At 38.8% G+C, this 144,179-nt stretch overlaps 1 protein-coding gene across 1 annotated transcript; it reads right to left on the bottom strand.

The window, feature by feature from the left end:
• Positions 1 to 25,807: 25,807 nt before the first annotated feature.
• cntnap5b (contactin associated protein family member 5b) lies at positions 25,808 to 88,029 on the bottom strand. The gene is made up of 24 exons (XM_056244123.1): positions 87,879 to 88,029; positions 73,533 to 73,643; positions 71,621 to 71,814; positions 69,543 to 69,690; positions 65,144 to 65,347; positions 61,972 to 62,156; positions 60,099 to 60,242; positions 54,326 to 54,590; positions 52,125 to 52,268; positions 51,527 to 51,698; positions 44,056 to 44,162; positions 43,649 to 43,768; positions 41,413 to 41,613; positions 37,215 to 37,371; positions 36,898 to 37,025; positions 35,908 to 36,078; positions 32,660 to 32,878; positions 32,273 to 32,512; positions 30,203 to 30,427; positions 29,640 to 29,773; positions 28,453 to 28,540; positions 28,041 to 28,244; positions 26,967 to 27,038; positions 25,808 to 26,621 (listed from the first exon to the last, which is right to left on the bottom strand). Exons 1-24 carry the CDS (start codon positions 87,961 to 87,963, stop codon positions 26,419 to 26,421), a joined length of 3,921 nt encoding a protein of 1,306 aa, XP_056100098.1. The 5' UTR covers positions 87,964 to 88,029; the 3' UTR covers positions 25,808 to 26,418.
• Between the last annotated feature and the right edge of the window lie 56,150 nt (positions 88,030 to 144,179).

A 144,179-nucleotide genomic window follows, 5' to 3' on the forward strand; every position in this document is an offset into this window, starting at 1 on the left:
AGAAACGTGGATCAAAGACATCCCATGACAAATGCACAAGTAGATGTAATTTACCACTCCCTGAGGTAAATAAAAAAAAAGTGTGATGGGGTAAGATGTTAAATAACGTTTAACACTCATGAATGCTTCATAGGCTGCGGTGACATGCAGCTAATCAGAAACTTTAAGATTTTTTATATTTTGCACTGCTGTAATCTGTTATTATAGCGCATCCACTGACAGTTACCACCTCGCCTCATTAAATTAGAAATCATTCAGTCCTAGCCCTCAACACATCTAATTTAACCAAAGCTCTTCGCCTTGAGTGTGACGATTAGCTTAGCTGACAGTCAGTGACAGCTTTTGTCAGTTTTTTAAATTCTTAAGCTGCTTGACAGGTAGTGTCCTTGGTTGAGTTCCTGGGCTAATCATAAAACCTGCCTTCTCATTATTCCTTTCAACACATGTATATACGTGTGATGGAAGACGCTTGCTCATACTCATCTATAATGCTGCCACAGTACACATAGAAACGGCAATATTTTGATCACTTCTGTGCTGTTTGAAAAGCACTCAGCTCACCTCAGGTACTCAGTATTGCTGAGTCAGGCTTGTCCAGCAGTGATAGACCAGGTGCACCTTAATGGCGGATGGAGGGGTGTCTCAAGCTGGAGATGGTTTGTTTTCCACTCCACCCACTTGGCTGGATGACATGTTTCTAGGTCGTGTTTAAGGGTTGGATGCAGTAGTCTGGAAGACTGGATAATGATCACTTAATGCTGAGAGGAAATGGTCTGGAAATGGATTCAGAAAGAGCAGTAGACATTTCAAATAATCCAAAAATAAGAGTCCACCTTTCAAATGTGGTTCAAAAAGGTCAGGAGAATTATGTACTGTTATAAGCGAGAAAGTCTAGAATACTTTAAGAAAGTTTTCCATTAGCATTCCCATTCATCTCAATGACTGCTGCTCAGCTACAACATTATTTCCCAGAAGTACACAGTTTGAAACCAGCCATTTATATGTGGCGTATAAACGTATTTATTTTGTCAGAATACACAGGTATTTGAATAGCCATCAATAGAAATAAGATGCATTTTTTTTCTGGCCTATGCTAACCAGGCAAACCTTGACAACTATGTAATAACTTCTCAAATTAAAGAAGCAAAGAGATTCTGTGAGCACTTGGGAATCAATGAATTCATTATTTATTTATTTATTCATCCCTTTCTTGCTAAAGGATCGTCATGTCTTAAAAGCTGTTTTTATTAGCATAAAAAGGCGTGCTATTGTCAGAGACCCATTGTAGTACAAATGGATGTCACCATCTGACATTTCTCTGCAGACTAATGATTTGCCTTTCAAACAAGGAAATGATGGTTCGCCTTGAGCCCTTTATTTATTAAGCTCTCAAACCTTAAATGTGCTTCTTTCTTGTCGTATCAAACTGTCTCTGACCGAGACTAAGTCAAATCTAAATGAGAGGGTTGACACAGTGTATTGAACACTGCAATTTAGCCTTAACAAAAGCCTTCTTACACAAAGTGAATCATTCATAATAACAACTGAGATTGGAAATCTGGTTAAAGTCTCTCTGTTGCTACGTCACGTTAGCCAACAATCACAGTCCTGTCTTGGTGATCAAGTGTGACTCTTAAACTTGCATTTGAATATTCTGACGGTGGTTGTTAACGTGTGATAAATTTACTCCATTTTATCTTTTAGCCACACAAAGATGCATCCAGTCCAGAGACGGCTTCATTTGTGTCTGAGTAAAATATGCATATCTCCATTGTGCAGGAGAAGGTCTGCAGCGTAATGTTGGGACCAGAAAAATTACAGAGGTTCACAGAATATACCACTGTAATTTGGGAAGTCTGGACGAAGCCGTAACCCCATTTCTTAGAGGAAAATAGACTTACCGCAGCCTCTAACGAAATCAGGGGTGCTTCTCTCCATGTCAGAGCCATTCTGTTACTGAGAGCTTCCTTTAACCTGTTAACTCAGGGCAGAAGGAGAGATGAGACTAGAGGCGGGAAAGAGGATAATTAAGCTGTGAAGGGTTAGAAACCAGAGCTAGTGTAAGAATAATCTATGAATAGACCTTGTTACATCTTTTGGGTTATTAAAGTAAGGGCATACAGGCTGTGATACTCAAGCAGCCTGCATTTTTGGATGCGTGTCTTACCAATAAGCTCATATTATGCAAGTCCTAAAACCTTCACATCTTGAAGAAGCATGAAATGCTGTCCGCAACTCATTTTACTTTCAGTATCTGAGGGAAACAATGTTCTGTTAGGGGAAAAATGTAGGTTGTGACTTGATTTTATTTATCAGGAATTTATTAGATTGTGTTACATTCCATCTAGGTTCCATCTAGGTAGATGAAGACGAAGGGTTGAAAAGTTCTGGTGTTGCCTGAAAAGTTGTTTCAGAGGTCAAACAAGTTATTACCTTAAAAGGAAACACAGACATTTGCAACAACATTCACTGGAGAATGACGCACAATAAGACCAAGAAGTTGTTTAGAAACTCTGTAGGGTCCATTTTGATTTCACGTTGAGCATTTTACCCAATTGCACTGCAGTAGATGAAATACAAATGTGATGGTGATCATTACCATGGACATTTCTGTCAAGAATCCTGATTTTACATGGTCATGGGGTCAATGAGAACCATCAGGCCAATGGAAGTAGACCTCATTCCATCCTTTTTCAATGTATTGCTAAGGTCAGAAAGCTAGTGTAATCAAGTATAGTAATCCTACTAAATGGTTTATTATAGTTCTCACAAACAGTCAAATAAAGAGTGATTTCAAAAGGACAAGAAAATATGAATGCCAATTTTGGTAAGATGTAGCGCTAGCACTAACTAATGTGCTAGCCATCCCAGCGCTGTTTGCTCAAATATCCCATTGCGTCTAACGGGAGGGAGAAAAGTGTAATTGAATTAATTTCTGCAATCTTTGCTCTCTGAGGGCAGGGTCCATATGTTTAGCCATTTATGGTTGGGGCTACAGTGGAGTGGGGCTCTTCAGTTGCAAAGGAACATTCGGCCCTCCAGCTGTTAGCGCCGGTTTTGACGCAGGTCATCCGTTCCTCTCAGCATCCTTGGCCTGGTGCCAGAGTATATCGGCTGTCCTCACTATCAAAGTGCACCATCTCACTCGCGCTCATCTGCCGCCATTGCTTTGGCTGCCTGGAGGTCAAACAGAGTGCAATGCAAGCTGTATAGAAAAGTAACAATGTGCAAATGTCACCATGGTAACCTTGTTTCATTGCAGGCGCCTTTTGTTGGTTTATGTCTATTAATTGCACATTGTCACTATCTATCTATCTATCTATCTATCTATCTATCTATCTATCTATCTATCTATCTATCTATCTATCTATCTATCTATCTATCTATCTATCTATCTATCTATCTATCTATCTATCTATTCTATCTATCTATCTATTTCTATATCTATATCTATATATCTATATTTCTGTCTGCATTTTTGTTTGCAGAAATTGTGAAAAATTTCAAAAGCAGACATGGGTAGGTAATGATGTCATGCTACACACACCAGTGATGGCTTTGAATGTCTGGAAAAGAAAGAGATTTTAAAGCCTTGCTGTGAGAGAGAGAAAAAAAAGTCAGCTCTGTGTCCTCTAGCATATCAGTATTATACACTCTTGGGCTTAGAATATATTAAAATGGATTTGGGAATCATGATCCAATCAAACGAGGCAAAGCTCATGAATGAACGCTGGATTCAGGAGTTTTATAATGGCACACACCATAGCCCTAATTAGCACACAGGTTGACAATCCATTTGAATGGGACATTGATCCCTATTAAGGGATGTTGAAATTCCCAACATTACTTTCCATTCCAACTAGCCCCTAGATACCAAAAAAATGTAAGTTTTATAAGGCCCAATTTGTGACATACAAAAAGAGAGAAAACATCAGAATCCGACACTCTACCAGATGAAATTGTCTCTGGAACCATGGTACACAAACATGCTTGTGCATACTTTGTGCATTATTAAATCAATTACTTAAATTAAAATCACTAACTGTTCACTTGTCGTTTTGCGGCTATTAGGAACAATAATTAGCGTTAAAGACTACTCTGCTTTGTAGACAGCAGGTGGGAATTAAATTAGAATCTTGTAGCTGCGGTGATCTAAAAATTGATCGGCTCCCACCCCCAACTGTGAGACATAAATACAAGCCTAGCAGAAAAAAAATACACAGCCATCAGACCCAGCAGAGGAATATAGACCATAATCTGGAACTTGCAACTGTGGCGTTTCTAGTCCCTGAGGTGGCACATTTTCCCTGAGTAGCTCATCCTCCGCAAACAGGAAAGACACACTCAGCTGACCCCAATATCGGAGAAGCGCAGCCCGTCCAGCAGGTCAGCCACACAGACGGCGAGTGGCAGGGGGCAAAGGTCACAGCCAAGATATAGTGCACAGAATTCTGCACCATCTGACCTCAGTTAATATATCAGGCTTCATCATATCTTTGTCTCCAAACCAACAGAAATTTACGTAAAATAAATACAGGTGGGATTTTATCCATCGGGAATGGATTGGATGATACCTGCTCACCTGTCTGTCTGTCTGTCTGTCTGTCATCCATCCATGCATCCATCCATCCATCCATCCATCCATGCATCCATCCATCCATCCATCCATCCATCCATCCATCCATCCATCCATCCATCCATCCATCCATCCATCCAAACTGTGGTTATAGCAGCTTAATCTCACAGGCAACCGTAACTAATTTTACAAAAGGGCAATTTTGTATGAAATCGTATAATGTGACGTCGAAAATTTGTCCGAAAATGTACAAATGATATGAATTAGTCACAATTCACCAAAAGTAAAACAGTTAAAACCTGCTATAATGTTTTATTGGTTGTAGCAAAGGGATTTGTGATGCCAGTCAAACTGAGTGTAAGTAATTAAAATTTGATAAAAGGGATCACACAAACTAACTTTTTTACAGTTAAAATAGCATGCACCGACCAAGCATGCTGTTGTAAAGTGACTGAGCCATTTTCTGAGCCAGGAAAGCGGTGGCTAGTCAATGTGATGAGACATTCATATTTATTTTTATTTACATGTTTGTCCATTCAACCTTGTTAGTCAGGTGAGAAGGTGAATCGAATGATTTCCTCAGAGATATGACAAATTGCAGTTGACATTTCATATCAAAGCCTCTCCCATAACATGAGCCAAATCTCTTTAAATTAGTACGAATAAGAATTCTCAAGTAAACAGATTATTGTCCGACTTCGATGTGCTAGCAGAAGTAATGCCACCTGCATGATTAAATCTGACATTTTCGCTGACATTTATAGAAAGAAACACGGAATTATTACTATCACTGTTATTATGTTTGAGATTTAATACTTCTTTGTTTGTATGGTTTGTACCTGGTTTCTCAATAAAAGTGTTGTGGAAAGACCCACTGTGAGGTGGTAGGAAGTCATGTTTGTGTTTTGGTGGGGTTAGATGAGTTTATGAACAGCACCATATATTTTATAGATGCCGAATGTGAGTAGAAATTGGCTTTAGTGAGCAAATAATGTGGCTGGTAACTTTATGAAGGACTGCAACATATGCAATAATGTCCTGGTTGCGTATGCAACCCCTTCAGGGAACGGAGGACGTAGTCGACGTCGACTGAATGGGGATCACGCCAGGGAGCCAATCATCTGAGTACTATTGAACGAGCGAATGGGAATTAGCGTGCGTGATGACATCACACACTCCGCCCCCGCAGCCCGGGTATAAATACGGAAGTGGATGCACTCACTAGTTGCTTTTTCGCTGAGGAGCCGAGCGTAACTGGGAGTCATCGGTGGTCCAGCGGTAGTGGCAAGGACCCAGTGGCATATGGACCCAGCCTAACACAGGTTCCACCAATGCATACGAGTGATAGGCCTGGCTTCGGACGTTCCGCCACGTCCATTGCCGAAGGGCATGGATGAACTCAACAGAGTTCGGCTAAAAAAGGGGAACTCAACTGGAGCAAAAAATTGCGCACGTATCCAGTCCATAGGAGGGGAATGGCGCAGCAAGCCAACACAATGAACCGGGCTTACAGTGAAACTGGCTTCATGTGAAGGGAGCCCACGGGAAGCAGCAGATCGACTAAGTTGTCGCCCAGCCCCCAACTCTAGAATATCTGTCAGCGAAGCACTCTGTGTCAACGCCTAGGCGGGAGCACACACTCATTTAAGAGGAGCTCACCAGCTAAGTGGACATGTGCATCTCGGGAATTTCACCAAGATGAAGGCAGCCACATTTTCAGTGGGCCAACCTCGCTTGGAAACAGCCTTCCTTCTCTGCTGATTTCCTTAACATATATAACCGCAATGAAGCAGACGGACAGAGAAAGCCAGGGCTGGGTCCGCCTCCTCCGGGGCAGCGCTTGCAGGCTCACCACCTGGTCCCAATTTAAGGGAGAGGTAGGAACCTTGGGCACATATCCAGGCCGGGGTCTCAGCTATTTAGAGTTAGCTGGCCCGAATTCCAGGCACAAATCGTTGACCGAAAGCGAGCAAGTCCCTACCCTCTAGTAGAGACCATGCGAGCAGGAGAACTGTTTAAAAACAGAATTTTTTACTCACTGACTGCAGTGGCATCTGGGGCGGTCTCTGTAGTGCAGTAGCACCAGAGATAGGCCCAAGAGCATAAAGAGGGGCGCAGGGATGACCTTTGCTCCCTCAGGAACCTGACGATCAGGACGTGCTTCCGTCATCATGTTCGTCATCATATTGAGGGTGAAGGAACAGCCTACTCCAACCCAACTTGCAGGAAAGAGAGCACTGAAATGAACGAACGCTCTCAGGATCTCCTCACGGAGAGAAGACTCATTCAACAAATAGGTTCCACTTCTAACTTAGCGAAGCACAACTGCCTTATCTTAAGGGGGTGCTTGCAGAAGTGATGGTCACTACCACATATCCTGAACCTCCCCGTCCAGTTTTATGAATGCGGGGGCCATCATGCCCCGTCCCTGAAATGTATTCAGGGGAAGTCAGGAAGGCTGTCGAGGGAACTAGGTCTGGTTCGGCCAATAAGGGGCAACTATCAAGACCTGTTCCACTCCTGACTTAGCACAGTAGGTGTAAGCGAGATGCGCGCACAAGACAGGAGTACTGCTCAACACTATGATGTGAAGCTCACTGAGCTTCAGGAGCATCTCTGCTCAACACTTGAGTGTGATAAGTTCACTGAGCTTCAGGAGCATTTCTGCTTAACACCTGAGTGTGATGACATTCACTGAGCTTCAGGAGCTTTTCTGCTCAACACCTGAGTGTGATGAAAATCACTGAACTTGCTAGCTGAGAGCCAGTGTCTGTCCAAGGGATGTCCGCTCAGACAGAAAACACAACTGGCAGAGGGACGAGTCCGGAAGGGCAACAGATGTAACTGTGTGGCCCCAAAGTGGTCCCTGCCCAGCTTGACCGCCAGGGGATGGAGTCTCCACTCTCCCTGACCATAGCTGTCGTGAGTCTCGTTGGCGGCACGATTGAGCAGTCCGGAAGAAATTTATAGTGGAATGAAGCGATGTCAGAAGCTTCTGACTCCAAGGAGGAGGTGACTGGCGAGTTGTGACATGTGAGGGAAGCTCAGCGCAACATTCATGATGTTGTCTTTTCAGACCAGTACCAGCTCACTGAGCAGCGGTGGCTCAAAGCGAGGTGAACTGCCAACTCGAGGTAACGAATACCAATGCAGTCGGAGGTCGCCCAGGCCTCCGTTAAAGCATGCCCTTTGTACATGGCCCCTCAGTCGGTGTTAGTGGACCTCGTTCTAGGAGCGGTTTGGCCTGGAGAAATGAAGGGACTGATCTCTTTGTCACACAGGGCGTGCCGCTCTGCCACGGTCACCTCGGGACTCGATCATAAAGCTAGTGCTGAAGCGGTCTTCACATGGAGGAAGCCAAAGCGGCTGCATCTGCCATATACCCCAGGAGCCTCTGAAAAATATTTCAGTGGGACCCTCTCACTTCAAGCACCAGCCGAACACACTCTTCTTGAAGAGGCGTGTTGGACCGAGTAGTTCTCCTGAACTGAAAGTACTCAGCCTGTGGGCGAGATTTCTCTCTCCCAGTTGACTTGAAGACCCAACTGGCTATGGAGCACTTGAAGGGTAGGACTTGTACTGATACTTTGCACCTTCGAACGCAAGAACACAGAATGATCTGTGGAGCGGAAGGATAGAGATCTGAAGTACTGTCCTTCAGGTCGAACACTGCAGACCAACCTTGGGAATGGAGCATTTGAAAATGCATCTGTGTTAGTAATTGAACGGAGGCTTTCGAAAAAGAGGTACAAAATATATAGGGTACAATGAAGTACGGGTTTAAAGAAACCGGTCTTCATATCGGCTGGAGGAAGAGGCTACATCGCGTCCTTCGCCAGTAGGACTGCGACGTGCGCACGCAGGACAGGAGCAATGCTCAACACGTAGGTGTGATAAATATCCCTAAGCCTAGGAGCATCTTAGGTCGCACACCGCCAGACTTGCCCTCTTGGGACCCAGGAATAGAGGAATTTCTTTGAAGTGTGAGTACCGCTTGCTCCCCTTCTTTTGGGAGCGAGCGGTGGAACAGACACACACACAAACAAAGACTCCATCCGGCCCTCACCCGGGGGGAGGGAGTGGATCAGTGACCAACTCCATGAGCATCCTCCTCCATCCCTGAGCGGCCCGCTCCGGAATGCTTTCGCTGTCACTTGCCACCTGGCTTGGCAGTGCCTGGAGCGGGCTGGGTATCTCTACTACAGCCGGCTCCAAGCTGTGGCCTGGCTGGAGGCTGCTGCGGAGGCCCATCCGCTGCACTTGCGCTGTAGAAACCACCAGCACAAACAACAGCACTCTTCAGAGACATCAAACGATCAGCTCCGAAGCGAAAGGCAACTAGTGCGTGCATCCACTTCCGTATTTATACCCGCGCCGTGGGGGCGGAGTGTGTGATGTCATCACGCACACCAATTTCCATTGGCTCGTTCAATAGTACTCGAAGATGATTGGCTCCCTGGCGTGATCCCCATTCAGTCGACGTCGACTACGTCTGAAGTTCTTGACTGAAAGGGAACCATAACAAGCAATAGTGTGACTTGCATAATAATATATAGTAATGAGCCATTTAAATAAAGAACATATGGATTTCTAACAACTACATGACTTTCCATCTGACTGGCATGTAATCTATCTATCGAGCTTGCCAGACTGTGAAAGTGCTTTTCAGTTTTGTGTGCTATATGCATCAGACAGTCAAGTGGACTGTGGGCGGTTTGTGGGTGTGTCATCTGAGAATTGCAATTTATTTAGCTCAGAAAAAAATACTGATTACACAGAGAGGAAAAAAAGGAACTATTCAAGTAGACAGAAAAAAAAAAAAAAATTCTTATCTCATCCGAATAGCATTTTGAGCCTAAAGTAGATGCCTGTGTCTTTCTGAGAAAAGTTTTCATACAGAACATACAAACCTCAAGTTGCATCCCTCAAATGGAAGCAGGCTATTAAAAATGTCATTTTCCTCATCTTCCTTTTCTCCACCTTGCTGATTGCCAGATCAAAGTCACTCAGCTGCTGCCGAAGGCTTGGGCCTAAAAGACAGAGACACTTTAGCATAAAGACTCGCCTGCAGTCATGATCATTACCCCAGTAATCGATCATGCACAGCCCAACGGGAGTTCTTTATGCTAAAGTGTCTCTGTCTTTTAGGCCCAAGCCTTCACTCCCATTTCACCGCCTGTCAGCGCGAGCTAGCGAAGGAAAGATTGTTTCATTAGTGTCCGGTCCCTCGAGCAGTCAATCAGGGATTTTAGTTGTTCCCCTTTTCTTAACTCTCAGCTGTGAGTAATTGGTGTTAGCATTGTTAACAGTCACTAGCGTCAGCTGACTAGCGGTGTTTTCCATCTTAATTCTCCAGGATATTTTTGCAAATACAGAGCAGAGCAAATACTGCCTCAGGAAAGATCTTTTGAAAAGTGGTGACAACTGAATAATGAATCTGTCAGGTGTTGTTTATTTTAAGATGTCATTTTGCTAATGAACTTCGAGAGGAATCATTAGCAGCTAATATGGCTAAATAGACTGCTTGCACTGCTTGTGAAGTAAATATTTGCTTGTAATTTCAAATACAAACTTGTGGACTTTACTAACCGTAAGTAGAAAACCTAGCAACACGCTAGCAGCTACTCACAACACATTAGCATCATAGCAGCTATTTTTATGAAGGAAAACACTTAATTATTACACTTAGTTATTATTAGGCCTACTTACTGCGAGTCAAATGTCAAATAGTAGGACATTTTAAAGAATTCACGACCCACACTGTTTATTAGCTTGCTGCAGCATGTGAATTGTTTTCTAAGTTATCTCTCTGCACTTTAATCAATGCTATCTATATGTACTCTTTTCTTTTTCAGGCCCTTTGTTGCCAAGTTGCAGGTCGTCTCCGCTGACGCTTTTAATTGATTTTACTGCCGGCAGAAAAGAGCACAATAGGCCGACTTGCACTCTAGAGAAATCGAACGTAATATAGTGCAAATGTCCCTTCAAGAGCCTCAATCAGAGATGCCTCTGCCGTAGACGAACTGTACACGATCAATACCGATCCTTTCTTCAAAAGGGTCTCTGTTTCCTGCACAAATACACAAAACACAATCGCTGATGCGTAAAACTATTTCCTAAGGGCAAAATTAGCTCAATTGTGCAGCTTGTCACAAGCAGCTCACGTTCGGTCCAAGTAATTTTCGTGACAAATTCTTAATATCAAATTCATAAAAAAGGGTTTATGTTTCATATAAAGATAATCTTCAAATAAATAAGGAGCCTCAAAGAGCCACAGGAAATATTGTTTTCATTATTTGTTATTGTACTGAAGGTAATGCCATTTGGGCAAGAGCACTAGCAGTTTAGCTGGCGGACAAATATTGCACATATTGCGTTTATGATTACTTATCGAGAATACAAAAATCAGCTTTCAAATCTTGCATTCATTTGCTGAACCTTTCAAAATGATGTGGCTGTTCATAAAAGATAGAAAGTTGTTTCGTCTTGAATGGTAATCAATTAATCTATTTTCAGTTGAGTTCATTTATTTACTTTTCAACTCCCCTGGCATCTATGCTAACTGACTTTATTCTCCATTATCAGAGCTGCAAGAAGGCAAATTCTTTACGTCATTCGTATTAGAATTGACTGATTTATGTCCAAATTAGACCTTTTCAATGAATCAGTTGAATCAGTTCAAAAAAACTTATCTGAACGATTTATCAACGATTTGGTCTCAGTGGTTCTCACCTTGCAGATTGTGTTTGTATAGGCTAATTTCTTTGCATAATTCGTTCTTAGTGAATCCCAAAGAGTCAGACTTTTCATATTACTGAGTCATATACTCAAAAGACATTTTCTCAATTCAGCAAAAAAAAAAAAGAAAAAAAAGTTAAGTAGGCCTATTAGCATTATTGTTTTCTTTTAAAACTGAACTGAATTAAAAGTTCACACTTCATCACTTTGTTCAGTTGTTTTGTAACATACTCTATTAGACGTCTAAATGAGTCAGTTTTGGAAAACTATATTACGTTTCAGTTATATTTGCCCTAACATGTCCTCAGGGACATGCATAATATTGCACATGGAAATAAGTGCAAATAGCAGGTTAGAGAGGGAGATTTATATATACATAATGAGACGAGCGGCGAGCAGACCAACCCTGAAGGATATTTCTCTCCACGTTTTAAAGAGCCAAATGCAGAAATTTCACAGGGTTTTTGGGCAACCTGCAGGGCAGAGTTGGGAAGACTTTGGAAAACACCTAGTCAAAATCCAACACCAAACACTGCTGATGTGTCGACTCATCCAGAAATAATAGGAGGTCTGTCCTCATACTTTTTACGAAATGTCACATTAACACAATAAAACTTAGAATGATAAACATTGTTTTCATATTATAAAGTGTTTCTCTCAAAGTATTGACACTAATATAGCCAGAAAACAGTCTTTTAGCGAACGAAACAAGCTGGTTCTAGTCAAACACGCAGCATTTCAATTTTCCTGAAGTGATGAGGGAAATGGCATGGAAGAGCTCAGACATGGGATTGAGCAGCTGGTCTTTTTCACACTTCCGTTTAAACGTGCTAATTTATTCAGGTTGAGCTGAGGGAATACTACAACAATTCCTACACAGAGGCTTTGCGTTGTGAAGGAGCTATTTCCACATCTTTCTTCCGCGACTCGTTTGACACATTTGTGCAGCGCCGGTTGTGATTTGTCAGGTCTGTTGGGACTTGTTATGTAGCCTATGATTTACTGCATTCAACCAATCAGATGTGAGGAACAGGTACAGTTACGAGGGCAAATTACTTAAAAATTCCAAACAAGTAGAGTGATTCATTAGCTAATTGCAATTGTTTATTCTCAATTATCAAAGTTTAATGAGTTTTACTCATCACACAGTGTTTGTGTTACAGACATCAAAATAGTGCAGCATGTTGAGAAGTGTGTTACTTTTATAAGTGTTCAGACAATAAAATAGATTCAAAATATTATAGACTAACATTGAAGGAAGGACCTATGAAGCCTTTGAGTAAAACCTAAAAAAGTGAATTTTAAAAATTAATAAAATGAAATAATCTCCCACTATGAGAAGATATGAGATATAAAGTCATATTGGGAGAAAAAGGCACAATAATGAAATACAAAGTCATATTATTAGACCTCATATGGTGAGAGATAAGTCATAATTCTGAGAAAAGTCATGTTATGAGATGTGTTAATATTGTGAGCTATAAATATTTAAATATATAATGTCATAATTTGAGATATATAATCATATTGGGAGAACTAGTCGCAATAGTGAGATATAAAGTCATATTATGAGATAAGTCAATAATGAGATATACATTTACATTTATTATTTAGCTATATATAGCAATATGACATTTCATATATAAATGTCATATTGTGATAGAGTCATATCTTGAGACAAAGTCAATATTTAGATATGTGAAGTCATAGTGGGAGAAATAAAGTCACAATATTGAGATATAAAGTCATGTTACAAGATATAAAGTCAAATGTCAGATGAAAAGTCATAATTGTTGTGAGATATAAAGTCAATACTGAGATTTATAAATGTCATTGTGAAATATAAAGTCATATTTTGAGATATAAAGTCAATATTTAGAAATGGAAAGTCATATTTGAAGAAATAAAGTCACAATGGTGAGATATAAAGTCATGTTATGAGATATAAAGTCATAAATGTCAGATGAAAAGTCATAATTGTGACCTGTGAGATATAAAGTCATTTTGGTAGAAATAAAGTCATAATTGAGATAAGTGAGACAAAAAAGCCATATTGGGAGAAATAAAGTCGCAATTGAGAGATATAAAGACATATTACAAGAAATGAAATCATATAATGTGATATAAATCTCCATCTGTGAGATATAAAGTCATATTGTGAGCTATAAAGTCCCAATTATATTAAGTCATAATTGTGAGATATAAAGTCCCAATTACAGGAAATTGGGACTTTTTAACTCTGAGGCAGAAACGGGCTTCCATGTGGATTCGAGTCATATCTGGAGGCCTGAACATCATAGAGACTCGGTGGTAGTATGAACATCCTAGCAGTAGAAATGAGTTTTGCACAGTTGTTTTCTGCAGAAAATATAAAAATCTACTTTATAATACATTTTCACCATTAGTTGAAATCATTTGCTTATGAACGACAGAACGAATTGCTTTCAGAAGAAAATGACACACTGCATCACCCCCACAAAATGTACCTTTCTCAAAGATTTTACCTTTTCTCCCTCTTCTCTTTTTGTACTTCTCGCTTTAAATGTATATCGTTCCGGGAGCAACCTGACAGGTTTGTTTTCGGGTGTGTTTATAAAGTAGTTTAGTGTGCCCTATCGCTGCTCTGTATTATGTGTGTGTGAGGCAGAGACGGAGAGGCGTTTTAGAGCTGAGATAGCACTGTGACAGATGTTTGTCTCTTTTTTCAATGACACATTGGGTTATGTTCTACCTCTCTTCCACCTGCTCTGCTGAAACGTCTCTCAGTTTGAACGAGTCAGCATATGTTGAGGCACAGAACCTACAGAATGTGTTTTAAAGGGTAAAAGACCATCAAAACACCCTTGTTGATAAGAACGGCTCCCTGATAAACAGTTTTTTTGTTTCTTTGGCAGAAAAGTTTGCTAAAGTTAACTATAAAACATCAACTCAGTCCAGAGAACCTGTAAAAGAGGATTGTGATTAACAGACATTTTTAGACACTGTTGAGATTTCTTCTGAAGCTCTGGAGACTAATTTGAGATTATTGGGGCCTTTTTTGGGTCTCTGGGCAAATCTGAGCGCATATTGAGAATATTAAAATTTGTTCTGAAACGTCTAGAGGAGACAAATGTGAGATTATTGGGCCTTTTTGTTCTTGGTCTCCTGGCAAATCTGAGCGTATTTTGAGACACTATATTGAGATTTCTTCTGAAGCTCTAGAGACGACAAATGTGAGATTATTGGGCCTCTTTCTTTTTGGTCTCCTGGCAAATCTGAGCGTATTTTGAGACACTATTGAGATTTCTTCTGTGCGTGGTGTGGAATAAATCTGTGGATTCAAGTCCAGAGTAAGAAATATTTAATAAGGACCAAAACATAAAATAAACAAAAGAAAACTACAACGTACAAACTTAATCCAGAACAAACATGGCAGGGCAGGAACAGAACTCAACACGACGAATACACGTAACAAATACAACGAACGAGCACAGGACAGCAAACACAGGAAGACTAAATAGGAAGACAAAAGAAGGTGGGTAACGAGGATAACAGGTGGGACAAATAAACCAATAATCAGATAACAAGGGGGAGGGACCAGACAATAACAAGAGCACATGGCCCAACATAACAAAACACTCAAGTGCATAACCAAGACAGGACAGACATGTGACATTACCCCCTCCCTACGGAGCGGCTACCAGACGCTCCATAAAACCAGGGCGGGAGCGGAAGGAAACACCAGGGCGGGACGGGAGGGACAGACCAGGGCAAAACAGAGAGTCCATCGTCGGCCAAGGCGGTGAAGACCCCTCGGGCGGCCAGGGCGGTGAAGACCCCTCGGGCGGCCAGGGCGGTGAAGACCCCTCGGGCGGCCAGGGCGGTGAAGACCCCTCGGGCGGCCAGGGCGGTGAAGACCCCTCGGGCGGCCAGGGCGGTGAAGACCCCTCGGGCGGCCAGGGCGGTGAAGACCCCTCGGGCGGCCAGGGCGGTGAAGACCCCTCGGGAGGCCAGGGCGGTGAAGACCCCTCGGGAGGCCAGGGCGGAGCAGACCCCTCGGGCGGCCAGGGCGGTGGCTCAGGGTCTGGAACAGCAGACACCGGCTCAGGAACAGCCACAAGAACTGTAACAGTCACAAGAACAGACACAAACACAGAAACAAACACCGGCACCGGCTCTGGAACAGACATTGGCTCCAGCTCTGGGACGGGCACTGGCTCTGCCTCCGGCTCTGGAACGGGCAATGGCTCTGCCTCCGGCTCTGGAACAGCAGACACTGGCTCCGGCTCTGGAACAGCAGAGACAGGCATGTCCAGGATCCGAGCCAGACGCTCCAGATAGTCCAGGTCCATGAAGGCAGACGGAACGTGAACAGTCTCTGACTGGGCAGACGGGACGTGAACAGTCTCTGACTGGGCAGACGGGACGTGAACAGTCTCTGACTGGGCAGACGGGACGTGAACAGTCTCTGACTGGGCAGACGGGACGTGAACAGTCTCTGACTGGGCAGACGGGACGTGAACAGTCTCTGACTGGGCAGACGGGACGTGAACAGTCTCTGACTGGGCAGACGGGACGTGAACAGTCTCTGACTGGGCAGACGGGACGTGAACAGTCTCTGACTGGGCAGACGGGACGTGAACAGTCTCTGACTGGGCAGACGGGACGTGAACAGTCTCTGACTGGGCAGACGGGACGTGAACAGTCTCTGACTGGGCAGACGGGACGTGAACAGTCTCTGACTGGGCAGACGGGACTGGGCAGACGGGACGTGAACAGTCTCTGACTGGGCAGACGGGACGTGAACAGTCTCTGACTGGGCAGACGGACTGGGCAGACGGGACGTGAACAGTCTCTGACTGGGCAGACGGGACGTGAACAGTCTCTGACTGGGCAGACGGGACTGGGCAGACGGGACGTGAACAGTCTCTGACTGGGCAGACGGGACGTGAACAGTCTCTGACTGGGCAGACGGACTGGGCAGACGGGACGTGAACAGTCTCTGACTGGGCAGACGGGACGTGAACAGTCTCTGACTGGGCAGACGGGACGTGGACAATCTCTCGCTGTGCAGACGTGATGTGAACAGTCTCTCGCTGGGCAGACGTGACGTGAACAGTCTCCGAATGGACAGGCGCAGGTCTCCTCCTCCTCCTCTGTCCCTTCTGACGGATATGCGCAGACTCGGGGCTGGCTAAAACCATCGACGGAGTACCAACACTGGACGGATCCAGTGACGATGATTTTCTTCCCGAAGAGACCAGTGGAGAAGACTCTGCTGCCCTCCTCTCCTCATTCCTTTGAGCACACAGGGAGAAATATTTTAAAAGAGAAATCCCATTCTCCCTTTCTGCAGGACAAAGTTCGCTCCGCTGAATCCACATAATGGCTCGTTCGTTCTGTCACGGTGCGTGGTGTGGAATAAATCCGTGGATTCAAGTCCAGAGTAAGAAATATTTAATAAGGACCAAAACATAAAATAAACAAAAGAAAACTACAACGTACAAACTTAATCCAGAACAAACAAGGCAGGGCAGGAACAGAACTCAACACGACACGTAACAAATACAACGAACGAGCACAGGACAGCAAACACAGGAAGACTAAATAGGAAGACAAAAGAAGGTGGGTAACGAGGATAACAGGTGGGACAAATAAACCAATAATCAGATAACAAGGGGGAGGGACCAGACAATAACAAGAGCACATGGCCCAACATAACAAAACACTCAAGTGCATAACCAAGACAGGACAGACATGTGACACCTATAGTCTAGAGGAGACAAATCTGAGATTATTGGGACCTTTTTCTCTTTGGTCTCTTGGCAAATCTGAGCGTATTTTGAAACACTATTGAAACTTGTTCTGAAACTCTATAGATGACAAATTTGAGATTATTGGGCCTTTTTCTTTTTGGTCTCCTGGCGAATCTGAGCGCATTTTAAGACACTGTTGAGATTTCCTCTAAAGCTCTGGAGAAAAATTTGAGATTATTGGGGCGTTTGTTCTCTTGGCAATTCTGAGCGTATTTTGAGACACTATTGAGATTTCTTCTGAAGCCCTTGTCTAGAGGAGACAAATTTGAGATTATTGGGACCTTTTTCTTTTTGGTCTCCTGGCAAATCTGAGCGTATTTTGAAACACTATTGGAATTTGTTCTGAATTTCTAGGAGACAAATTTTGCGATTATGGGGACCTTTTTCTCAGGGCAAAAACCTGAGAAGTTGGAAAAAGTCTCACCATAAACATCATAAATAGTTGTATATTCCAAATAAATTAATAAAACTGTAAATTAGTTACCAATATATAATTACCACTGTACAATAGTGGTATTTTAAATACACTAAATAAAAAACACTGTAAAATAGTTGTATATTGAAAAAACAAACACACTAACATGAAATATTTTTATGATTTAATTCCAACACCTATGAAACCTTGACTCCCTCTGGAGAAGGAATGATGACCATTTTCATTTTGGTTGAACTATTCCTTTAGACAAATGCATTTAGATACGAACATCATACATTTATCCATAATCCTCTACATCCATCACACCTTCTGATGCCGTATGATTCAGTCTTGTCAACATTTACTCACTTAACTTTGAACACTTGCGCAATTTAGCACTAAATCAAGCCTTGCTGATCTACGCCAGTCACAGACAGGTGACACTTTGATTCATGAATGATATGCCCTTCACCTTAAAACATTGAAGGGAACATAGAAAGTAAGAAAAAAAGAAAAAGGAATGGGAAAGAATGCCAGAGGTGTGCATTTATAAATGATGGCGGTGTGAAGCCATTAGTTGGATTTGATCTGAGCTGAGAGGCAGGGGTTTTAGGCAGGAGACAGAAAACCAGAGAGATGATCGATCTGACGAGAGGGGTCGTACATCAGGAGGAGAGAGTGTTTCTGCAGGTTTGAATGATGATGCGAGATAGTTACGGCTGAGTTCCACTCCGCTCTTGGACTCATTTTAATGAAATTACTGGTTGAAGGCCCAGCTTTTAAATTAAAAGCTGATATGTGGCCACAACGGCTGCCATCACTTCTGCTCTGGTTAAATCCCATCTATATGCGGCGAGTGGGAGTTTGATGCTTCGTAACACTTCACCTCCGCCCTCTCAGATGGGCGTTGAGTGTTTCAGTCTGCTATTTTTTATCCCCATCCATTTTTCAAACTCTATTACACACCAGGAGTCACTACTTTTTAATTTTAGCAAGCGCCCAATGCAATTCGTAAGGCGAATTGAATTCTTTATCGGACAAATAAATGGATTATCATGAGTTTTTTATGATTAGAACTGTGGCTAGTTGCACATGGTTTATTGCTATGTGACCATGCTAGCACTGACTGTAGCTATGCTAGCATATACTAATACGTTTACGTTGTTTCCTAGCCAGACTGACTTGTTTTTACACCAGATTTGCTTTAAAAATGAGTAGGATACATTTTATGTTGCTAACAGCATGGCATTACGTTGGCTGCGTATGATTTAGCAAAATGCAGTGCAACTTAAAGTATTTGATTAAAATACAGCTATTTGAAGTGAGTTTCGGACAAATGAGATTTCACTGTGGGCTAGTCACAACATGACAGAAAAACAAACTAACAGCCTGTTTTGTTGCTTTAATGCGCTAGGCTAGGACATGATGTTACCTGTATATGTATTGAAGCTTGAAAATAACAAACAAAACATGCTTAGAAAGCTAGATGAAATTACTGCTAGTTTTGCATATGAACACATTCCGAACAGTTACACATTAGCATACATGCAAATGCTAACCCAGCAGTCACTTACCCCATTACCCACCTTGCTGCGAACATCACTATTTTTGATTCATTTCAGTAACATTATGATAAGTAAGCTGACCCAAATGCCATTTTTGTGTAAACAGAAAACCTTTTTCTAGCTGTAGTGGTTAGAGATACTATTAGCAGCATTGCATTAGCAACAAAATACACTCGTTCTAGAAAATGTGTTGAGCTCTTTTGTGGCTCTGCGTAAACTACATAATTGGGAATCGAATTTAATGTTTTAGGAGGGTAAAAGATTATATGCTTTCAGGTAAGATTTTTGATCGAAATAAAAATCCATATTACATAATAAAGAGCTTAGACGCCATGTTTCCTACAGAGGATCCTAATTTACAGACTTGAATTATCAAAGTACAGTTCCCACTTCAACAGCCATACGCCAACTAAAAGAGCCGTGCTGATAGATAAAAAAGAGAGAAAGAGCAAAACTAAACATATTAAAATATTAATTTTGGCTGTGGGAAAGAAACAGGAAGTTAAAATGGTGACATGAATCCCGCCTTATCAACAGGGCGAAAAGGGAAATAAAAAGACCTCAATTTTTCTCCCCGTTAGTTGATACACTCAACCTTTTGTCCTACAACTTGTTAGATGGTTGCTTTTGACACCGTATCCCTTCCTGTCTGTCTTTCTGCATTAGGGACTCAGAATTACCTCGCTACATTCACCTGGACTTTATTTTCCCTGACACTCGGATACCTGATACAGTCCTGAAAGTGCTGCCTGCATCCGATGCTGAATTCCCCTCCAAAAAGCTTTTAACCGATCTTGATTTATTTATTTATTTCTTTCAACATCAGCGTCTGAAGCTTTGTTGCATCGGTATGAAGAAACTCGAATACGACTGTCGTCCCAGGTTCAACTCCAAGAGATCATATTCAATGGGATTGTAGTAGATTCTAGATCAGCACTTTTATTTCAAGGAAACCAATACATGAAGAGAATCGACATTACAGAGAAATTTGGCATGGGATTACATTTGTATGATATTACGCGCTGACCGAGCGGCAAATCATTTTCTTACTACAAGTTTTTGACCTAGGTAGTTGCGCAAGTCAGTGTCGGCAAACATTTTCTCAAAATATATTTTTGATCGTTTCTAATTCGGTTACTAAATATTTCGCTGTGTCACGCAGGCCAAGAGCCGTGGGAAGGATAAAAGGAGGAGTGAAGACAGTGCAAGACGAGAGAGGACCAGGCCTGGAATTTATGTTGTTGTTTTGTTATGTTTATATGCAGCAGTCGTCCATGAGGGGCTGCAGCTTTACTTTCGTTTTGTCGTTTGTTTATTTTATGATTAGTTAGTTAAACATTCGCCGGTTTCCGTCCACTTCTTCCCTGAGCTTTAAAGATGGTTACATTTGTTTTCAGTGGCGACAATAATAAACATATTACTTTGAGTTTGACACATCGTGACTGGTTTGGACAAAGCGAAGTTTTGTATTGTTTAATGAAACGCTTAGCCAGAAAAACACGAATTGAAAGCAAGGTACTAAACGACGCAATAAAGTGTCAATCGCTAACTTCTGGTCTATTTGTGCCATGCATGCAGATCTCACTGTATACAGCAGTATTTTTTGTTCTGATTGGCTGATTTATTCGCAATGTGCAATATTTCGCTTTCAATGGCAACTACAAACTTGACGTGACTATCGTGACTAGTTAGGACAAGGTGTATAGGTCCTTTTTTGACTCAATGCAGCTCAAAATGGGATTGTTTAACAAAATGTTGAGGAATGCAGAAAAAATGACATCATCATCATAATTCATAATCACAATCATAATTAGGTACGCCATGATAAAATGTCAATTGCTAACTTATCGTAAATGTTTATTTGAGTTTTTGTCCTGCTATTCTTTAATATTGCGAACGATTTTTACAACTATATATTTATCGTTACCTTTATGGTTTTCGTCCTTGGTGTTAACGGGCCTTTAATTTCTGTTTCCTGTAGCCCCTCCCACAGTGAAATCTCATTGGTCCAAAAGACCATATAGCTGTAATTTAAACATCAAATATGTTCTGATTGGCTGTGATTTTTGTCACTTCACATCATTTCACATTTACCAAGAACAGATAAATTACTTTTGAAATAGTTCACCCAAAAAAGAAAATTGTACTATTTTCTCTCATATCATTCCAAACCTGTATGACTTACGTAGAGCAAAAAAACAACAACAAAAAAAAACAGTTATTTTGAACATTCACACCAATACAGAGTTGACCAGCGCCCGTTGAGCTACAAAAAAAAATCAGGATAAAATTTAGGACAAAATGTAACTCACCCAGTGCATAATAAACTCCATGTTTGTCTTTTTACAGTTCCAAAGCAACCATTTCTAACACTTGACACTTGCTTAATGAACGCAAACCCACAAGAACAAAACCCATTGTTTGTTCCTGTCAAGCCCGAGACAGATTCTCAATGCATGTCAAGATCTTTTCTAACATAACCATTACTAATAAGCATTGTGGTTAGAAGAAAGCAAGACACAGAAATGTACCACATAAAGCTACAAAAATGTCTCTGTTTTTTATTATTAAATATACATTTATTTACAATACACTTGTATAATTCTAACCATATAAAACAAGCCTAAAATAAGTCAGTCATTAGTGTATATTATAGTCCATAACATAGTCAATGATTTGTCATGTTAATAAAAGATTTGGACACACTTTATATTAGGTGCCCTTAACGACTATGTGCTTACATAGGAACATAAGTACAATGTACTTAATGCGTCCATATTGTATTGCAAAACACTTTTACTGCTATTGAGGTGGGATACTGTTCAGGTTAGAAACAGGTTTGGTGGTATAAGTGTTCAACAGTGTAAATATGGATGTAATTACAGCTGTAATTTAAACCATGCATGTACACAATTAAGTGCATTGTATCAAATGATTCATTTAAATGTTAGTACATACTTAAAGACACCTAATATAAAGTGCACCAAAGATTTAAATGCACTTAGTTTAGGCAACTGACTGCAGGTTTTTTTTTCTCCTTTTTTTTTCTTTTTCTTAGAATCCTAGCAGACCCGTGACATTCAGCAGAATGTCATGCAACCAAGACTGTTCGGTTAACAACATAAGATTTTTCCTCTGTGAAAGGTGTTATTTGTTAGTGCTTTCTGGTGTACCGGACGCTCTGGCTTGTTATGGAGGAAGAGAGCCGTGTGCATTACGTGACAGTAGCTTGGTGAATTCTGCGAATTTCTCAGCAAACATATACAAAACAGCATAACACAACTGCCACGGCTACAAACACAATACTCTGGGTCCTTCAAAAACAGCTACTACTTCATATTCCTGCATTCGGGGGAAATTCACAAAGTCTAAGATATACTAACAGGTCACACCTTGTGGAAACTTATGTTTTTCAGATATCATTGGAGAAGGAACGAGTTGACAAACCTTATCAACAGTGGCTCATGAAAATTGACTAGGCGACAACGTTCATCCAATAGTACTAAATGATTTGATGAAAAGGAGGTAAATGGGCTAGATGTTCTAAAGTTTTTTTCTCTCAAAATTTTCTTTTAATTTAGTCAATATTTTAAGCAAACTATAGGCTATTTAGGTGATGTTCAGGTGCAATCAGTGTTGCTATTGTTAACTAAAACTGTTAAAATGTTTTCGATAATCGAAATAAGGCTGAAACAAATACAACATAAATTTTAGATAAAAATAAATAAAATTGGAAATATTTCAAATGGCAACTATACCTAAAATAAAATAAGTTTACTGTAAAAAAATATATAATCAGTAAGTTATGACAACATATGTTTTTACATTGCTTTAACTCATCAAAATAAGTTAAGCAGTTTTCAACTTTTTTTATACAAGTTATACAAGATTCAACTGATTTTTTAAGTCATTTTGATGTAATTTAAGTTGAAATTACTTACATATCCAAGTACATTGTACTTACAAAATTAAAGGCAGCAACTTTTTTTTTTACAGTGTCTAAACTGATTAAAACTGAAAATACAAAAGAAATGTATATATAAAAACAAATAAAACAATTACTAAAACGAATGAAAACTGAAAATGTACATTAATAAATACTATAATATGATAAATACTAAAATAACCCAATATCCAAAAGGACTTACTTTAACTAAATTTTCTATAATTTTTGGGGAATTTATTTTTCTCAATTTCAAGCCAAATCAAGTTATTAAAATATAACAATTATTCCCCAAAAAGTCCCCTGCAGTTTTAATGTTTGCTACGCTTCGGGATATACTGCGACCATTGAAAAAAGTTCCCATTTTTGTACTTATAAGTGATGTGCAGCTTAATCTAAAAAACCTACATCACATCTTAAACTTCCTTCGAGCTTCTAAAATTGCTCGGGAAGCCGTCCCGCTTCGTGTCCGTTTCGGAGGCATGAATATCTGAGATTGAGGATTCATTACCTCCGTGAGACGCACTGAAATCTAATGAGAGGAACGGGCCAATCGTGGTTCGACATTCCGGCTGGTGTTTATCCACGCTGAGATGGATTTAGCTGTAAATCGGACTCAGATCTGAGCCCAGGGCTGTTTGAGAGAGGATCCATCATCTCTGTTCCATCGCGGGAGTGACATTTACATAGATCACGGCTAGATAAATATCTAGCATTACTGATTCTTTGTCCTGACGCCACTGAAAATGACAAATGAGGGGGTTGGGTGGGGTGATGATTAGATACCGCCTCGAAGCTTCGATCTGCTGCATTGTGGGTATTATCAGAGGAATCTGCACATCTTGACCCTTTCCTATGCTATCCTGTTCAGAGCATTTTTTTTTATCATGTTGAGTCCGGGAACCAATTATATTTAGATTATATCTCAGAGCGGCGAGGAAGAAATCTTAATATGATCTAAGACATATTTGAGGCTCATACGGGAAAGACCTGGCAACCTTTAAAAGGATGTGAATGATATTTTGACTCCATTACTCGGTTCCTCTGGAATATAATGCAATAGAACTAGGTCCCACCAGTACATGATGAATTCTCATATTCCCAGTCTAAGAGTTTATTGTGGACTGGTGTGATGCATTTCAGTGCGAAAACTTCTCTTCAGTGGATTCACAGGGAACATTTTGTTCCCAGAAAAGACATCGTGGTCACATTTTAACAGCATATGAGCATTTACACAGGTAAACGTGAAAGAAAATGTACCTTCTCAGTTGTTTGGGACATTGAGGCCTTATTTCAAGTTCTTCAGGCTTGGCAGAGAGTTTACAATGCAACAATGTTGCTGAGACCCAATTAACGTGATTTATGCAAGTAGAACATCATTTCAACAACTTTTTTTTTTGGTTTGGTTCTGGAACAACATGTCTTCCAACCAATCACTGACCTCAGATTTTAGGGGTCTTGTTAGGGCCTGGAACATCCTTATAGGGCGCATCAGACATGCACTTCCAACAAGAAAATCTGCAAGAGCATGATAACACCAGAAACAGATGTCTTAAACTATAAAGACAATATACAATCTAAATTGACCCTATAACTTTCCTTAAAGACCCTATGAAATCAAAATTGGAATTCTGTGGCTTGTAAGATCACGCCTATAGCTTTGAGGCTGTTTATATGCTAGCACACCTTTAAAAATGAACTAAATAAATGCTTAGCACCTCTACGCATTTCACATTTACGGTCTTCATCTACTATCAAAACAGACCAAGACTGTCCAATAAAAGTCCAATCTTCAAATTTATTTATTAGGATAAACCCCTTGAGATGCATCATCTCGTTTTCGAGGGGGTCCTAAAAACACACTAAAAATTCCTAAAAAATTTCCAATAAAATCCATTAGACTGAGAATTTCCCTCCTCCAGATACCAACTACAATTAATTAGCAAAATCAGTTGAAAATCATGATTTAGCCATGAAATAGCCGGAAGCCTTTAGTTTACTGCATAAAGGACAAGTCCTTTGATACACCGTGTCTCAATTTCCTGTTTCAACAGGAGATACTCTAAATTTCTCAATTTCCTGTTTCAACAGGAAATAAGTCAGTACAGGAAAGAAAACTGCGTCAAATCATTTCATGGGGTCTTTAAGGACTAGTCTAAATGGAAAGTGACACTATGTAGGCCTATTTTTTTTAAACAAATGTCTCTGGTTTTATTGTGCACATATCAATGTTTTTAACTTATTCCATATCTGATACCACGCAACTTTTCTGCTGATGTAACTAAGACCGTGTGTGGCAGGAAAAATAATATTGACCAATTCTTAAGCCTATTTTTCACAATCCAATCAAAACTTGTTGAAAAAAACAAAACAAAACAAAACATCCCACTCTACATTATTTCTTTCTGAATATCCAGTTTCACTCTGAGGTATATCACATAACCATAATGAAATGGTTCCTGTTTTTTTTTTTTTTAATGAATCATTGGCTCAAATTACTCCAAATACAAAAGAATAATAATAACTTACTGCGCCTCCTTTTTAGATGACATCAGCCATCCAGCCCCTCCAACCACCCGTAAAACCCACTTTTCACGAGGATACAAGCATGGAAACAAACAAGTCATTATTTCCTGCTCTTTCACACAGAGATTCGTCACATGACTGTTAGGTTAAACGCATCGTGAATGCCATTTCAATTAGTCCTTAGGAAAGGAAACAAGAGTGAATGTAGAAACAGAGCAAAGGAAGGAGGAAGTGAAAGAGCCCCACTGGTAACATCACCCACTTTATTTGCATCACTACATTGTGCTCGCCCGTGGCTGAACAAGACCATTCGTGCCGGATTAGTACAGCACCAGAGCCGTTTGATTGGTCACGGTCCACAGAATGGAGACCGTCGAGTGTTTGTTTTTCTGCCAGAGTGATTCGCATGTGTGCGCACACAAACGATTCTGTAATCTCTTTGTTGTCTGGTTAAATAATTAGCCCTGAAAGCAAGAGTCGCATCAAACGTTTGATTCTCCATTCTCAGCGAAGGGCTGAAGGCCATGTTTGGGAACGGCTTCAGAGCTTTGAAGCCACCTGATCTTCTAACTCTTGGGAACATTTTTTCTAAAACTGCAGCAAAGAACCACCAGAATGAACCCGGTCTGTTAAAATCCGCCACGTTGCTTGCGCACCACTATAATTCAACGTATCAGTGTTGTGAACTTTCTGTTCCCTGAATCCTGGATGCTAAAGGACAGTGGTTGGGAGAGTGAAGGGCACTGGCTGTGTCCACGAGGCTCAGCTGACTTCCTGTCCCCAATCCCTGTCCACTGAGTTGGCACACAACACAGGGTCACAGCGACTCAGCGGGGTTCATGAGTTTCGTAAGCCACAGGTCAGATGAAGTACTCTTTCCTGCTGTCTCTCATGGCACTGTGTAGGTCCAACTCGGCCCGGTATCGGAGTTCTGGCCTGGGCTGGTGATCTTTCTCCTTGACGGTGGCCAGCTGCCGGGTACGTTCGTGTCGATGGCGGTACAGGAAACGGGTCATCACGGCCACGGCGCAGAGGGTAATGAGCACTACTGCTGCTATTAAACCTACGAGAGACAGAAAAGTAAGTAGCGCTTGTGCCGATGCAATCGCAGACAGTTAACTTTTTCCGTTAGTCCGAAATTCTATTGGCAAAATCCAGTCATTACAAAAGGAATGCATGATTCAGGGTTTAGCGTAGTTTTGCCTGTGTTCAAGTTCTGCGCTTTGGACAATAGACCTTTTTTGCATGCAACATTTTCCTAATGTGACTACACCTTTTGTGTCAACTTTTGCACCTCCAAGATACCTTACCGAAAGTTGACATGATATAATTCTGTGAATATTCGTAAAAGGTTTGATTTCATATCAAATTTGCTTTTAAAAAAATGAAGTGGGAAAGTAGCACATACCTCCAATTACCGCAGAATCATTTTGGTTAGCGTTCGGAAGTTTCTTCCCTCTACTTCCTGTATCTGCGTGCTCTGTGAATAAAAGGAACAAATGAAATGGAAGTTACATTAAATTGTACCTTCAATTCGAACGTTGACTTTATGCCAACCTGACAATGTTGGCTGGTTTGTTGGTTTGACTGGTTGGTGTTTTAACGTTATGCCAGCTTCCTTGGCTATTTTCATGGCGAGTAACAAGTTGAAATATAATAATAGAGCCATTATATAGAAGCTTGTTTCGGCCATTGAATAAAAAAAAGAAAAGATAATTGCGACTTTTTTTCCACAACTGCGAGTTTATATCTCGCAATTCTGACATTTTCTTACAATGGCGAGTTTATATCTCACAATTTTGACTTTATAACTAACAATTGCGAAATTATATCCCGGAGTTACAACTTTATAACTCGCAATTGCGAGTTTATATCTCACAGTTCTGAATGTATAACTAACAATTCCGAGATCATATTTTTTTCAATTCTGACATTTTCTTACAATTTGCAAGTTTATATCCCACAATTCTGACTATAACTTGCAATTGCGACTTTATATCTCGCAATTCTGATCATCTCAGAATTGCAAGATATAAGTCGCGATTGAACGCCATGCTATCTAAGCTCACAATTGCAAGAAAAAAAGTCAGAATTCAGAAATAAAAAGTAGTCAGTAGCGGAAACAAGCTTCCATACCTAAATAAGGTTTTAGGTTTGGATAAACATTCTAAAATGGATTCAGGGTTGACTGTTAAAAATGTATCCGAAAGAGTTTGCTGAGTAATATAATATTCTAAGAGAACATAACTATGCATCAATTAAATAAAATCTCCTTAATATATACTGGACTCTAGTATGAGGAGCACAGCAATGGATCTTTATTTGATATTCAATTTCACTTAACTTTGTGTGTGATTCTGGAATGTCCTATTCAACTGTTTACATATGATCTGGTACCACGATGTGACTTTAGGGTTAATTTCTTACAATTTGTTGTCCGTACCCTGATTCCATTCATTTGTCGAAAACATAAGATACCAACCTGACAAAGATCTGGATGAAGACTTATCCGCCAGCTCTCCGCAATTTGACTCTACCAGGTTACCAAGAACGCTAACCAACGAGCTGGCTCGATTCAATATGGCCGCCTTGAGAGGAGCCAAATGGTTGAACTGAACTGAAGACAGACAACCAATGAAACCTTTCGATCCTGCCTGGAGAACCTCCTCGTCTACACCAGCTCGACCTGAGAAGGATAATGAGACGGTACCTCAATTGCGATTGGTGTACTGGAGGTTCTTTGATTTTTGTCCCAATAACTATCAAAAATAGTGCTAAGCAAAAGATTCTTGCCCATCAAACTATCTCAGGTTGGCTTGATGTGGTGAATTAGTCAGTTAAGCAGTAGCCCCACACCCACAGCTTTAATCTTGGAGTTTAATTAAACCGCCTACCTGTGACTTTCCCCAATGTCAAAGACCTTATCGTGATCAACTCTTTGTCCGTGGACAGGCTGTATTTCAGATTGGTATCTTTATCAATCTAAGAAGGAGAAGGATACAGAGAGAAAACCAGAGAAAGAGAGAGAAATGTTGCGTGACATTCATAAGATTCCACAAATACTTAGATATTTTATTGGTGTGAGAGAAAAGCTGTTGTGTATTAATCTGCAACACTGTGTGAAGAATACTGATAACACCCTTGCATTTAAGCACTGCTCATAAATTCTGTGCTACCAGGGTGGATACAAAACTTCAATGTATCATCAGCCAACTCAGACTAAAAACAAATCTGATATAAATCAATTGAAGGGAATGCGATTAATGATGCTACAACTCTCCCAAAGCAATATCGGTACATAATCTTGAAAAGCGAGTGGAACACAATGTCATTGTAAACTGTGTAAAACCATTCTTATGAAAATTGTGTTATTTATTTTGTAAAACTATTCAAGCATAAATTGAATATGTATTTTCTAAAAAACATTTTTATGTAAATTGTTGCACTATGCACAACACCTTTAATCGAGTTGTTGCAAATTGTTCATAAAACCAATTTTACATAAATGTGACCTAGACATAAAAATGTTGGGGCAAAATGTTACTAAAACACGAATTGCATGAAATTGTTTGTAAAACCATTCATATGTAAGTTAAATCTTTGTGCAATCTTTTTATAAAACGACTGCAACTCACATCTTTAACTGAATTTCTGTGCAATTTCTCATAAAACTATTTGTACGTAAATTGTTGCATGACTGCAACCTATATCTTTAATTCAATTTCTGTGTAAATTGTTAAAAAAAACTCTTTAGTAAATTGTTGCATGAAGGCGACCCACATCTTTAATTGAACTTGTGCAATTTGTTGGTAAATACCATACTTGCGCAAATTGTTGCATGTCTGCGTCGCATACTTTTCAATTGAATTTGTGTGAACATTTTTCGTAAAACCATTTTTATCTACAATGTCTTGGTTTTGTTTTGGTTTTGCACTTTTCATGAATGAGCACCAATGATTTAATAATATATTGTTGACATAACTGCAAATATTCATTATACAAGTTAGTAGGTTCCACAAAACATATGGTGCCAATTTCGCATGAAATTTATTTTGATGTTTGAAATATAGGCATCACCCACCTGGACGTACATGTCCCTTCCCTCTCTATGGATCTGGACTCTGTGGAGCTCTCCGTTAGCCAAATTAAAAGACGTTGGCGTAAAGATGTCAGGATCTTTCTCTCTGTTCAACCGATACCAAATCTGCAAACTCCCTGTGGGATGCCATTGAGACGCGAGAAAGGCAGGCAATTTGAGACATAAGTGAGACAGAATCAAGTCAGCACAACACACTTTGAATGGCTCATTTCCTTCCCCACTGATGAGGGTAATTGCTAGCTTGACCGCTGTTTTGAAATATGAGAAACACAGAAAAAGATGCTTCTCTCCAATCATCACCATCATTGTAATAATCATCTACCGACAGTTTGAAGGTAATCAAAAAACAGCTTTGATTGGCTGATACAACACTGTGATTGTAACAGCCGTAACAGGACAAAATAAAACAGAAAAATGTAATATATAATGTAATGAAAACGCAAAAAGCTCCTAAAAAAAACAAGTTATATAAATATATATATATATCATGTACATTATACTATATCATAGTAATAGACAATATTAAAGAAATATTATGTTAGTACCATTGTGAGCCAAAATAATGGCCATGTACTGTTGATGATAGGTGTTGACTGTCAGAAGCATGGCGGGCGTTTGAGTCGTGAGGAAACTGAAAGCGATGCTCTCTCGTGAATTGCTGCTTTGGGCGAAGATAGCCGAGGACTGACGGCTATGGTTGCGCATCACGGAAAACGGTTCCTGGAAGGTGTAGGTCACCGAAGACCCGCTTTCAAAGGACACGGAAACTTCTGGAAAGAGAGAAAACACAAAAGCGTGAAAACGTTGGCGCAAACGCTTGTGGCCAGATCCTAGACGGTGATTGGCCGTGTTTTTGTTTCCCTAACAGCATATTAACGCGCTGTCGAACACCAAGGACACAATGCTGAATGGACAGTGTGGAAAATACAGAGGAAATGAACCATTTAACTCTAAATGAATGCAAAATTATGCTTGGACTGCAACCAACCCCTGGGCATCTCATGGTGTTCATTTACTCATAATATTATCAGAAAAGAAACACCATCTCTCTAGAGTCCAATAAAGAAAATGCAAAGCCAAGAAAGTCTCATTCACAGAGAGCTGAATGGCTCGGCTGTCTGACATATCAGAGGATCAAATGTGATAAAGGCTGTATTGACAGCAGAGAGGTTTAGCATTGAGCGTGATGGGCAGGGAGGGTCCGCTGGGATTGGTCAGGTTACGGCCCTTTGAGCGAAATTCATCCAAACAACTACGGTTCACGGTCATGGACGCAAGCCATATCGGAACAGCGAGACAGACAGAGAATGGCAGAACTGCACTGAATATCTCATGTTTTATCCTGCTCAGCTTTGATCAGTTGCAATCTGTGGGCACAGCGCCGTCTTCACAATTCAAGGTTACCAAGCTCTTAAACGTCCTCCTCCTGGAACGCTCTTTGATATGCCGTAGAGAAGTGAGGAGGATACCAAAGTTAAAACAAACTGTTTTTGATGACAAACTGTTCCCTTGAACAGCAAAACCATCTAGATTGTGTATCACAAATAACCGCAGATTGATGTATTGGTCAGTATTTGTCCATTTTTAGTGCCTTATTTTAGTTATGAATATCTTAAATGTTTTCAGGATTCTGTGCTGTTTTAAGATTCTGTTTATTCTGACTTAATCGTGTATTATGGTGTCGACTTTTGGGCAACCTGCTTTTTAGATATTGTAACTGGTATTAGCAATTGAAAAACCTCAAATCAGTCAAAACAGGTTTGATGCTAATTTCCGATAACTGTTTTGGTCCATGTTAACTCTTTCCCTGCGGTCAATGGCGTAGAAGCGTCAAAAACAACGCTAGGAAACGTAATTAACTTCGCCGTTTGTGATTTCAGTTGTTATAAAATTAACGCAATTACCCATTTCTTTTACTATTTTTCACTTTCTCAAAAAGACAGCCGAAAAAGACGGGAAGCTTTCAGCTTTGCTAGTGCAACTAAAAATTAAGTGCAAAAAAACAAAAAACAGGAAGCATTGTTAATGCTAGTACAAAATATTAAGCAAAAAACAGCTCTGTTGGCACTAATACAAATAATTATGTGCAAAAAACAAGAAGCATCGTTAACACTAGGACGACAAAATTAAGCAAAAAAAAACAACAACTAAAAAACAAAGCTCGGTTAGGACTAGTACAACAAAATTAAGCTTGAAAATGACAAGCATTGTTAGCGCTAATACAACTAAATTAAGTGCAAAAAAACAAAGCTTTGTTATCGTTAGTACAACAAAATTAAGCACAAAAAAGAGGGTAGTTTTGCTAAACAAGCCTCTGGCCTGATAAACTGGCCAAAAACGTTTGTGTTATTCTTCACCAGAATATGTAACCTGTACAAACTTAACTGTACAGTCAACATTCACAATAAAAAACTCTTAAAATCATTAGCAATTATCTCCAAACAAGATTATTTCATTGAAAGTCGGCGCTTAAATCAAATCCTTCCCACTGGTACTTCACGACATTGTGATGGTGATCATGTGCGTGATTTTGGACCAATGTTATTTCAGAAACCAAGTGACACGACACAAAAGTGTCATATTAGCACATCATTTTTAGACAAAACATAACGCACCTTTCTTGCAGCTGGGTCCTCCGTAGGCAGAGTGTGTGCAGTCACAAACATAGCCGCTGCTTTTCTCGATGCATTTCCCCCTGTTGTGACACAAGCTGTTTTGGCTGCTGCAGTGACCCGGGCAGCCCGAACTGACCCCAGGGGTCATTTTAGCCCGTTCTTCAAGGTCGAGCGTCATGCCGTTGATATTTAATGACCTGATGCACCCTAGAAATCCTCTCTGCCTCGATGCCGTGCCTCCTGTGGAGTACAGACAAAAGTTTTGTCGTTTTAAGTCATCCAATGCACATGCAAAAATCAGATCATTTGCATTTAAACCCTATTAACAACATCTGTGTTGAGGAACGGGGATATTATTCTCTTGCTGTCACTCATGGCTTTGCCTACCAATAAACAGCTGGCTGTTGAGCTGAAGGTGTGTGTGGCCTTCGGATGGGGCGTCCAGGAAGCGCAAGGGCAGCTGGTCCACCTGGAGCGACGCCTCCTTCACGTTCCTCTCCGCTCGGACGTAATGCCACTGCTTGTCGTTCAGCGGCACGTGAGACTTCACCGTCAGAACCACCGGGCCGTTGCCCACATCAAACGAGAAGGTCACGACAGAAGGGGCTGCGGGAAGAAAACACACAAATGCTGACAGGAGTTTGTGGACATTATTTATTAGCTACTGATTGTAGGTCATTTAATATTCATTATTATATTTAATCTTAAGTAGCAAAAAATTGGCATGTTAGATTTTGATTCATTTTATGTACGACTCAAATTTAATGACCCAATTCAAATATTAAGATGATTTATTATTATATGCAGGTAAATATTGCTGTTTTTACTTTAGTAATAAAAATTCATTTTGGGTGCATTCGATTAGTACACACACACACACACACAATATATATTTATATATAATTTATATTTTATATAATATAAACACATAATAAATAATAATAAAATATTAATATATATATATTTATATATATATATATATATATATTTAAATTATAAAATATAATAAATATAAAGGACAAAATACATATAATGTTAAAAACATTTATATAAATGTTAAATACATTACTAAAAAATATAATTATTTTGTTCATGTAAATTAAACGATTATTTATTGATATGATTAAGAATTTATTACATTATAAAACAATTATAAATCAGAAAAAATAAAATAAAAATTATATTATATAAAACTATATATATATATAAAACAAATTAAATGTATAAATAATAAATATTACATCATATTCAAAATATGTATATACATTTTAAATACATTACTTAAAAATATAATTATTTTATTATTTTGTTCATTTTAATTCAATGATTATTTACTGATATGATTAAGATTATTTATTAAATATACAATTTTTATTTTATATAAACAGTATATATATGTGTGCGTGTGTGTGTGTGTGTGTGTGTGCAGTATATACAGGTCCTTCTCAAAAATTAGCATATTGTGATAAAGTTCATTATTTTCCATAATGTAATGATAAAAATTAAACTTTCATATATTTTAGATTCATTGCACACCAACTGAAAGATTTCAGGTCTTTTATTGTTTTAATACTGATGATTTTGGCATACAGCTCATGAAAACCCCAAATTCCTGTCTCAAAAAATTAGCATATCATGAAAAGGGTCTCTAAACGAGCTATTAACCTAATCATCTGAATCAACTAATTAACTCTAAACACCTGCAAAAGATTCCTGAGGCTTTTAAAAACTCCCAGCCTGTTTCATTACTCAAAACCGCAATCATGGGTAAGACTGCCGACCTGACTGGTGTCCAGAAGGCTATCATTGACACCCTCAAGCAAGAGGGTAAGACAGAAAGAAATTTCTGAACAAATAGGCTGTTCCCAGAGTGCTGTATCAAGGCACCTCAGTGGGAAGTCTGTGGGAAGGAAAAAGTGCGGCAAAAAACGCTGCACAACGAGAAGAGGTGACCGGACCCTGAGGAAGATTGTGGAGAAGGACCGATTCCAGACCTTGGGGGACCTGCGGAAGCAGTGGACTGAGTCTGGAGTAGAAACATCCAGAGCCACCGTGCACAGGCGTGTGCAGGAAATGGGCTACAGGTGCCGCATTCCCCAGGTCAAGCCACTTTTGAACCAGAAACAGCGGCAGAAACGCCTAACCTGGGCTACAGAGAAGCAGCACTGGACTGTTGCTCAGTTTTGCATGTCATTCGGAAATCAAGGTGCCAGAGTCTGGAGGAAGACTGGGGAGAAGGAAATGCCAAAATGCCTGAAGTCCAGTGTCAAGTACCCACAGTCAGTGATGGTCTGGGGTGCCATGTCAGCTGCTGGTGTTGGTGCACTGTGTTTTATCAAGGGCAGGGTCAATGCAGCTAGCTATCAGGAGATTTTGGAGCACTTCATGCTTCCATCTGCTGAAAAGCTTTATGGAGATGAAGATTTCATTTTTCAGCACGACCTGGCACCTGCTCACAGTGCCAAAACCACTGGTAAATGGTTTACTGACCATGGTATTACTGTGCTCAATTGGCCTGCCAACTCTCCTGACCTGAACCCCATAGAGAATCTGTGGGATATTGTGAAGAGAAAGTTGAGAGACGCAAGACCCAACACTCTGGATGAGCTTAAGGCCGCTATCGAAGCATCCTGGGCTTCCATAACACCTCAGCAGTGCCACAGGCTGATTGCCTCCATGCCACGCCGCATTGAAGCAGTCATTTCTGCAAAAGGATTCCCGACCAAGTATTGACTATTGAGTGTATAACTGAACATAATTATTTGAAGGTTGACTTTTTTTTTTGTATTAAAAACACTTCTTTTATTGGTCGGATGAAATATGCTAATTTTTTGAGACAGGAATTTTGGGTTTTCATGAGCTGTATGCCAAAATCATTAGTATTAAAACAATAAAAGACCTGAAATATTTCAGTTGGTGTGCAATGAATCTAAAATATATGAAAGTTTAATTTTTATCATTACATTATGGAAAATAATGAACTTTATCACAATATGCTAAAATCACAATTTTTTGAGAAGGACCTGTATGTGCAGTATAGTAAATTATTGTCAAGGCAGTCAAGGTCCAGCCTGACATGCAACACCACCCTGGAACAGGAAGATGGGCCGACCGTTTAAATTTTCACGTTTACAATATTGTAATTACCTCTTTTACATGCAGGCAACGTATACTGAAAACTCATGGCGGGAAAAAAATATCCCTAATACTTATGGGAAAATATCTAAAAAAGGCGGCGGCAGGCAATATGATGAAGATGAACAGCCTCAGTGAACTGTGTACAGTAATTACACAGCTGATGGTTTCAGTGGCTGCAGAACACAGCGCCACAGTTCAGTAAAACTGCTCTTTCCACTGAAATTGGCTACGTCCTCTCCTCTTTGCTGCAAATACTAATGACATGGCATGAATATGAGCGAGTTTTGCCAGTTTATCTCCATATTTGTGTTGCTAAAACATTAGCGAGACGAGGAAAACTCACACTACCTGTCAGGGAGCATGTTCAGGTCATATTTCATCTCAAATTGCTTAGCATGTTCTTAATATATTGATCTTTTGAGCATGTTTCGGATCTTTCTTATCTTTATTTGCAAAGTTAGTTTTATCACTCCGGCGATCAATATAAAGGGACTCACCGCTGAGCTCCACTCTAATGAAGTCTTTTGTGCCCAGATTTTCCAGGAAGACTCCGGAGGGAGCCGTGGTTTTGAAATAGAGCGAGACGTCGACGCTGAGCTCGGCCTGAAGCGTAGGAAAGTGCAGGTAGGACGACTCCTGGTAGAAGGAGGCGGCGTTCCACAGAAACCCTGAGGTCAGAGGAGACCGATTATATCGGTTTTATACAAATACTCTTTTTGGATGAGGAGTGAAATTATAAATATACACTGTCGTTCAAATATTTTTGACCTATTCCTTTGATCAAAGCTGAATATTCAGCATCATTACTCCAGTCTTCAGTGTCACATGATCCTTCAGAAATCATTCTAATATGCGGATTTGATGCTCAAGAAACATTTCTCATTATTATCAATGTTGAGAACTGTTTTTTTTTTTTTACATTTTATTAAGAATAAGGATGGAATTAAATTGAACAAAAGTTACAGTAAAGACATGTATAATGTTACAAAAGATTCTATTTTAAAAAATGCTGTTCTTTTTAACTTGCTATTCATCAAAGAATCCTGAAATAAACATGTAAATAACTGGTTTCAACATTGATAATAATGAGAATCATCATATTATCAAATCATATTAGAATGATTTCTGAAGGATCATGTGACACTGAAGACTGGAGTAACGATGCTGAAAATTCAGTTTTGATCACAGGAATAAAATCACACTTTACTATATATTCACATAGAAAACAGCTGTTTTAAATTGTAATAATATCTCACAATATTACTGTTTTTGTTGTATTGTTAATCAAATAAATGCAGCCTTGGTGAGCAGAAGAGACTACTTTTAAAAACATAAAAAATCGTACAGATCAAATACTTTTGAACCGCAGTGTAATAATACTTGTCTCAAATTAAATAAAATATGCTGCACATCAGATATTTAGCTAAAGAAATCTTGTATAGTGTGATAAAACATGATATTTTCTATATGGTTAAGGCCTTACGTACTGTCCCCGTAGCAGTGGAGAGATCCGACTCTGTATATCGCTTCTGACCCGGTTCGGTTTGTGTCTCCGACCAAGATCTCGGTCACTGGTAAGTGCTCTTTGTAGGACAAAACTCCAGTGTCATTCTCCCTGTTCACAAGCAAACAATAGCTGTGTTCACATGGCTGCCCTCAGCATCTACGGGTGTTGATATTGTACATGTGGTGAGAAGATATTCAACAGATCACAAACAAAACAACTGAAATTCTAATACGAAAGACCACTAGTGTAGAAACGGGCAAACAACGTAGGCAAACGGATTGAACGCGAGGCTTGTACCATGAGTTGCGGTCAGCATCACAGTTGCAGAAGTGGTTCATATCGATGCAGTTCTCATCCAGGCTGCAGGCGCATTGCTGCACCCCGGGGAGAAATCCACCCCAGTACGTCCTTCTCTCTCCCGCCCGGTCCAGCCACCAGGACAAGGGCGTCCCATCTGGAGCAAACAACACAACATATTTCTTCATTTTGACAACGACTCTGACATCTACCACCGCTTGATAACTAAAAACGCCTTAGGGATGTGCCAATATAGAAATTCAATACCGGCAGTCAATAAGTAGTTTTGTGTTGTGGCTGGTAAACAGTATAATAAAACACGATTATATATACATACATTTGGCAGATTAGAAAAAAAAAAAGAAAAAGAAAAACAATAGCAATTGTGATTTGACAAATGCAACTTTATTGTGACTTTCTATTAAAACTACTACTTATACTATTATAATACCATATACCATTATAATAGCATATACTATTATAAATACATAATAATATTGGTAGTTTTATTAGAAAGTCACAAAGTTGGAAAAAAAATATATAAATCACCATTTTATTTTAAAAAGAGGTTTATACATGAATTTGACAAATGCCAATAAAAATACTACTACTACTACTAATAATAATAATTATTATTATATGGCATATATTCTGTATAATGTTTATGCGTATGGTATTATATCAATTTAAACATACATTAAATACAGTATACACTCACCTAAAGGATTATTAGGAACACCATACTAATACTGTGTTTGACCCCCTTTCGCCTTCAGAACTGCCTTAATTTTATGTGGCATTGATTCAACAAGGTGCTAAAAGCATTCTTTAGAAATGTTGGCCCATATTGATAGGATAGCATCTTGCAGTTGATGGAGATTTGTGGGATGCACATCCAGGGCACGAAGCTCCCGTTCCACCACATCCCAAAGATGCTCTATTGGGTTGAGATCTGGTGACTGTGGGGGCCATTTTAGTACAGTGAACTCATTGTCATGTTCAAGAAACCAATTTGAAATGATTCAAGCTTTGTGACATGGTGCATTATCCTGCTGGAAGTAGCCATCAGAGGATGGGTACATGGTGGCCATAAAGGGATGGACATGGTCAGAAACAATGCTCAGGTAGGCCGTGGCATTTAAATGATGCCCAATTGGTACTAAGGGGCCTAAAGTGTGCCAAGAAAACATCCCCCACACCGTTACACCACCACCACCAGCCTGCACAGTGGTAACAAGGCATGATGGATCCATGTTCTCATTCTGTTTACGCCAAATTCTACCATCTGAATGTCTCAACAGAAATCGAGACTCATTAGACCAGGCAACATTTTTCCAATCTTCAACTGTCCAATTTTGGTGAGCTCTTGCAAATTGTAGCCTCTTTTTCCTATTTGTAGTGGAGATGAGTGGTACCCGGTGGGGTCTTCTGCTGTTGTAGCCCATCCGCCTCAAGGTTGTGCGTGTTGTGGCTTCACAAATGCTTTGCTGCATACCTCGGTTGTAACGACTGGATATTTCAGTCAAAGTTGCTCTTCTATCAGCTTGAATCAGTCGGCCCATTCTCCTCTGACCTCTAGCATCAACAAGGCATTTTCGCCCACAGGACTGTCGCATACTGGATGTTTTTCCCTTTTCACACCATTCTTTGTAAACCCTAGAAATTGTGTGTGAAAATCCCAGTAACTGAGCAGATTGTGAAATACTCAGACCGGCCCGTCTGGCACCAACAACCATGCCACGCTCAAAATTGCTTAAATCACCTTTCTTTCCCATTCTGACATTCAGTTTGGAGTTCAGGAGATTGTCTTGACCAGGACCACACCCCTAAATGCATTGAAGCAACTGCCATGTGATTGGTTGATTAGATAATTGCATTAATGAGAAATTGAACAGGTGTTCCTAATAATCCTTTAGGTGAGTGTTTATATATATATATATATATATATATATATATATATAATATTTATTTTATATCACTTAAGAATATAAAATAATAAATAATAAATATATAAAATAACAATTTTATTTTAAAAAGGGGTTTATACTGTACATGAAATTGTCAAATGCCAATAATATTAATAATAATAATAAGGCATACTGTATAACATTTATGCTTATGCTATATCAATTTAAAAAGAGGTGTAAATATGAATTTGACAAATGCCAATAATAATAATTATAATAATAATACATTTATTTTTAAAATGAAGCATACAAATTATACGTGTTAACTTTACAATAAGGTTTTGTTAGTTAATGAACCTCAGCTAACATGAACTAACAATGAACGGTTAACAGATATTAATACATTTTGTAATAAATGTCTTGCTTATTGTTCATTAATGTTTGTTAATCCATTAACGAATGTTAACTGTAACCTTGTTAATTGAACCTTATTGTAAAGTGTTACCTAATAAATAAATAACTAAAACAAACATTTCAATTTAAAAAGGGGTTTACACACTAATTCGACAAATGTCAAAAATGATAATAATAATCAAAAAACTTTAGCTGACAATTACACGCAGGTAAGAGCTAGAGGTTTTTGTTCTACCACAGTAAAACTGTGGGCAGAATTGACATAGTGTTCCTCTGAAGTTAACAGATCTGAAAAAAAGACTAGTCAATGGAGATATTCCCACCAGATCCAGCCACAATTATTCCACACATTTAGTCTTTATACCCAATATCCCCCAGGGAAAATCAGGCCAGTCCTTGAGACTTTGCTCTACAGCCCCCAGAGCGCAAGAACGGGGACCCAACTTCAGATCTCATTATGCAAATATCCCTGTGCCCGGCACAAACTGATGAACAATTTCAAGGACCGGCTAGTTTATAAATGTCGCCATTTCCCATCAATTAATATTGAAAATTAGATTGGGGTCAAGTCAGATTATAGATCTGAACAAACTCCACTTCGGGTAAATCATCCAATGAGCTGAGACGTTTAATCAAAGAAAAAAGGACTTGGAAAAGATCTGAATCGGACAGTGAACACTGATGAGTGACTGCTTGACATTAAAGGCAGAGTAGGCGATTTGTTCCAGAAGTTGTTATTTTGTTATGCTGCCTGAAAGTCTCTTCACATCCTGATAGCAATCACTTAAGTTAAGTGTATCTAAATGTATTTATATGTATTTATATCATATGTGGAAGGCTTAGTTCCAAAAATGTATGCCCAATCATACGATGTTCTACCTGCCTGTCAACGTATGTATTTCCATACCTCCATGCACCTGCTCGCGCAGACATCACACGTCATCACCACGTTTCATGCTATGCAGAATTAGACAGACGGCAGTCACAGAGCACCGCAAACGAAACCGCAGCCGCCTTTTACAGTTTCTCCTGAACCAAAACAACCAGCTTATGCTTCGTTCACGCCCTAACTACTGTAATGTGGAAGAGATTGAAACCCATAGCGTTATTCATGACTCGAATTTATGCATTTAAATGGCAACACTATCAACGCCGAAATTATCCTGCAGCAGTCAGGTGGTATAAGTCAGTGCTTTTTAAGTTGTTTACGTTCATTATCATTGTAATGTCATGTGCTTTGAGACATGAGGTAGTTTAACGCCGTCTCTCGTCTTCTGACGCTTTGCAAACTCTGCTGTGTCTGTCCATGTGTTTTGGAGGTTGAGTGGCTTTGTAGACGCTCTGAAGGGAGGGTGGGATCTTATGTTTTCAAAGCTAACTTGCTATTGCTAGCAGCTCCGAAAATTGCCTACCCTACCTTTAAGCAATGATCAGTTATATATCATAAGGGTTATTCTCGTTAACTAAAATAAAAACTATTTAAAACATGTTTGTTAACTGAAACAAAGCTGAAATGCTATAATATCAGTGCTTGGCAATGATTAATCGCATCCAAAATAATTACATAATATTTGTGTGTACTGAGTATAATTATTTTGTATATATAAATACACATTTAAGAAATATTTGCATGTATATACTGTATTTATATTATATATAAATAACATGTTTTTCTTAAATACATACATGCATGTGTGTGTATTTATATATACAAAATAATTATACAGTACACAAACATATATTATGTAAACACAAACTTTAATTTTGGATGCGATTAATCACGATTTAATCATTGCCCAGCACTATATCATTTTAAAATATTAGATGGAAAAACTTAAGTTAAAGCACACAAACTGCAGAAGTTGTTCAATACCCACCCCATGTGTTGAAGAGGCGGGACTTCCTGCAGAGATAAACGACTTCCTGTTGGCACTGTTCAGACCTGCCCACAAGTGTCCGCAGCTGTTCTAGAGACGCGCTGTAGTTGAACTTCATCACGTGGGGCTTCTGAAGGGACGACCCTTGAACTCTCACTATATCAGTGCTGTTGTGATTCACCACCGTCCAAACCTTATCATCTGGAAAACACATATAGATGCGCACAAGACTTTTAGACATGAAAAGTTTAAATCATCAATTCATTATTTATCAATTGAAGTCATCACTAACTGAAAATACTATTTTTAGTCAGCATATACTGCAGTATGTAGTAAATAGCACCATTCAATTGCCAACATAGTCCATTTTATCTGCACTGTCAAATTCAATCCTTTACTAAACTGAACCCGCAGCACTTTATACCTCCTCGATTCATTCAGTCACAAGAGCGAGCTGTAATCTAGATAATAATGTACACAAACCGTAACGAGAAAGAGCACGGCTTCAATTAGCTTTAAAAATAAAGCCGCGTAGCAAGTCTCTTCCAGCTCAGAGTTAAGGCCAATCTTCGCTACACCCCTGACGTCAGCTTTCATTTATCCAGCAAACACCTCAGCAGGGGGGGCTGTGTTTACCCAGCCAGCAGGCACTTAAGTCTGCATGTGCCAAGCGTACATTAATTTACATTTCATGCGGCATTTCTAATTGAGGTTGGCCAAAGTCAATGGCACTTTATTCTAGTGGATCCCGAGCCAGCGCATGTGTGGAAGAGGGCAATGCTTTATCACAATTCTGCAGGAGATGAGTAATATTTCACAGAACAAGCAGCTTGTATAACGGTCCAGCAAAACGGACCGATACACGGTTTCCCCCGGACAGGCCCGTGGTTCGGCACCCTGGGACACAGACAGCCCTGGCAAACAATGCAGCATCCATCAGCGATTGGACAAGTTCAAGCTCTGATTAATGACTCCGCCTCCGTGTGGATTCAAACAGATTTCCCCTGGCCGAAAACTGCCTTCAACAATTCGACAGCTCTGTACCTTCAAAAACTCCTAACACAACCCCACAATAATCGGCAAACACTTTTAAGGAAGCTTTTTGACTTGGACATGGCGGCTGAAGATTAAATTCACCCTTGTTTGTTATTATTTCTGTAGCCTACATTAATGTTAACTTTGTTCAGTATTGGTCAATTGCACTTTCATTTGGTAAAACTTTACAATAAGGTTCTATATGTTAGCATTAGTTAATGCAATTAACAATCTTTTAACTTAATTAAAACATTCTTTAAATTTAAATTTCAACATAAGCTAAAATATTTGTAACATTTCAAGTTATATTATAGTGTTATATTTATATCTTCAAGTGTGGGGTTAGTCAGATTAAAAAAATAAGAAAGTAATGTTTATTTAGACATGTATTATGTTTCAAAATGTTACATTATGTAAATATTACAAATGTTACACCGATATTACACATATCACATTTTACACAAAAATATCAAGCAACACAACTGCTTTCAAAATTCATAATAATAATAAATATTTATCCAAAATCAGCATATTAGAATAATTTCTGAAGGATCATGTGACACCGGAAAATTCAGTTTTACATCACAGGAATATATATATTTTTTTAAATACATTCAAAAAGAAAATAGTTATTTTAAATTGTAATAGTATTCCACAATATTACACAGTCTTTACTGTATTTTTGATCAAATAAACTCAGTCTTAGTGAGCATAAGAGATTTCTTTAAAAAAAACATTTTAAAATTTAACCGACCCCAATCAGCAGTGTACATTAACAATTTCAAATTGTATGAATTGACATAAATGAATTGTAAACAAACAGTAAATAATATAGCACTTACTGTAGATTAACAAATGCTGTACAATTAGTGGTCATTGTTTGTTCATAATACCTAAAGTGCAGTACATTAACTAATAAATACATTAATGTTAGCGAATTGAACCTTATTGTAAAGTGTTAATAAATATTCAGTGAGTATAAAACAAACAAAACAAGTTCGAGAAAATACGAAATGGTCTTAGAAATAGAATGCCAAGCCTAAACTTAGCTGTAAATGTTTTTTTTTTCTAACATATACAACAAATAAAACATTGCATGTATGCATGCATCTATGTATGTACACTATGTATGCATCTCTATTTTTATCCCACACTTGCAGTATTCATGTTAACACATGTTTTTATCCCACCGAGGTCTCACCGGTAATGTTGCAGTAGACGACTGTGGATTTAAGCGTTCCGCTTCCATCAGGATCGATTGAGAAAAAGCCCGAGGCACTTCCTGTGAGCCGGTGGGCCTCGCACGAGGGTTCAAAGATGGCTAACCAGAAAACAGCAACAAAAACATCAAGTCAGTTCATATTGAGCTTCGTCAATGAAGGAAAATTGTTCATTGTTGTTTGCTTTTGCGTTTGTAAGCAGTATTACTAAATAAAAAAAAGAACAGAGAAAAAAAAAACTTCAATAGAAACTTATATCAAACTTCAATCAATCCCAAAACCTGAGACAGTTGAAAGAGTTTGTAGCTACTTTCTCAAAAACAAACAAATAGTTCAATGAACTTGCTGTTTTTGTTTGTTGTAATCGTTATCGTTCTTGTCGACTCACAGTTATGACAGGTGGCTCCCGTGTACCCAGTTCCCGAGCAGTCACAGAAGAACGTGTTCCAGGACTGAGAACATTCTCCATCATGCTCGCAATAGTTAGGAAGACATCTGCAAGACAAATAAGATTTCTGATCAAACTTTAACAGTACTTACTGTAAGGCACTGTGAAAAAAAAAACCATAATCGAATTATACAAATCACCCAAACGACACACTGCGACATACGGTACAATACCAAGCAGTAATGCATTTTGTGCTCGGTGGGATTTAAGGACGTGGCATCAATCAATAACCACAAGTGACTATTAGGAAATAGATGAGCGAGGCTGAAAGCTCACGAAGGATGCATCAATTTTGCGACAGACTGAACGCGCACTCAAGGATGAGGCTGGTGGACAAGTGATGAAAGATTGTGAATGTGATGAAGTTAAATCTGAAGCCAAGAACCAAACTCGCTCTTGCTGTCTCTGTTGGGATGAGTCTTATTGTCAAATAGGTACAAGTAATATATCGACTTTAAGCAACTCTTGAAATGATCAAGTTTTCATCATGCATGCGACATCCTGCGTTTTAATTGCATATGAAATAAAGGGTATTTATAGTTTGATCCCGTTCTCGTCAGCAGGTAAAAGAAAAAAAAAATCTACCTGCATATGATGCATTATTCATAAAACTCACTTAATGGAGCACTAATGACAAACTAATAACTTCAAAAAGGAAACTTTGCTGAAATTTAATTTCCAAAAGACAATAACACGCAAGCGATTTAATGCAAATCATATGCTAAATACCTGGATGTAAAAATGCTAATTAAAACTGTAACACGACTGAACTCCCTTGTTAAAATATAATTCAACAAAACCATCAAGGTATGTATTTAGCTCTAAAATTGTGATCTTTTCTGAAGCATCGCTTTGCCAGAGAAACAATAAAGACTATTGAATCTGAAAGGTGTGTTAATGTTCTAACAGTTTCTGTCACTAAAAGAAAATTGAATAATTGAATACTCTAATCAAATGCTGTACAAAATATTAATACCTGCAGAGGTGAGGAAAAATAACTTTAAAGAATCTTACGATGCTTGATTGCTACTTTGATTAATTTATAGTACAGAGAGAGAACAAAAGATCAGGATAATGAGGAGAAGAAGAAGAAAACACAGCTGTCAGCCTCCATTGTGGCTGAAATAACTCATATCCATGTAGCGTGTGATGAGGAAAGGGAGGAGAGAAATGACAACCGTCTCGCCTCATAGGCCGCAGGATTGCGTCCGTGTCTGAAACTCAGCAGAGGTCGATTCTAAACCAGCGTGAGCTGATCTCAGCACTAACGGGTGAACAATGAAGGATGAAACCAGACTGAAGTTGAACTCCAAAATATGTTGGAATAGTTTATATTTAATTTTATCTATTGCCTTTTTAAAAAGTGGGCGTTCCGTACCAGACCGGGAAGTGGAATCTAAACGTGACCCTCAAGGGAATCTTGACGTCTTTCCAAGTCTATCATTATTTTATGTTTAACCTCCATTAAATTAAATTAACTAATTGACAAGACCGCTGTATTACCTAAAACAGTAGCCAAAACCAATGAAACATCTTGTTTTAGAGACGACAGAGGCATAACACTACAAAGACATTAAAACATTTAAAACTAACCAATGAATCGTGCACATGAAGTGTGATGAGGGAGGGAGTAAAGGAATAACAACCGTCTCGCAGCACTGGCTGCAAGATTACGAACGTCTCTGAAACTCAGCAGAGGTCGATCTACATTGGTGCCGGCTGATCTCAGCGCTAACTGATGAACAACGCAGGAAGAAACCTGACTGTTAAACCCTGACATACATTTGAATACATCTTAATTGTGTCTTTCTGCAACGTTAAGCACAAGAGTACAAAGGCCAGTCTTTTTGAAAAAAAAAAAGTGATGGTACAGAAAGGTTAAAAGGAGCGAAATCTAAGGGGCCACGGACAGCAACCAAAGGATATCTAAAGTGCTGTGGTGTGAATCTTCATTCAACCATAGCGAGTGTGATTAAAGATTACCCTCACTCTCCCATTCTCATTTTATTCGCTTATTTCTGCTCTGCACTTCATGAAGAACAGGGCAATGTGGGTAGCATCACCACCAAGGATAGCTATATATTTTCGCCCACAAACCAGTTCCCTCTCACTGGTGCTATTCAGGTAGGGTGGTTGTTGGCAGAAGCTGGGAAGTCTTGGCTCATGTGGCCACTGTCCAAATCTCTATTGATCTACCTTAACGTATCAAACTGAAGTCAGCTGGCAAGGACAAGGACTTCAGGCCTAGCCATAGGTTAGACAGAGTGATAAAGAGACAACGACAATTATGACAAAAAAAAGAAGATGGCTTGATACAGAACGAGAAAAGAATACAGCAAGAGACGTGGAGAAGTGTCTGAAGTACAGCTAGGAAAGGTCTACGCAAATGATTTAGGATGGTGATCAAAGGCCATCAGAGACGAGCATACCTTTTCGAGACTTTCTAACTTATTCTAGAGGACAGCCAGAACCCACAACTGCCCTCACTTATCTTCATTTACTCTAGCTGATAAGCTTTACTGAAGCGAAAACAGGTACATCTTCTACAGCCTTGGTACTCAACAAGCTTCATGTGGCTCTAAATGATGTTGCATCTCAATGTCTCATTTGTCCCTCAAATGATTCTTTATGTGTTTGTCCTTGGCTTGGCTAGACAGTCATAATTCAACAGCATTCAGGATCGTTGCAACCTACTTTGGCTGCTGCTTAACGACCAATCTAGGGTAACCAAACTATGACAATTTTACTTTGGGTGCTGATACCCAATACCTCAGAATTAGTGACACCCATCACTTGGACATAAGAGGAAATGGCAACCTGTATCACTGGAAAAAGCATAACAGTCATTAAGGGTCAACGTGGATAATTTGCGCACATGACCATGAGTTTTAAGGTGTGGTCACATACTGTTGTTCAGCAAATTTTCGTGGGAGAAATCCAGTCATTTAAGTAGAAATCCAAGCAATCTGGAATTTAGCGTGATGGTGATATATTTCCTCACGCACATTTCGCTCATGTCCAAGTTGTTTACACAATTTCGCAGTGATGACCAACAGAAAGCTGCTTGGTATAAAAGTGACTTATTTTTGAGCTTGCTTTATACAGTTCGACACTATAAACAATGGACCTTTTTAGTCAGTGAAATTTTGGCAAAATTTTGCTAATGTGACCGCACCTTTACAACAGTCAGTTACCATTTCCGGACACTGTAGAAATCTGTGGGAATATTAATAATAATGATTCGTTACCTTTATATAATGCATTTCTCAACACTCAAAGGTCTTTAAATAGAAGGGGGGGGGGGGGGGGGGGGGATCTCCTCAACCACCACCAATGTGCATCATCCACCCTGGATGATGCGACGGCAACCATAGTGCACCAGAACGCCCACCACACACCAGCTTATTGGTGGAGAGGAGACAGAGTGATGAAGCCAATCAGTGGACAGAGGCCAGTGGGCAAATTTGGCCCGGATGCCGGGGTTACACCCCTACTCTTTTTTTTTCTGGGATTTTTAATGACTTCGGTTTAACGTCTCATCTGAAGGATGGTACTTGTTATATTATAGTGTCCCCATCACTATACAGGGGCGTTAGGGGCCACACAGACCACAGGGTGAGCACCCCCTACTGGCCTCACTAAAGGTGATTTTACATGGGGCAACTTTTTGAGCAATGTTGCTGGGCAATGTTGCCGTCAACAGGCAACCAGGTGAGACACAGGACCCACGACCGATCTAAATTATCCAGATAGAAATTTGTTGCCCGTTCTCAATGGGAAACTGTCCAAGCAACATTGCTCAAAAAAGTTGCCCCATGTATCATCACCTTAACACCTCTTCCAGCAGCAACCTAGTTTTCCCAGGAAGTCTCCCATCCAGGTACTCCCCTGCTTAGCTTTAGTGGGCAACCAGTCTTGGGCTACAGGAACCCTTTCTGTCAAAATATTGCCAAAAATCCTACCTGTTAGAATATTCCCATGACTTCTCTTATAGAACCATTTTTCCATAGTAAATATAACTTTCACCAAAACGACACCAAATATGCAAATGTTTTGAAGATGCTGTCAGGCAGTCAATTTACTAAGTGATGAGCTGTTATAATACTAAAGCAGTTTATTCAGTGTATTGAGACATTTCTTTCCAATGACTTTCATTCAAACAGAACTATCTTCTGCCGTATTACACATTTTTGAGTTAACCTTGAAAGCTTGTACTGCTAGAATGGCTCAGATTACATGCCCCCCTACACTGGATGGTGTAGACTGATCGATCAGAAATCACAATAACTCTGACATGTACCTATTCGGGATGCTGCTCGCACATACCAATCAAAATTAACTACCACCCTGACATGCCCCTACTCTGGACGCTCTCCAACCCATAAGAAATAACCATCACTACAACATGCCCCTCTTCGGGATGCTGCTAATAAATGTAGTTTATTGAGCGTAGTGAGGCAACTCCTCAAATGACTTATGTTCAATCAGAACTACCTATTTTCTGCCTGTCAGGGTCTCGCACCTTTTTGAGTTAACATTAAAAGCTTAACCCTGCTGTTAATGCCTCTAATCTGAATTCTGTTTCTTGACCAATCAACCAACCAACCAACCAACCAGAAATTACAATTTTGCACCTATTCTGGGTGCTGCTTAACTACCCATCAGATTTAACTAACACCTTAATGTACCCCTAAATTTGATGCTCTCCAACCCTTTTGCAATTTCTATCACTATGACGTGCCCCTACTCTTGATGCCGCTTACCTACTTATCAGAACGAACCATAATTCTGACTTGCTCCTATTCTCATTGCTGCTCATCAGCCCATTAGATCCAACCATCATTCATGCCCCTACTATGGTTGCTGCTAAACAACTCAACAAAATTAACCATCATTCTGACGCGCACCTACTCTGGATGCTGCTCACCAACCCATCAGAATCATTCTTGGGTATTGCACTCTGAACTGAAGTGTCAAAAAGTTGTCAGTAGATAGAACAACTAGGATTATCTAGCTAGACCTGTCTAAATTCTGAACAGTCCACAGTAACTTCTCTGTCAAATAGTAGTGTATATCATCACAATTTAAAAGACAGAATTTAGTCTTAAATTGAGGTCCCGAAGCAGCTAAGATTGAGGACAACTTCTCAAAGGGAAGAAACCTTAAAACTAAATGTTTCACATAATGTTTTAGTTCAATATCTGCTACCATGAAGGCCAAGGCGGTTTCTTGTGAACAATTAAACTTGTCACAACATAATTTTGGCCTGCTTTTGTTCTAAGGTGATGGTTGGTCAAAAGAGTATTTCAAATTGTGTTTGACAAGGGCACATCAGACTGAGTGGGTCGTGGATGCATGCCTGGAACTGCCTTTTTCCCCTGGAACGTTCACAGCATGTTGGCAGAGCTGAAATCACAATTCATCCCCATGCCGGCCCTGCCAACAGTCATTTGCCCAGGTGCCAGGTCTGAGCATTTGCTCGGTGAAGAATGTGGCATACGTTGCCAGAAAGACCTGCAGAGACGAGATTGACAGGAGGGAATTTACGATCTCATCCTCCCTCCTTTTCCCTGGCTAGCGTTCCCTTTCAGTAATGCTCTTTCCTAAACCTGGCGCGCTCTCTCTCTTTTTTCCCCCTGACTATCTTTCTCTTTGTCTAATGCTCTTTACCTAACCTGACTAGCTAGATAGCTTTCTTTTTTGACTTTCGTTTTATCCAGTGCTCTTGCCCTAATCTAACTAAACTCATTTTCTTAGTCTTTCCTTCTCTCTTCCATCCATCAATCTCTTTCATTAATCCTTCCGTCCTCTTTTTTTATTAACCCTTTCACCCTCTATTTCACCCCTCCATCCTTCAGTACATTAGTCTCTTGCTTTTTCATACCTTCATCCTTCCTTCATCAATTTATCATTTATTTTCTTATTTCTGTCATCCCTCCTTTCTTTTATCCCTCCATCCTTTAGTACACTATTCTTTCTTTCTTTCATTCTTTCTTTCCTTCCTTCATCAATGTATCTGTTTCTTATTTTTCATCCTTCCTTTCTTTTATCCATCAATCCATCCTTCAGTACACTGGTCTTTCTTTTGTTCTTTCATTCTTTCTTTCCTTCCTTCATAAATGTAACAGTTATTTTCTTATTTCTTTAATTTTTTTTTCATTCTCTTTCATCCTTCCTTCATCAATTTAACCATTGTTTTTTATTTATTTCATCCCTCCATCCTTCAGTACACTAGTCCTTCTTTCATTCTTTCTTTTCTTCATCCTTCCTTCATCAATTTATCCATTATTGTCGTATTTCTTTCATCCTTTCTTTCTTTCATCCCTCCATCTTTCAATACACTAGTGTTTCCTTCCTTCGTTCTTTCTTTCAGTCTTTCCTTCATCCTTCCTTCATCAATTTATAAAAAAAATTCTTTTATCCTTTCTTTCTTTCTTTCTTTCTTTCTTTCTTTCTTTCTTTCTTTCTTTCTTTCTTTCTTTCTTTCTTTCTTTCTTTCTTTCTTTCTTTCTTTCTTTCTTTCATTCCTTCATTATTCAGTACACAAGTCTTTCATTCATTCTCTTTCTTTCTCTTTTTTCCTATTGCTCTTATCTTAGCTTTCTCTCACCCCAACCAAAAACTCTTATCCTCACCTGTCTTGCATTCTCTCTCTTTCTTTGTCATCCTGCCTCATTTTTATTCCTCCCTGTTTATCTCTCGCGTGTGCATGTATGCCATAAAGAAGACCATGGAAAACAGACCATGGAAAACAGGCAAGGATGCTGAGGGATAAATGATAATGGAGGAATTGTCACATCTGCTCATTCCCTCTTTTCAATTAATTCTGTCAGTATATCATTCATAGTGTAAACAACAGTGTTGAGTACTATAGTGTCATTTTCACAGAGAAGAACACATTGATACAGAACAGCGGTTCGTTGCCCAAACACATACTCAAATAATACATTTTAAAGCAGTTTTCCTTTTTAACTGTGATCTCAGGTCTCCCAGCTTGCTAATTACATCTAATTCATTGCACTCTTAAAACACATAACAAATGTGTTAGGTTTGTATCCTTGTTTGATGCTTCAGATTTAAACTTTGCCCACAGCTTTTGCGCGCACAGAGATTACACTAGTGTTGAGCGTAAGCTGTTTGAGGGTAGTTTGTTATTCACATAAACATCACATTAACCATCAGTCCTCTTGGGCGAGGTGTGAAGCATTATCGCACATCTGAAGTTTCAGGCAAAAAGGTGAATGCTAATTAGCTTGCAAATCACTGGCATGGATTTTAACACTAAGCTACGTTGTTTTGAAACTGTGCTTGTTTGTGTCACTCAGTATCTCATAATGAGTGAATCGCAATAATTTATTTAAAAAGCCACTCGTCGTTAGCATATCAAACAGAATGACTAATGGATCTATACCTGTCACGAATCCCACAGATGTCAAACTGGAGCTTGCTGTAGTTTCCCAGCAGTCCTTGCTGCACCAGGTAGAAGTTGATTGGCTGGTTGTTAATGATTACAGAGCGCATGCAGCCTTGATAGGCCAGGGTCGGATTCCGACAACCCTGATTGGTTAACACTGATGGGCAACCTGTTAAAAAGACATAATAGATATCAATAATGTAGCAGTGTAACAAATTGAAATAGAATTATATAAATGAAAACCTCTTTTGTAGTTAAAGTTAAATGCAAATCTATATTTTGACAATATATTGTGTTTATTTATCTCCTGAGTGACTATATTTTGGCTATATAAAGCTCTTTCAGTCATAATAAGTGTGGCATCAGTCACAATAAGTGAAGGTTTTTAATAGTTCTGTAGAATTACTAGCTCAGAACGCAAACTGATACCATCTGCTAAAAAATACGTAAATCTCCAAGATATAACATGGTTGATAAAGTACCAAAGAAGTGGATATTGTGATTACAGCCCACACATTCCATTTGCATATTGATTAGTTGCATTACATTATGATTAGTCAATGCTTTTAATTGAAAAACTACACTAGCACTCTACCGCCAATTAGCACGCTCTTCCCAGGCTGTGCGATCTCCTTCAGCTGCATGGTGGACGGTGGCTCGTCGTCCACCGAGAGGGAAACTTGGAAACCTCCCACGCTAATGGACACCGTGTGCCACTGCCCGTCACTCAGAGCCTGACCTGGCAGAGGAAGACACAGAGCGATGTTACGCCTCGAACGCCGTGCATTAATCAGGGCGAATGATTGACAGATCTGGGGTTTGTGCGCTGGAGCTCAACGAGTTAATCTGCATATGTCAGCCCAGCAGAGAATCCACTATTCCCCTTGAGAGGGACGTGCAGAGATTCAGTTTGCCGTCTGCGATGGCAGCTTGCCAGGCAGCTGCATCCAAAATTCAGTCGACATACAGGTGTGCCTGCCAAAGAGTGTTTTACAACTAAAAATCCTGTTTGAATTCACAGTAAATGCTTTTAGGGCGAACGTGTGCATGCGGGATTGGATTTTGATCATGTTGTTGTATTTTGGAGACGCACACGCGAAGACAAGCGCACAACCTTGTATAATAATCCCTTGGAGGGACTTCCCTTTCACATCTGTTGTTCTAAATTTGAGTTAATTGTAATTATACTAAATGCGCGTTTGAAGCGTCAAAACAACCACTGAGAGGTGTGCAACAGTACGGTTCCGGAAGTAAAAAATATTTTTTTAACGATTACTTATAAGCCTTTCAAGAAAACCTTACTTTAAGCTACGAGGTTGTTAATCGATGGTTTTTGACTCTAAGTTGAAATAATGTGGTCTGACGTCTTCAACGGTTTCAAAATAATTGAACATTTTAACAATTTTCTAAACAATTTCCATTTAATAGCGGAATTTGTGGAGAAAAACTACAATTGCTTCAATCAGAGAGTTAGAAATTTTAGGTTACATTTTATTTCAATGGTCCACTTTAGGCGTTCTACTTACTATAAGTAACTTTGCAACTACATGTCAATCAACTCTCACTAGAGTATTAAGGAGCTTTCGCACCGGAGGAACCTTTTCATTATAGTTCCTAGAACTAATGCCGGAAGTACCATCTTTTTGGCGTGTTCGCACCACAGGAACTGGGAACGATTTTAGTTCTAGGACTACCTTTTGGGGGAACTAAATCAGCTCCTACTTCAGAGAAGGGTCTAACCCAGCACAATAGGAACTACCAGTGACGTTAGTGTACACTGATTGGCCAAACGCCCGCGAAACACCAGCACCCGTCATTTAAAAAAAGCTAGTACACACACAGAATATACAGTAGTCTATATTTACTCCACGAACATGGAGAAAAGTGATAGATGGACCTCTCAACCTTTAAGCTAAGTAGAAAACCCAACCCAACTTTGAGGGGACCAAGTGAAACATGATTATGTATTTCTGCTCAGCTAGTGACATTGGGTATCAACCACACGACATACGCTAATACTTTCATATACTGTCCACTTTTTTTTGTTTGACAGTTCTATCTAATAAGGTATTAGACAGGACTGTAAAACAGATCGTAAACTAATGAAGACGGAGAATGGGAGCACTGTGTGCTCAGGCTCTGGCGTTGTCAGCGCCGTCAAAATAAATGTCCACCATACCTTCAAAATAAAAGTCTCAACTACAAGCACAGCTTCAGATTTCCTACTGGTGGTGTGAATGCAACCAGGAAAATGGCCCAAGGGGAACATTTAGTTATTTCCTAGAACTAGCCAGTGCGAACGGGGCTTTAGTGGACTGTTAGGTTAGGGTTAGGTTTAGGGTTCGGGTTAATAGAATAAGTTAACATGTAGTTGCAAAGTTCCAACAACAAAATAAAGTATTAGCAGATATTAAGTAGACAACGTACTAATAAAATTTAGTTGACATGTAGTTGCAAAGTTACTTATAGTTAGCCAAATGTCTAAAGTGGACCATCGAAATAAAATGTTACCGAACTTGGTTGTGTGATGCATGCTTGGAAAACTGGAAAACTATAAACTAGTAAACTCTACCTTTTGGAAGATTTTGAAGTATTTAATGAGCGATTGAATAATAATAAATAAATAAATAAATAAATAAAAATGATTATTAATAATAGTAATAATCTTTGGGAATATTGTGATTTTAATTACAACATTATGTTGTGTTATTTGAACCAGTGGATAAAGATGACAACCAGAAGGTTATAGGTTCAAATCCAACAATAGACACACATTTACACAAGTAGACGTCTCACCGATGACTATGTCAGAGCTCTGAAGTGCTGATCTGTGGTGTGTGAGCCTAAGCTGCCCATGAACGAGAAGCAAAAGCAGTCTCTCCGACTCTCGCCTCAGCCAGGCGGACAGTAACATCCCTTCCCGGTTCCACGTTCGGAACTGAAAGGTCACCGACAGTTTTTCCATGGAAGCGTCCAACGGAAGTGACAAAAAACTGCTGCTGGAACTCAGGAAGGTGGCGGAGACCAGTTGAGGATCTGAGCAGGTAAAGGTCACGTTCCCCTGAAACGACAGGACATGGTTAAAACTGAGAAAAATAGATCAGCGTATGGTTGTGCAACAGTATTTTTTGGGGGTGAACTATTCCTTTAAGGACAAGTGTAGTAAATATTTCAGTGTTTACACAAAAAGAAACGATTCACCCCCAAATCTAAACACAAACCCGTGCAGAAATATGTTCCTTTCCTTCTCTGACAGGTTTTGCCCGCGGGCAGGCAGACGGAGCGACAGGGGAATAAACAGTAAGTCAAATGTCAGGACTTCGAAGACTGCAGGTCTCCACGGAAACAGAATAGGGTCTGTTTTTAGACCAACAGTCCATTGGCACTGGACTGTGGACAATCCATTGATCCGCCTTCCTGTGTGGTCTCAGACAGCAAACCACAACAGGGCCGGCACCAGACTGTCGGACTATCGCACGGGGAACCGTTCGAGGAAAAAGAACGTGTTTGGATTTTTTAAGTAAGGAGGTGACAGAGCACTCGCTAAACACAATCCAATAAAACCCCAAACACCACAGAATGGTGTCACCCTTGGCTCCATCGAGAAGGAAATACACTTTGATTAAAGCCAACAGGAAACAGCTTTGGTATTCACATTTTTCTAGTATGTCTAAGTAAAAAAAATTATTTGTAAATATATAAATAAATAAATATATTTATTTGTTGTGCTGTCAAATCGACTAATCACAATTAATCACATCTAACATAAAAGTTTGTATATAATATGTGTGTGTATACATATATTTACAAACTTTTATGTTTGATGCGATTAATCGCGATTAATCGATTTGGCAGCACTATTTTTTATTATTATATTTATTTACTTTGTAAATAAAATAAATAAAATTTACTTTTACATTTTAGTTCCGTAATGAAGAATTTCTATAAGAGCAATACCACAAAAATTAAAACAGTAAATACATATTATTATTTAATAATTACCATAATAAACCTGTGGAAGCAGCATTCACATTTTCGTTTGACTTCCTTAATAAAGTTTCTCTGAGTAAAATCAATACTGGCAAAATAAATTAATATTTAAATGTATTTATTATAGGGATGCACGATATAGGATTTTGGCCGATATTCGATATGCCAATATTTTCAAACTAATTTTGCCTGATGCCGATATATTTGTATTTTGTGCAAAAAAAGCTTATTAAAGCTTCTATTAAAGTTCTCAGTCAAGAGCAGTGAGTGATTTCCTCTGTGTTTTGTTGTTTTATTAACATTAACGGGATAGTTCTCCCAAAAATTTAAATTGTCTTCATTTACTCTCTCAAGTTTCTTTCTTCTGTTGAAAATAAAAGTTATTTGGAAGAAAGTGGCTAACCAAACAGTTGCTGTACTCCAGTGACTTCCATAGTATATTTAAGCACAAGAAAGAAATGAATACAGGTTTGGAACAACATTAGAGTGAGTAAATAATGACAGAATTTTTTTTCTGGGTGCAGTATCTCTTTAAGGACAAGCGGCAGCATATTACTGTCTCTTTAAGAACTGCACGCGACGCGTCTAATATACACCATTTGACAAGCAGATTTTCTCTGTTTGCTTTCACTTTAGACATGACCAACTTTGTTTATGTAAACCGTGTGTGTATTTGACAGTATCAGCGCAATAAGACTCGAAAGATTAGTCCAGTATGCAGGCGCTGTGACAGGCTTTTAGTTCCTGTGAGCGTCGCGTGTACGGCACTGTACGCGCTCAGAAAAGCGGATGTTAGAACAGCGCCCCAGCACGTGAATGACATGTTTAACTAGCAAGACTTGACGCACATGCAAATAATGAACTTTGTGAATTGCGGTGTCCCGTGAGTGTAACTCTACCTCTGCGTTTACATGTGATGTGAATGTACGTCGCGTTGTACAGTATGTTGAGATGAAGGCGCCAGAATTGAACTGACAGAATGCAGGATACTATGATTTTTCTTCAAAAGCAGACCGTGAAGAGACATTTTTATCGTCCTCGTCCACGATCAAAAACCGCGTGAGACGCACAACCCTAGTTGGAAGTTTAAGTTGCTGGCGCTCATGCTTCGTTCGTGGTCGTCACGTGCGCATAGGAAACACGCCACCCTATCGGCAAGGCTCATCGGCAGAAATATTCATATCGGCCGATGCCGATGATGGTCATTTTAAGCTTTTATTGGCCGATACCGATGTTGTCCCGATATCATCGTGCATCCCTAATTTATTATGATAATTTAATAATTAGGCTACTGGAATATCAGCAACAGCAATAATAATATTAATAGTTTGCAGATAATACATTTTAAATTAAAGCATCTAAGAAACAGCTTTTGCTTTCCCATTGTACTTAATAAATTAAGTATTTCTGAATAGAAACAATGCTAATAAAATAAACTAATATTGTTGTTATTATAATTATTTATTAATTACCACTTTAATATTGATTTTAATATTTCAGATATTTTTGATTAAGTTTATTTGTCTTAATCCATTGTTTGTTTTCTTGTTTCAAGCTCAAACCAGAATAAATTCAGATTTTCGCCGATTTTATAAAACAAGAAAACTAACCGTAAAAATAAACCTAATTTTTGTGAATAACTTATAGGCTACAGTATATTCTCCGAAGACAAAGTGGATATTTATGAAATTTTGTTTGTGGAGTAAATGCCAAGTAGCTTCAATATTTTTCTAGGGGGGAAGACAAAAATAAAGACAAAAGTAAGTAAGATTTTTTTTTTTTTTTTTTTTTTTGCAGTGTCAAAACTATCCCTGGTCAAATCAAACTGATTAGGATACATGCAAATGTAGGGTAATATATAACAAAAAAAAAAAAAAAAAAAAAAAAACCTTTTAGACTTTTTGGCCCTAGTAATCCCAGACAGTGCATTCCACATATGCTCTAAAATCCCACTATGATGGCGCTAGTCGCTCAAGAGACACCATGCCTCATTTCCTGGCCCTAATTGGGCTCCAAAGGCCCCTTAGGAGCCTGTATATTTGCCTCACTGAAAACGTACTGCATAATTGAGAGAGCAAGAGAGAGAGGAGGTGTCCGCTGTGAAATTCTCAGAGGGTGTGCACAGACTAAGTAGGACTCGGTCCTCTCCGTCATTAGTACCAGAGTCCCACTGAACTCCCTCCCGGTCCATTAAAGGAAGCAATATCCAGCATGTGGGCCAGATTAATGGCTGGAGTGATTAGCTGTACTCTGGTGTAGTCCACTGCACTGATGGGACATGATATGAAAGCGGACGACAAGCCATTACACATAATCATAGTGGGGTAACGTCCGCTAACAATACCAGACCAGAAGAATATAGGATCTTACAAAAGTTACTTGATTTAGAGGACTGTGATTCCTTTAGTCTGTGGACTGAGAAAATGTGGAACAATTGAGCAGGGCTGTGGAATTATATTCCTATTCAAACAGCTACTAAAAAAAGTGTCTGTCTGTCTGTCTGTCTATCTCATTCTGTCCATCCATCCATCCATCCATCCATCCATCCATCCATCTATCTATCTATCTATCTATCTATCTATCTATCTATCTATCTATCTATCTATCTATCTATCTATCTATCTATCATCTCTATCTCCTTCTGTCCATCCATCCATCATCTATCTATCTATCTATCTATCTATCTATCTATCTATCTATCTATCTATCTATCTATCTATCTATCTATCTATCTATCTATCTATCTAATTCTGTCCATCCATCATCCATCCATCCATCTATCTATCTATCTATCTATCTATCTATCTATCTATCTATCTATCTATCTATCTATCTATCTATCTATCTATCTATCTATCTATCTATCTATCTATCTATCTATCTATCTCATACTGTCCATCCATCTATCTATCTATCCATCTATCTATCTATCTATCTATCTATCTATCTATCTATCTATCTATCTATCTATCTATCTATCTATCTATCTATCTATCTATCTATCTATCTATCTCCTTCTGTCCATCCATCCATCCATCTATCTATCTCATTCTGTCCATATATCTATCTATCTATCTATCTATCTATCTATCTATCTATCTATCTATCTATCTATCTATCTATCTATCTATCTATCTATCTATCTCATTCCATCCATCCATCCATCCATCCATCCATCCATCTATCTATCTATCTATCTATCTATCTATCTATCTATCTATCTATCTATCTATCTATCTATCTATCTATCTATCTCATTCTGTCCATCCATCCATCTATCTCATTCTGTCGATCTATCTATCTATCTATCTATCTATCTATCTATCTATCTATCTATCTATCTATCTATCTATCTATCTATCTATCTATCTATCTATCTATCTATCTAATTCCATCCATCCATCCATCCATCCATCTATCCATCTATCTATCTATCTATCTATCTATCTATCTATCTATCTATCTATCTATCTATCTATCTATCTATCTATCTATCTATCTATCTATCTATCTATCTATCTATCTATCTATCTATCTATCTCATTCTGTCCATCCATCCATCCATCTATCTCATTCTGTCCATCTATCTATCTATCTATCTATCTATCTATCTATCTATCTATCTATCTATCTATCTATCTATCTATCTATCTATCTCATTCCATCCATCCATCCATCCATCCATCCATCTATCTATCTATCTATCTATCTATCTATCTATCTATCTATCTATCTATCTATCTATCTATCTATCTATCTATCTATCTATCTATCTATCTATCTATCTATCTATCTATCTATCAATACAACCAAAACACTATTAAATGACAAAGAACTTTTGAACATCACAGTTGTAGTGTTGCCGGATGAAGAAGTAGAAATGTGTCATTACACAAAGCCATCCGTCTCATTAAAACCCACCCCTCATTTCAAATTGACTGTAATTTAGTCCCCAGACCTTTCGCGACGTACGGTTTTATGAGGTATTTCGTCAGCGGATCATTTATGAGGCGTAATCCAAGGCCCGAGCAGCTCTTGGAGACTGATTGCCCACCTTGTAAAAGATATTTTAATGACACGGCTCTCAGCGCTGTGGGAATAATGTGGACAAAACCACAATTCATTCTCTTAAAAAGCTCCCTTGCGGTGCCATAGTATACTGGCGACGGCTCAAACTAATCCAAACGGCTCCATTTCGCTCCCTGCTGCCCCGTTCCACAGAGAACTACGCCAGCGTTAAGATGCATTTCTGCAAAAATGCAGGTGAAAACTAATGAGAATGAAAATATAAATCAATCTCGCTACGAACACTGTTTGTGGCCCAACTAGGAAAATTCATCACGATCCACAAACTTGGCTGCAGAAAAGTTCTGGCACCTCTCCAAGCTGGTGCTATTAGGGAGAAATCACTAAATACTCGGGTCAAGAACCATTCATTATGGATAGGGTGGGATGGGATTGCTAATTCATCAAGACCTGTGGTGATTTTTCCTATTTTATAGCTTTTCATGGCCCTGACAACAACAATAACAAATGTTTGAGATTATCAATAATAAATGTACAAGACAAACATCCTCACCACAGTGTAGATCTGAGGTTTGCGTCGTTTAGCGAGGTCGATGATGTTGACACCATTGTAGTAGAGGTTCTCCATACATCCATGGAAGTTTTTCCGCAGGAACGTGCCTGGTTTTCCAGGAAGAGGGATGCCTCCAAAACTGAGCTTTGTGAAATGAATGAAAAACAAAAGCGATGGAGAGGTTTTACAACACAGCGAGAAATGCGTCCAATCATTAGTCAAGTGATTTGGCGCTTGAGGTGTTATGCTCTTAACCAATCGAAATGACTTGATTATGGTCACCATGTTACCAATCTTTAACTCAACAATTCTGCAGGTCCAGATCAAAATGTGCAGCAATTTATGCACTGTTTTGAGACTAATCAAATCCAGTAAAAAAAATAATAATAATAATAAAAAAATAAAATAAGTTCTTTACATATTTCATGCTCTTCGAAGTGCAACAAACAATGTAAACAGCAAACAAACAAACAAACAGTATTATTATGGTTTTTTATTATATTTTACTTGCAGAGCATATTTCATAAAATGCACTTTAAAGTGCAACAAATAAACAAACAAAATATACAAATCATTTTGAAGGAGATCAAAAGGGGGACAAAATTGACTGCAATGGTTCGTTTTTTTAAATGACTAATTATTAATAATAAATGAATACATTTATTCTACATCTCTTAAAACAATGCATTATTAAATTTATTAAAACTAATAAATTAAACATTCAATTTATTATGAATTGATTCTAGGTACCATTCCATTTGACAAAAATCTGTAGTTCGGACAACTCATCAATATTTTAGTCCATTTTAAGAGTGTAAATTAAAAAATGCAAATATCTGCTAAAAGTAAGGTGACCTCAAAACTAACATCAGCTAGCCATGCTAATTCTCATTTTGATTGGGATCTTTGATAAAAGTTACTTTTTCCCATAGACAGTATAAGAAGTGGACAGAGCCATCTCATTGGAACTCAGTTGAGACAGTTGAAGCCCATTTTTAGCGATTTCTGACTCAAACCGACTCAAACTAAGCTTGATGACGTGAGCAACCTGTCTGACAGACGTAAATCTTCTAGTAGCTGTGCGTGAAAATTGCCGACGTTAATCTTGCAGAGACGGGGAACTTGAGCAAAGAGTTCTTTGGCGTGAGTGAGCAGGAGTAAGTATTCCGTTGCTTTTATGGACTCATTATCTATGGGCTTCTCCCCTGACGGGACGTCCCCCTGATTGCCTGCGAGCTTCTCCTCCTGTCTGTACGTACGGTAATTTCTGTACAGCGCGACAGAGAGTCGAGTGGTTATGACGCAATCGTTAGCCTATTTTTACAAAAACTGTTTCTACGGGGCCATAGTGTAACATAGAAGGTAATGGAGCCCTTTATACATTTTCGTGTTTCTTTAGAAATAAATAATGGACAAATGGAGTCTTTAAATGCCTCAGATGTAAAGTTATTCGCTGTCAAAGTGACGCCAAAATGAATGGGAGTCAATGGAAATGCTAACGCAAGTGAAGTTCTGCTACAAGATGGCGGCACCCGGCCGGCTTCAACTTCCGGTCGATGGATTACCCCCTTGCTTTTTCCACATGGATCTGCTGTCTAAGTATGGAAGTTTCCGCCATAGAATTCTGACTTTTTTTTTTTTCACAAATTGCGAGTTTACATATCGCAATTGTGACTTTATAACTCACAATTGGGATTTTTTTTTCTCTCAAATTGCGAGTTTATATCAGTTCTGAGAAATAAGTAAGTTGCGAGAAAAAAAAGTCGCAATTACCTTTTTATTTTTTATTCTGTGGCAGAAACAAGCATCCATAGTTAAGTATACTTTACAAAAAAATAATAAAACAATGCAAGTATATCAAAAACATTCTCACCTCATAATCGACTTCCAGCGAATCATCCAGCCCACCCGTCCTCACGTGTTTGGTTAGTCTGTCCACGGTGAAATTGATCTGTTTGTTAAATCGCTCGATCAGGACCGAGTGCCAGTGCTGGTCGTCCAGAAGACTTCCCAGAAACACAGAGACATGGCCACTGCTAGCGTGCGTCTTAGCGTCGTCTTGATAGAGAAGACAGAGAGAGGAAAAAACAAATCATGTCTTTGAGTAACTGTAGCATCATCGCTCCTTATGTTCTTCCTTTGTACATCCATTTCTTTATTTTCAAGAGGTTTTACTAGTATACTCTACATGGGCATGCAAATGCTTCTACAGTAGTCACATTCAAATCCAGACTCAAAACACATCTGTTTAGCTGTGCATTTACTGAATGAGCACTGTGCCACTGTACGTACGACTGTTTACTGTATTTTCTTTTCTTTTTTATTCTAAAATTATTATTATTTCTTTTGATTACTTTAATTTCTTCTACGTAAAGCACTTTGAATTGCCATTGTGTATGAAATGTGCTATATAAATAAACTTGCCTTGCCTTGAACGATTTGCCGTTTCTTGTCATTTATTAGTTTTTAAAATATTTCTATTTAGTCATTTTAGTAGCCTACTTCAACACATTTAATTTCAGTCAGGCAAGTTCTTTTTTGGTTTTCATCTAATATTTAAATTTTATTTTATTTCGATTAACGGAGAACAGTTATAAAAATAGTTTTAGTTTTAAGGTATGTTTACACGACAACGATGTAGGCTACTTAAAACTGATTTATTTTTCACTTGCGTCTTTTTTTTTTTTTTTTTTAAAGTTTCGCGTACAGATGACAACGTTGTCAAAGTGACCCCCGTTCACACAGATCTGCGAAAACGACTAAAAATGCTGTATTAATACTGCCATGCCAGTAGATGGCGATGTAACTTTGTAAAAAAAAACACTACGAACCAATTAGACTGAACATGTAATACACATGTACATGATGTCACCGTTTTCAAAAGTTCACGTGTTCAGGCCCCATAAATGCTGTTGTCATGTAAATGGCATGGCCAAAACGCATTCAAAGTTTTTAGTTTTTAGTTGAAGGTGGTTTCGTGTAAACACCCCTTTAAAGGAGAACTCCGGCACAAAATGAACCTTTGGTCTAATTGTTGTAAACACATTGTTACCTAGTCAACCGTTAATTGTGAATCGTGAAAAACAGTCTCTACCAGTCGATCTACGAACGCCGATCCAAGCCTGCTGTTCGTGCTCACCTTATCACAACTTATAGCTCGTTCACATCTCACCAGCGCACTTGGATCGGCGTTCGTAGATCAACTGGTAGAGACTGTTTTTCAAAGATGGCTTCTGCCTGTATACGCGAAGTTGACTGCATGTATAAAATATCTTCTTATTAAACTGTCTGGACACTGACAAAGTTCTCAATGCTTCGGTTTGAAGGTAGGGACCCTCATTATGCTACCGTGTTAGTGTTGGGCTATTTTGAGCCTTGTTAGTGGTATTAACAAGCGATTTTTATTTGTTATTACTCCATGCCCAATATACTAGCGTTATACTAGCTTTATAGGCTAAACTGTTTTTTGGAGATAAAACTATTTGCATTCGATAATCATGAAAACAAATCTTAGATAACGGTTGTGTTATTAGACCAAAGGTTCATTTTGCGCCGGAGTTCTCCTTTAATATTAGTTAACAATAATGACTCTGATACAGGTGAACACATGCATAAATGCCATTATTTCATGCTGACAAATGAATTAACAAATAGTGTTTGAAGCAAACATTTCAGTTGCTAATTTTACAGTGTCTTTATAATTGGCAACCTTACAAACAAAATTATCAAACAGTCTCTTTTTAAGCACATATTCTCAAAACGAGCCATAAATAGCTTGGGAAAGGTGTGCCGTGTGCCGTCTCCTTTGTTTGATCCTCCTGAACTTCCTGGAAAGAAACCTGCTGTACTGATGATAAAAGTGCAGAAAGAACAGAGTATCTTGACAAAGTGAGAGAAGCCTGTCAGGAACATGTTCAGCTCATATTTCACCACAAAATCAAAAGAAAGATAGAAGAAATTATGTTTTGCATAAAGAAAATGGAGACTATTTTTACCATCAATAATATTTTTTGCATTGTGATATTTATTGCATGACAATTAAGCCAATCTTCCTTCCGAAGTGACGGTGATGGGGAAAAAGGCAAGTGTGTATCATAATATTTGTTGTAATCCCTAAATGTAAGCAAAATATATATTTTTTAATTATGTAGAAACAAGGGAATGGCTTAATAGCACTTGAATGAATGATAGCGTGCGTGATCATATAGGCCAAAGGATGACAGAAAAAAACAGATGCTGCAGAAAAAGAAAAGATTAATACCACTGTATATGTATGTATGTGTATATATATATATACATATACATAAATATTTATTAAAATTGTCTCACAAAGCAACATTTTTTTAATGGTCCTAAATATATTCTGTATGCAAAAAATGCTATTTTCTGATTTTGGAGCAAAACATGAAGCAGACACATTTTAGTGAGAATCACCCATGAGGGTGACAAATGCAGCATTTGAAATTAGCTTTGGCAGCTTTCAGATGGAGGGCGAATGTAAACACAAAAACATTGTCCTGATAAACAGCATCAACAATCTGGTCTTGGTATACTTAGCAATCAGAGCTCGCAGCCGCTCTTAGCGTAACATACAGCTTATTCCATCTGACTGATGGTGCTAATTGAACATGAGGCTCAGAAATCTCTGGGACTCTACACTAGACCACTCTTCGTGACAGCTCCGTACACTTATATGCGATTACGCCGCAGATTTGGCCTCTTAATCAAATCTTTGTTTCACACTGCCTCTCACATGATTACCATAAGATGCCATGATTGTGTCTGTGAGCACTTCCTCTTTCTGCAATGATAGGAGAGCTCGAAAACCCATAGATGTGGAATAACCTAAACACAGACAATGTGAATCTCTTGCAAAGATCACAAGATCTGAGTTTTGTGGCTTTTAGTCCACATCTATTACCTGCCTCAATTCAGAACACAAAAATGCATGAAATCAAGTTTTTGCGTCCACATGCTGGCGTAGAGTATGTTTCAGGCGTCCCACTTGGGTTTTGAGTTTAAAAGGCTAGAGACCTCTCACTCACCCAGATTGATATGCAGGGCCAGTCGGCCCTTATGCAGCTCTAGGGTTATATAATCGCCCCTTTGTCCCTCTCCATGCACAAGGACCCCGTCCGCACGCTGGCTCTTAAACCGCAGCGAGATGACGTCTTTCACCGTGCTGGTGGACTTTTGATTAAACCGGTACAGCAAAGAGCTCCTGCCATTGAAGTCTGCAACATCCGACTCTATGGAAGGAAAAATAAATAAAAATCCGCATCATGGTCATAAATAACAAGAAAGATACAAGTGCAAAATTGACTGTATTTACTTTAAAAACTTTCATATGGTGCATAATTCATCTGTTTTCATAATATTTTATAAACAAAGCAAAGAGAAAAAGAGAAAACAAAACAAAGCTAAGCAAAAACAAAGCAAAGCAACTCAAAACAAAAAGAAAAGCAAAGCAAAAGCTAAAGCTAAAGCAAATGCAAATGCAAAAACAAACGCAAAAGCAAAAGCAAAAGCAAAAGGCAAAAAGCAATGCAAAAACAAAAAACAAAGCATAACAAAAACAAAAGCAAACGCAAAAGTAAAGCAAAAACCAAAAGCAAAGCAAAAGCAAAAGGAAAAGGAAAAGGAAAAGCAAAAGGAAAAGCAAAAGCAAAAGTAGAAGTCAATGCAACAAGCAAAGCAAAAGCTAAAGTAAACGCAAAATCAAACGCAAAAGTAAAAAGCAAAGCAAGCAAAGAAAGAACAAAAAGCAAAGAAAACACAAAAGCAAACAAAACAAAACAAAAACAAAACAAAACAAACAAAACAAAAGAAAACAAAAACAAAACAAAACAAAACAAAAAATAAGAAAAACACCCATGAGCTTTGAGAAAGTGTAATTTTAATATAAAAACATAATAATATTATACGTTTAATTATTTCATAATATTTCATATTTAATTTAACTTGCAGCAAAAGCACTGACAAGTTTGCAATGCGTCACTCATTTATTAGGTGCATGTGAAAAACCCCCCAAAAAAACACTGATGAAGTCTCTGAATAAGACCCGTCTTGAGAGTTAAGTTCAGTTTATTTTTCTTATTTCCTTCTTAAAAAACGTTGGCCAGAATTGAAAGAAAAATCAAGCCTGTCTTAAAGCAACCCTTCAAAACAAATTCTACCCTGGGCGGTAAAAGGAAGAAATGTGCATGGATTTTGACCCGGGCTCAGAGGTCAGACATTACATTTTTGCTCTCTTTCTCCATCTCTCCTCGCCGGATGCCAGAGTGCGAGAGACTGAAGCTAACTAGCCATGACAAGCAAAGCCGCGCAAAGAGCTCAGAGCCGTCTGCTGAATATAGAACTAACACAGAGGGTCCAGGAACATCAGCAAGCGCAATGAGGCTGAGTTAGATAAAGTGAGGAGATCAGACGAGAATGTGTTTGGTTTTCGTTTTTTTGCACGAGTTGGCGTCTCGATGGAGGCACAATGCGTGTCAAGATGGAATGATAAGGAAATGTATCTTTATCTCAAAGTCTTTTAATCTTAGATGCACAACAATAATCAGAAAACCATAGAAGTTCTATAAACAATGACCTTGAGAACTGAGAGGATAGAAAGAAGAGTCGGATAGAACTGAGAGGATAGAAAGAAGTTGAAAACACTGCCAGGTTTAGCAGAATAAAATGCATATTGTATAATCCTTCCTGAGGGGAAAGAACAAAAACAATGAAGTTCAAACTCTCGACTGCATCTTAACTCAGCCAGGCGGCTCGCTAAACACAACACACGGTGGAATCACGTCACGCTTGAATAATGTATTATTTAGGATTGTAGACGGCAAAATAAAATGCGGAAAAAAATATTAATATTAGATGAAGAAAAAAAACGAAAGGAAAATTAGAATGGTTGCCAAAGCAACAAGCTGGAATGAGTTTAAGTTGCAGAAATAAATAAACTAAAACTGAAAAACAAATAAAAATAAATTAAACCAGCATAATTTAACCTGTATAATAAAAATGTTAATTAATTAATTATTTATCAAAAATGACTACAGCAGATAACACTTTTTTTTTACTAAATTATAATGAAAAGTAAAAATATAAAATCAAAAAGTATTAATCTTAAATTAATACAAATTAAGATGTTCAAAGTGAAAAATATGTAGATGGACTTGCTTTTTATTTATGTATTTTTATGTATTTTATTTGAATACAAATTATAATAGTATTTAAATAATATTCATATAACACTGGAACCAATGAAATTCTGATGGAATGAATGAATGAATAAATAAAAAGTCCATCTACATATTTTTCACTTTGAACATCTTAATTTGTATTAATTTAAGATTAATACAAGACAAAACATATTAAATACATTGAAACTTAAGATTGACTTAAAATACATTTTAAACATTGCTTTGCATTTTGGTGATGTTGAGGTCTTATTTGTTGTTTACTTATGTTAATGATGATGATGACTTTTGAATATCATGTTAAAAGGTTAAAAATGTATAAATTGTAACAACAATAATGATAATAATGATAATAACAATAATAATAACAATAGTAACAGTGTTGAAATCAGCTATACTGGTCTTGATAGCCCTTGGAATCAGATTGAAAAGAAAATAACTCCATACCAAATTTACTCTGTTAAGATTCATTTAACAAAATTTCATTTTGAAATTTCCCACATCACCCCCCCCCCCCCCCACACACACACACACACACACACACATACACATTCTGTGTGGGCCTATTTATTGCTTACACACACGACACGCAAAGTCATCCACAAACTAAGAATTAGACCTCTCTTTATTTATGGGTCTCTTGGTGGCATCAACACAGCAGTACTCCATTGTGAATTAATGAGTGTACAGGGATGCACACACACACACACACACACACTTCGAGAACGTATGCTCTTGCTACACACTCCCCATTTCAGACACACACACACACACACAAACAGTTTATACCACGAAGCCACGGCCTTAAATTGCAGTTAGCAGCAGAGGCGCTTGACAGATTTAAAACTAATTGACTGCAGGAGCATTCGGGGAGTGCATGAATAAGGCCAATGCACCGCTGAGGATGTCCCGTTTTATTCTCCAGAAGAGAAATCTGAATGGAGGGAGACCATGTGCTATCCTAAACGTGCTTTCTTTCCGTGTCTTTCCCTCTCTAAAGTCTCAGACAGGTTCGAAATTCACTTTGCCCCGCGTTTGACGCCAAGTTTTTTGTATCTCTCCCTATCCATAACGCGTTTGGATAAGGTGAGAGTAATCGATCTTGTGACTCCCATCAAATAAAATCGTGCATAGAAAACCACAGCACAGTAGATCGCACCAACTGCTGTTAAACATGGCTGCTCTTTTGAGAAAGTAATAGTACTTTTACTTGAGTATATTTTTTAGTACTCTTTCCACACCTGTTCATATGGCCTTTGTACTAACATTGAGCACCGCAGTGTCAAGCCATTGTATGTTCAGCGCGTACTAGCGCTGGGATAATTATAAATGTAATTACCCATCACTAATTCACTGGCTGATTCATTCGCGGCTCCTTTGAAATGCAAGCCTGCGCCCGCCGCTAATGCTAGTGCTAACCTGCCAGCGGTCTGACTTTGAGAAAGCACTAGCGTCTCTGTTATCAAACCCTATTACTGAAATACTGTGTGGTCAGCACCCACTTATCATGTTTGATCAACGTGGTAAACCGAGTCGCCCCCAGCAGTGTCACATTCTGCCCTATCTCACGAAATTAACGTTTAGAAAATAAACATGGCAGTGATAGGTTGCCGAGTCAAGCTTTGAATTGACAATAAGTGCAGCTAGTGCGCAGACTGCAAATACAAAGCACCTGAGGAGAGACTGAGAGAAAGGAACAATCAGGGGAAGGAAAAAAAGAAAGAAAACGAGCAGTAGCAAGGATGCATTATAAATATTTCAAGCGCTAGACGTGTGGTGCAGGCTACCCTTGAGGTAACCGATTGATTGTTACCCTGCACTTTGATACCCAGTGAAGGGTAAGTCTAAACCGACTCAACCCGACTGCAGTAAAACAACGTTACATTGAACTAGCTACAGCTAAAAACAGACTAGCTGAACTTTTGAAACCATAAGTTTTTTGTCCTTTTTTTCCTTCAGACCATATCAGTATGATTGTGTGTGCAAGACTCGCATAAACATCACCACAGTATCGGAATATACAGTCAGGAATCTCAGGATTTTCTTAAAATCTTTCGGATTTCGAAATTATGACATTATTAAAAATTACAAGGTCACAAAAAAATAAAAAAAAATAAAAAAGGAACGTACGCATGGATGAACCGTTCACAATAAGACCAGTAAGATGCATGTACAACGATGAATTTCCATTTCATGTCTAGTTTAAAAAACAAAATACCAATTATCCCCCAAATGTACATTCAGTACTCACTGTATAAACAGCCATAGACCTCCACTCTTAGGCCCATCCATCCCCCGGGACTCCAGTCCACCGGCAAGAACCGCAGAAACCGTGTTCTTATGGAGTGTGAGAGCTTGTGGTGAACAATCCCATCGGAATTTGTGTTTCCAGGGAAAGTCTGCAGGGGAAAAAAAAATACGTTTGCAAAACAGACAATTATCCAAGATTTGGCCTTGCTATGTATTACAATATAATGACAAACGAGGAGAGGTGTACAAGGTATCATTTTCAGACACATTTTTGTTTTGCAAAGAAATGCATTCTGTGGTACAAAAATTACAAAGTTGTGTATTGCTAGCATGCATTTATCTCAATTAGCATGCATGTTTGACTCACATAAACTCTTTTAAAGTTAAACCTGCCAGTAATTTCAATAGGAATCTACATAGAAAACTTCGAGTTGGTTATGCTAAATTTTCATAGAAACTTTTCCTAATGTAACCACACCTTAACACTAATGTGTTACTAGCTCTCCTACATCTATTTACAGTCTGCCCTGTAGTGAAGTCTTGGTAAACATTAAGATATTGCCAATTTAAGACATTTTCTTCAGTGACTAAGGTGCAATTGTTAACATTGTACAATGTTAGCACTCAAGTCTGAAGGTTTGGCTAGTTAACATGTGCTGGTAGACGCCGTTACTTCACTGATAGTTGTACGCTGATAGTTCACTGATAGTTGCTAGTGAAGGTACCCTCCCAAGTGGCATGAGAAAGTCGAAAGACTTACTAACAGACTTGCTAACAGTTTTTTTAGCCGTCTTAGTCTCAATTAGCATATATGTTTACCTCAGAGAAACTCTTCAAAAGTCAGAGAGTTGATTATCTATACATAGAGCTGAACTTTTGCCAAGCTGCATTTACCTAAGATTTTAAAAAAACTAACACAAAAAGTTAGCGGGGAGCCTCTGGCAGCGTTAGTTTCTTTAAGCTGCACTCAAAGCGTCAATGCTAATCTAAACCTCCAGTTTTAGAATAGCTGGGGGTCCTACCTCCAGCTGTAGCGCCTTCCAGAAAAACGGCATGACCAGGAGGCACCTACCGCACTTTAAAAATGTTCCACGTCTTTTAATCTTCCACTCATTAAAATGCTTCACACCTTCAAAGACTTCCATTAAACTCAGTTCTCAAACTAATCAGCACCTTTTTTTTCCTCCCACTGGGTTGGAAGATAAAAGAACCAAACATTAAACCATCTTCGAACAAATTTTTTTTTAAATTACATAAAAAGTTGTAATGAGATGAGTTAGCCACAGAAAATATATACACCACCACCTCCGCATCCACCTCCTCCTTCTGCTCTCTGTTTGTTTAGCTCCAATGATTACATTAGCAGGAAAACCAAGCTTTCTTAATGAGAGACGATGGAGATGGCAGGTAAGATCTCTGTAATGTTTCGCCCCAGTTCTCTTTTAGCCGGTGCTAAATAAGAACGCCAGGGAATGATGGAGCTTTGAAATGACTACTATTGATTCAGAAGAGGAGGGTGAAGCCCATTTGTTTGCCTGTAAGTGTGGAGGCAATGCAACCGCTGTCTCTTGTGGCGCAAGGGCCGCGCCGATCGATTCCAAAGTTGTCAAAATAAAACTATCAAAAAAAGAAAAGAAAACGTAATTCAAGTTGGGAAGACAAGGATTTTAGCTGCACTGCCAGTGACCGGTGAGGTCAGGAGACCATGAAATAAGTTTTGGCAGGGATATATAGTCACGTCACTCAAGATAGGTGGTGTATTTAATCTTAGTTTGGGTGATTAAGTGAAATTCAAGTCGATAATTAAAAATTGGACGTTTCATGGGTGGCTGGTTTTCGATGGGAAGTGTGTACCAACAGTGCAGGGGAGGATGTGTTAATTTATCCTAGTAAGTTATTATGATTTAGTTAAGGATACAGATGCTTAATGATTATGGGTGTGCATGCATTTTATTCCGGTCATAAAAGCCCCCCTGATCCACATTATCCGGAAAGCTTTTACAGTACTTATTGCCCTGACTGAAGTTCTAATGCATTATAAATGGCTGGATTATTTATAAGAGCACTCGGATAACTCACCCCTATGTTGTCCTCTTGTCTGAACTGCTTCCAAGCTCTTCCTGTGTCACTGTACAGCAACATGTAGCTCGTAACCCAATCAGGATTCCCAAAACGACCCTGGGTCGCCACAGCTGTGACCTCGACCCTTTCCCGCAGGTCCACCTGTAGCCACCGTAGCCTGTCTGTTCGTTCTGGAGCCCAGCCGCCGCCACCTAACACAAGAACAGAAGGGTTTCGCCAAATTCCTGATTGCGTGGATTACTAATACTAAATTAATGGATTTCGCCAACGAAACTTCGCTTAACAATGGTAAATATAACCACACCTTTAACTAAATATTTATTTCGCTACACAAAAAAAGAGAAATTGTGCTCAATTACATTTCTTGATACTACTAAGTGACTACTTGTGAATATACTGCATTTGAATCGTTTCACTTGAAGTGAACTCAAAGAACTATTAAAAAAGAAAGGAAAAAAACAGTTCGAAAGCTATTGATGGCTCATATCAACAGCCAAAGGGTGGGTTTACAGTAGAATTTATGAATGTTGAATTATTTCACACCACAAATATGGGCGAGGGGAAATTATGTCATTGAAGTGAATGAGACAAAGTCTATTGTGATCACACCTTTAATTATCCAACTCATTAAAGAAACCCAACATTCTAATTGAAATGATTCACTAAAATGATTCCGAATTCCCAACGCGTCTTGAGAAAAAGAAATCTAGAATAGCATGTTTTATTTTTATATCAGCTCGCTCATGCACAAGACATCATTACAAAGCAATGCAACATTTTGTCAATCTGCAATGCTATTTATAAGAAAAGCCAGCATGCTACTGATAAAACGACTGTACATCTACTGCCAGGCTAGTGAAAAATGCTAAATAAAAAAAAATTTGCATTGCTTCTTTTGGCTAGTTTCTCAGCACTGTAGTTAATTAGGAAACATTCCTTCATTAACAAAATATAAACTTTTAATTAAAGGCAAAAAGATTTAACTTCAGACAAGCCTGCCAAGTGAGATTCTTTTAAACCTGTCTGTTCACACTAATTAGCTCAGTGAATCTAACTTACATTGGCACTGCATCTATTAAACGGCTGAGCAAATATACTGTACAGCAAACCCAGCGCTAGTCTTAGCACAAGGAACTACTATACTAACACAACCACACCAAGCCACAGAGGTGCGTGTCACACGGGGGTCCCTGTCACTGTCAGGCAGTAATTCACTGTTTGGTCTGCTTTTGACCCGTAAGTAAACTGAATTACAATCGACTCGACTCTAAAAGGCTGGGTATTGCTTGCTAATACTCCATAACAAGTCGTATTGGATATGTATATCTGCTGTGTCATATCAAATGACAGAGTTTCGTGTTCTGAATGCAACGGACTCCCGCATTAGCTAGACCTACGCTTGTGAAATGTCTTTACATGGTCTAGCCATGGTTTTTGACAAGCAAGTAGTGTTCTTTGAAATACCTCAGAGTACCATGTAAATACCACGGTATAAAAACACTAAGAATTAGGCAAAAAGCATGCACACCCAGCAGGCAAAAACACAATCAATCAATCAGTGCATGATTTATTTAAAATAATCACCATGGTATTAGCACCAGATACCATCGCTGTACAGTTTTTGCCAGTTAATCTAAACATGTACATGATGTAGTACTATCTAAATGAACGGTTTGTATTTAAATAATAATTGTAATGTTTTCACCAAATTATAAAATAAATATAATATTCTATAAAATCAATGGTATATGACAATCAAAACTTCCCATTTTACTGTATATAATATAATTTGATATTATCAGTAAAAACTGAAAACATTGGGTTATGCTAATGAAAGAAAATTAATAGACATCAAATAGAAATACCTAATAACCACACATTTTCACATTTTTATTGTGGGATTACTCACCATCTCTTCTGTTGAGTTTGGCGAAATATGGTGACTGACTGTCGGAGGAAGATGATGAGCTCTGGAATGATGTGGGAGGAAGAGCAGAGACCAGTGGCCCATTGCAGTGATCTAGAACAGCAGGAAACACATATTAACCAATCAGATTTGACGTTCATGGTCTGTGAATGACTCCATTTTATGAAATGCCCAGTTTTCATAAACCAATATGCTCCCAATGGATAACGGATCAAGTCCTATCCTGTATTGTTTTCCCAATTGTATATTCAGTTTCTCTCAACCTACAGACATAAAATGGCTTGTGAATGTTGCAAAATTGTTTACACCCTCAACCTTGGCTGAAGATACCAGTTAATGGACCAGAAGAAAGAAGTCTGCAGTCCTCACAGGGGTAAACTTCATTCATCCAGTCGAAAAAGGGACTTTCAGCATCAAGTCCCCAGGTTAACGTGCAGCGCAAGATAATGACAAAAAAACGAGCAGAAAGGAGAGAGAGTGAGAAATCTGACAACGGCTCTCATTTCAATGTTTGAGAAAGCCGCACTGATTTCTCAGCTAATTAACCTTTCAAACGCTTCCTGAATGAGCCTGACATCAAATAGCATCACTCACAGAATTGCAAATGTATTCCAGACCGGGCAAAAGGTGAGACGGGGAGATGAGAGGGAGAAAGAGAGAGAGATAAAGAGACATGAAATAGTGAGTATCAGGGTAAGGTCGTAGGAAGGAGAGAGGATGGTAGCTAGATGTGGCCCTGTCTCCTCTCTTACTACGGCTTTGAGAGGCAGAGATACTCGAGCAAACGAGTCAAAAAGAATCGTCCTCTTCTGGCTCAACGGTATATTTAGCTCTGGAAAAAAAAAATCCCTAATAAACAGGCAACCTCCGAAGCAGGTTTCCTCCAGATGAAGCCATTTAAAAACCCGCCCCATGATGCATATTTCAACAGGGAGTCTCTTTTGCTGGCTATCTCTCTATCTTTTCCAATGTAAGCGTGTAACGTGAGCAAATTGAGCAAGTGATGTTTCTGAAACTCATAAATATGAATGATAGGAATGACTGACAGGGGATTTCTCATATCCTTGCGGTGACGTTCGTGTGGAGGATAGCGGTAGCATTGCGTCCACCAGCGGAAAGAGACCAGATTGGATTTTTTCTTGTGCAGAAGGGAAGTGAGATTGACCTAGTGGCTGCCTAGCACCTGATCCTCTGATGGTACAAGAGATGGGAATCGATACAGCACAACCATAAACCTGAAGCTTCATTCCTTGAGATGTTTGACGGACAGGAATGTGTATGACCCTTTTGAGGGGGTGGAAAAAGCCATGTCTTATTTGAAATCAAGTGGGATTTCTGAAAACACAACTGAATCCTACTCTGGTCAATGTTGCAGCAATCTTTTAAGTGTTCTTAACTTTCGGTCAGATGCCAGGATGTAATTTTCAGAGTGTTTCTCCTTCTACAACCTTGTGATACGCTGTTCCCTTTGAAACAAACCAATTCACCTACACATCTATGTCTTAATGGTGTCTATGTTAGAGCTGCAGTAACTTTTGGTTGCATGACAAAGCATCCGTTGACCCTTGAACTACTACTTTTACTACATTCAATGCACAATGCCATTTGAAGCCAATGGATCCACAGCATTTGCTTTTGCAAACTCCAGTAAGTGTACTAACTCTATGGGTATCAGCAAATTTTATTCAAAAACTGCAATGTTTCAACAATGTAAGTTCTTTGTTAAGTTGAAGAGTTAAAAACCATTGCATTTGCTGAATGAAATTTGTGGATACCAGGAGATTGTCAGAGAATGCTGTGGATCTATTAGTTTCAAATGGAAATTGTGCAATGCAAATGAAGAGGAAGGTTCTGCGAAAGTGAACAGAAGTTGCTGCAACATACTGAGTGTCCTGTACTGAGCACCGAGTGTCCTGTACTCAACTTGGCTTGGATTTGCACTCTTTTTCAACAATTTATCCATGAAAACAATCAAGACACCAGATGGGCAAGATTGGAACCAATACTGTATCTCTTATTTGAGCATAGTCAATGTGTCTTGAGCATGTATGCCAATTGCTCGGTCATGGCTCCAAAAGAGGAAGCTTATTACATGAGCTGCTTTGTAACACAGATTTATTCATCCTTCAAATGCTTCCCAGAGTTAAAAAATAAATAAAATACTGCTGAGATTTCGTTCTTGCATAGCTCATAAGACTTAATAAGAGAGGAGTTCTCAGTCATGGATCAACGTTTTCCCTAAAAGATCTTTATCTTGGAAGTTGGGGCAAGATATTAAAAGGGATAGTTCACCAAAAAAAATCTATATCTGTTATTAATTACACACACTCATGTCGTTCCAAACCTGTAAGACTTTCATTCATCTTCAGAACCCAAATAAAGGTATTTTTGATGAAATCTGAGATCTTTCTGTCCCTCCATTAACAGCTACGCAACTGACAGAAAATCCATAAAGAGATCGTAAAACTAATCCATATGAATTGAGCGGTTTAGTCCAAAATCTCTGAAGTGACTCGATCAGTTCATTTGATGAACAGATTTAATTTAGGGTTTTATTCACATCACACACTGATCAGCGAATATAAACAGAAGCTCAACCATTCTTGCTTGACGTGCGAGAACAAACCTCTTGCGGAAGTTCAAACGTGCTGCGTAACACGAGAATGAACCTCATTGGTTCTTGCTGAAGCTCAAATTTGCTACGTAACACGAGAATGAACCTCATTGGTTCTTGCAGAAGCTCAAATGTGCTGCGTAACACGAGAATGAACCTCATTGGTTCTTGCAGAAGCTCAAATGTGCTGCGTAACACGTTTAATTCATATGGAATAGTTTTACGATCTCTTTATGGACTTTCTGAAGCATCTGAAGCATCAGAAGCAAGTACTAGCTGTGCTGTCAACAGAGGGACAGAAATGTCTCAGATTTTATCAAAAAGATCTTAATTTGTGTTCTGAAGATGAACAAAAGTCATAAGGGCTTGGAACGACATGAGTGTGAGTAATTAATGACAGAATTTTCATTTTCAATTTTGGATGAACTATCCCTGTAAATAAAAGCCTCCTTTGCTCTCCATTTAATCTAATTTTTGCTTAGGAAAAACGTTTGAGAAATTAATGAGGAGTTATCCCCCCCCCCCCCACCCCACCCCACCCCCACCCACACACACACCCACACCCCCACCCCCCACACACACACACATCTACAAACAGCTAGAAAACAAAATCTACAGTTTTTTTTATAAAATCATGCCTATTTTGATTCTTTAAAGTTTGAATTTATGCCAATCATCAGAATGCCAAAAATAATTTATTCTAATCAAATACAATGACCTGATTGCTGCATACATAATTGGTTAATCATGCTAATATTAATCTCAGTTTAGCTTAGCAATTAGTGTAAATGAAGTGTACTCACGTATGCATGTAATTAATAAAACTCTTTAACGAATCAAGAACAGTGCTCACTTTTTCTAAATAGCAATTCATGACAAGAACGAAGGCCAAGGGATGTAAGCGCACACTCAGGGCTGCTTGTTGAACTGTAAAAAACATTGGTTTTCCTGTATTTGACAAACACACTACGCATAATTGTTTCTACAGGGATCAGACGGATGCTCGGCATGAATGCAAAGACAGGGTTGGAAGGGTGGGGGAGATTAAATTTTTATGTTTACCTTGGAAATTCTCCTAGTCAGCACTGCCAGCTCTACTGACATATGCATGCTGCGAAATTAATGTTTATGGGAGGAAAACAACTCAGCAGCACTGGTATTAGCTTGCGGATAGGTCGGCTAATTCGCCGTTTTGCTTGCTAGACAGTCGAACGGTGTAAAACGTTAGCATTATGAGAAAGGCGTGGCTGTTGTTAAGAAATGTTCGCAAACAGAGACGAGCTCTCATAATCATAAAAACAACCTATAGACATCACTAACTCAGTTCTCTATGGTTTGCCACTTAAGACTGAAAGCTTTTAAGCAAATGCAGTATGGAAAAACACGTATGAGGCTGTTAACAGAGGCAAGAATCCAAGAAATAGCAAAGAGCTGTGCTCCCCCCGCTTCCCCCTCCTGCGCAGTATTCATACGCTTTATTAGATGTAAAAGCAGCCCAGTGCAAACCCAGCACGACAGTCCATTTTGCCTGACCCCAGCTGCTTTTAAGAGTCCGCACCTTTAATGGAATCCCTGGATGTCCCAGTGCATCTGCGCTGTGACAGAACATGTGATTTCTAATGCAGTTTTAAAGAAGCTTTTCCCACATTGAATTGAGTCTGGTGGCTCCAACAAACTTTTCCAATGGAGGCATAAAGAGGGAGAGGGGGGGATGGAGTGGTTAGAAGTGCAACAGAAAACGTCTGGACATCTGTGAATGGACACCTACATCCTGTAGAAAGTGTGAAACACTCATTTAAATCCTGTTGGAGAGTTTGCACGCTCTCAGAGTGTCCCAGATTTCTTTGTACACAGAACACAATCCGTCCTCTGTGGATTAAAGCTTTCTTCTTCTTCTTTTTTTTTTTAGCCTAAACTTGTATTCAAACACTAGTTAGTAAAGCTTAAGTCTTCAACATTCAAAAGAAGACCAATGCACAATGTTATGAAAATTTCTATGTTTACAAAAAGTGCCACTTGACTTTTTAGCAGAACGCTCTTAAAAATAAAGGCTCTAAATAGAGCGAAAAAAGCCAGCGATGTTAGGCAGCAAATTCGTTAAATGACACAATAAAATAAAGAAATAAAAGGTTACTAAACAATAAAAAATGGCTCTAGTAGTGCATAAATTGCTAATTCTAGCTTTAAACGATTCAAAACCCAAGATATTAATCTGAAGAACCTATAAAAAAATCTCCAAAGCACCGTATAGCCAACTCAAAACACCTATCAAGTGAAAAATAGGCTCTAAAATGATCATTCTAATACTCCTCTTCTTGCTATCTGATGCCGAATTACCCTTTCCCAACACGTTTAAGTAGTTTAAGAATTGCCGGATCATTCCTGAGCCTCATGAGAGGAGTTTAATCTTGCATGTGAAGATAAAACCAAGACCAACATCTGTGTAGATTAAGCAACGAGAGGACTCTGTCTTGTTTGTGCCATTTTTGATTGTCCTAAAGGCGCCACGGCTATTCAAACACACACACACACACGCGCGCACACACACACAACCTTCCTTCCTTCCTTTTTTATGTCTATCCCTTCATTAATTTACTCGTTTTCCTTCTTGCTTTACTTCCTGTCTGTTTTCCTTATTGATCCATCTCTTCCTTCCTTCCCACTAGTCTTTCTCCCTTCCTTTACACTTGTCTTCTTTCCGTCTTTCCTTTACTCTTGTCTCCTTCCTTCCTTCCTGCCTATTTATTCCTGCCTTTACTCTTGTCTTCCTTCCTTACTTCCTTACTTACTTGACCTGGGTCATTCAAAATTGAGAAAACACTAATGGTAATAATAATTACAAATAATTAAATAAAATGATTAAAAAAAACATTATTTACAAACCCATTTATCATCCTCTTTTTACAACAGCATTTTAGATGTAGCCATGTCCCACTTACAGCACAGCTCAGACCTCTGCACCCTATAGCGCAGCATTTGGGGTAATTAAAATGACTCGGGCCACATTTTTGCCCCCCTCTTCAAGCTTGGCATTTAGCGCTGACCTGATTTCACTAGCGGTTGCCCATGACAGCGTGGGCTGATGTAATAGAGGAAAATGAAAGAGAGGCTATTATTTAAACCTGACAGCGACACAGAGAGACTCTTCACTTCCATTGTGACACTCCAGGCTCACCTCGGCAGGTGGAACACAACACAACGAGAAGAGCCCGGCTAATTTACCGTCAGCCATTTAACTGCGCATTCGAGAGCAAGATGAGGACATTACATCATGGAATATGAATGGAATATTGGGAGATTTAAACATAAAATCTCAATTAAGTCATTTTTTTCGACACCCTCGTGTTGTATGCCAATCTATATATGTCCTTTCTGTGTAAATAATGACAGAATTACACAGTGTACGGCATTTTTGTTATAGAAAACAAGCCAATCGTCACGCGTACATTGTTTTTAAGAGTTTACGCTGAGAGTTGAATCAGATCTTGATTGATTTGGAGTCAACGCAGAGACGTTTGAATGAAGTTCATGCTGAGAGCTTGTACATGTATTGATTGACACTTCTGGCATTCAATGCAAGAAAAAGCAACACTTTCCTTGAATAACAACTTCGGCTTGGTCTGAACATCACTCAAGAGCTTTTCGATGACCTCAGTCGTGTGTCTGAGTCATACAGATGGACCACTTTAATGATGCTTTTTTGAGCTTTATACTTTGCACCACTGTCCATTGTTGTTGCAGAGCAGCCTGAGCATTCGGCTAAATAGCTCTTTTTAAGATTCAAGGACAAAAACTCAAAAACATGTTTCAAACCGAGTTGAAGTCGCAACATCACTGACACAACATTCCCTCACGATAGTGAGTAAAACACAGATATAATGATATAATACTATCTCTGTCCATTATTAAGCCATCCTGAGTCAGACAGGTAGATGATCTGATGATCGAAATATCTTCCACACTTATTTTTACAGAACAGAGTTATAATAGCGCTAACATTTTAGATGCATACACGATTTTTGGAATATGAACCACCGAATTTGAATAATTGTCACTGAGATGAGATTTTAATGTAGGTAAAAAAAAAAGTGGTTCAGGGTCTTGATAATTTTATCAAGAAAATATGAGTGATATATGATCATAATAATAATAAATCATTATTATTATAAATGCATAATACATTTAAATATAAATCAAATAAATTACTAATTATTATTATTATAAATACATAATACATTAAAAATAAATAAATTACAATCTATATTTACTCTATTTATACAATACATACACACAAATACATGTTAAAAAGAAATACAATATATACACACATATATATATATATATATATATATATATATATATATATATACACACATACATACATACATGTATTCGTGTGTGTGTGTGTGTGTGTGTTTATTTTTTTATCTAGATCTAATAATAATAATGACAAATATGGTTATATACATTAATATACAACACCTGTTTTAATTTCAAAATAAAAAAATATTGTATTTTGATTTTTTATATTATTTGTATTTTTATATTATATCTATTTATAATATTAATAATAATAAATATAGATTATTATTATACAACATTTGTTTTAATTTAAAAATATTCTGTTTTCAATTTTTTTAATTATTTGTATTATTTTTTAGATTATATCTAATTTTGTTATAATAATATTAAATAGTTACTAATAATAATAATCATAATAAATAGTTATAAATAATAATAAATTGTTATATACATACAGGACATTTATTAAATAATAAATAATAAAAATAAATTACAGTCTGTATGTACACAAACTATACATTACTCGTTTTAATTTCATTTTTTTTTTAGTTTTTTATATTGCATTATTTTTAATACAAAAATAATAATAATAATAATAACAGCAATAATGATGATGATGCTAATAATAATAATAATAATACATGTTTTTATACACATTAACAAAAAAATTAATTATAAAGTACTAATAAATTACAATTTATTTACAGAACTTAAACAATGAATGCTATACAATACTCATTTTGAAATGTTAGAAAGAGTATTATATGATTTAAAAATTATTTTCTATTTTTATCATTTAATCTCGGTAACACTTTAATTTTAGTGTCCTTGGTACATATGTAGTTGCTATAGTAATAACAATAAATTATGCATAATTACATGCAACTAACCCTAGACCAAACCCTAACCTTATTTTCATTTGCCCTGCACATGTCCTAGACTAGGGGGTTTACACAAGGATCTGGAATTACGACAAGTTTAAAGTGTTAATATTTTAACAGCTGAGACTGCTTAGTACATATGTGGCCAGATATAGCTCAGGGTTTTTCATTGTTGCTGTTTTTCCCCTTTGGTTAATACAGCAGACTTGGAGAAAACAAACTTATCAAGGCCTCCGATTGGTTATTGACTCAAGTAAACAACAATACACAACCGTGACCCGGGACGCCATCAAAGCTATCGAGATGGGTTTACAAAACCTTTTCTCTGCACTGATCAGAGCGGGGAACGTCTCCGGCGTGTGGGATGCCGGCAGAACTTTCTGGGATATTTGTGAAACGCCATTAGCGGCTTGTTAAGAGTTTGTTGTGCTTTGGATGATATTTACGAAGTTGGGGAGCATATGTTTGGCAGACTAAACACCCACTGAAAAGCATCTCATTAAGGGAAGATACATTAAAGAAGCGTGTTTCTCAAGGTACTGTCGGCAGTGAACATCAGTTGAGTTCAGGTTTGTTATTACCGGTTTTTACGTTGATGGATTAGACCTGTCAGTCATCTTCGCACGGTTCTCTAAGGGCTGACAGCTGGGGTGTCCTGGTTGTGCTATGCATTGTGTGAGAACATGTTAAAAAAAACTTGATAAACCTGGGAAGCTGTTTCTTTGCGTGAGTTTATTGAGTTTGTATATGTTTTTGTTTTCCAGGAGATGACAATGGTAACTTTTTATCTATTTGCATTATCTTTAGTCTTAGAACCGCCCACTTAGACAGGAAACACCATCTGACTGAAATGTAAAGCGACCAATCACAGTTCATTTTGTTTTTATGTGCCCTCAACCTTATATGAAATTGATTTTCCAAAACACACTGAAAAGTCTGTGTCTGTACTCAGTTTGTGTTCACTGAAAAAAAAATAGGTGTAGGATTTACTTTGAAACAATTTCCACTCAGAAATTGCTTGTAAGTTTCACAAATAATTACAAAGAAATGGCAAATAACACATTAAATGGGAAATTTTGAAGTAGAAAGACTGAAATGAGAGACTTAAATTCTGTAAAGACTGTAAATTTCTCATTTTAAAATACAAACTTATTCACACACAAAATTATTCACACACAATTTTACATGCAAATTCGTGCAAACAGACGATTAGCGAATGAAGCTAAATGCGAACAGAATTTTGCATGCTCTAGGAAGTCACACTGCGTCAACCAATCAGATTTAAGTTTTAGATTACTCAACCGAGATTGTGCAAAATGCATTAGTGAATGGATGGTGTTCATGGAAAGGATGTTACTCCGGGAATATGTCCCACAGACCTTGAAAAAATTTACGCTGATAATCTGGTTCAACGGAAACAGAATTTCCCCAAAATTTTAAAGCAGCCGTTTGTCAAGATGGATTTTGTACCATTGAAATATGAAGCAGAACTTGTTTATATACTGTATATCTTGTTATTTCAGTAGTACCAGTAGCCTTCATGTACCGCTCCAAACCTTTGGGGGCCCCAGTAGAGAGAATTCAAACTTGATTACTTATCTTTTGATTAATGGTTCGGAATTTCCTATGGAATTTGCCGCTTATTAAAAACCAAGACGTTCCCTCGGATCTCTCAGACCAGCTAAGAATCTTTTCCTTTTTTCCTTCATCTTCTCCTCATTTTCTGCCTTATTTTTTTTTTTCAACCCACGCATCTTTCAGAATAGATTTTCTGGCATTTATAAAACGTCTTAAAATACCCAATGGCGCTGTCGTGATAAACACTCACCGGCAGTGAAAATCAGACAGAGGTACACGGGCTAAAGGCCATTTGCGATTTTGTAGGTGGGTTGGGTGTTTGTCTTTAACTTCTAAGGTCAGGCTTTCACAACGGCTATGGATCCGCCTCTTGTTTGGGGCCGAAATTACAGCTGACACATGTGCTGACAAGATCGAGGCAATTATTGAGTTAGACAATGATCTACTGTACAGTGCAAGCGCTGCGGTTTTCTTCCCTAGACAAGGGGAGAGAGACATTTGAGAGGCCAGGAGAAATGCCCGATCGGACTGTGAACCGGCTAGTTTTCATTCTTTATCCTAATTTAAAACATCTAAACACAATGAACGCAAGTGAATTTGTCCTTCAAAGTGGTTCGCTCACAAACCCCAAAAAGTCGCACTGTAAAGAATAAAACAGAACAACCATATAAAGCATATACACTGTCAAAAATTATATGATCAATAAATTATGACAACATGTTTTTACATTGCTCATCAAAATAAGTTAAGCAATTTAAAAAAAATAATAAGTTCCCTCATGTCGTTCCAATCCCACAAGACCTTCGTTCATCTTCGAAACACAAACGAAGATATTTTTGATGAAATCCGTGAGGTTTCCGAACCAGCCATAGGCAGCTACGTCATTGCAACTTTCAAGGCCCAGAAAGGTAGTAAAGACATCGTTAAAATAGTCCATGTGACTACAGTGATTCAACTTTAACGTTATGAATCGGCGAGAATACTTTTTGTGCGCAAAAAAACACAAAAATAATGGCGTTATCCAACAATCTCTTCTCAGTCAGTCTCTGATGCTGTTCACATAGTGTAAACAGTGCTTGTTCCAGGTTCTACATCAGAACGCCGGCTCATTATTGGCTAGCTCCTGTTTCAGCATGTGTCGTGGTGCTCACATGACCAGCGTCGACCAATTGTGAGGCGGCGTTCTGGCGTAGAACCTGGAAGCGCTGCACTGTTTAGACTACGTGAACAGCGTAGGAGAATTACGTGGAAGAGAAGAAATTGTTGAATAAAGTCGTTATTTCGGTTTTTTTATCCACAAAAAAGTATTCTCGTTGCATCATAACATTAAGGTTGAACCACTGTAGTCACATGGACTGTTCACGTAGTCTAAACAGTGCAGCGCTTCCAGGTTCTACGCCAGAACGCCGCCTCACAATTGGTCGACGCTGGTCATGTGAGCACCACGACACATGCTGAAACAGGAGCTAGCCAATAATGAGCCGGCGTTCTGATGTAGAACCTGGAACAAGCAATGTTTACACTATGTGAACAGCATCAGAGACTGACTGAGAAGAGATTGTTGGATAAAGCCATTATTTTGTGTTTTTTTGCGCACAAAAAGTATTCTCGCCGATTCATAACGTTAAAGTTGAACCACTGTAGTCACATGGACTATTTTAACGATGTCTTTACTACCTTTCTGGGCCTTGAAAGTTGCAATGACGTTGCTGTCTATGGCTCTTGGATTTCATCAAAAAAGATCTTCATTTGTGTTTCGAAGATAAATGAAGGTCTTACTAGTTTGGAACAACATGAGGGTGAGTAATTACAGCCTGATCTCACGGCAATTCGTACGAATTTTACGAGGTGGCTAATTCGTACTAATTCATACGACCTCACTCGTACAAATTCGTACGATTTTTGCTAATTCGTACATATTTTACGAGTTACCAAATTCGTATGAATTCATACGAATGACCTACCCCTGACCCCGCCCCTAAACCTACCCATCACGTGGGTTTAGACAAATCGTACAAATTCGTACGAGTGAGGTCGTATGAATTAGTACGAATTAGCCACCTTTTAATCACTCGTACGAATTGGTCGTGAGATAGCGTTGGTAATTAATGACAGAAATTGAATTTTTGGGTGAACTGTCCCTTTAATGCAGTTACATTAGAAGTAACTAATTAACTTTAAAAAAAATTAAGAGAAGCTAATCCCTTTACTTTTTCAAGGGGAAAGCAATTAAATTACAGTAATGCATTAAACCCAACATTGTTGACATCAAATATAGGGAATCAAAATCTCAACATAATTTTGGCACAAATTCATCAAGGACAGACAGGGTTAAACAAGAGTAAAAATAGTTTATGCACAAAGGTTTTCATCCAAAACGTCAATATTTGATTTCAGTCACCACGCATGTCGAACATCACAACATATTGGGTCCTGAAGCACCAACCACAACTCCACATTAACGATTTAAGAGCACAACAAGGTCCCAGCTGATTTTCAGAGTCTGGACCTTCCAGATCAGGTAATTAAAAGGAGTAATTGACTTTTTCGGCTGAACGCTGTCAGGCATGTTCGATCAAAGCAGAGAGGAAATCTAGGCCACCAACTACAGACTCTCAAAGACACTTACCCCTCATTACATTTAATAAACTGTAATGTTGCCACCTCACAAGAATACATATCTCCAAATCTTACAAATAACACTGTAAATAAAGTATACAGAGGCGTTGATATTTTCGGTGGCGGTTTCTAGGCCCTGTTCCAGTTCTCCATTTCATTACGAGACTCACTTTTATCTGCAATCTGTTGTGTGAAGAGTTTGTTAATTATAATCTGTGCAACCTAATGGGTTATGAGAACGGCACGGTTAGTGCAGTTATTAATATCAGCAAACTGCTCGTGTTTAAACCACAGATGGTTTTGTGCCTGCGATGTCCTGCAGCCTTCTGTTATATCCTTAATCTATCATTATTATCTAACACTAATATTTATTTGGCCAGAAAAGCACTATGCCGCAAACAGGAAGCCATTTCCAGTCAAGGGTGACATGCTTTTGAGTTTTTGAGTTTGTAGATGCTACAGATCAGACGGTCAAACAACAAGAAAATCGAAGTTGATATAAAAAAATTAAAAGGAGTTTGATGTCTTAAATCATCCTGAATAGCGCAGATCAAATGCTTTTGCACAAACATGTAGAGTTGAATGCTGTAGTCATTAAAACAAATTTTTAGTCAAATAATCATTACATAAATAGTCATTGTGATTACATATATATATATATATATATATATATAATTTAATTTATTATAAATGTATATAATTATTAACTAACTTATACATATATATATATACTGTATATATAGTATATATATATATATATATATATATATATGAATTAGTTAATAATTATATACATTTATAATAAATTATATATATATATATATATATATATATATATATATATATATTTAATGTATTATAAATGTATATAATTACTAATATATATATATATATATATATATATATATATATAAGTTAGTTAATAATTATATACATTTATAATAAATTAAATTATATATATATATATATATATATAGCCTATATACTTTTATATATTTAAAATAAAATAATACATAATATCACAATGCACTTATCATAACATTAAATTATCTGTCAAGGCACCAGTCGCAGTCGCTATCCACAAAAATGGCCTGGATTCCAACCTGCCAAGTTCTTTATGGATGTTATGTTTAGACTCATATGCAAATGAACCGTAAGGGATTTGCATATTCATGTTGGACAACCACAAGTGCTACACCAGAGTCTGAGGTAACAAATCTTCCTCAGAGAGTAATGTAAATCTCAATTTGACGGATATATGACTCATATTTACAAGCGTGGAAAGAAGTTTTGCCAAGTGTCGCTCTGCCTGCTGTATTTTTATTTCTTTGGTTGGTTTGCCAGCCTTTCTTAAATCCAACCATTAAAATGGATCCATCAGAAATGAATCAACCAAAAGAGAATGTGCACTCGGCTATTCAAATTACAACTACAATTATCCCCAAGCCATTTAGTCCAAGAGCTAAACTTTTCTTTCAAGTAATGTCCTCCTACGAATTACATAAATCATCATAAGTGCCACTGATGGTATGTGTAAGGCCCTTGAATACGGCGCTATGATTCATTTGATGTCAATGGCATTACCGGTTAGATCTATACGGGAAAACAGCGCCACCTAGAGGTGGCATCTCACTCTAAAGTGGACCATAGAAGTCTATCTGTATTTAGATTTTACTCATCAATACATAATTGATTTATTGAATAACTTATTTTATAGCTCCTAAGTCGTTTCATTGCATACAGGTAAATCACCATGTAATTGCTTTTTGGATTTCACAAAAGTCAAAACCAAAGAGTGGAACAAGTCTTGACTGTTGCTGTTTCTCCCTGACTGCCCTCATTAGTTCAGTGGCAGCACCTTAAACATGCATTTAAATCAACTCGCTGCCAACAGAAATATAGAAATAACATTCATACTGTACAAAAGCATTAACAAATAATGAATTTATACTTTCACCATTATGATAGCCATAAAAAGCTTCCAAAATTAGAACCTATAGAGAGTTTTGTGCCTCCAATGTGAAACTAATATAACACAAAATAAAAACTACTAAGAGTACTGTTACTAATAAGTTATAAAGTTATTGATATACACACATCAGATCCTGAAAACAACAGATATAAATGCACACAAAGAAATATAATAGTTAGCATGTAATACTATTCATAAATTATTAAACAATATATTTTTTTTAAACATTAAACAAGTAAAACACACATACACAGTACACACACACACACACACACACACATATATATATATATATATATATATATATATATATATATATTATTTATTTTTTAAATAAAGATAATGTATGTAAATGTACTCACAGTTATTCGCTGCCAGCGTGGATCGTAGCGCGCACAGGAGCGCGAACGCGTGGAGACTCAGCGCGTGCATCACCATCGCCATCATCTCTCCAAAAGCACAATAACGCTTATCCAAGTTGCACTATATTCCCAGGCAGTGTAAAATAGCTCCAAAAAAGCCAGTTCGGATCCCGTTCGGGATCGGGTCCAGCGGCTCTTCGGCTAGACTGTCCTGTGATGAGTCGAACGAGACACTCCCCCCATAGTTCCTCTTAAAGACATACGTTAGGCTTCCCACGAGACTCTACGTACACGAAGTTTTTTTTAGCGGGTTTGCCTTTATGTCTTCAGGTCTGAGTCATATTCCGAACGGTACATGTCCAGCAGAAGTCAAGAAGATATGAGGTCAGAATGAGACTTGGTGCGTTTTGAAGCGCAGACACAGCGTGGAGAGGTTGTGCGCTGTAAGCCGAATGATACGATCTGTGGAAAACAGTTGAGTTTTGAGAGAGAGAGAGAGAGAGAGAGAGAGAGAGAGAGAGAGAGAGAGAGAGAGAGAGAGAGAGAGAGAGAGAGAGAGAGAGAGAGAGAGAGAGAGAGAGAGAGAGAGAGAGAGAGAGAGAGAGGTGGGTTGTAGCAGATTTCAGTACCACACATGTGGACAGCGCTGGCTGACGCGCTCCAGTTCTAACACGACGCGTGTGTGTGTTTTTTTGCGGTATGCGTCTCAAATATTTATAATATTATAACATTTCAATATAAACAGATAAAAATTGTTTAAAAATCTACACATTATCCTTAAACTTTGTAAAATAATATCAAGTATCATCAATTACTGTCGGACGGTGGTTGTTTTTCCCAACATAGGCTACATTTACACAAACATGTTAATTGCTGAATATAGCGTTATAGAGAATGCAGACAGATTATTTTGTCTTAATGAGAATAAAATTGCGATTTATAGTTTAATATTTTTTTTCATATTCGACATTTGGTGAAGAAGACACAGTTTGTCACATTCTTTTTGAGATTAGTGGCCTTTTTTTTCCTCTGAGAAAAATCTGAGAACTTTCAGTAAAGGTCTGAATTTGCTCTGCTTTTAATCTCAATTCTGTCTAGGAGAAACAGTCTAGATGTTACAACTAGGACAAGCTTTCTAGTGACCAAAAGGACTGCTCACTGATAAAAATCAAGTGTCCCGTTTACACAAAGAATAATAACTAAAAATGACTTAACGTCCACACGCAGTGGGTTTGTCGTCTGTCGCTTTAAATAGTCGAGCTCTTTAAAGCAGGATGAATTCTGATTGGCTGTCAAAATGGTCGTTCATCAGTTGAAAAAAAAAAAAGTACTGAAAGTGATTTTAATAATATAGTTTATCTGTGCCATTATCGGTACAGGCGTGGACTCTGCTATTCTTTAAAATTTAGAATGATTATTATAACTATATTTTTATCGTTATTATATAGAACTTTATCGTCATTGTTAACGGGCCATAAAACTAAAAAAAAATAGAGAAAATAGCCTAGAATTTATTTACCACACTCTTAATCATGAAGGTTCCATATTGCAGTTGTTGTTTCATGAATAATCTTTAACATCCATGGAACCTTTCCATTGGACAGAAAGTTATTTATAGTAGAAAAAGGTTCTTCCAATTATTAAAATGTTAATAATCTTAACATTTTTTTTAAAGAACTGTTCACTGAAATGTTCTTTGAGGAACCAAAAACGGCATCACTACTGTTATTTTTAAGAGTGTAATATGAAAGAAAAATGTTGCCTGAAAATAATCTCAAAGATTAATATCATTATAAAGTAAATTTTCTCCAGAATGCTAATGTGATGCATTCCCTTTGAGATTGGATAACTGAGGTAATTATTCTCTGTATTATCTAAAATACAAAGACGAGTGCTTGGTGATCCATCATGATACACTGTGGAGAAAACCAAAGTTGAAGACATCATAATGTGACTGTTTTATGAACCCGGCGCAGCGGAGCACAAAGAAAGCTCAAGTTATATGCAAAACGTATATACACATTAGTGTTAATGCATTTTACAGATGAGATGGTAATCTCTCAGCAGGTTAAAGGGCGCAATGGCATGTGTTTGAGACTGGATTATAGGAATCCAGACTACAGGGATTAGGACATTAATCCCAGAGGTCATTTGGACAGAGAATGATATCGTCCTCTGTTTGAAAAGCAAAGAGCCTCTTTGATACAGTCCGCACACAGAGATAGTGGCCGACCATGGCGCAGTGTGATTTACATCTTGTTACATGTTTTTGTTCATAGATTAGCAATTTTTCAGTGATGTTGAATGTTGCCACAATAGAATTGCAGTAATTTTGTCATTGGGAATATTTAGAGATAAGTGCAGTGCAGCTTTTTAAAAGTGTTTATAGAAATATAATTGTATGCATAAACATTGCTGATGTTTAATGTGTTCAGAGACATTGACAGTATTCTCTACATTCTCTATGACTCATACTAAGCTTTTATGAACAGTATAGAAAGGATGAATGTTTATGATAAACTAAGTTTTAAATGCAACAATATATCAAATGAGAAATATTCTTTTTTTGTTTTAAATATGACATAAATCCAGTTGCCGATCTAGGCAGGTGGAGCTGAGGGAGGTGGAGGGTTTCAGAGGAACTCTGATAAAGTGCTGCAGAACGACCTTAAAGGATTAGTGCACCGCAATGCCATCCAAGATGTTCATGTCTTTCTTTCTTCAGTGGAAAATAAATTCATTTTTTGAGGAAAACATTTCAGGATTTTTCTCGACACAATGGACTTCAACGGTAACCAAATTGTTGAAGTCCAAATCAATCAATCAAAGGCTTTGAAGAGCTTCAAAGGGCTCTGCACGATCCCAGCTGAGGATTAGGGTCTTATCAATCGGTCATTTTCTAAAAAAAATATTAAAATGTATATACTTTTTATTAACCACAATTGTTCATCTTGTGCTGGTCTGCGACGCGCCAGGCATTACGTAATCACGTTGGAAAGGTCACGCTGGACGTAGGCTGAAGTACCGCCCCACGAGAACTTGTTATTTGAGTCATTTTATATCAATTAAAAAGTTGCTGCCTGAAGTTAAGTACAATCAACTTGGATGTTTAAGTCATTTCAACTTAAATTACATTAAACTTAGAAAATTTTAATGTCCCCGAGAGGCAATTTGTTGTACAGTACAGGCATATTGACACATAATCCACAACACAAACATTGTCCACATTGACAATATCATAAATAATAAAACTGTTTCACATTACTTCACATATATACATCCAGTACCCCTCCCCACATCTTATTTGATTGGGTTATTGCCATGGGAATGAATGAGTTTTTTGCTCGGTTTGTTCTGACCTTAGGGTGTCTGTATCTACGACCAGAAGGGAGCAGCTTGAACTCCACTGAAAGTGGATGGGTTTTATCCATGCAAACCTTGTCTGCCTTCTGTGCCAATCTGGTCATAGTTGGTACAGGTCTACCTGTTGTTTACCAATGATTTTTCCATAGGTTTTCACAATCTTCCCCAATTTATTTCTATGGGTGATATTTGAATGTCCGTACCAGCATACAATACAGTAGGAGAGAACACTCTCAATAAAAGACTTATAAAAAAAGAGTAAAAATTTTGTTGTCAATATTAAAGTAATTAATTTCCTAAGAAAATACAAGCGTTGTTGGCCCTTTTTAAAAACGGCATCAGCACACTGATCCCAGGATAATTTATGGTCAATGATAAGACCAAGATATTTGTACTCCGTCACCATCTCTATCTCCTCTCCTTCTATCAGAGTCGGAGTGGGTGAGGGAGCCCCATGTCTAAAATCAAGGACCGACTCTTTGGTCTTGGACGTATTCAAATGCAACTGGGAGGCTTCACACCAGTAGCAAATTCATGCAACACTGGGCCGTGTTCCGTTTCATCTCGCTCCAGTAATCACAGCCAAAGTAACCAAAGTAATCACAGCAATATCATCTGCAAATTTAATTATATGATGTCCAGGGTAACTACTGCGACAGTCAGTGTACAATATATATAGTAGTGGTGACAAGATGCTACCTTGTGGTGTCCCAATTGAAGTAAAGCGGACCCCAGATGATATGTTCCCAACCCTTACTCTTTGTGGCCGCCCACTCAGGAAGTCCAAGATCCATTTAATTAGTGTTTAGTTTAGCTGAAAGTTGTAAGTCTGGTTGCAAAAAAATGTGGGTGGATTGTATTGAAGGCTGATGAAAAGTCTGCAAACAAAACGTGGGCATGTGTTTTACACCCCTCCAGGTGTGTATACAGATAATTGAAAAGCACTACAATGGCATCGTCCGTCCCCCTCCTAAATCTGTAGGCAAATTGTAGAGGATCAAGAGCATGTCTACAGGAGTTCATGATGTGTGTTTTAATGATCCGCTCAAGTGATTTAACGGGAAGGATGAATGGGAGACTTTGGGAAGGGGGGTCACAACTGCTGTTTTCCAAAGCAGTGGAACCACCTGGGTGTCTATTGAGCGTTGGAAGAGGGAACAGAAAACTCCACTTAATTGGGCCACACAGTGCTTCAGCACTCTGCCTCCGATGTTATCTGGCCCCGGGCTTGTCCGTACGTTAGTCCTCTCAGACACTCGCTGGACCATCTCCTCCTTGATGATCAGTGCTCTCCATCCCAGCATCATCTATCACAGTCTGTTGCCAGGCAGAGACATTATCCCTCTCATTTATTTCAAAAATGTTCATTTAAGTTGCTGGCCAGAGCAACGGATGCTGTGTCATCCATGAAGTCAATTTTTTCCCCTATCTTAAAGGGGGCGTTGGCCATCAACTTTATACCAGTCCATGCAGCCCTTGAATTCCCCGCAGCCAGGGTACTCTGTACCTTGTCCTTGTACTGACACCTGTTCCAGTACAAGATCTCCTTATTGACCTTCCTTTGCATATCTTTTCTGTTCTGTAAGCTTCCTGAAGCGAAGACGCTCTTTTTCTCATTTAGTATGTCCTTTAGTTCTTTCATCACCCACAGTTTATTGTTTGGGTACACCTTGATGGTCTTAGTTGGAATGCCCGCACTCACACAAAAGTCTATGTAGCCTGAGATAGCCTCTGTCTGTTTGTGCAGGTCAGCTGAAGAGTCCTCAAAGAGGGTCCAGGATGTACCCTCCAGGCATCCTTTCAACGTCTCTACACTGTCCTCATCCCACCTGCTTTTCCACATGTTCAACCCTTTTCAAAACCTGTTTATAGGTGGGTCTTAGAAGGACTGTATTGTGATCTGAGCCACCCAGGGGGGCCCTGGCACTGGATGAGTATGCCTTGAGGATGGAACCGTAGCATAAGTCGATGATTTTATTTTTTCGTGTTGGACAGGTGACATACCTGTGACATAGACAGAGTTTTTTTGAGGATGCAGCTATTAAAGTCCCCCATTATATACTTGGGCGCATCTGGTAAGATTTCATCCAATTCTTGGGTGATATTAAAAATAATGTCTGCTGCCTTGTTTATGTCTGCTCTTGGATGTATATAGACAACAGTAAGAAATATTAGTGGGAATTCACAGGGAAGATAGGAGGGTTGCATAGGAACTGATAAAAGTTCAATATCAGAAGTACAGATCTTACCACAGTTGTTTTGCACCATCTGTCGTTTATCATGACACACACACACTCCGTGTTCCTTGCCTGTAGCCTTGCTGCATCGGTCCAAGCGTACTATACTAAATCCGTCAGGACAAACTCTGGAGTCTGGCACGGTATCATTTAGCCAAGTTTCAGAGAAGGCTAAGACACAGGCTTACGAGTGTTTTCTCGCAGCTCGTCTGCTTTTATTTTTATCGATTGGACGTTTGAGAGAATGATAGTTGGAAGTGGAACTTTTGTTTTCCTCTCCCTGAATCTTCGACGCACTCCTCCCCTCTTCCCTCATTTTCTCTTGTATTCCTTGTCATTGAAAGTTCTTTTTATCTCCGTGGGTATGTTTACATCGGTATGGTTCCAGTCGCCCGCATAGGCGCTCAGTTGTAAGACAAAGTCTCTGTTGTAGTGTACATGTGACTCCACGTTGCTGGCCGTTTCACCTGCCACGCTGATAACAAACAGTATCGCCCTGACTATTAAAACCAGCTCCCATGTGCGTCTCATAGTGGCTTATGGTAACGATCTGTAAGACAGCGCATTCAATTATGGTTTGTACCGAAAATGATCGCGACAAACAACTAATCATACAAACAAAAGGACGAGACAGACAGACAGACTTATGAAAAAGTTGAAAATTGCTTAACTTATTTTAATGAGTTAAAGCAATGTAAAACAGTGCGTTCTCATCCCAAGGCGTCATCTAACTGACGCTTTTGACCATGCGTCAACATCCGACGCACATGGCACCCTTTAGCGTCAATATGAGACGCTAACCCTACCCCAGACCTAAACCTACCCATAACGGAAGCGTCATCTAACTGACGCTAAAAACGGAAGCGTCATCTAACTGACGCTAAAGGTGTTAGATGATGCCCGAGGATGAGCGTCATCTACCTGACGCTAAAGGGTGCCATATGCGTCGGATGTTGAAGCATGGTCAAAAGTGTGAATAAGATGACGCCTTGGGATGAGAATGCGTTGTGTAAAAACATGTTGTCATAAATGAAAGCGTAGCGCAAGTTCTGCCAGGAAGACTTAATTGTTACGTCATTTATTACCTTCTCATCTATCCAATTGCGCTCTAATACGTGAAGTATAAATGATCCATACTTACACTCGTCTGAGTTCGCAGATGCTGACGCTTCCGCTTACCACCATCCTCCCCACCTCCACCAAGACGGTCTTCCCTCCATCCTTCCCACCACCACCAGGATGGTCCCTTCCAATACCCTAAGGGGGGTCGGCTGCGCCCCTGCCTTCATCTTCAGGCAGGAAATGCAGAATCCGTACCCTCGGATCGCGAGTTATGGACGGGGCCTACGCCAAAGAACTTTATTGCATATATTGCTTGCTGGGCTGTTAATAAAATGCATAATTGTACAGTATCTTCTCTCCCGAGTCTTTCTGGTAGAACTTATTTCTCATAAATTTTTTACAGTGTAGAACATATTTGATCAATTTACAGTATATAATGCATAAAGTGATATAAAATTGTAGTTATTGTAGGTAACTTATTTAGGTTTAAAATGGTTTTCTCTGACACATGATTCCAAGGATTTTACTACCAACCTCCAGGAATTCGCTTTCTCCTCATTAGGAATTCATTTTGGTCTTTTTCGCTGGAGATCCATTTCCCCATCTCATCGTTTTTTTAACTTCCCAGCATGCTGTGCTCTGATCATGCTGTTAGACTTACAGATTAGCGGCTTTTAATTTACTCTCCCCGCTCTCCCTTCCCCTCGACTCCTCACGTCTCATGTCTTCCGTCCGCGGTCAAGGTTCTCGCCTTCCACCTGCGGTTGAGAGCGTTTGGATTTCATTTGGTTAACCTCACTTTAATAAGCTGGGTAATGATAGACTGGACGGGTGCCATCAGTTGCATGAGGGTGAGATGAGAATGGTGTTGGGAAAGCAATTTCAGAACTTGCTAAAATACATGATTTAAAGAAGTTAATAATCTAGTCAAAAACTTGACAAAAAGTGTCATTCACATACTGTAGTTAATATCCCTCCTCCCCCTTTGAATATTGTGCAAAAGTTCATTTATTTCAGTAATTCAACTTAAAAGGTGAAACTAATATATCATATAGACTCATTACATGCAAAGTGAGATATTTCAAGCCTTTATTTGTTATAATTGTGATGATTATGGCTTACAGCTTATGAAATCCCCAAATTCAAAATCTCAGAAAATTAGAATATTGTGAAAAGGTTCAGTATTGTAGGCTCAAAGTGTCACACTCTAATCAGCTAATTAACCCACAACGTCTGCAAAGGGTTCCTGAGCCATTAAATGGTCTCTCAGTCTGGTCAGTAGAATTCACAATCATGGGGAAGACTGCTAACCTGACAGTTGTACAGAAAACCATCATTGACACCCTCCACAAGGAGGGAAAGCCTCAAAAGGTAATTACAAAAGAAGTTGGATGTTCTCAAAGTGCTGTATCAAAGCACATTAATAGAAAGTTAAGTGGAAGGGAAAAGTGCGGAAGAAAAAGGTGCACAAGTAGCAGGGATGACCGCAGCCTGGAGAAGATTGACAGGAGAAGACTATTCAAATGTGTGTGGGAGTTTCACAAGGAGTGGACTGAGGCTGGAGTTACTGCATCAAGAGCCACCACACACAGACGGATCCTGGACATGGGCTTCAAATGTCGTATTCCTCTTGTCAAGCCGCTTCTGAACAACACACGTCAGAAGCATCTTACCTGGGCTTAAGAAAAAAAGAACTGGTCTGTTGCTCAGTGGTCCAAAGTCCTCTTTTCTGATGAGAGCAAATTTTGCATCTCATTTGGAAACCAAGGTCCCAGAGTTTGGAGGAAGAATAGAGAGGCACACAATCCAAGATGCTTGAAGTCCAGTGCGAAGTTTCCACAGTCTGTGTTGGTTTGGGGTGCCATGTCATTGTATTAACACATGTATTAAGTCCAGAGTCAACGCGTAGCCGTCTACCAGGACATTTTAGAGCACTTTTCACGCTTCCTTCAGTAGACAAGCTTTATGGAGATGCTGACTTCATTTTCCAGCAGGAGTTGGCACCTGCCCACACTAGCAAACTCACCTGACCTGAACCCCATAGAGAATCTATGGGGCATTGCCAAGAGAGAGAGAGATGAGAGACATGAGACCGAACAATGCAAAAGAGCTAAAGGCCACTATTGAAGCATCCTGATCTTCCATAACACCTCAGCAGTGCCACAGGCTGATCACATTCATGCCACGCCGCATTGAAGCAGTAATTCATGCAAAAGGGGCCCAAACCAAGTACTGTGTACATATGCATGGTTATACTTTTCAAAGGGGCTGACATTTCTGTATTTAAAATCCTTTTTTTTTATTGATTTCATGTAATATTCTAATTTTGTGAGATTTTGAATTTGGGGATTTCATAAGCTGTAAGCCATAATCATCAAAATTATAACAAATAAAGGCTTGAAATATCTCACTTTGCATGTAATGAGTCTATATAATATATTAGTTTCACCTTTTAAGTTGAATTACTGAAATAAATTAACTTTTGCACGATATTCAAATTTTTCGAGTTACACCTGTATATTCAGACACTGAAAAAGCGTTTGGTTGTGCGACACTGTTACTTGTGGTAAAATTCGGCTTATCTCTTGAAAAGTTATACAGAACTATGTTGGACACAGCTGAGCTATTGTCGTACCATTGGAAAATGTGCAGCTATAGTTAGAAACTACTCAATGCTGGATGAGAAACATGCTAAGAAGGAGAGAATGTGAGTCTTTCTGTGAAAAGGACACCGCGTTCATCTCCAGGAGCAAAGCTTTAGGAAAAAAGGGTGAGCGAGAAAAAAAATATAAAAGACAGGAAGAGAAAGAAACGAGAGAAACAGACCAAAGAGACGGTAAAAAAAGCCCTTCAGTTCCAGCAAAGGTGAAGCCACACACAGAAAAAAGTAGAGCAAGAACAACCATTAATAAATAATGACATTATTTATTAATTACATATTGTGGATGATGTTTCCCATTTTTATGTTCTTCATTTTTTCCCTCTATTTCAGTCTTTCTTCCTTTGTGTGTGTGTGGTTATGAACTCTCTCTGTTCTTGGTTTTCCTCTGTCATTAAAAATTAAGAGGTTCAATATACATGTCCAGGATTTCATTATCGTTGAACTTGATGAAGGTTCATGCATCGATTTTAATACACTGGCCTGTTTGGCTCCTGTATATCTTATATCTAAAAAGTGACTAGTTACAACAATGAAAACAAATAGTCACTGGAAGTCATCTGAGACTCAGAAACACTTATTTTACAACTGATAAAGGTCTTGTCTTCCTGACTCATTCTTATCTCAAACACCCCAAAAACACCTCGGCTGCTCTGCAGTATCTTCAAGAGTTACTACCCTTTTAAAGTGTATGTCTTTCATTTAAATTACTTGCTCCACTTCTGACTTCCCTGTTTGGTTGACGTCAAAGTCATTGTTTTAGCTACTAGGTAACGCAACCTTTTTTATGACCTTGCGAAAAGTTCAATGCTGGGCAAGGTTAATAATAAAAGTTTGAAAAAGAAGCATTACCTTTGGAATATGTCAAGAGGCTCTCAAGGATGGGCTTAATTTTCAGGCTTAACATCCTGGTCGAAATACCTCCGCAATCCACTGCAAACTCACATTCACGTCTGGTCCCATTCTAGTATGAAACTCCTTATTTTCACCAATGAATTCCTGAGGAATAAAATGCCATCCTACATTTTCTCTGGTTCAATATTCAGTTTTGATATATTAATGAACAGTCTCAAGGTGTTTCAAATGTTCTTTGCACATTGAGAACCCTTTTATCAAGGTTCCTCAGTCAGTTCTCCAGATCAAAATATTGGTACAGTACAGTACACGCTTAACCCTCTGGTGCTCCTCGTAAAATGTACTTTTTACTTCTGCAATAATCTATGTCATCTTTAAAAAGAAATCAAACTTAATTCTGTGCTCCAAAGCATTCAAGATTTAAGTTTAAGTTGGAAATCTTTCAGGTCTATGCACATTTTTTTTTTACTACCACATCAATATAACTTAGTACCATAAAATCCCCTACAAATACAAAATATGAAATAGAATTTCTTTTTAAATTTTTCATTTATTTTTGACAGCAATGTGAAGAGGGTTGAAAGGAATGTTTTTTTTTATTGGCATCTATATGGTTCCATGAAGAACCTTTAACATCCATGAAATCTTTCCATTCCACGGAAAGTTCTTTATAGTGGGAAAAAAAAGGTTTTAGATTTTAAAAATGTTCTTCACACTAAGGAAAAAATGGTTCTTTTAAAAACTGTTCACTGGAAGGTTCCATGAAATAACCTCTATTTTTAAGTGTGTAGTGTTTCCTTCGTATACAAGGTACACATTTACTGTGCTTTTTCCAGAACCTTCTCCATTTCTCTTTGGTGGAACAACCTTCAAGAAACAGCTGAAGACACACCTGGGAACTGAACCACAACAGTAAAGGTAATTTGTACCCTATACCACAAATATATTTTCTCTTTCAGCATTTCACTACAGCTTTCGATTGAGTACCGCTCTAGCTTCCACCTGAAACTTTTGTACTTGGAACCCTGTTGACTCCAATGATAAATAGCGTGTGCTGTTCATCATTTGTAGATTGGTGTGATAAGAGCATCTGCTAAACTTTATGTAGTCATTTCAATTTTAGCCTCTAACTGTCAACAACAAGGAAGCAACGTAAACCTTGTCAACTGAATTCATCCCACTTCAAAGCAGGAGCCGTAACTGTTCTTCAACTCTGAAACCTGATAGACTCTCCTCATTCATCGGTATAGTCCAGCAGCAGATGGGTATTGACAGCTGGCTGACATCCAGTCAGAGAGAGCAGTGTGTGTTCACTCTCCTGGAGATTTCTCTGTCTGTAACCATGGGTTCTTTACATCAGTGCGGAAGTGTATTGGACTTTAATTATGGCTTCTGTTTCCTCCGGATTAGCGGTACAATCTCAGCTGAGAGAGCTACTGCTCAACAACAAAAACAACAACTCTTTAAACTAGTGATTTGCATTTCCGGTCACAAAATGTGTGCATATTGTACTAGATTCAATAAACAGATTTGAATATGCCTAATTAGATTTTAGAGCCAGAACTATACTATACCAAGCATATTATAGGACAGTGTTATATGTATTTTCTATATCTAACCTTAATTTAAATTTACACTTAATGCAACACACACTCTTTTGACATTTCAAGCCCTAGAGTTCTAGTCCCGGGAAACCCAAAGGCGCGAGTTTACAGTAGGGAAATCAGGGCTGTGCTGAAAATGGCAAGGAACCAAGGCGGAGGAACCGTCCCATCCGTCATGGATCATCGGCTTCTATGGAGAGCTCCGTGTGGGGGTTTGAAATCATCAGTACATTAATAGAGTGAACTTACCCAATGGGGCTTATGGCAGCCCAGCAGACGATGTGCGAAAACGTCAAAATCATTCACGATGGCGCTCCCGTCACTTGCATGCGCGTGTTTTGAAAGGGCACTTCAGGTCGCGTGGAAGATTCCCTCCTGCGCCTGTGCTGGAAAATAGTTGGCTAGGTGAGGGAACATCTGTTTTCAATGGATTCTGTCCCACCTCGCTGGGAAACCAGATGGAAAGAAAGGGAGATAAAAAAAAGGGAAGGAGAGGATGTGTCGAAAAAAGGCATCTATAGAGAGAAAGGTGACTAATTACGCTTCTGATGTCTGAATTCAGACTGTGAATGTGAATTACACAACTAACAGGCCATGACTCTAGAGAACTGGTGTTTGGCTCCTTTGATTGCTCAAGGTATTACAAATATTTCACAGGTTTTATTTCCCCAGAAAGAAGTGCTGGACGTGCTTCCCATAGATCTAAATTCACTTAATCTCGTTAAGCAAGATCCAATTCAGTTCGGCTGACAAAGCACTTCAGCCTTAATGGAGATTCTCCTCAGCTGGAAGACCTCTGGCTTGTGTTTCCGAGAAATCGACACTCATTATCTGGATCTGGTTATAGTGCGACAGCCTGACATTCCAGTATCGCGGTTTTGTGGGGTAAATTTACGGAATGCTCCTCCCGTTCCCGTAGAAACGCCATTAGCCTCTTACATTAGCTAACCCTGAGCATATGCTGAAATTTATTAACTTTTACGACCGATGATAGCGACGATAATTTCCATTATAAAACCATTATGAGGCGCTTCAGTAAATGCCTGTGATTTGTTTCATAATGGAGGAATTACACAACAGTTCAGTCATATTGAATAGCTGTGGGCCTTTGTTAACATCATTTCGAAACAAAGTGCAGAAGAAGGTGAGCAGATCAGCAATGAGCCTCTTTGTTGTACATAATATATATATTGCATTTGTTGAAGCTGAACAGTCCATTTCTCCATTTAACTCCAGCGTGTTCATGTAGACCAGCTATTAAAAATGTGCATTATGTTCACCTCATACCATTTGGATTGTCCTTTATGCCCTGGAAAAGAAAGATCACGAGATCTCTTTAATATTTCATTTGATTATCGTAGATGGTAATGAAAATTCATTAGAGAGCAAATGGAGCCAAACAATTTATGGTTATGTTTCCTTCTACTCAGATTGCTCAGCTGAACAGACTCCAGTAATCTCAAAATGTACATCCTCAGGAGTTTCAGAAGAGATCTCAATATTGTCTCAAACTTTGCTCAGGATATTTCTGCAATCAAAAGTCAGATATTTCAGTACTCAACTTCTAGTTACCCACAACCATAGGAAAGAAATTCATAAATGGAGATCTCTTTACTAACTCAGTAGTTTCTCTTTGGACGCAATGAGATTAAATGTTACACCATTCATTCTACAGGTTTGCCAAAGTCTGCAAAATCAAAAATCAGATCTCGGTATGAACTTAAACATTTCTCATCAAAATATTTCATGAGCAAATGATCTGTGCTATGCTATCCACATTCATGTTATACTCTTATCTTATGTCAACAATTGTCTAATTTGTTTTAATTTCTCCTAGGGATTTAAAGGAGACAAAATTGATTACCTACTTTAAATGAAACAAAACTGACAACCTTATGCGTTATGAGCTTTGAAAGACCAATCGGAGTAATTTTCCCTATAGGATGAACCTTTAGTTGTCCACGCAAACACACAACTCAAACATTTCTCAAATTCTTTCAAAGACTAAATTATTATAATGATAGTTCCCTTTCGAGGGAACTCGCGATGCGTCTGAGCATCAATGTCAACTAGTCCAATGGAAAGAATGAGCGTCACGGGCAGGTGACGTCATGACCAGGAAGGCATAAGAGCACATCCGGTGAAACGCGGCATTAGCTTCTGTGTCTCAGCAAGCGATCTGTGTTACTCTGTCTCTGTCTATTTATTGTTGTCTGTTCGATATTATTGTGAAGAGTTATGGCGAAACAACTTTACAAACTCTGTGCTTCTCCCTGCCCGCGTTATTTAACGGGTGGGGACACACACGAGCTTTGTGTAGTTTGTTTGGGAGTGGAGCATGCGGTATCAGCCTCCGAGGGGGCTGATTGCAACATTGTGAGAAGCTTTCGCTTCGCATGCTCCACTCCCGCCTGTCACTTTTCGAGGAAAGTGGCCAGGCTCGCGATCCTCGGGGTGCAGGACACGCGTCTGCCGAGGCAGCGCGGAGAATGCATTCCTGTGGATCGCGAATAGGATCTCGTTACGGGGTTGGAGACGGGTCCGCGGATCTTATCTCCTCCCTTTCCACGAGGGATCCAGTGCTCTCTCTCCGGTCTCGGAAGCCCGCGCTGCGGTCTCTTCCGCCCGGGGAGAGAAATCAATGCTTCAGTGCTCTACCTCCGAGGAGGTAGATGTGCTGGGCATTGAAAGTGTACACAATCATGGGGGAAGTGGATTTGCCATCTCTTCCCCAGCGTATGAGAATTATATATATATATATATACACTCACCGGCCACTTTATTAGGTACACCTGTCCAACTGCTCGTTAACACTTAATTTCTAAGCAGCCAATCACATGGCGGCAACTCAGTGCATTTAGGCATGTAGACATGGTCAAGACAATCTCCTGCAGTTCAAACCGAGCATCAGTATGGGGAAGAAAGTTGATTTGAGTGACTTTGAACGTGGCATGATTGTTGGTGCCAGAAGGGCTGGTCTGAGTATTTCAGAAACTGCTAATCTACTGGGATTTTCACGCACAACCATCTCTAGGGTTTACAGAGAATGGTCCGAAAAAGAAAAAACATCCAGTGAGCGGCAGTTCTGTGGGCGGAAATGCCTTGTTGATGCCAGAGGTCAGAGGAGAATGGCCAGACTGGTTCGAGCTGATAGAAGGGCAACAGTGACTGAAATAACCACTCGTTACAACCGAGGTATGCAGCAAAGCATTTGTGAAGCCACAACACGCACAACCTTGAGGCGGATGGGCTACAACAGCAGAAGACTCCACCGGGTACCACTCATCTCCACTACAAATAGGAAAAAGAGGCTACAATTTGCAAGAGCTCACCAAAATTGAACAGTTGAAGACTGGAAAAATGTTCCCTGGTCTGATGAGTCTCGATTTCTGTTGAGACATTCAGATGTTAGAGTCAGAATTTGGCGTAAACAGAATGAGAACATGGAACCATCATGCCTTGTTACCACTGTGCAGGCTGGTGGTGGTGGTGTAATGGTGTGGGGGATGTTTTCCTGGCACACTTTAGGCCCCTTAGTGCCAATTGGGCATTGTTTAAATGCCACGGCCTACCTGAGCATTGTTTCTGACCATGTCCATCCCTTTATGGCCACCATGTACCCATCCTCTGATGGCTACTTCCACCATGTCACAAAGCTCTAATCATTTCAAATTGGTTTCTTGAACATGACAATGAGTTCACTGTACTAAAATGGCCTCCACAGTCACCAGATCTCAACCCAATAGAGCATCTTTGGGATGTGGTGGAACGGGAGATTCGCATCATGGATGTGCAGCCGACAAATCTGCGGCAACTGTGTGATGCCATCATGTCAATATGGACAAAACTCCCTGAGGAATGCTTCCAGCACCTTGTTGAATCTATGCCACGAAGAATTGAGGCAGTTCTGAAGGCAAAAGGGGGTCCAACCCGTTACTAGCATGGGGTACCTAATAAAGTGGCCGGTGAGTGTATATTATATATATATATATGATAGTTTATATATTATATATAAAATAAAGTGTATATATATAAAGAATGTATATAAAATATATATATATATATATATATATATATATATATATATATATATAATAATAAGCTGGTGGAGGTGTTTACTAAGGCTGTAGATAAATTAAATATTTAATGGCCAGCAGAAATAAGGGGGCACTCGTCCTTAAAATAAATTGAACGAGTTTCCTTCCCTCTATTTTTCCACCTCCATCACGGGGCCTTCCATTTTTCCCGATCTGCACAGCGAGCTGTCTAGATCATGGAAAAAGCCTTACTCATTTTTTAGCCCCACATTCATGTATATTCAGATATTTGGGGGTTAAGAGAGTATGGCTATGGGGCAATACCCCGGGTAGAACAGACACTTGCGAGCTATGTCTCCCGGTTCAGTATCGTCCCTGAAGGCGTCGGCTTCTCTCACTAAACCATTAAAGAAAACTATTTTTTAATCTAGTGGGAAAAGCATATATGGCAGTGGGTCTAGCACGAGCCTGCTTGCACACTATAGCAGTGCTGCAAGCATATCAGGCTGACCTGCTGTGGTATTTGGACAGAAGTGAGGGAGTTTGGCCCGATGGGGTTTGAGAACTCCGTCGGGCCTCAGATTTATCTCTCAGGGATGGCAGCCAAAGAAATGTGGTCACTGAGAGACACCTCTGGCTCAATTTGATGGGAATCATGGAGAAAGATACAAGATAATCTCTCTCTCGCTATGTCCAACCCACTGGGGCTGCTGGGCGTGAGCAGCTCCAGCCGGCTAGTTTCTCATACACAACACAGCAGCCAAAGCCTTCAAAGCAGAAGCCGGATCCGAGGACCGTTCTTCATGCTGAGAAGGCTGCGGCTCAAAAGAAAAGGTCTGGCGCCACGGCGTCAGACCGGTGAGGGCAGCCCCAACCGGGGTGGAATGGTGTACACCTCATTATACGGTGCCCTTTCCATCTCTGTGCCCTCAGGGGACCGTTCTGCCAACCCCGCCACCCTTGGTGCTTCGGGGCGCAGCGTTCTCCAGCGAGCTTCTGGCGCAGCGTCAACTCGACATTGCGTCGGACTCGCGCCCTCCGAGGGGGGTTCGAAAACAGTCAGTTCGGGTGGTTCCTGCCAGTATGTTTCAGGTCCCCGAACTGGCTGTCTTTATTACACCAGAGGCCAGCCTCGAGGGGCTGGTTCCCTTGGTAGATTTTCTGGCAGCGCGGAAGCTACTGCCAAATATATCTCTATGGGTAATGGTAATCTCTCTGGTAATGGAGCAAGGGGTAAAGGCCCTGTTAGCAAAGAAAGCTATAGAGCAGGTGTACTCACCCGACATTGCGTCGGGTCTTTACAGTCGTTATCTCATTGTTCCAAAAAAGGATGGAGAGCAGCGTCACATACTAGATCTTCGTCTGTTGGAGTGTTTGGTGCTGGAACTCAAGTCCAAGATGCTGACACTCAAACAGATCGTGACTCAAATCAGATCCGAGGACTGGTTTGTCACGATAGATCTAAAAGACGTATACTTCCATATCTCCATCCTCCCTCAGCACAGGAGGTTCCTGAGGTTTTCTTTGGGGCAAAGAACACCAGTATCAGGCACTTCCTTTCGGTCTAGCTCTATCACCCCGCACATTCACGAAGTGTATAGACGCAGCTCTGGCCCCGCCAGGCTGCAGTGTATACGTGTTCTGAATTGCATAGATGACTGGCTGATTCTAGCGGAATCAGAACAGTTAGCGGTTCGGCACCGAGGTGTCGTTCTCGCTCATATGCAGATGTTGGGGTTGAGGCTCAATGCCAAGAAGAGTGTGCTTTCTCCAGTACAGAGAACCACTTTCCTTGGTGTGGTATGGGATTCAGTGACGATGCGGGCCACTCTGTCGCCCATTCGTGTAGCTGCTATCCTAACAGCCACAAAAGAGCTGAGGCTAGGCCAGTCACGCACTGTAAAACAGGTCGAGAGACTGTTGGGTCTTGTGGCAGTAGCGTCCAACGGGATACCTTTTGGCCTGCTGTACATGAGACCTTTGCAGTGGTGGCGCAGGACCAGAGGGTTCTCCCCGAGGGGAAACCCACTTCGTATGATCAAGATCACGCGGCCCTGCCTTCGTGCCTTGGTTATATGGAGGAAACACTGGTTCTTAACCCAGGGTTCGGTGTTGGGAGCTCTTTGCCATCGAGTTGCTATCTCGACAGATGCTTCCCTCACCGGCTGGGGAGCGGTATTGGAAGGCCGCTCAGCTCAGGGCTTGGGAGGAGTCATCATCTCGCTTGGCACATGAATTGCCTAGAGATGATGGTCGTCTTCAATGCGTTGAGACATCTCCTCCCAGACCTGAGGGGCCATCATGTGTTGTTCTGAAACAGTGACTGTTAGGCCTCAGGGCAGCAGCGTTCAATGTGATACCCTTTGACCTGCTGTACGTGAGACCTTTACAGTGGTGGCTCAGGACCAGAGGGTTCTCCCTGAGGGGAAACCCACTCCGTACGATCAAGATCACGCGGCAGTATCCCCGCGCCTTGGTTATATGGAGGAAACTCTGGTTCTTGACCCACAGACAACACGTTGGTGGCCTATTATTTTGGTCCCTCAGGAAATTACGCTGTCTGAGGGCAGTGTATATTCCAGGGGGGCCAGAATATTGGAGCAGACACCCTGTCGAGGCAGGGGCTGAGGCCAGGGGACTCCACCCCGAGGCGGTGGAGCAAATATGGGAGTTTTATGGCCAGGCAGAAGTGGATTTGTTCTCGTCTCAGCATACGACGCACTGTCCACTCTGGTTATCCCTCACTCAACCAGTCCCCTCGGGGCTGGTTGCTATGGTGCAGACGTGGCTGAGGCTACGTCTGTACGCATTTCCCCCTGTTGCTCTGCTCCCAGGAGTTCTGGAGTGATTCCGCCAGGATGGAATAAGCCTATTTAGTAGCACCACCCTGGCCGAGCTGAATTTGGTTTGCGGACCTAATTTTTCTCCTCGATGGACCTCCCTTGGAGGTCCCGATCAGGAGAGACCTTCCGTCTCAGGCAGGGGATGCAATATTGCACCCCCGGCAGGGGATTTGGAAACTGTGGGTTTGGCCTCTGAGGGGGCCCAACTCATAGAGAGTGGTCTCTCAACCGAGGTTGTTGAGACCATTCTAAGCTCCAGAGCTCCCGCTACGAGGAAACTATATTCACTATTTCGAGAGTTTTTCACTTCTTGGTGTTACCAGCGTCAGTGGGATCCGGTTAACTGTTCAGTAAACACAGTATTCGAGTTTCTGCAAGAACGCTTTGTATCAGGTCTATGTCCTTCCACGCTTAAGGTATACGTGGCGGCCATTGCGGCTTTCCACGCCCTGGTGGGTAGTACATTTTTGGGTCGAGACCCCCTGATCACTCGTTTCCTTCGTGGCACTTTGAGGCTGAGGCCTGCAACTTGCACTAGGGTGCTGGCTTGGGACCTTGCAATAGTTCTAGAAGGCCTATCTGGGGCTCCCTTCGAGCCCTTAGATTTGGTCTCAGAGAAGTTCCTTTCTTTTAAGACTATTTTCTGCTAGCTATTTCGTCCCTATTAGAGTCAGACCTTCAGGCCCTTTCGGTCCCCACCTGCCTTGAGTGCACCGGGGATGGCCAAGGCATTCTTACCCGAAACATGGATATGTTCCAAAGGTGCCTACCATTATTCCGAGGCCTATTGTGCTGCAGGTTTCTGTCCTCCTTTTACATCTGCGGACCAGGAAAGGCTGAACCTCTTGTGTCCAGTGCGAGCACTGGATACTTATGTTCATCGGACATCTTCAATGAGGAAGTCCGACCAGTTATTTATTTGCTTTGGATCACCTAAGAAGGGTCTTCCTGCTTCTAAACAGACGGTTAATAAGTGGATAGTCGAGGCTATTTCACTTGCATACGAGTACTCTGACCATCCGTGTCCCTTGGTGGTCAGAGCTCACTCAACAAGGGGTATGGCGGCCTCTAAAGCCTTGTTATTTGGGGTTTCTCTCCAAGACGTTTGTGATGCGGCAGGCTGGTCTTCACCGCTCACATTCGTCAGGTTTTACAGTTTGGACCTGGATGCTGCCCCAGGTTCTCAGGTGCTTAGTGCTTAGTTCCAACAGACTGACACTCAGGTACTTGGAATTCTGGCGTTTTGGGTATTCTCGTTCCCAAAGCGTCAAGTGACGCATCGCGAGTTCCCTCGAAAGGGAACGTCTCAGGTTACTACTGTAACCATAGTTCCCTGAGAAAGGGAACGAGACGATGCGTCACCCTGCCATACTTCCTGCATCCCTGTGATCGGCTTGCTTCGACTTTTTGAAGCTAATGCCGCGTTTCACCGGATGTGCTCTTATGCCTTCCTGGTCATGACGTCACCCGCCCGTGACGCTCATTCTTTCCATTGGACTAGTTGACATTGATGCTCAGACGCATTCACGCTGGGGGCGTTCCCAAAGCGTCAAGTGACGCATCGTCTCGTTCCCTTTCTCAGGGAACTATGGTTACAGTAGTAACCTGAGACGTTTCTCCTTCACATCAATGAGATGAAATGGAGGGCAAATTGAGACATTGACGTAATTCAACCTTTTCTACAAAGAATAAATCCCCATTAATCTCACATAGCTTTTAAAGGCGTCTCAATATGTTTCAGATATGTCTCAAATAGTGCCAAGTTAGCAAAGTCTTAAAACAAATGTCAGAAATTTCAATATGAACGTCATTTTTCAGTATCTCATGCTCTTCTTAGCAATGCCTTCAGGTCTATATTACCATTCCACACAAGACTACAGGTGTCGAGAGGTACTTTCCTCTGCTAATGTAGTGGTCTGTCAAAATGGGGCAGGGAAGGTACGGTTCTTTATAACAGTTTCCTTTAATACATTGACACTCTGCTTCTTTTTAATTTCCCCTCTTGTTAAATTGAAAGAGTTTTTTTCCTGCCTCTCCAGCTGTCATCATGGCATTTATGTCTATGTTGGACTTCAATAGGTCGAAGCACTGTTTATCAGACGCTTCTTTTCCTAAAAGAGTTTCAGACTCACCACCACTCATGTGCCGTCCGCCCAAGGGAAGCTCAGGCAGTTTGTCAATAGGCCCATTATGCGACCTGTCAAGGAATATGACAAGGGCCCATGGCTCTCTCAGTTACTGTCTGGGTATTGAGAACCTCACAAGAAAATGCCACACGTTCCTACAAGAATTAAACCTTGTAGCGGTGAGCTATTTTTCTTATTATGATAGCAAAAGGAGAGATATCTCTACAGAACAACCTCATTGCCCACATGGAAAGAACCTATATAAACATATATGTTTTAATATAGGTTTTGATATAGGATTTCAATATATGTGACATATATAAAATTGGCCGTTTTCCTATATTATATGTACATATATGCACATACATGTACATATATGTGTGCATATATGTGTACATATATACGTCCATATATGTACTTATATAGGTGCATATATGTGTGCATATATGTACATATATAGGTGCATATATGCCAATATATAGGTGCATATATGTGTGCATATATGTACATATATAGGTGCATATATGCCAATATATATAGGTGCATATATGTGTGCATATATGTACCTATATAGGTGCATATATGAACCTATATATGTGCATATATACGTTGAAATATATGTACCTATATAGGTGCATATATGTACCTATATATGTGCATATATATGTGCACATATGTACCTATATAGGTACATATATGCACGTATATATCCAGCTATATGTTTACCTATATATTAGTATAATTATTAAAATCCATAGCTACTAGGCAACATAAATAATAGCCCAAAATGTAGAAATTTAAATTATTTATTTACTCAAGAACAAGCAAATAGTACAAGAACAAAAATAAGACAAAAAACTGTACAGAAAAAAACCCAATTTATCTTGTTGATCTTCTCAGCTCCGTGAGCTTCGAATTGATAGATGTGCCTATCTCCCCTCGGCTGGTTGCCGGCCACTTCTTCAATGTAGCATCTAGAGAAGACAGAAATAATAAGACAGTATAATAATAATAATAACAATATATTGCTTCATCAGGAACCCAAAGTGCTTACAGTACAGCTGCGATTGGACACACATTTTGGATAAAGGGCTGATCATAATAAAAAATGCGTCATGTAAACACGTCAATTGGAAGATTCTGATTGGATTCTGCTAAATCTGAAAGAAATTCTGATTGGAAACATCGTCCCCCTTTTTTTTTTAGCGGCATCGTTCTTTCATATGCACATGTCCGTCATGGGGACTGCATTGTTAACAGTCACACGGTCAACCATGTGCATCCAAAGCAGAGAAAATTCATGGATAGAAAAATTTCAGAAATGTGGCTTTAGAAGAGGAAAGGTAGGATCAAGAAGTGAGCAAGCAATGAATTAGTATTATAGGTTCCAAGCAGATACAGTAACAATAATGGGTGCCCTACATTATACAGTCTCCATTGATGCCTAATAAACATTAATACAAGTAGGCTATGGTTAAAGTGGTGAACTTATAAAGTCTTAAAAGTTTTGTTTTCCCTTCTCAACGCATTATGCATTTACTCACCAATAATGGCTGCCTTTTTAATTTGGTCAAGGGTGACCAGCTGCTCCCCATCCCCTCTGGTTGGCTTCCCACCTTAAAGTAATATTTCAAAATGATTATGAAAGGGGGGTAAAATGAAGGTGGTGAAAACAATAGATTTTTTATATACACATCACATTTTCTTGAGGTGCAAGGAAATACAAAAATGGCAAGTAAAAAAGCGATGGTATGCCCGCACACAAACATAATTTATTCCGCAGAATATGACTGACTTGTTTTTTTCAAGGACAGAAGAGATTAGGAACATGTTGTTTAGTACCATTCAGGTTGCTTTTCAGCAAAGTATCCAAATCAAAGGTGCCCAGCAGCAGATTCGGCACCATGGCAGTGGCAGAGGTGGCAAGGCGGGCTGTTTTCCACGCTTCTGCCTGGCAAAACACCCCAGAGCCCTTTAACTTCAATCTGAAAAATAATTTCACATCACAATATTAATTTATTGGCAACTTTTAGAAACTTTTTCATGTTTCATATTGATTCTTATGCTTAGCTTCCCAAAAGTTAATAGGTTATGATGTATAAATGCAGATTAATGATAAAGATATGAAACAAATTAATCATTGCCCTAAACGTTATTAAAGGAGAGGAGGAGGTTGGATGGAGAGTAGGGTAGGAGAAAAGACAGTGGGTGGAGAGGAGTGAAGGGGGGCAGGAGAAAAGGATGATTGTCTCTTTTAACACTAATTGGCTCTTACAAAGCACACAGTTTATACCCATCCTTACTACATAATGTTATTCACCTGTGTTTTCGCTGTGGTCTCAGCTGTTGCTGCAGTCTTGTTAGAGAAGAAAAACATTGTTAAACTCAATTGTAAAACTTCAACAATTGTATGCATATGGGGCAAGTAAATTACATATTACCACTAACTATCCCAACATAAAAATCCCTATAGCTCAGTTGGAGCCTTAAGTAAAATAAGTACAGAAAAATCTGAGGTATATAAGGGTTACACACACCTGTGGGGTCTCTCGAAAGCGCTCAGACTCTCTTTAAAGGGCTCGGTCTCCTCTCTGGAGTCTTAGAGAAGAAAGAAACTTAGTAAAACTCTACAACAATTCTTATTCATCCAAGCAAGCCACTATAGATTCTTATTTACAGGGGGGGCTTGGAAAACATTAAACATGTCAATAAATTCATAGCCAAACATAAAAAAAAAAAATCAATAAAAAAAAATCAGCCAAACATCATAAAAATCCATATAGCTCTGTTTGAGTAACAAGTAAACTAAATAAATACAAATGCAAGGGGGTTACTCACCGGTTGCACTTCTCCAAAAGTCGAGAAGGAGACATCTAGATCCTCCACAGGACTCCTTCCAGTCTTGTTCATAGAACAAAAATATAGTCATTCTCTTCAATGAATTAAAGTGCAAATACATCAAATAATAAACACTATCAATCAGCCCAACATCACAAGTCTCTACAGCTCTGCTTGAGAAACAATTTTAAAAAGCAATGAAAATCAGTGGAACTTACCTTGTGAGCAATAATGGCGAGGTCACTTTTCATTTGAGGGATTTCTAGAAAGAAGTTATATAGCCTAAAGAAAAAACAATTACAATCACTAAAGCAGAATAGCACCCAGCAATTCAGTGCCCTAACGTTAACGTTACTCTTCGAAAGACATTTCCTGCAGCTGTGAACGCAAGCTAAAACCCTCCAAAGCCCATTGATAAGGCTCTGGAAAGGAAACCTGGTTGTGAACGCAATTATAAAAAAATGTCTTTCTCCAATTTGTCCCAAATTCAAATTCCCCAGGTTTTTTTTCTGGAGCCGATTGACTTCTTGAGCCGTTGAAGGCAGAGAAGCATCATTTATTCTCATGAACTGTAACGTTATATTCTCTAGGCCATGACTTTTGTTAACGTTAACCCTCAACGAATTCCTCTAGAAAGAGACACATAAATATAATTCTAATTTGAATCTTATCAACGGCTGACGTTATGAGCACCCACACTAACTTTACCTCAGTTAACAACATAGCATGTATTTTGCCAAACACGTGTTAAACTTTCAGCCCATACAATTTCTAAGTTTATACTTCTCTACCACCACAATATCCATCTCCAGAAAAAAACCCTGCTAATAAATATTATAATTAGGAATACTTACGATTGATGATAAGTAGGACATAGCGGATCTCCAACGCTGATATCGCCATTTTCACTCCCAGTCGATATCTTTCGGCGCGAATCGTCAAACGTCAGGCGGATGACGTCATCAACTACGCGGCGCTGTAGCCATGGTAGCAGCAGAGTGGAGATTTTTTTTTTTTTTTTTTTTTTTTTTTTTTTTATTACAGAGTTTGATATCAAGTTCTTGACACATTTCTTTTACAGATTTTCACATTTGATAAGTATAAGTTGAAACAACAATAATTTGGAAAAAAAGAAAAGAAAAAGATAAAGGCCATCTCAAACATATATTAAATTCATTTAGCAGAGATACAGATCTATGGGCTTTTCGATTTTTTTAAAAACTTTACAGACTCAAAATGCTTGTCTTCAAATTTATTAACCATAGTGAAATGCTCAGATAGATGGGATGATGATGATGATGATGATGAAGATGATTACTTCAATGTATGTTCTGTTCTTTTTTTTGTTTTGTTTTTTGTTGCTACATTTAGACTGTAATGACCTTTCAGCCATATTCATATAGAAACTGCATTAAGACAACACAGAAAACATTGCATTTTGCATTGCATTTGGTGGAACGGTGAATGTGTGGATGTGTATGAGCTGTAATGTAAATCTGGAAGTGACTTGAAATTGGAAAAAGGGCTTGATTGACAAAATAAAAAAACGACAAACCATTTTGTTATTTCCTTCTTTTCCACTATCTTCATACAAGGAAGAATTGACCTTGTAATAGCTTTCCATCTCCTCTCACTTAATTGCCATAGTTAAATTCCATAACATGCCAATTACATGTGATACCAATTTCATGTTCGCACATATACAGTTCTTGCATAATTTATTTTTTTTAGTTAGTTCTAGTTATTGCCTCGATAATAGAAAATATGAGCTAGGCATCATGTATGACAGTTGCCAAAGTGAGGTATAATGACCAGATCCTGCCATGAGCTATATATATAGGAGTCATGTATGCACATATAGGGCTTATATGTGGATAAAAAGAAGCAATACAGGATACCTATATGCCTGTATATGCACATATATGCACCTCAGTTTTGCCTATATGTGCAATATATACGCATATATGCAGCATATATATTATCATATATGTGCATATATGCTGTATATATGAAGCATATATGTGCATATAAACTGCATATAGGTTTCATATATGCGCATATATCCTCATATAGGTTCTTTACACTGCCTTGGAGTGATACTTCAACAAGGGTTTCCCGTGCATTAACATAATGTCTCTAAAAATGTGGCCCTTTTTAAGAATCTTTCAGATCATTTCTTAAAGCCTTGGCTATTTCTGAACATAGTATTTGGGCATCCCTATATATTAGCATGTAAAAACTCAAATGTGACAATTAAACAGCATTTTAACCAATGAATGTACATGCATACCCTTGTGAAAAAGAAGTGCTGATAAAAGCAATTTTCACTATCGGCCATTGGCCGATTTTAACTAACAAATACAGTAACAAATCTATTGCTCATGGTTGGTTCATGTAAGTTAATGCATTAACTAATGTTAACAAATGAAACCTTATTGTAAAGTGTTCCCAGTATATTCTTTTCAAGTACATTATTTCCATAATAATCACTTTTTAAAGTATTTTTCACAAGGATAGTATAAAACATTGTTCAAGCTACTTCCATTTTCTTTGTTCAAAAATGTGACACCCTGCAATTGCTTAAGTGGTAAAATTGCTGTCAATTTACCTTTCTATGACTTGTCACATTGCATTAAAAAAGGTAGGCCTAGTCTAAATTCGATTGTGCCAATGAAACAGCGATGTAACAAACTAATCTAGTCATACTGTCAAAATGCTAAACTACTTGATTGTTTTGTGGCTACTTCCTTATTTTGCACCATTTAAACGTGATAAAACCCAAAAGATAATGAGGTTTTATCAAAAATCGTCTGCTGCTACAGACAATTCTTTCTACCCAATCAAAAACTTGGAGACTGATCCTGTTTGACCAAACAATGGAAGAACATTTGCCACCAATAAAGCCACAAGAATTCCTTACAACAGCGACAGCTTTAAGAACAGCCACTGCACAGAAAAATTATATTTTACGATACCACAAAACTAAAACTGGAAGATCTTCAGGACAAACCGTCAAAATATAAGTTTGGTTAAAAAAATGATCACAGAAATATATCCCTACTAAATGTACTTCTCAAAGTAATAATAGTAATATTATTCTTTCTGATGAATATCATACAACCAAGATATTTTTTTTTTATCCATGTTTTAAATTTATTGTTCTGTTGTGCTATGGAAGCATTTTAAAAAATAATGGCGACTTTTTATCTCACAATTGCAAGTTTATATCTTGCAATTCTGACTTTATAACACGCAATTGTGAGTTTATATCTTGCAATTCTGACTTTATAACACGCAATTGTGAGTTTATATCTCGCAATTCTGACATCTTTTCTTTGTTTCTCAGAAATGTGAGATATAAAGTCAGAATTGCGTGATATAAAGGCACAATTGCATATTAAAGTCAGAACTGCAAGATATAAAGTCCAATTCTAAGGAAATTCTTCTTTTTCCTCAGAAGTTTATATCTCACAATTCTGACTTTATACTGTAACACACAATTTCGATGTAAACTCGCAATCGTGAGAAAAAAAGTCGCAATTACCTTTTCTATTCTGTGGCGGAAACAAGCTTCCATACTTGTGCAGCATCTTATTTGACAAAATAATAATGAAATTTTTTTGTTGTAAACTAGTTGTTACATTTTCCACTGATTACATTTTAAAAGCTTGACTAAAATGTTTAAGTTTATTTAAATTTGTATTAAATCATAAAACACAATCAAAAACACCAACAAAATGGATTTAATAGGGCCTTATAATAAAAACTAGCTACTCTGTGGAGTTTAATTGTGAACAAACAAGTTTACATTCATTCTCAAGGTCTAACAAATACGTGGGAAGAATTTCCTTCCCCGTTAATGAATATCGTGATAAATATCGATATTGTATGATATTGAAAACATGATTGTGATATATCGCCAAGCCCTAACCATGACCTTACAAAACAGTTCCATTTCCACGGTCCAGTACTAAAGACAAATCTCTCTCTTCTTCAGCCTCCTGGGCTCCCCGGAGTTAGTACAGTTGTGCGGGGAGGACGATGTCGTTCATTAGCTAAACAGGGTCAATGCGGTTTCTATCCCTCCCACATGCAGAATCCACCAATTCAGCTACACTGCCGGTTCCCTGAGCAGCGGCCCACACAGCAGGTGTTTATGGGTAATTGCTGTGTTTGGCGCTTTAGATTGTTTGTGCTGATGATGGCGGTTCCTTCCCAGGCATGACTGTAATTTTAGGATAAACACTTTTCTACTATGCATACATTTAAACAGCAGAACAGCACTAGTCGGTGAGTATGCGGTCCAAGATGACGGTTTCAAACCACTGTTCAGGTGTCAATCACAATTTGATGGAAGAAACATCAAATTAAACGCATTTTCATATATAAATAGGACAAAACATATAGATTTAAATGGGTAAGATGGCTTTTATCGCATCATATATGGAGTTAGGTTTAAGTTTAATCAGTTAAAAATAGCTTGAACATGAACAGTTATTAGTCAGAATAGTGCAAGGAATTGTGGGATACGCACTCAAAAGGGAAATGGATATTTAAAACCATCCTTGAACACACTTGTTACAAGGATTTTCTCTGAAATGTTACTCAAATGTCCCAAATGGTACCTTCATGAACATAAAAAGCTTTTGTTCCTCCATTCCGGTGTACTCTTCTGCGGTTTTTAGAGGGCTTCACCTCATCTGGTGACCTCCATGCGAGTGAAATCTACATTTTGCATTCGGCGTATGCCAAAATACTGAGGGTTAGAGTTGCATTAGACGGGCTCTCTACTCAATATTGAACAAATAAAGCATGGATATGAGAGATCTCAAAACCATCCATCCAGCTGTACTTGAATTAGTCTTCCAGCTGGGGCAATCTGGCGTATGTGTGAGAGAGAGGCGAACACCTGAACGTATTAGAGGAGTTGTAAAGACACCTGGAACGAAACAAAAATAACTGTTCTACTTCCACCCTGGTATTTTTGATATATTTTCACTGAATCCACAGGTGGGAACTGTTGAATGTAGCAAGTGTGGTATTTTAAATTCTGCTGCTGTTCCTGTTGCTGCTGCCAGCCGCCTTTAAATAAAAGAGCACAAGAAAGACTGCACAATAAGTTTGAAAATTAAATCTCACTGGGTTGGGTACAATCTTTAAAATAAAAGCTATTTGGAGCACCTAAGATAAGTCCAAAAAAAGCCTCCTCTTATTGGTTATAGGTTATTCATTTTTTTGTTTCTACAGATTATTGTACAGGTTGCACTATATAGGTATAATCCATTAAGAAAGGAACTATTAATAAATAAATAGTGCATGTTTTAAGTATTAAAGGGATAGTTCACCCAAAAATGTAAATTCTTTCTGCGTCCCAATTCACATACCATCCGTCCTAAATAGTATTCGAAAATAGAATTAGTACGTCCCAAATCGTAGTATGTTGAAATGAGAGTTCCAAATAGACCCGGATGGTCTACTATTTCCGGTCAGAATCCGAAGTGCAGATCCAGGGCCGGCGATTGCTATAGGCGAACTAGGCGATTGCCTAGGGCGGCAAATGTGTTGCCCTCTAGTGTCGCCCTTTGCCTACTTCCCATTAATCATAGAATTAGAATGACAAGCGAAATAAAACATGTTTATTAAACATGATCATCATAAGGCACCCCTCAGCCACACGTTTAATTACTTGTCAACTTGATTATTAGATTGAATTGATGATTATTGTCGATCCTTTCCTAATGGGGGAGGGGCGAGTTGCGTTACGTTACGTTAGGTTAGGCAAGGCAAGTGCTGCCGCGTTGATCGAAAATGAAGCGGTCTAAACCCTCTGGTGCACAGGGAAGAAAAGGAGAAAGGAACAAGATAAAAAGAAAGCCCAGTATAGAGGTAAGTCAATCTCATCTCAACCATTAAGGTGTCAAACGAAATAAATTTATTGTGCGTAAAACTCAATCTCGCCTAAGGGCAACCAAAGGGCTAGAGCCGGCCCTGTGCAGATCAATGCGCACTCTAACGTCTGATATTGCCCACAACCCATTGCGCCCATACCTGCGCCCATAACCTTACCTTTATTTTACAGTATCAATTTAATTTACATTTCAAATGATCTATTAAAATTACATTTTTTTGGAAGAACCAGTGCTTTTCTAAAAGGTTCAGGTTGCAAGATGCTTTCAAACATATTTGAACATTTTTTTAGATTTACTCTAGTGAGACTACATGGTTTCAAAGTTCTGATTTGACTTCAGGCCAGTGTCACAGAATATTATTTGTTACAATTAAATATAATTTACCATTCAGTCTGCAGGAAAAGGCACCTTCTTTCCCTGCTCCATTTTTATTTGCGACTCAGAACAGATCATCCATTAATGCCCCACCTGTGAAGGAAGTTTCATTAGATTATTTATTTGTTTGTCTGTTAGAGGAAATGAGAAGAAATGGAACTGACCTTGCCAGCCAAAATGTTTCTCTTAATAGATAAGGCCGGCTGGATATGCTGTCCCTGGGCTATTGTGTTTAATGAAAATGAAGACCCTCTGTACCCCGCAGAGGACTCTGCAGGTGCCAAGCTCTGATCTATTATTCTCAGACAGAGAGAAAGAAAGAAAATGGCACAAAAGAGAGAGACCAGCGTTTTTCAAGCCTCGTATGAAATCGTCATCTGCTCTTTTCTTGAATTCCGTTTCCTGGCGTACAATCGTACCAGCATCGCTTTGAATGAAGTGTTCCGGCATCGGGCACTTACATTAATCTTCGTCTTGGATTGAATTTCACCAGCACTGATTCATTATCGAAGGTCCCGGTCAGGCCAGAGCCACGGCTAACACGAAACCGGCCCATAATGCTTAGGTTGCAATTGCATCGATCTGAAACAGCTATGGAAAGATCCACACATACCCAGCCAGTGATTGTGGCTGATAATCAACCCACGAGAATGCCGCCCCCTGAAATTGAGAAACTGCAAGACGACCGAACGTCACAGAATCACATGGCTGTGGGCGGCACAAGAGTTCATGGAGACATGCTACACTTCATACTGTACTGTAAGTTCGCAAATATGGCTAATGCACTGAAAGTGTGCAATTAATTACCGTACATTATTAGTTGTAAACATGTCAACAGTTTAACTAAAGTAGCTAAAATTGTTTGTTACAGGTGTAAAAAAAAAAAAATCTTGTTAAAAATAGCAGTTTTTAAATAACAAAATAAGCCAGTTTTGCTTTTTTGTTGTCTAATAGAATTTTTACCCCCGAATCAAACTTTATGCAAGGACCGTATGTAAACAAACATATTTTTTTTCATCCGTGTTACTATGATGGTTATCAGTACATTTTAAAGTACTGCTACATTTATTTCGCAGTGAAACTTAAAATAATGCTAAAAACTGTAAAATACATTTTAGTGTATTTTACACTAAAAAGTGTATTTTAAAAGCGCATAGGCCTCAATTGATGAACTGATTTGTGAGATTGAGCTTATGCAGCTGGAAAGTTCGAGTTTACACTTTTGCGTAAAGTTTGTTTCGGGGCAAAAAAAAGTATTTAAAAAATTGTTTATTGTAGTAGTTCAACGTTTTTAACAATTCAACACAAAAACCGTTTGTTTAATTAAAGCCTGAAATAAACTCTACTAAACATTTTATGTTTTTTTTTGTTAACACCTTATATTTTGCAGTGTCCTTGGAACAAATGTTACATGTACTTACCATAGCAATAACAGTAAATTATGCATAATTACCTGCAACTAGCCCTCAACCAAATCCTATCCTAATCCCATGTAGATAATTAATATTACTCAGTACTTAGATATATAATTACACTGTAACAATGACACCTTAAACTTGTAGTTCAAGTAAATGTTAAAAACTGTTTAAAAAGCTCAAATTTACAAGTCGTATGTGACCTTAATTTAATTAAAAAAAAGTTTTGCGACTGCAGCTTTAAGACTTCTATATGTAAACAACCTCTTGAATTTGACTAAGGTCAGTGGCATGGTTCACGTTTGTTTTGTCTAGTACTCTTATTTGAGAAGAGCAAGACAAAATGGACTTTTCCTATGATACGTAAATAAACAAACAAGCTACCAATGTTGGAAGTAATGAACAAGTAATGGTTTTCTCTGTCGTGATGTTCACAACATTTAAAGAAAAAGATGGGACAGTGTTACCTCAATCCTTGTCTGAACTCCACAGGGTTTGTTTTCTGTATGAGAGAACAGAGTAATGCAGTTATATGGCTGTTTTCAGACTCATGCAGGATCCTTACAGTCATTGGAAAGAAACGCATTACAAAAACGAAGAAAGAGAGTCCCAATGTCCCTAAAACGAATAGTGGCAGCAGCACTTGTGAAATATTTGTTTTTCTTCTATATATCTGTTCTTTGTCTACATTATTCGGCAACATCTCAGTGGAGATCTCAGTGCAGTTCAGAAGTGTGCTTTATAAAGGAAATCTCGTCAGCCGCAGCATCTTCCTCCGCGGTAGAGCCAATATTTGTTCTGAGATGTTTCTGCATGTCACTGGGCTGTGTGAAGATATCCAATAATGGCTGAGGAATGTTTCCCTTTCCCATGACTTTTATTACGAAACCTTGCTGCGAAGTAACCTGATGATGAACGTCCAATAGGGGAGCGTAATTAACTCTTTCCCCACCATTGACAGAATTTTATCGTAATTTATGACACGCTTCTCCCACCATTGACAGAATTTTATCGTAATTTATGACACGCTTCTCCCACCATTGACAGAATTTTCCGTCATTTATGAAAACGATTCCCCACCAATGATGGAGTTTTCCATCTTTTATTATGACACAACGCTTCCCCGCCATTGATGGAGTTTTCCATAATTTATGACACATTACTTCCCCGTAATTGACGTCATTTTTCGTTATTTATGACACAACACTTCACCGTCATTGATGTAATTTTCCATAATTGATGACAACGCTTCCCCGTCACTGACGTAATTTTCCACCATTTATGACACAACAGTTCCCCGTAATTGTCGTCATTTTTCGTCATTTATTACACAACGCTTCCCTGCCATTGATGTAATTTTCCATAATTTATGACACAGCGCTTCCCTGTCACTGACGTAATTTTCCATGATTTATGACAACACTTCCCTACCATTGACGGAATTTTCCGTCATTTATGACACAAAGCTTTCCTGCCACTGACAGAATTTTCTGTCATTTATGACACAAAGCTTCCCCATCATTGCTGTAATTTTCCGCCATTTATGACAACACTTCCCCGTAATTGACGCAGTTTTTTTTGTCATTTATGACAACACTTCCCCGCCATAGATGCAATTTTACATAATTTATGACACAACGCTTTGCTGTCACTGACGTAATTTTCCATAATTTATGACACAAAGCTTCCCCGTCCCTGACGTAATTTTCCATAATTTATGACACAACACTTCCCTACCATTGACGGAATTTTCCATTATTTATGACAACGCTTCCCTGTCATTGACAGAATTTTTCATCATTTATGACACTACGCTTTCCTGCCATTGACGGAATTTTCATGTTTTCACTGTTATACGTTAAGGGGCGATCCCAAAACAAGCTAAGAAGCAGCAGAAACAAGCAATGGAAGCATTGCATAAGCACATGTAAGCTAACACGATCATTAAACATTAAATAGCATATAAATCAAAACTGCCTAATGTTACTGAATGAATTGTCAACCCATGAAGAGGTATAGGACCGTGCAGCTTTGGGGGTGTTGATGTACACGATCTACTATATCTGTTTTTATCATCTTTCTGAATCCGATCTGGAAATCTGTGCAAAAAAAAAGTGAGCAAAAAATAATAATGCATGAAGCTAGAATAAAATGGCTCTATTCTTTCTTTTGATATTTTGTATGTTCAGATATTCATACGACGAAATATTCTGGTGGCCATAAAAGCTGTCAAAATTATCAAAAAGTATACTGACTGGCAGGAAAAAAGTTAATCGTATTTGGCTTGCGAGATTTAGACTTCCGCTTTAGACCAAAATTAAGTTGGAAATGTAGCCAAATAGTTGGCACACACATGGCACATTGACCTGTGGTGCTCATATGGGAAATTTGAATTCAAATCTGGCTTCGAAATTTGTGTTGAGTAGCATGCCTCGGACATTTTTTTTAACCTTTCTTCTATTTAAACAGGCATTACAGAAGATGAAAAATCACAGGGAATACAAGAATGGAATTGAGAAATGTTGCAAGTAGAAATCAAATTTGCACATTGGAGCAAGTGCAATAACCACTATGCCTCGACTACAAATAAATGTAAATGCGAAAAAGCGTCTAATCCACAAACACATTTAAAACTTTAATTGAATCTGTGATGTAGTGGTTAGCAATTCAAAGAGCAAATTTAAATTCTGCTTGCAATATTAAGTCTATAGAGAACTTAGAACAGAATGGGTTAAAAATGTGTGCGTGTATAGCATGTGAAGACAGAACTGATCTTATATTGCAATAGAATAGCAAATATTTTTTTCCAGAAGCTATCCAGATATTCCAACAGAAGAACAAACTGTACGGTTTGTTTGGGGACGGTGCTTTTTGAAGAGGGTATAAATCTCTTTCAGAGGTCATAATGCTATGATGCAATATCCTCTCACTTTCTCTCTCACGCACGCACAGACACTATTCTAATACTTTTTTACTGGGAAGTTCCCGAGCACTAGAAATCCTGAATTTCATGAGGGCCACACAATCAGGAGAATTATACACTTAATATGCATTCTGATAATATTGTGTGATAAATCACATTTCCTGAAGAACATGAGTGGAACTAGCCTGTGGAAAACTTAAAACCATGATGTCCTGTGTCCGAAATAGAATACTTCCCTACTATATAGTATGTAGAAAAACTAGGGATGCACAACATATCGGTATAGGCCAATATATGTTAATTTTTATAATGAGAATATTATAATTGTGTGCTTGGGACATGGCTTTTAATGGTGATTAGATTACATTTATTGGCCAATATATCAGTTATCGGCTTTCAAACAAAGAATTATCTGTATTGGCCAAAATGTTCATATCGGTAGTACGCCAAAAGAGTAGCAAATACATAGTATACGAGTAGACAAAAAGTCCCCGGATGACCTACTACTTCCGGTGAGATTCTGAAGTGTGCATTCGATGGACACTTTAATATCCCATGAGGCCACGGGAGAGGATTTATGAATGGAAGTGAAGTAAGTTTAGGTTTAACCAGAAAAGCAAAGGTTTTCCAAGACAAACTTTGAATATTGGCTTGACAAAATCTTTTGTAATTTTTAAAAACCAAACAAACAAAAACATTCTGAATCAACTTCCTGTGGGGTGTGGCCAACTGAAAAAAAAAAAAGGCAAAACCAAAGCCTTGTTTTGAAATTCTGATTTCTGATTGGCGTGGCCAATTCAATTCCAATTCCAACTCATAAACTAAAAAGTGGCCAATTCTTCAATTCTGAACTTTCCAATCCTGGTTGCTTTGTAGTTGCTAGGAATTTCTGGGTGGTTACAATAAGACGAGCTCACCCTCAAGTCTCTATAATATTCAGGTCTCTAGATATGGATCATGTTTCTCCGTCAATTGTATGTCTATGGGATTTCTGTGCCCGTACCGAGTGTTAGATTTAGCTTTATTACAACTATCTTGAGACTTAAATGACTTCAAAATTGCTCAACAGCAAGCTGTCAGTTGGTAGGTGGTCTGCACCATACTGTGTGATCATACACCTTTCACAAAAAATGGACTGCCATTCTAACTCAAATCTAAAGCTAAAGAGAAAAATCACAGTTCGGATTTAGGATCGCGGCTGGGAGTTTATCTATAGCGAATACAGATCTGACAGCCGACACGTCTAACAGGGGTTTCAAAATGCTGAGCACACAAGAGTTTATCATCTTATGCCATGTAAGCGTAGAATAACTGCCCAAATTATCCCCATGTTATTCATTTACCCTAAATAAACTGCACTGCGACGGCCTCCTGGCTAGGTTCTGCATGTTTAAAGAATGAATTTGAATTTTAGGATTTCATTTTTTCCCCCCTGTACTGTTTTGCCGAGGGGTGCAGATGGTCTCCGCTATACCTCCTGCTAGGTGCATAATGTAGCTTATTTTGCACCACTGTGATGCTAAAACAAACAATGGATGAAAAAAAGTGCATAATTAGTTTTATTTACACCATCTGATCGATGTGTCCCGCACTCCCAAGATCCATCTCGTCAGTGCCTCAAATTGACGAATCTGTCCTGTTAACTGATTAATTCAGATCCTTCGATTAGATGTCTGCTATTCTTTGGACTGAGATGCAGAACAGATCGGTTGATTCAAGCATGATGTTTTGTATTACTGTAGACGCAGATGTGGCTTTAAAAAAAAATTTCACGCAAAAATGAAAATGCTGTCATCATTTAAACACCTTAATTTTCTACCAAACCTGTATTGGTTTCTTTTGTCCGTGGAAAACAAAATAAGATGGTTTGAAGAATGTTAATGCTGCTCTTTGACTGGTCACCAAGCCGTCAAGCTTAAAAAAAAGAAAGAAGACAAAATAGCACCATAAATGCATTGTAAAAGTAATCCAAAAACTACAAAATGTAAGCTGAAAATCTTTCCCTAGTTAGCCATAGTCTTTGATTACAAAACACCAGTAGTGTCTGGAATCATTGTCAATGTAATTTGAAGGATTTTCTATTAATAACGACTTCAATTTCATTTGTTCATGACATAAAATCATTGTACGACTTCATAACATCACATGCACACTTTTATCGTATTTAAGCATGGCCATAGCTACCACATTGAAAGATAAACATTGATTACGTTACATTAGATTATAACGTTATATTAGAGCATTACGTAATGTTACATAAACGTTACATTAGATGTGTATTGTTTAATGGTCGATTTGATGCTACTTACATTTGGTCCTCTCTAATCCTAAACATATGTTACATTCTAGCTTTTAAGGCCCTTTCTAACACACACTCACGTGTCCGTCTAGAATCATTCTATGTAAATATGTGCTAGATGGACGTCTTTGACCATTAGGAAGCATCTCGCTGGTCTTTCAGGGTCTCTCGAAATCAAAGTGATGTATTTAAAACATTGCGTCAAGTTGAAACAGTTGTCAATCTATGAAAACATATTTAGCATTTTGTGCCATTGACTTCTGTTTAGCTTTTTAGAAATGCAAGACAGCGTCGTTTTGGTGGTTTTTGTTGGTTGTTTCTCTTTTTGGGAACAAAAATCATCAATCATCTCTCAGCATTCAGGAAGACGTGACATTTTCCCTTCAGACAATTAGACAATGATTTGTCCTTTCCAATAAAGAATATCTTATTAATCTTCACACCACGCGAGAACCCGACTGAAGCTATAGCATCCCAGTTTAAACTGCCTCCATTGTTACGCCAGGGAATTAATCCATTTGTAATGATGACGCAAGTAATTTATGGGAAAGTAATTTTTAATGCATTTATAGCTTATGAGCTCTGAGTATATAATTTTCTCTTTTCAAAAGCCTGCAGGGTATGAAGTCAGCATTCATTCTCTAAACTGCAGCTGTAATTGCGTCGGAGAGTTCATTGAAGGGAAAAGACATCTACGTTTCCCACACCTTTCCTGAGCGAATGGTGATTGGTGGACATGTGGCGTATCGCAATTTGTGGGGCATTCTGAGGGAGCAGGTCTTTATCCCAGTAGTTTCATTTTCACAGAGTTGAAGTAGTCCAGTTGCCGGTCTATATTCAAAAGAGACATGCGGGTGTTGAGCTTTATTTTGAGGGTTATTGCGTCCTGCTTACCTGCGGTTCTCAGTGGGTATGTCGTCTTTTCTGATTGCTCTGCTTCTGACAATGAGAGCCTTAGTTTCCTCACGCTGAGAAAATACATATCAGTCCAAACTATCAAACAAAACCAGACCAGGCCTTTTCTCGGTTGCCAGCCATTCCACTTTCTTCTCAATTTAGCACCGCAAAAGCCATCCTGATCATCTCAGTGTGGGACTTTCTGGCAAGTAAAAAAAAGAACAACCCCTTACAATTTACTTTTACATGGTTCAATCAGAGTTATTATTGTATACTAAATCTACAACAAAAACCCTTTTAAAAATAAAACACAGATAATTACTTTTGTCTTGTTTTCCACTAAAACATCCTTGTGTAAGATAAAAATACTTTTCAAATAATATGTTTGAAAGAATCATTCTTAAAAATTTTTTTTTTTTTAAAAGCACTAAAAACAATAACAAAACATTTTGGTTTACATGTTTATATATATATATATATATATATATATATATATATATATATATGTATGTATATATATATATATATAAATATATATAGACTTTTTTTTAGTGTTCTAAAAGATGCAGGTCAATTGAAGTTGCAGTAAGCGATTTCTGAAAAACACTGTTGATATTTGAAATCAACCCAAACAAAAAATAAAACTTGTTCTTGGTCTTTGGTGCTAACAATGCAAAAATGATACTAACCTTGGCTCTTCTTACAAAAATGTACACCATTATCTTTTAGGTCTTCCTGGGTCATGTCCCAAACTCGTCCCACATAACGCCAAAGGACTGTAACACTTGCACGCCAAGTTCATAGCGCCACTTGTTTACAAAATGGAAGGAATATGACATAGTTTTGTAATGACATCATCCTTCAAGCTGGTACCCGCGAGCAGGATGTACAACTGGAACAGTCTAACGCCGTGAATGATGTCTGCCCCAAACAGGACACTTTGGGGGAGTCTGCGTATTGATCAAAAGCCGTGCTTAAAATAGAGACAGCGTGGAAAACACGTTAAGCTGGTTTTAGAGTCACACGTGTTGACAGTTTCGTAATCCGCTGCTCTACGACTCTCCAATTTCGTGGCTCGGTACTTTGAAACCAATTAGTCTCAACTGGTATTTAATTAGTAATTGATCTGCAACCTATTTTGCTCTGTTTAAAACCAGCAGCTCATATACTCCTACAGGCCTACGCTAAAAACGGGCCTTTATGTAGAAAGAACTGCTGTTTCCTTAGGCGGTTGAATTTACGGTAATTACCTCAGAATAATGTAATTGCCCACGTATTTAGAAGACATGAATGTGCAACGAACAAAGAGCGCAGGCTTCAGTTCAGAGCAGTTTTATGTAGAGTGGCTCTGACGGGCCGCCTTCCAGCTCTATTGCACAACCTATAAATCTTCCTGCGACATTGCTTTCCCCCTCTAGAACCAGTTAATTAGAATCTTTTCAATAAATTAACGAACTTGAGGCACCTGGCATATAAAAAATCCAGAGAAATGGAAAAGTGTTAAGAGCTCCTGGGAAATCGGATTCGTTCGCAACAATTAGTCACCGATTGACCCGCCGACCACCAGTCAGACCCACAGCGATGCGGCGCTCACTAGATAAAGCTGTGTTTGTTAAACATTTTGACCCAGATCCAAAAAAACAGCATTGCTCTATGTATTTGGGTACAAAATAAAACTTTCTGCTTTGACAGTGTATTTCATAATGCATAATTAATCACGCAGCGCTCAATTATTTACCACATTGCGGCGGTTCTGCGCTTTTCCCCAGAGTTGAGGGATCAGCTGTGTATACATTTGTCTAGTCTATGGATCCCTGTTTGGCTTCTGCCGACGTGGTTATAATCACCCGTTCATCTGAGAGAGAAAGGCCTGGAAGTCAAGCAGATGATAAAATAGTGTGTTCCATATTGTGATAACGGAATTGAAACCATGTTGGGAAGCCTTTTTATCCTTGTGCAATCTGTCATTCTCTTGATATCATCTTGTTAATTGGTGCGTTTACCTTGTAAATAAAATTACTAGTTAAAAAAAAGTTAATTTGTTGTTTTTGACGACTAAATTGATTAACTAAAATGCTTTGATAGCAGGTTAAAACGTGCAGTAAATGTATGTCTTTATATAATATATAATATTAATATCAGCTAATATTACTATTAATAAACAACTAGTACTAACTATTGTTATCATCAACATTATGAATGTATTAAGTATATTACACCATAGTGCCCTTTATAATATGATATAATAATATAATATAATACAATATAATACAATATAATATAATATAATATAATATAATATAATATAATATAATATAATATAATATATGACAACATTTAACATTAATTAAATTTAAAGAACAATTTTTGGCAAAATAAAGTAAAACAAAATAAACAAAATGGAGTGGTTTTAAAAAATCTAACAATTAACATGAATTTGAATGAATAAGACGTGACAACTGATTAAATTTAAAGGACAATTTTTGGCAAAAGAAAAAAAGAAAGACCAACACAAAAACAAACAAATTAGACAGATTTAAAAAATGTTTTTGAATTAATTAATTAATACAAACATTTGAATGAATATGTCCTAAAGACAGCAACTAAATTTAACCTCTTAACCTCAGGACAATTTTTGGCAAAAAAAAAAAAAAAAAAAAAAACTGACCAAAAAATATTTGTTCACTGAAACAAAATAAGACAAAAGGAAAACCTAAATCTAAACAAAACAGAGTGGATGAATAAATACATAAATACATACATATATTTCGGTAGATTTATGGTTAAAACATGCTTTTTATGCTTTACCGGGAGTGTCTAGAGATTATAGAAGCCAAATATCATTCAAATTGGATGAATAACCTAAGGTGAAACTGAGGGGGGAATTGGTGGGAAATTTTAAAGAAGAAATGGAAATCTGTGTGACCTCAAAAGGATTAACAGGCCAGAGAAATTAAGAGTTTTGAAAAGTGTTTTTTTCTACTTGTTCACTCTCCAACTCCATCTATCACACACCTCTTTTCAAAATCAAGGCTGTCATCTGAGAGAAGGTGACTCACTGTAAGAAGCCAACATCTTCAAGTTGACTTACTTTTATCTCATTTGACCTTTCAGTGTTCGGCTTTGTATTAAAACCACTCTGTGTTCACTGAACCCAGGGGATCTTCAGATAGTTCACACAAAAAGGAAAATGCTGTCATCATTAACTCACCCTCATGTCGTTCCAATCCAAACCATGACTTTCTTCTGTGGGACATAAAATAGAATTTTGAGGAATGTGAAGTTATAATTAATATTAAAAAAACACCACTTTTCCAAGAAACGTCACATTCTAATGCAACAATTTAACAGTCTGTCGCAGCATTATTAAGGTCTCAACACAGGTCTTAGGAACTGGAGTGCCGATGTTCATTTACTCGCCATTTAGCAGATGCTTTTCATCCAAAGTGACTCGCGATACACTAATTGCTGGGAGAATCAGTCCCGCAGGAGCAACCTTGGGTTAAGTGCCTTGCTCAAGAGCCCAATGGTGATGGAGCACAGCAATGATCTCACTGACTCTTGGGTTTCAGGGTCCCCTGCTACGTGGAACTTTACATCAGCTGCCAAGATCCTTAACCATCACCAATTTGTCCGCTCTGATGTGCTGAAAACAAGGCAACTAGTGGCGTTTACTTACAGCATAATGTAAAATAGATTGGTTGTACACCGATAAATGTCATATAAAAAAGTCGGGTACACACTACACATGGTACAATTTGGCCGTCTGAGACAAATTTGGGAATCCTAAAAAATGTCCTCTGATCCTAGGCCAAAATCTGAAGTTCTTTGATCGCTAGTTTGATCCATTTTACCTCAGATGAAATTCTGTCAGAGTCAGAAGTTTTGAGGCGCAGTCCTGCAGTCAAACGACGTCAAATCAAAAACCAATAGGAGCGCAGAACCTGATGACGGAATTACAAAACAACACTTGCTCCACAAACATCATTTTTTCTTTTTTTCTTTTCAGGACAAGCCATGAACAAAATTAAGGCTAGAGACTGATCAAACGTGTCATGGATTGATGTATAACTCAGTTTTTAATTAATCTTGACTGTCGTAAAGTCTGAAGATAACTGAAAACCCACATTGACACATGACGGGATCATGTTCGTACAGTCTAAAGACGTAAAGGACTACTATAAATCATACAGTGTACACTTGGCTTAAAGGGATAATTCACCCAAAAATGAAAATTCTGTCATCATTTACTTAGCCTCAAGGTGTTCCAAACCTGTATGAATTTCTTTCTTCTGCTGAACACAAAAGAAGATACTTTCAAGAATATTGGTAACCAGACAGTTAATGGACCCGATTGACTTCCATAGTACGAAAAAAATAAAACGATATAAATAATATAAAGTTCTGAGCTTGGTCAATAATTTCAAGTCAAGTAATACAAGTAATTCCGCTTTATAGGAGTAGTTTGGCGAAGCAGATTGACATTTTCAATTCCACACACTTGAAAAGAACCAACCATCAACGGTTTTGGTCTTATAATGACCGTGGCGTACCTCACAATGTGTCACATTTATTATTTAAGACGTGCAGTCTTGCCCTTTAAGACATCTCGTAATGACTGTCCACATGCAATTAAACCTGGATATGAAAGAAAGCTCCAGTTTGCATGTGCGTGTATATCTAATTGTCAAGGAGTATTTCACAGCTACATGCTTCAGCACCCAAGGACTACTTTAAGGTCACTGGGATGGCGGCGATCTGACAGGAAAGTTCTGTGAGGCGCCTGAGATTGGTAAACCCCTCCAGTCGGGAGAGATTTCAAAACAACCGTTTTTTTTTTTTTTTCTGTGGTATCATTCTTAGAGATTACACCACACCGCACACACACTATCTCACAGTTGCTGAAGGACAATATGGGATGAGAAAAGGGTCAAAGAGACGAAAAAGAAGATGAAGGGCAGAGATTGGTGTGATAGGTGTCACGCTGAAGTGTGAGGTGTGTAAGTGTGCGCGTTGTGTATATGTGTGCGCGACGCTCTGAAAAATGTCCTAGTGGAAGGTGCGGAGTGATAGAAATTGAGATATTCTGTCTGACACCTTCACAAACAACCCAAAGTCGGGGCCAAGACATACACAACTTTTATACGTCCATCTGGGATTTGAAAAACCCTCTAGAAAATGAATCGCTCTCTTGAACTTGTGCACAACAATATTTAGCATATGTGATGCAACCATTTTTCCCTTTATGGTTTTGAGCAATATGTTGGTTTGCAGGGGAAGCATGATTTTTTTTAGTCAACATGATAAACAAAAATATGAACTGGGGGGAATATGGGGGGAATCAAACAAAAAGACTGTATAATAAGACTGTATTTAAAAGGATATTTAACCCTAAAAATGGAAATTAAGTCATTTACTCACCCTGCAGTTGTTCTAATGCAGTATGCCCTTCTTTCTTTTATGGACCACAAAAGGAGATTTAAAAAAAAATATATCCTCGTGCTCGTCCATATAAAGGCAGTGATTCACGATCGGCATCACGCTTTTTTAAAAAAAGACGCAAAAGTAACACAAAATGAATGATCCCATGCGACACGTGTCGTTTATTGTTGTTTTGGGGGTGTACGATGTCACGTTTTTGTTCATGATGGGATTATTTTGTGATACTTCGCGTAATATTCTTTTTAAATGCTTCCAGTCGCCAAGCAACTTCAGAAAACTTTGTGAATTTCACACAATTTAGGATTTTAAAACCGTAATCCCTTTGAACGAACGGTACTTCGCAAATTTAAGACACCAGACTAAAATCTACCGAGACCAAACAACAACACGCTGTAGAAAATATTTATTATCTGCATACTGCCGAGTCTCTGTATTGCCAAAACTTATTAAACATCAACAATTGTTGTTTTGGCTGGAAATCAAGAGCCGCTTGAAGTAAATTTAAAATAAATGAGCTTCTCTTGATTCACAGCCAAAACAACACTCCAGATCAGAGACGTTTAGACGTCTGAAACATCTTCCCACCCACCATCACACACACACGGGGAGAAACTCATCTTCACATTAGCAACGTGAGTCATCATCAAGCTCTCTCTTACCACGCCAGGGTCTGATTGGGTGAGATTGAAGAAATTGCAGGGGCAGATTGCCCAGTAATGGCTTTGTGAAATGTGAGTTGAGATTCATCCTCATCTTCATCGTTCTCTGTCTGGCCTCTACATCCTTTCTACTCTCACTGACGCTCTAAATACTTTTGATGAATCCATCTTGGTCTGGAACTGATGGGTTCTTTAGAGCAGGTGGTTTTTGCTTGCTGGTCCTACCAGTAATTGTAGCCCGCGCCCAATAAATGTGTCTGATTTGGGGAGCGTTACGGTAGAAGACGTATGAACAAACATGCAATACATCACACGGCGGTCCGTGGAGATCTCTAGTGTAATGAAGGGTAGAGAGGCTATGCTGCACGGTAATAGCTTCAAGCAATGAGAGACTGAAATGTGTGTGTGTGTGTGTAGAAGTATAGAATGTGTTTGTGATATGTTAGCTACTCTCATGGCAGTCAGACGCTCGATATGTTGAGTGGTTAGCTGTATTTGAGACGCCAGGGGTGCGGGTCTGTGGCAGATAGTCTTCCAGCATTTGACGCCAACCCTACGCTGTGGGTGGTAGAAGAGGAAGCGTGTCTGTCCACTTCTATATCGATTTGTGTGCATTTCATTCTCTGGTTGTTATACAGAGATGGTAATAGTATGGTTCCTTGATATAACATGGCATTTGCATTATACTTTAAGGTAATCCACAGAACACCATGTACCAAAAACAAGAAATGTACTCCATATAAAACCATTTTAAACATTTGCTAATTATTTTATAATCAATATGCAGTTATAACCTAATATTAATTGAGAGGCTAAAGGGAATTTTTGTACTAGGGATGGTCTAATCGATCGGCCGATAATTACATTCTATGACTCGATCAGTAGACACTAAATTTGGCCGATCTCATGAACCGATCGCAATTTGATGACTTAAACCCGTAAAAAGTTTCCGCCGACGCGCATGTAAACAGTATACGTGCTTTTGAACCAAGTTCTGCTTTGTAACTTCGACAAACATTAGTAAACCATAGTAAAATCGCACCTCTTTATTTAGAGCAGGTTCAAACTCGATTCAAACTGGCCCACACACAACATAACATGATGCGTGGAGAATCAAAATCCTCATGGAGTGACATTGACATGCTACTTGGCTAAAGCTATGACTTCCGGGATCTGATCGAGTCACGAACTTGACGCAGTGTTTTGCAACGTCATTTGAAAGTTAAGCCAATAAGCCTTTTTCACGCGTAACCGGAAACTACGTCACGTCGGGTAAACTGATTTCCGCCACAGCTGAAACTACGGTGTTTGAACATGGAGCGTTATTTCACAACTTCTCTCTCGACACTTCCACGACTCAGATTTGAGGATGTTGACAGAATTGTTGGACGGCACTGTTTTACAGTGTCAGATTGACAGGTCTTGATTTACCATATGCCATAGAATTTGAGCGCACAGCTGAAACAGCGCTGGAAGATTATCACTCATAAAATAAGGATCTTAATTATTGTTACTTATTCTGTGTAATTATAAATATTTATATGCTTTGTGGCGTTTACATGTAAGTAGTTCTTATGTTCAGTAAAACACTCAGATCACTTGTTCGCAGGGACGGACTGGGACTAAAAAACGGCCCTGGACTTTGACTAGGCCCGGCCCAAAGAAATCGGCGCGCGGAAACTCGACAACAATAACGCCTGCCGTCTGGCATGAGTGTCACATGACTTCAATTGTGGCTCATGATACTACCATCCAAATTATAGCTAACAGCATATTATACAATCTATTCCATGCTGTCTTAAAATGAATTTATTACTTAATAATCTTAATTAATTTATGCAGTAATTAATCTTAGCTACTGCACAAATAATAATACCACATCTAAATGAAAATAGGCTAGGCCCTACACCATTACAAATGTAACTTCTGTATTAAAAATCTTCAAAGTTTGTAAGCATTAACTGTAACGTTACCAACATTTTTAAAAGTAAAAGCACAACATATTTCTTAATATTAGCTACTGCATTTTACAGCTAAAATGTTTAAGTTTAGCTGTTTTAACTACTGTAATCATTAAAAATGTAGCAAGCTGAATATCACTTCCTAACATCATCCCTAGCAAGTAACTTGCAAATTAATTTCTGATTAATTCGGTTCGGGAGTAGTAAAGATAAAAGCCAGCCCGCACTGGTTGGGTCCTTGTATGCGCTTCGTGAGGCACACACACACACTAGCACACACACGCAAGGTCTCTAGCTCGCTCCCTCTCTCTGCCGTGCGCGCGCTACGCATGCGCGCTCTTCCTCGCTCTAGATTCCGGGAGATTTTAACTAATTTGCGGGCATCAGGGAGCCGCTATTAATATGCGGGAGACTCCCGGAACTTCCGTGAGACTTGGTATGTCTGTGACTGCGTGTGTGGCGGGTGGTGGGCCGGCCCGCCGGCCGTCCTGGAGTACCGGCCGTTCTGTGATTCTCCAGATCACACAGATGGCCAGTCCGCCCCTGCAGGTTTCTGGACTGTAAAAAATTGTGTATGGTTTTATCGTATTTAAATGTTCAGTTCTTTTTGTTATAAGAAAAACGTTTTTAAACCTGTTATAGTATGACATATTGTTATTTTCTTCAACTTATTTCAATATCGTGATAATATCGTAAACCGCGATAAAAGCTTCAGCAATTATCGCAACATAAAAATTTGATACCGTCACATGCCTACTTTTGGTGTGAGCGTGAAACCTGTGGGAATGAGTAAAATTATGCACAATACCCGCAACCCCATGCCGAAATTCAGGCCAACACCAACACTATTCAACCGGAGCGAATGAGACAAGTGAATGAGAGAAGTAGGTTGTGTGTTGCAGTTGGAGAGAAGAGAGAGAGAATGCACAGCTGGTATCAGTGAAAAACGTCTTAAAATGTCTTAATATCTTGCAGCAGGACATGCAATTTCCTTTATTCATTGCTATTAATTTTAAACTAATATCACCTACCCACCACATCATCACTTCTGTTCTAATAGGTACAGACACAAAAAACGCTCAGACCTTTCAAAAACTCATTTTAGATGGATAATGTAGGTACTTTACTAACACAAGGTGGTTAAGCTGGTTATTATTGCAGGATTCCCACATTGATAATGTAGCCATAGCTAAAACCAGCGTGACTGTGACTAAAACATGCCTAATACCTTAACCATAAAATGGATTTAACTGGTCACCTTTAATTTTCAGTAGGATGAGAGTAATTAGAATCAACAAGACATCATTTTTAGAACCCTCTAGGGCAGTAATCTTTACTGCATTCTTCGTTTTAGTTGTTTAGCTTAATTGTTTGCAGAACTAGCCCCAAAAGGCCACAAATGTCCAAGTTGAGGTGGATACATCTAAATCAAACCTTGCACTTCCAATTGCTTTGACAGTTATCCATGTGAGAACTGAAAAAAGGGACAATGACAAAAACTTCTCCAGGTTTTTTGGAAGCGTCTATATACTGTAAACCTTCACCACTCTCACCTGATAGCTTTATAGAGCTAAATTTATGTTATGTAATGTTGAGGACCAGCGCTGCCCCCACAATTCGATTAAAGTTTTACATACCGAGACGCCCGACATCAATTCCAGTTGTGCAATAAACCAGCACACCTTGGCAGCTATTTTCCCACCCTCCAATCAGATGTAGTGTGCCATGTTTGAGCCGTTTTCCTTCACCCGAAACCTCCAAAGCTTGTAGTTCCACCATTAAACTGACTGTACAAATCAACGAGGAGCTAATTTAGTGAATCATCCAATTTATACACTTAACAGGCTCACATATTTTCACATCCCTAATTTGCTAAATACAGCAAAAAATAAAAAAAATTATTATTTAATATTTATTTAATTATTATTAAATGCTTATTTGCATTGTGATACTTTCAAGACAATTAAGCCCAGAAGTCATAAATATATTTGATCCAAATTGTAAAATAATTAAAGAAAAAGCTTTTTATCACATCTTTATATGGTGAAATGAGGACCACTTGCATAGCATTATTTCTTGACATGGTTACTTGTTTTATTTTTGTTCTCTACCTTTTTATCCACCATGAAAGACAAGCTTTGTGTTAGTCGTCGCAAGATGTTTTTAGACAAGTGTCATTCTAAAAATGTATCAAACAGCTCTTCCGTCCTTCCTTTAGCGGTGTGTCAATCTCGTGAGAGATCTACATACGTTTGCAGTGACGTTTGATTGGTTGAGGCTCTACAGCAATTCACCATTCCTGACAGAATTAATAGAGGGAAAGTGGCAGAGAAATTATGTTAAATGAAAGACGCATTTACTTTTAAGTAGGTACGGAGGCTTTGACAGCGCCAGCGTCGGCCCCAACAGCTCACACAACTCTCAGCGTCAAAGCAGTGGAACAAAACGCAGTGAGCCTGCGAAGACTAGCGAACCAGGTCAGGCTTATTTGCATGCAGGAGGCAGAAAGTATGTCAAGAAGTTGCCAAAATGCATGTGAAGTTCCAAAAAACAAAATGTGCGTGCAAAATCTGACAACCGATTAAAGTAAAAGGTAATGTAATCGTGGACTGGCTAGCAACTGTTCCGACTGTTGTTATTGTACCTTCACCTATTCATTTTCCAAATAACCCGAAATCACATCGGCTACAACAGTACCACTGAAATTTGTATTAAACATTTAATCAATTCCTCCCACATAATTTATAGTTACACACGAGTGACAGGCAAATTCAGTGGGAACAAAGCTACAGGACCTCACAAAACCTGTCACGAACATGTTTGGGTAAAAAAAGTTTAAATTGTCCTAAAAATCTACTTGTTTTTCTTGTTCATTGACATTGAGATGTTTTGCATTATTGGCATTATTATTACATTATTAACTTTCAAAGGGGAAAAAACTAGGTTACACTATTTTAAGGTGACTTAGTTACATTGTACATTATATGCACTGTGTAATATTAATTAACTATGTTATTACTATAGTTACGGGTAGGGTTAGGTTTAAGGGGGTCGCACACCGGACAAGAAGCGCAGCGCCATGTCTTTAAAATTCGAACACATTATTCTCTATGAGTGTACACACACCGGCTGCGCCATTCGGCGTCTGGCCGCGGGGCCCAGCTACGGCTCCGGGCCTTGTTCAAAACCCTGCCGCGCCACAGAGCGCCATTTGCATAGTTTTATATTAAATTTACATTTATTTGTCTCACATCGTTGTTAATGTACATGGCTTCACCCTGTGCAGTTTTCACTCGGGTTAGCTAAACGCTAGCTAAATAAATACTATTGTATTATGTGACATAGTTGCCTAGACAACGGATAACGTTACAACAAAATAACAGACTTAACGTGATAGACACTTTTACTTGATAAAACGTTCAAACATCAGCTATTATTCAATTAACATAAAAAAATAAATAATAAATCAAGTTAAAACTCACACATCGTGCAGTTCTTCTACCAGGAGTTGATTCAAAATTGAGCTTGCGCGAATATAATGTGCGCGTCCGGTGTGCGATACCTGGAGTTGTCCTAGACGCGGCGCGGCGCGACGCTGCGCTTCTCGTCTGGTGTGCGACCCCCTTTAGGGTCAGTTACTTGTAATTATGCATAATTTACTGTTATTATTATAGTACACATTCTACTATTATTAAGTACATGTACCGTGTAGTGGTCAACAGATATATCGCAAAGGCCGATATATCAAAATTAGTGCAGCAGGGCTATCTTCCTTGAGAAATCTGACTAAAAACACAGCCTAGAATTTGAGTTTGAATCTTGATTCACAAGTGTGAAAAGTGGGAGAAAAAGATATGGAAGTAAAATAATGACAAATGTTTTTAAAACAAAAAAAGCTTGTTGAATTGCACTACTTGAAAAAATATGCATTGCATTAACCCTGCTTGCATTTTAATTAGTGCTGTCAAACGATTCAAATATTTAATCGCGATTTATCACATTAATGTCATAGTTAACTTGCGATTAATCGGACATTTTTATCTATTCTAAATGTCTCTTGATTTCTTTTTGTCCAATTATTTTTTCTCATTTTAATGCTCTTATCAACATGGAAAAGTGGATCGGCTTGCTTTGTGCAAATGTTTTTTTTTATTGAAAACAACATTGGCATATACAGTGTTCAATTTCACACTAACATTCTCACTTGGAGCAAATAATCTCTCACACAATGTAACACTGTCCATCAATAAAAGGGTGAAAGAAATACTGACGAGGTACTGATATTGACGAGGGGGCGGAGAATTCACATCAGCTGTGTGTGTGCTTGGCCAAAATCAAGTGGTATTTCAGACTGGACGTGCTGTGATGATGATAGCTCTGTTCACAACGACAAAACACACAGATCACTTTGGTCTTGTCAATGGAACCATTTGGCAACTTTTTAAAATAAACTTTCCATTTAGAATCTTATTGGCATCCATTTCGGCGTCTCGCGCTCGTCATCCACTCAAAACTTAACGTTAACCTACTATTTGGCCGGCTCGCAAGCCCAAACAAGTGTTTGCGGCGTGCCTGTTGTTTTGTTTTCAGTCTAGCTAGATCCGCTTGCGCTTTGGTCGATGAGGCAACAGAACGTCCTCGCGCAGCGCAAGCCATTGAAATGAATGGGTTTCATTGCACAGCGCCACGCATGCCGCGTCCTGTTGCAAAAACATGTAAAAAAAAAACTACAAAGTTTGCTAGGCCAAAAAGACCGTTAATCTTGCGATAAAAAAATGAGAGCCGTTAAAATGGGTTTGCGTTAACGCCGTAAATAACGCGTTTAACTGACAGCCAGACCTAATCAAAATGTTTCGTTCTTCGGATGAGACGTTAAACCGAGGTCCTGACTCTCTGTGGTCATTAAAAATCCCAGGATATCCCTCGGAAAAAAAGAGTAGGGGTTTAACCCCGGCATCCTGGCCAAATTTGCCCGTTGGCCCGTTCATCATGGCCTCCTAATCATCCCCATATATACTGATTGGCTTCATCACTCTGTCTCCTCTCCACCAATAAGCTGGTGTGTGGTGGGCATTCTGGCGCAATATCCAGGTGGATGCTGCACATTGGTGGTGCTTGCGGAGCAAACGCGCATATGCGTCAGCAAATGCGCATCTACATCATTTAAAAAAATCTCTAAATATCAAATAAACATTTAATTTCACAAACCTTGCAGATTTAATTGAATCCAGTGGTGATATCTTGTGAAGTGTCCATTTGTAGCCTGCATAAACTTGTTACTGCGAAGTGAGTGAATGCGCACAGAAGATCAGCTTCACAGGAGACGCGATCGAAAAACTTTAAACCCTTCATTTTAAAATATGCTGTGCTATATCCATTTGCCCATTGTCATGTTCATATCGTTTTCACTGTGCTGTGTGTAAAATTAGCGTTACCTTGTCTTTATTTGAAAAAATATGATTACCAGTGCGCACGAAATTACCAGATTAGCTACTGAGTGCCCTGTTACAGTGTTTACTTCCTTTTTATTCACATATTCATATATATTTAAACAATTACTTTATTTGAGAAAAATACTGTAATAGGATTGCAGATTTAAGAAGTTGCCATCTAAAGTATAAGCATGTTTATTTTAAAGATTTGTTTGGTAATTTATTTATAATTGATTAAATATTGATTAATATATACATATAAAAATATCGGCTTTATATCGGTCATCGGCCACCCCGTTCTCTAAGATATCGGCATCAGCCATTAAAAAAACTATATCGGTCGACCACTACTGCCGTGTAACTGCAACCCGGTCACACTAAATGCGTCTCTAGCACGCATTGTGTTTATCGTGCAATTTCTACACGGAAATGAGTTTTTACGTGCATATGATATTACGTGCATATGCACCACATTGGTGTGGTGCATTAATTCCGATTAAACAATGCAAATCTTGTATTAAGGTTTTACACTGCAATAAGAGTAAATAATTAATGTATGACAGTTGAGAATCTAATGAGAATTATGAATTCTGATGAATGAGAATTTCAAAAAATATATTACAGTAATAGAAATAATTAAGAATAATGAAATACAATGGAAACAATGTTGCAATGCAAAACATCAGATATTGGGGCGCAATAAATGACAACTATACTTGTGTTAGTAGGTCTAATTTTTGTTATTTGATACATGTTCTAAATGTTGCAGTTGCAGTGGCAACACTGAAGCAGATCAGATGTGTTCTGGTTATAATCGGTTCTTTTTTCAAAGGCAGAGCAAACATGCACAGCCTATTTAGAGTACATTTGGAGGATAAGCTTGAGATAAATCCACATTAAAAAAAAAACTTTGTCCTGAACTAAATGTCACTCTCAGCCCTTTGGTCATCCTCGGAGTTCGCACTCTAGTGCCACATGTACTCAACACTGGTACAGAAAAAAAAAAAAACACACATCCAGGGTATGTCAAGGGCACAAATGAGGCGTTCACTGGCACCCTTTTGAATCATTAAATGTCAAAGGGGACAACCTCCCACTCTTTGGACTTCATAGAATCGGGAAAAAGCCACCATAAGTCCACATCAAGTAAATCTTTGGGGACAGAGCTAGTATCTTTGACTTCAAATGGTGGACTTGAAGACTCAATTAACACAAACTAAAACAGTAAGAACATCAAGAAAGTGAATGGCTTCAGAGCGGGATTTCACTAATGCAAAATGCAAGTGTCCAAAAAAACAAAACCTGAACGCAATTGGTGCGGTGAGACCGCAGAAAGTCCAGCAGCAGGTGTAATGTAAGGACCCTATGGTTTCAAAAGTTCGGTTTAACCTGATGAAACTGACAGAAATATATTACATTATATTACCATTATGTATTGTACAATAGAATGTACTTCACAAAGTAAAAATAAATAAATACAACTAATAAAACTTTGTTTTTAATAGTGCTGTCAAACGATTAAAATATTTAATCGCGATTAATCGCATTAATGTCATAGTTAACTCGCGATTAATCGCATTTAATCGCACATTTATATCTATTCTAAATGTCTCTTGATTTCTTTTTGTCCCATTATTTTTTCTCATTTTAATGCTCTTATCAACATGGAAAAGTGGATCGGCTTGCTTTGTGCAAATGTTTTTTATTGAAAACAATATTGGCATATACTGTTCAATTTCACACTAAAACATTATCAGTTGGAGCAAATAATCTCTCTCACACAATGTAACACTGTCCATCAATAAAAGGGTGAAAGAAATACTGACGAGGTCCTGATATTGACGAGGGGGCGGAGAATTCGCATCAGCTGTGTGTGTGTGTGTGTGTGTGCTGGCCATCATCAAGTGGTATTCAGACTGGACGTGCTGCGATGATGATAGCTCAGTTCACAACGACAAAACACACAGATCACTTTGGTCTTGTCAATGGAACCATTTGGCAACTTTTTAAAAGTAAACTTTCCATTCAGAATCTTATTGGCATCCATTTCGGCGCCTCGCGCTCGTCATCCACTCAAAACTGGATGTTTTGAACGTTCCTATAACATTCAGAAATAACGTTTTTATAACTTAATGGGAACGTTATGAAAACGTTCTTATAACCTAAAATTGTTAGCTGGGGAAGAGGAGAGATTCGCGATTGCACGGAACACGTTTTAAGTGCAGGCATATTCTCTGAGCGAGCCCAGAGAAAATTCTTACAAGAGCAGCGTGTATCTGAGAGCGCGACTCGAGCAGAGAGATTCGTGCTCAGCACATTATATTCCGCGCGCGAGCAGAGAGATTCGCGCTCGCGCATCCGGCTCGCAAGCCCAAACAAGTGTGTGCAGCGTGCCTGTTGTTTTGTGTCCGGTCTAGCTAGATAAGCTTGCGCTTTCAAAACGTCCAAAGCGCATGCCGTCCTGTTGCAAAAGCATGTGAAAAAAAACCTACAAAGTTTGCTAGGCCAACAAGACCGTTAATCGCGCGATAAAAAAATTAACGCCGTTAAAATGGGTTTAACTGACAGCCCTAGTTTTTAACTTTTCACAGGGCCCTACACAAACTAAAGCAGTAAAAGCCTCAAAGTGGCAGCGTATGGCTTCAAAGTAGAACTTCACTAATGCAATAGATGCAAATCAGGTAACTGCAACGCCCAAAAATGTTACCACAGTGTGGCGATACCATAGAGAACACAGCTGCAGGTGTAATGACATCGAGACATCTCACTTTCTACCATGGCTTCCACGCTTGTCAGTTTTTCACTGCAACTACAGGCCTCTAAGTTCCTTGGTATTTCTGCAGCATCCAACTAGCACGGTATTTGGAGCGAAAAGTCGAAAGAAAATCTTGAGCTCATTGGAGAGACGGAGAGAATAAGGAACACTGAGCAGGGAGGCTGTTTCAATTTCATTTATCAGACATCATTTCTCTGCTCCACTGACTCAACAAATTCAGTCTGTCGGCTCAGTGTCACCCCGCCGGGTCCCTCCACCCTCCATACACACGCCCAGTGATGGTATGTTGGTAAATGACTCTCTAATAAAGATCTAAAACCATCCCACCACTAGTGTACTTCCGTTCCCATTCCAGTTATTGATCTGAAACTCATTTCCCCCATTCCCAGATGAAAAGGACCAAAAGTTGTAATGGTTCCCTAGAGGTTGGGGAGGGTTTGTGTAAGTTATGAATTGGTAATATGGTGTGACGGGGTGAGTGAAGACCAAGGAGGTCTATAATACCTGGAGTTATATGTTAACATTCCCATTCATCTCAATGGCAGTTGCTTGGCTCGGCATTTATTCCCCTGGCAATTTGATGTTTGTTTTACTTTTTCAACAGACTCTAACTCTACCAGACTGGAGGACCAATTGACTATTGTCTCTAAATGATGAAATACATGGGAATGAGAAAAAATAAAACTCAAATGGGGTTTGAAACAAGAACAATACGAGAAGAAAGTAGGTAAGACAAACAGGGATGTTTTGAAACTGTGCTACACTCTTACTGTCTCTTGGTGTTGTAGCTCAAGGTTTATGGATTCGAACACACAACTCGGATCAGCCCAACTCAATTATTTTTTCCTTTATAAAGTAAAGACAAGCCCAGAAGTTACCGAGTTCACTTAACCCTGCAATTGACCCTCACAAACATAATTTTGATTTCCAAAAAAAAAAAATGACCACACACCTGTAGATTCCTTAAAATACAGTGTTTCTAAAAGAACTACAGTGAAGTGGAGCAGATATTTTGTTTGTCCAGGTGTCTCTATCCTTTGAATCGCAACATTTAACCAACTAATTGCATTTACACAACATGTGAATAAAATAAAATCAGAACGTTTTGAAACGATTTCTACACAAGGACGTGTACACAAGCTACTTCGTTATGTTCTCAACCAAAGTCTCATTCTCAGCATTACCACAATAAATAGTTGACTTTAGCATACAAATTTTTCTCTTTTACATCATATGTGAAGGTGGAACAACAGTTTAAAGACAACATTGCTAACCAAGTCAAGTTGCGGTCACATTAACAAAATATCGGTGAAATTGTACATGCAAAAAAGCTCTTTTTCTGAATAGAGACTTTTATTTTGAAAGGCGTGCGTGAAAGCTGTTGACTCTACTGTCAGACACAGTTTAAGTCAAGAGTGCCTGAGAAAAACGCTTGGTCCTGATTCAGTATCTGCTGATGTCGTCAGGCTTTTTTTTCAGTGTCATCATTCTAACGTTATTTTCGTAACTTGCTACGAAATAAAGTCTCTCACCTCAGAAACATTTAATTTCCTGTCTGACATTATACTATGCTCGTTGTGCACACTCTTCAAATGCAAGCACGCTGTGTATCACTTCACTATAGAACAAAATTAATTATGAGCATGCAACGTCAGTTACCTTGTCAATTCATAAGTCATGATATTACCAAAAATGTTAAATAAATTACATAACTTGTACTTTGTGTGTTACCTGCAGGTTTGATGTTTATTCCATTCATCAGGAGCCGTTTGCGTATGATTAATTAACAATTCATGTTAGTATTGTGGATTTACTATGGCAACTGTTGTTTCCGTTACCCCAAAATACCGCTTAATTTTCACTTTGTGTTATTTTATATATGTTTTAATGACTGTGGAGGCTCATTCCAACTTACTAACTTCATTGTATTAACAAAAACTAGTTTGGGACTGCTATTTAAGAGCCTTATCTTATATTGTTTATTCATCAGTGTTGGTGATAGTCTTACAATTTATGTGTATGTCAAGTATAGTTGGATGGTACTTGTGTGTATCAACCATTTTTGTGAAATAAATTTGTATTTATTAATTTTTGTTTTTAGAAATTAATGACCATGGGAACATGTAGGTGAATGAAGTATACATTTTTTCTGGATAACTATTGATCTTCTTTTAAAGCAATCGGAATTAAAATTTTCACCTGACGAAAAAAAAACAAAAAAAACATTAGATTTCCATTGAATGAGGGACCAGAGCAATATCTAGAGATCAGAATGTCATTGAGATTTAGAGGTCGGCTCTATTGACTTGGACCCTTGAACTGTGGCGGAGAGTTTTCGTAAATGCAAGCAGCACTCAAGTTCTTCAAAAAATGTATGAGTCTATTTAATAACTGTTCTGCTTGGTTTACTGTAGGCATGTATGTGTACGAAGTGTGTGTAGATGTAGACCTGTAGCGAGTGCAGTGAGGTCTCAAATGTCAGAGAGAGGTTTGGCGACACTGTGGCTGCGACATGGGGCACAACGGCCTCCTGGGAATAAGCTACCAGTCTCAAACTTCATCTCTCTATTTCTTTCTGTCTCTGCACCA

Source organism: Rhinichthys klamathensis, unplaced genomic scaffold (assembly GCF_029890125.1).
Source record: "Rhinichthys klamathensis goyatoka isolate OS25496 unplaced genomic scaffold, OSU_Roscu_1.1 h1tg000925l_1, whole genome shotgun sequence".
Classification (NCBI taxonomy): Eukaryota; Metazoa; Chordata; class Actinopteri; order Cypriniformes; family Leuciscidae; genus Rhinichthys; species Rhinichthys klamathensis.

Bases quoted from the DNA above. Each gene is read 5' to 3' on its own strand.
- cntnap5b (XM_056244123.1), bottom strand. From the start codon at position 87,963: ATGATGGCGATGGTGATGCACGCGCTGAGTCTCCACGCGTTCGCGCTC. The intron at 73,644-87,878 runs GTGAGTACATTT...CTGCTGTTCTAG, and splicing joins CACGCTGGCAGCGAATAACT to ATCACTGCAATGGGCCACTG. The intron at 37,026-37,214 runs GTACAAGCCTCG...GCTTGTGAACAG, and splicing joins GATGCTGACCGCAACTCATG to GGAGAATGACACTGGAGTTT.